General features: G+C 46.7%; 1 protein-coding gene across 1 annotated transcript; it reads right to left on the reverse strand.

Moving 5' to 3' along the window:
• Window positions 1-9,775: 9,775 nt before the first annotated feature.
• LOC139234780 (PH and SEC7 domain-containing protein 2-like) lies at window positions 9,776-75,133 on the reverse strand. Its single transcript, XM_070865471.1, has 16 exons — window positions 74,998-75,133; window positions 70,390-71,539; window positions 49,729-49,840; window positions 49,173-49,602; window positions 41,131-41,322; window positions 38,561-38,641; window positions 38,309-38,421; window positions 37,138-37,196; window positions 33,723-33,812; window positions 32,666-32,709; window positions 24,453-24,628; window positions 21,781-21,851; window positions 17,431-17,576; window positions 14,084-14,228; window positions 13,014-13,157; window positions 9,776-11,153 (listed from the first exon to the last, which is right to left on the reverse strand). The coding sequence occupies exons 2-16, from the start codon at window positions 71,434-71,436 to the stop codon at window positions 10,908-10,910; spliced, it is 3,096 nt and encodes a 1,031-aa protein (XP_070721572.1). The 5' UTR covers window positions 71,437-71,539; window positions 74,998-75,133; the 3' UTR covers window positions 9,776-10,907.
• Between the last annotated feature and the right edge of the window lie 69,046 nt (window positions 75,134-144,179).

Genomic DNA, 144,179 nt, shown 5'->3' on the forward strand with positions numbered 1-144,179 from the left:
GGGGAGGAGAGAGAGTCGCGGAGGTCCGGGGGGGGGGGGAGGTCGGGTTGGGTGGGAGGTGAGCCTTATTCACGCAGCCCCAGTGAGGCCATTCGGCCAGGACTAGGGGTTGCGTGCTTCGGGCCCCTCCCACAGCTTTGGGCGCCTGGAGCTACTGCACATGCGCGCCCACTGTAGCGCACCTGTGCAGAGGTTCCGGCACTGTTTTCAGCGCAGGGACCTGGCTCCGCCCCCTACAGCTCATGCTGCGCTGCGCCCAGCTCCAGAGGACCTGCAGGGAGCCGGAGAATAGGTAAGTTTTTTTTAGGCGCACTTTCTGGCACGAAAAACGGGCGTCCAAACGGCGCAGCCCGAAACTTGGGTCCAATATATGTGCTGGGGGAGGGGTGTTTGAATTCACGGCAACCTGACTCGGACAAGTGCCAGCAATGAGCCAATTGTGTAAATGGACAGGGGGTTGAAACGTGTCTTGTGTAGCTTTAATGGTTCCAGTTAGTCTTTCCTTTTGCAATTTTTGATTTCTCCCATTGTTCCAACTATCCTTCCTTTGTTCTTTACTCACCTCTCTTTCCTCAGTTTTTTGGGGAGGAAGAGGCAAATTTCTCTTTTTGTGGAAAAGGAGTGTGTCTGTTCTGTTCCGTAACTAATAACCCACTAATGAAATGGCACTTTCAACCATTTTAAATGTTAGCTACATGTTAGAAAGGGATGTTATTATAGAAAAAGTAAAGAGGCTGACAACTTCTTAAAATATCTCTGAGATGAACCGAGAAATTCCTGTCCGACATTTTCTGTTATAAGAGGAATGCGGGGCCCAAATGATCCCATTGGTCTGTCTGAAGCTGTGGGCGATGTGAGGGACCTGTTGTCAGACGGCCAGTTTGATTACTGCTCTGTTACAATCAAGAGTGATATTAACCTAGAAATTGCAGCTGCCGATATAAGGGGATGAATACAATTGTATTTGTATGACATTCCACTGACTGCTATTTTAACAAGTTGTTAACATTTTTGTGAAACAGGCTAATGCCGTCGCTAAAATAGGGGCCACAGGAATGTTATATAAACGTGTTAAATGTTCACCTAATATTGGTAACCATAATTTTTAGGCGACTGTAAATTATTGCTGGGATTGACCAATTGCTACCTGTGCCCGATTGTCAAATCTGGAAAGAGGAGTGGAGTTAAGGAAACTTAAAACCACCCTTAGCAGCACTTCAGCCATTTAACATAATGATTTAAATAAAAACACAGCTGATGTGTTATCCTCAGGGCTGTGGGATTCCACTTCTGTGTACTCCTCACACATAGAACAATGTTATTAACCTGTGGAATTCTCTACCGCAGAGAGTTGTTGATGCCAGTTCATTGGATATATTCAAGACGGAGTTAGATAAGGCCCTTACGGCTAAAGGGATCAAGGGATATGGAGAGAAAGCAGGAAAGGATACTGAGGTGAATGATGAGCCATGATCTTATTGAATGGTGGTGCAGGCTCGAAGGGCCGAATGGCCTACTCCTGCACCTATTTTCTATGTTTCTGTGTTGTACTCCTAAAATAAAATCGATTATATCTGATGTATCTACTGCAAACATCGTTTGAAGCAGGACTATTGCCAGACAGTGAATTGTAATCTTTAAATCAGTGGTACTCTTAGTGTCACCCTGCATCCACCTCTCTCCTACCCTGTGGCCCATCAGCCACCTCTTTGTGTGTTTAGGCTTTTATTTACATCCCATCAGCACAGAAAGAGAAATAACGAGAATTTCACTAAAATTTTAGTAACGCCGCTGTCTGAAACAGGAGATAGCATGGGCAGAAAGTCTGGCTTCTTTTGGTGCGGAGTGAGACAGGGGAATTAGGGATGGGCAATATATGTTGGCCTTGCCAGCAACGCCCACATCCCATGAACGAATTAAAAAATAATTACACGCCTATCACCTGGGCAACAGGATCTGAACATCAGCAGGAAGAGGGTTCAAATCTACCAGCCGTAGGATTTCAATCCTGCGTTCCGATTGGTCCTGCTCTTTCCATGCTTCTTGAGTGCATGCTTCAACCATGGCGACCTGACATTAAACAGCATCATCGAGAAAGGCGACATTGGCACAAGACTCTCACACCAACAAAAGCGGCAGCTTCGCTAGTTGGACAGAAGCCTGTACTCCATCCCCGGTACTGAAGGTAATCTCACTTTCACCATGCACTGCAGGGTGAGATGTGCACCCTACCAATACCCTCTAGGATGGCGTGTAGTACTCACACAGGTGCTGTCTGGCACTGGGTGACTGTGAAACTCCCAGTTCATTTTATTCTTGGTGTGCTGAGAAAAGGTTATCAGCCAGAACCTAACCTGAGCACAAAAAATACGCTAGTCTTTTTATGAAAATGCACAAAAACAAATGTACAAAATATTTCAATTTATTCGACAGCTATAATCTACAAAAGCATTGTAAGAAAACAATTATTATATAGACATCTTGTTACAGAACTCCAGTTCCCATATTATAATACTATACGGCACAAATTTTACAAACAAGTTAATTTTTACTGAAATGGCACATGCAATTGATTTTCATTTAACGGAAAAATAGACCTTTTTAGACTTATTCAATATTTCAGCTATATTCTTGTCTGTATATTGCATTCTCAGTATTATATGTTCATCATCACATAACCTGAGGTGCACATGTATGTAATGAAAGAAGAACATGTTGTAAATACACAGCTGGTATGTAGAGAATTGACGAGTTCACATTTCGCAGACTTTTTCTCAGAATTAGAAATCGGTTTCCAATTCTGATGACTGGTCTGCACCTGAAATGTTAGCCTGCCCTTTTCTCTGGTGTATTTCCAGCATTTTCTGTTCCTATTTCAGATTTCCAGTTTTCCTGTTTATATTTGTGTTTAAAGGCTGGTATCTTCCTATCAGACATAAAGGCAGAGGCTGCCCTCTAGTGGCTCCATTCTGCAAGAACCGGTTTTGAGATTCCTCAGTCTGTGGTGACAGTAAGCTTTAAAACTTTGCCCATTTTTTCATTTAATAAAAGTTCAAAAGTAAATGGTCTTGAGGAAGCTATATTTTCACCTTCCTTCCATCAGACAACTCATATGGGATGGGATGAAATTGTTAGAATGAATGGGCTTTCTCTGATCCTAAAAAATCTTATTAATAGCGATAAACCTGTGAAAATAAACAGGTCAAGGCCTGCGTTAAAATAGCAGACAAGAAATGTGCTAAGCGTCTGTCCACTACTATTACTAACAGTAATTTCTGGCTCTCATTTTTATATACTGAAACCTGGGTGGTATTAACCGTGGGGTGAAAGCAGTGTGGCTGAGCTTGCAGTATTTAAAATTCAAATTTGAATTAAAAAAGGGGAAATCAGAGGGACGGACTGTATCCCTCATAATCACAGGTGAGAGTGCTATATTAAAAGAAAGGCTTTGATTCTTTCTCTCCCTGATGGACTAGTTGATGAGGAGGAGTAGAATACAATGTATGTGCATTAAGTAGCTAGCCAGGTGGCGGTGACTGGTTTGAGAATGAATCACATACTCATGAGTTGATGAGTCTGTCCAGTCACTATTCTAAAGAGTGCAAGTAAAAATTGTCACCATTCTGACACACAACACGATTGTAACAACCATTTGGAGAACCCAAAGAGTGGACCAACCAATATCAAATGCTGAATCTTTGTTCGAACTCACTACTTCCCTGGGACTAGGAACATTTTACTATATTTCTAGAATATATGCAGTACTGGAAGAGACAATTATGGTTTATTGGGCCGTCCCACGTTTCTGCAGTTGTTCAGTTATTACTCTTGGCTGCTTTACTCTCACTTGTTTTACTCCTCCGTTATAAGGATTTCTGGACATGATGTTTCCAGGACTCAGCTAATGTAGCACCGAGCAGCCAGCAGGAGGAGTGTGAGGGTAACCGCTCACTATGGCTTCACCCTCCTTTGATGGGAATGACCTGCATGCCCATCTCTATACCTCGTCGCATACAGCTCCAGCTGGGATTGTGGCAGGGACTCACAAAACTCAATCCCACGGGAAAAAATCCGTCACTGTGAAAATTGCTGCTTTCTTTTTTCAGAAAAAAAATAATTATCCAATGTAATTGTGAATTGTGAAGCTGTATCCATCCAACTACCTAGGGGTCCAGCTTAACAAAAGTTATAAAGTGCCTGGCAGATTAGTACTCGGAATTGTTGATGGATTTTCAAAATACTGTACTGCTGGGTGAAATTTTCATACTGCGACCACATGAATTGTGAAAAACCTTTAGTGATACAATTAGAGATTGTGCCCTGTCTGACCAGTGTATTTTGAGCTGTAAAACACTGGTGTTGTGTGATGTTTGGACAAGAACGTGGGGAAATCAAGAATCCAACTAGCAATCAAGCTCAAATTATACAACTGTCTTGACATATGGAGCAGAAACATGGGCTCCCACAGTTTGTGACCAATTAAGACTGGATACCGATGACCACTGGAGTCTCCAATAAATACTTGGGCCCGATCTTGACTTGCAAGGGTTTTCCGAGTTTTGACTCCAGTGTGCTAATTTTTTTCCCAGCAGTTTCCCTGCTCGGAGGTCAGCCTGAGTGATAGGCTTGGTTCCCAGTCAGGCAGGGAATGCTCCAGAGGGGTCAACGGCCCAGGAGGAGGTAAGGAGCCTGCAGCTGGGATAGTGATAGCGTGGTGGGGGAGGGGGGGGGGGTGGTCTGAATCTTTGGAAGAGGTCTAGTCCTGGGGCGGGGGGGATGTTGTGGTCGGCGATTCTGGACGCGAGGAAGCAGGTTTGCTTGGTCAGTTTGGAGGAAGTACTCCTGCTCGTCCTGGCCCAGAAGCAGTGCTGGAAAGGCACTTGCCATTTCCATGTACCAGTCCTTGCCTCCCTTTAGCTGCCGGGTTTCCCGAGGTCTGGGAAACCTGGCCAGCCAGGATTAAACCTGGAAAAGAGATAAAATATGAGGCCCGCAGCCTTATTATAACATTTAAATGACAAACCCACTTCTTGCCCTGCCTCCTTTAAAACTGGGAGTTGGCGGTTTGGGTTCAGGTTTGTGATTTTTAAATTTTCGCAGACCACACGACCCAAACCCACCCACTTTTGGAGGTTAAAATTACCCTCTTGGAGTCTGTTGGTAAAACTACATCAGGAACGGGGCAATCTGAAGACGCACAATACAATCCGTTGTCTCTGAAACCATCAACCTTCAAATAACTGCATTTATTTGGGCACATCACATGGTCTGTTTGCAGGTGCAGCAGGTAATCAGGAAGGCGAATGGAATGTTGGTCTTCATTGCGAGAGGGATGGAGTACAAAAGCAGGGAGGTCCTGCTGCAACTGTATAGGGTATTGGTGAGGCCGCACCTGGAGTACTGCGTGCAGTTTTGGTCACCTTACTTAAGGAAGGATATACTGGCTTTGGAGGGGGTACAGAGACGATTCACTAGGCTGATTCCGGAGATGAGGGGGTTACCTTATGATGATAGATTGAGTAGACTGGGTCTTTACTCGTTGGAGTTCAGAAGGATGAAACATTTAAAATAATGAAAGGGATAGACAAGATAGAGGCGGAGAGGTTGTTTCCACTGGTCGGGGAGACTAGAACTAGGGGGCACAGCCTCAAAATATGGGGGAGCCAATTTAAAACCGAGTTGAGAAGGAATTTCTTCTCCCAGAGGGTTGTGAATCTGTGGAATTCTCTGCCCAAGGAAGCAGTTGAGGCTAGCTCATTGAATGTTTCCAAGTCACAGATAGATAGATTTTTAACCAATAAGGGAATTAAGGGTTACGGGGAGCGGGCAGGTAAGTGGAGCTGAGTCCACGGCCAGATCAGCCATGATCTTATTGAATGGCGGAGCAGGCTCGAGGGGCTAGATGGCCTACTCCTGTTCCAAATTCTTATGTTCTTATGTTCTTATGGTCCGATGAGAAATTTAACATAAAAAGAGCCCTACAGGCATCTCAATCAAGGTTTCCTTCAGATTGATCTAGACCCCGAAGCCGTCCACAAACCATTTTTTCTCGTGCAGTTGTGCAGGACCTAAATAAGTTCAATTTAGGCTCCCTGGCACTAGACCCAAGGCAAAGAAGGCTGAAAGTGTTGCAGACACACTGCAATGCTCCCATTGGTGGCGTACACAATCAGTAGCAGTACTTGAAGACTGTGGTGATGTACTGGTGGTTACAGGCTGTCACTGGGGAGCAACTTGAAGAGTCTCACACAAGAAGCATATCAGCTTAAATGTAATTTTTTCTTCTTCAGAATGATATTGCTACCAAGACACTAACTAAGTGACAACGCTAGTGCAGTCACGCTTCATGTGGCCTCTCTTCATTATTACCCTGTTTGGAAAAGTTGAAAGTTCCCCCTGAACGTGTGCAGCTTATGGTCCTCTATAATGATTATTTACTGACTAGTCCTCTATGCTATTCACCTCTGCCATCTCTGACTGAATTTCAAGCTTAAATTTAAAGCACTGGCAATTCAATCACCGGATGAAATAAAAGCAGGAAATACTGGAGACATACAACAGGTCCATGAACATCTGACAGAGAAAAGGCAGGTGAACGTTTCGGGTGATGCCCTTCATCAGTACTCCGCTGATGCACCCTGATAGGGAGTCTCCACCGCAAACACCCTGATAGGGAGTCTCCACCGCAAACACCCTGATAGGTAGCCTCCACCTCAAACATCCTGATAGGAGTCTCCACCGCAAACACCCTGATAGGTAGTCTCCACCTCAAACACCCTGATAGGGAGTCTCCACCGCAAACACCCTGATAGGGAGTCTCCACCGCAAACACCCTGATAGGGAGTCTCCACCTCAAACACCCTGATAGGGAGTCTCCACCGCAAACATCCTGATAGGGAGTCTCCACCGCAAACACCCTGATAGGAGTCTCCACCTCAAATACCCTGATAGGTAGTCTCCACCGCAAACACCCTGATAGAGAATCTCCACCGCAAACACCCTGATAGAGAATCTCCACCGCAAACACCCTGATAGGAGTTTCCACCTCAAATACCCTGATAGGGAGTCTCCACCGCAAACACCCTGATAGGGAGTCTCTACCTCAAACACCCTGATAGGGAGTCTCCACCGCAAACACCCTGATAGGGAGTCTCCACCTCAAACACCCTGATAGGGAGTCTCCACCGCAAACACCCTGATAGGGAGTCTCCACCTCAAACACCCTGATAGGGAGTCTCCACCGCAAACATCCTGATAGGGAGTCTCCACCGCAAACACCCTGATAGGAGTCTCCACCTCAAATACCCTGATAGGTAGTCTCCACCGCAAACACCCTGATAGGGAGTCTCTACCTCAAACACCCTGATAGAGAATCTCCACCTCAAACATCCTGATAGGTAGTCTCCACCTCAAATACCCTGATAGGTAGTCTCCACCTCAAATACCCTGATAGGTAGTCTCCACCTCAAACACCCTGATAGGGAGTCTCCACCGCAAACACCCTGATAGGGAGTCTCCACCTCAAACACCCTGATAGGAGTCTCCACCGCAAACACCCTGATAGGGAGTCTCCACCTCAAACACCCTGATAGGTAGTCTCCACCTCAAACACCCTGATAGGGAGTCTCCACCGCAAACACCCTGATAGGGAGTCTCCACCGCAAACACCCTGATAGGGAGTCTCCACCTCAAACACCCTGATAGGAGTCTCCACCGCAAACACCCTGATAGGGAGTCTCCACCTCAAACACCCTGATAGGTAGTCTCCACTGCAAACACCCTGATAGGAGTCTCCACCTCAAATACCCTGATAGGTAGTCTCCACCGCAAACACCCTGATAGGTAGTCTCCACCGCAAACACCCTGATAGAGAATCTCCACCGCAAACACCCTGATAGAGAATCTCCACCGCAAACACCCTGATAGGAGTCTCCACCTCAAATACCCTGATAGGTAGTCTCCACCGCAAACACCCTGATAGAGAATCTCCACCTCAAACATCCTGATAGGTAGTCTCCACCTCAAATACCCTGATAGGTAGTCTCCACCTCAAATACCCTGATAGGTAGTCTCCACCTCAAACACCCTGATAGGTAGTCTCCACCGCAAACACCCTGATAGAGAATCTCTACCTCAAACACCCTGATAGAAAGTCTCCACCTGAGACATGAACCTGTTTTATTTCTCTTTCAGGTGCTCAGGACCTGCTGCATATTTGCAATGTTCTCAGAATTATTCTTTATCTCTGCTAGAAATGTAAATACCCTTTGTAGGCTCTTCTAATATTGTGTCTGAAGTTGATTTATAATTCAATATATGATTATTCTGTGTGAAAATGTATCCATACCTGAGATTCAAACTCGTTGGATTTTCATCCACGTTGTTTAATCAAAAACAATGAAACTGAAAAACGTCTGAAAAAAGTGCAGACAGACGAAAGAACTGAAAAGTAAAAGCATATGTCGACCATCTGTCAGCAAATCTGGGTCTTAAAATAAGCAGCATGAAGCATTCCACTCAGTGCAATCGTAGCCTGTGCTCGGCAAACTTCTTTCATGGCAATAATTCAGGGGGAACCCTTCTGAGTGCAGTGACTGTCCAAGGAATACCTGGACCGACCGGTCTGTATCGGACTGCAGTCCCGGCCACAGAGCAGCCTTCACATATAGCTAGAAGGTGGGCAGGTGGGGTTGATCTGGAGAAAGGCACATGCTTTGTTAGCTCTAAAAGGCCTTTTCCTCTTTTCCTAAAGGACTTTTAACAATTCTGCAGTTAAACTAGTTTTTCACAAATACTTGCATTCTGGCTTTGAACAAAAAAACCTCCTGGGCACAGTTAAAGCAAGGCACCTCCTGGCATGATTCAAGCCCACACATTCACTCCATCTTTACCATTTGTTACAGCTTTTTACACTGTTGCTGAAGTTAGACATGAGGGGCCACCCTTCTGCAGCTGGCTAAATACTGCAGATCCTGGTGTGCAAAGTACAAGCCCTGCAGCTCCTGAGTGTGTCCTAAACACATTGCATCACTGCTGATACTAGACTTGTGTAAAAGGCTCTGTGCTCTACTGACAGAGCTCGAGAGTCATTGGAATCAGACCCTAGTAAACCAAGCTAGAGAGTCATTGGAATCAGACCCTAGCAGCCAAAGCTGTACCATTGTCCATCAGCTCAGCAGTGTTGATGCTAGCAACAGATCCCTGAGTCAGCTGCAGTGTTCTTGGAGAGGGTTAAAAGATTGATCCTAATATCATCACAGATCTTTAGTGACCCCTATCAATCCCCATTGTTGCAAGGAACTGCTAGCACTGTGTCCTTTAAAAAATAATGATTTACATAGCTTGTTGTCTGTGTGCACTTCACCTTCAAAAAGTCACACAAACAAGGCTTCCTTGATGGCTCAGTGAGCTTATCCACTGAGTAACAGAGTCATATGGACCACAGTGGTCTCTGGTTCCAGCCTGCAGCAAGGAGTCAATGCCTTCAGGAGGGGAGAAAAGAGAGAACAAAATATACACACACCATAGATTGGGGGTCATTTTGACTTTGTCGACAGTGTGAAACAGATGAATCAGCAACCTGTTTTACATCTTATTTCCATCGAAGTCAATGAGATGTAAAACAGGCTGCCGACACACTACCGCTCGTTTACAGTGTCTTGCAAAGTCAGAATTACCCGCTCTGCCTTGAGCTGTGCTATCTGTGCTGCCCAGCCTCTGGTAAAATACAAAGAGATGAACCATGCCATCACTGAAAACTGCATCTATATCCACAGCACGGGAAACACACAACCTCTGTGTGTTGCTGAGTAACCTCATGGTTCCTTTTCCATTTCGACTAATGGTGATCTTTAAATTGTTTAATCATGGTAGAGCAGCAATTGTATTTTTTATAAAAATAGAGCCAATTTAGATATATGTTTTAAAACTCTCAGCTCTCTGCTGTTTGACACTGCAATCTAGAGGCTTCCTTGCCTGCCAGCTTCTATGTGGTCTTTTTGGGCAGTTCTTTTCTTCCCATTTCTACCTTTCATGCCTGAAGGCTTTGACTCCTTACTGGAGTACAGTTCAACGGGTGCAGCAGTTACCTTTCTTTATGTATGAGCCTGGACCGTCTAACTTGGAGGGCATCATAGTCAAGTTCCATGCAAACTTCACCTAACGCCCCAAATAGGATTAGATAGAATTTACAGCACAGAAACAGGCCATTCAGCTCAACTGGTCCGTATCGTTGTTTATGCTGCACACTGAGCTTCCTCCCACCCTACTTCATCTCAACCTATCAACACATCAGAAATATCCCAGAGCTCTTCGTATAGAACAAACCTGTTTGTGTTGATGTTGTTTGAAGGAGGATTGTTGGCCCAGGACACTGCAAGGGAAGATGTCTCCTGGTTTAATGTCTCAACCGAAGGATGCTGACAAACGTACATTTTTCAGCAGAAGTCAGCAGCTAGCGATCAGGAACTGGAAATTTGTCTTGGGTCAATTTGGTGCCTGAACTCACTCCGCACAGATCAGGAATCAATGGCTTCAGTGCAACACCAAACAGTGCTTTGATCCAGTAGGCCATTGTGGAACAGTGCGTGAGGGAGCCTCAGTGGGTCCATTGCAATTCGACAGTGTGAAGGAGCTTCATTTGATGTCTTGCAGTGCGACTGAGCCAGTAAGCCACATACGTAAACAGCAGGAAGTACTTCATTATAAGTTATAAAACTAATTTAAAGTTCACATTGAAAGTACAAAAATAAACGACCTGCCCTCCCATGTTGTTCCCTAATATTTTGCTGAATATTTTACAACCTATTTGGTTGATTTCCTTCATACACTTGGTTACCAGGGCAGGTTTCCACAGTCCCACTCAGTTTTTTAAATCAAACTGACCTTCAAATATTTGTTTCTAATTTTCAGATTAATTTTCTGTTCCTGCTTGGAATAATCTTCCTGTAGGTTCTCCGCTCTGACACGTTTCTCTTCACCTTGACAACTGGCGTCTGTTCCAGGTTGAGCGATGGACTAGAGTGCGATTTCTTTAAAGTGCTGCTTTCTCCTTCCATGGTGTCAAACAGCTGAGCCTCCAGCTTGTCCAGATCATCAGTGGCTCCTTTCAGCTTCACCTTGAGAAGCTTCACATAAGTTTCAATTCGGCATTTCTGCAAATAGTAAAAGGATTTGAAAACTGGCAGCATAGTGTTTTAGTGAGAATCCAAGGTGAAAGGGTCAAGGCCCATAATGCAACAGATCACCCAGGTTGGTAAAAGGAGGAGAGGAGATAAAGCAGGAAGTTGTAGTCAACTGGCGCCAAGCATCAGTTTAAGAGCCTCAAGATTATGAGAAAATAGAAAGTCTAGACTTCTTCACTCTTACACCTTCCACTGCTCTAATACCAGACATCTCCTCACCCTCACCCCTTACACCTTCCACTGCTCTCATATCAGATATCTCTTCATCTCTTCTTCCACTGCTCCAATACCAGACATCTCCCCACATCGTCCACTGCTCCAATACCAGACATCTCCTCACCCCTTACACCTTCCACTTCTCTAACACCCGGCTTCCACCCACCCCTTACATTTTCATAAGAACAGAAGAAATAGGAACAGGAGTAGACCATACGGCCGCTCGAGCCTGCTCCGCCATTCAATAAGATCATGGCTGATCTGATCATGGACTCAGCTCCACTTCCCCGCCCGCTCCCCATAACCCCTTATCTGCTTATCGTTTAAGAAACTGTCTATTTCTGTCTTAAATTTATTCAATGTCCCAGCTTCCACAGCTGTCTGAGGCAGCGAATTCCACATTTTCCACCAGGTTTCTCTTCACTCTTACACTTTCCACTTCTCCAACCCTCCATTTATTTAACACCAGACTGTTCCTCAATGTTGCTTCCCTCTGCTTCACCATTGATGGCTGCTTGTTTAGATACTATGCTGCTGCCCTCTGGAACTCTTGGCCAATTCCCCTAACTGGGCCACTTCCCTACATTCAAAAACCACCTCAAAACCTTCCTCTTTCATTGTCCCTTCAGTTCCCTATCCTAGTCTCTCCATTCCTCTGGCCTTTACCCATTCTCACTGTAAGACACTTTTAAATGTTTTCCTCAACACAAGGAGGTCACTATAAATGCAAGATGTTATTATTTCTTTGAAGGAAATTAACAACTACACGTAACATTGTACCAGCATGGCTTTTCTGCATTCCAAATCATGCAGTCACCTCTAATAGTACCAACACAACTTAATCAAATAGATATTACAATGGTGTAACACTCCGAGGGGTCAGGAGTTGACTGAAGAGAGTGATGTTCAGAAAAGGACCTGCATAACCTTTCAGAATTACTGTTACTCATGCAATCCTGATTATGGTTTCCACTGTTACTAAATTAGTTCTAAATTTATTTATGCAATTACTTCCAAAAATGCTTTCTTTTTGCATTTTCTAACCAATTTGTAATAAACATCTTAAAAAATTATAAATACATTAATACAGACTGGTTGGTACAGTGGGTTACAATGCTCCTTCACCTCTGGGATCACCTGACACCCATCTCTCTACTGGCTGCTAAGGTACTACTTGAAATGATTTTGCATATTCCCAATCTGGACCCTTGGGATACTAGCATACAACTGCAACCTGTTTAAAATAAATGGGTTAACGCCTGCACCGCATTAATCGAGTGAGGAATTTCAAACAAAGGTATTAAGATTTTGTACACCGGTACCGCATGGTACAATTTAGGGTTCTAGTTTCTCGTAGGTGTGAGTAGCGCACAACTGCACATAACCCAACAAAAGTGGCACTAAATTTACCATCTTTCTCAAGAAGGCCACAAGAATGACAATGCTGCAGTAGAGAGAGCTTTTCTGAGGTCAGGTGATATAAAGGGGGCTTTATTCCTACATAACCTGTAAGTTATCTGTAGTGGAAACTATGCCCCAGCTCGAGCCCCGTCACCTTGACGAGCACAAAAATCCACCAAATAAAAACCTAAAACCCAAATTTTAAAGCCTTACCTCATATTCAAAGTATTCCTGCTTCAGTCTGTACTCCTCAAACTCCTTTGATTTCCCTTTCTTGTCTGGAAAATTCAGTTCATGATCCTCGAGGTCATCCAATATCAATTGCAACGTTGCGTCATGGGATTCAAGCTGTGCCTCCTGAAACAGGCAGCAAGGTTTATTATAGAGATGAATAGACAGCCTGAGATTGGTGCTTTGGGTTTATTCAAATCCACCTGAAGCACTCTCATTTAGAAGGAGGCCATGCAGCCCATTGTGCCTGTGCTGAAATCTAAAGCAATTCTAGAATAAAACTCCTCCTTCAGCTCAGAGAAAATCAAGCACAACCTTCAGCTTGTACTCCCCTGATCAAAGTAGGGACAGTTCCTTTGGCTTGTGCTCACCCCCATCGAGTTGGGTTCATCGCTGTACAACTCACTCATATAACTCAAAATTAGACTTCCGAGGGCTGAAACACCCTGTTTCAATGTTTTTTTTTACCACAGCTGCGGTTCAGGTCGCCTCTTGAGCGAAATTCCACTCTTTGTTATTTTTTTTATTCGGATCCAAGAGTCGCTCTTAATGGGGTGGTGACTACACGAGCGGGGCGGATACGCAGCGGTGACAGCACCTGAGGGACGGAAGTTGGGGGCGGTGCCGCGTGACTACTGTGATGACATCATCACAGCGTCGCGTCACCATGGCTCACCCCTTCACTTAAAAGGGAGTGCCATCGCGATTTTAAAACTACGGTCCACTGGGCCAACGAGGATCAAAGACATACCGATCCAAAGATTACTGAGTGGTAGAGCAAGAGAGAGACGGAATAAGTGGAGGGTAAAGATAGTAATGGAACTGTGACATTTTATAGAGTGGGAGACAGATACAGGAAGAGAGAGTCACATTTTTTGTGTCTTTGAACAATGTCACAGATGAACCAGTTATGCAGAATCTCTGGGGATTGCTACCATTTTGGATATGTCAAGCATTCATGTGAAGTTTCTGTCCTGGAGGGGGATACATAGACAGTAATAATTCTGCAATAATAAGTTATATCAAACCGTTCAGTGCATACAAGGCTGTACCTGTGACTGTTTAGAGGCTGCGGCTGGAAGTATGGGACGGCTGAACTTCCTCTTCGATCCAATGGCTGCTGGGAAGGGAGGTGAAGAAAACATGGCAGCCACTAGATTGATCCGGGTGATCCAGGAGTTCATCTGGTCAGCACTTCTAATAGAAATGACAGGAGAAAAGTGTTAGTGAAATACTTTGTACAGTTGACGTCTGATCGTTTTAAAAATTATTTTAGCCTTGTCGATTGGTTTGGGAGGAAGAGCATCTAAGGGTGGGATCTGCGGAGATTGGAGGACAATGCCAACCTTGTGGTATGACTATCTAATTTAGATACTCCATGATTACCACAATGCATGTGTCCATACGCAGTGATTGTGCCCAAGAGTCCAATACAACTTGTAAGGGGTAATTCCATGGCATGGGTCTTCCAGAGAAGTGAACTATTTATGAGAGCACCTGAGGAAATCAATGCCCATGATTTCCTCAAATTTTCACCCTCTGAGCATCAACCCATGCTGGGAGCACTGGATTGTAGCAGTAATTGTGTGATGACACTGCAGTACCTGAATGAATAAACTGCATTTAGTTACTCATAATGTTCCATTTGGTCCTTTTATAGATCAAGGAGAACATAGTCATCCTCCAGCTCAAACCCAACAGCACCAGTCACCAAAGCAATGTGATTAGCCCCACTGGAAGCATGCAGCACAGAAACACATACTTCAGGAGACGAGTGATGTTTTGGAAGAATCACAGGATGGAAGAATAGAGCACTGATGATTGGTGGGCCCACAGCTGGTATAGAATGGGGCCGAAAACGTTGACTGCCCTTCCTGAGTTGTATGGGTGTTCCAGCCCATAGAAGGCTTTCTATGGGAAAGAGCAGCAATGGAAGCACTGTATTAAGGATACACTTGCTTTCACAACCATGGAAGATGGTCTGGGTGGTGAGAAGATCCAACACCCAGATAGACTTTGCCATGTTCCATTTGAGTGAAGTAATGGAGCAGTTGTCTGCAGTACAGTTTGCCACACATATTCAAGGAGGAGACCATAAGGGTTCAGAGCAAGTATGTTCTCTTAAAGAAAAATGGTGGGACTAACAAATCTAGAGCCCCCTGAATATCAAGAGTCATACAGGGTAGGATAAAGAAAAAAAGGGAGGCTTATGACAGGTACCAAGGGCTCAGTACTGCAGAAACCCTAGCGGAGTAGAGAAAATGCAGGGGTGAAATTATAAAGCAAATTAGGAAAGCAAAGAGAGAGCAAGAACAAATATTGGCAAGTAAAATCAAGGAAAACCCAAAGATGTTTTATAAATACATTAAGAGCAAGAGGATAACTAAAGAAAGAGTAGAGCCTATTAGAGACTATAAAGATAATCTGTGTGTAGAGGCGGAAGATGTAGGTATGGTTCTTAATGAATACTTTGTGTCTGTTTTCACAAAAGAGAGGGACGATGCAGACACTGCTATCGAGGAGGAGGAATGTGAAATACTGGATGAAATAAACATAGTGAGAGAGAAAGTATTAAGGGGTTGAGCATCTTTGAAAGTGGATAAATCCCCAGGCCCAGATGAAATATAAGAGAAGCAAGAGAGAAACTAGCAGAGGCTCTGACCATCATTTTCCAATCCTCTCTGGCTACAGGTATGGTGCTGGAGGACTGCTATCAGTGCACCATTGTTTAAAAAGGGAGAAAGGGATAGACTGAGTAATTACAGGCCAGTCAGCCTAACCCTCGTTGGTGGGAAAATTATTGAAAAAATTCTGAGGGGACCAGATAAATCTTCATTTAGAAAGACACGGATTAATCAAGGACAGTCAGCGTGGATTTGTTAAGGGAAGGTTGTGTCTGACTAACTTGATTGGATTTTTTGAGGCGGTAACAAGGACGATCGATGAGGTTAGTGCACTGGTTGTAGTGTATATGGATTTTAGCAAGGCATTTGATAAGGTCCCACATGGCAGACTGGTCATGAAAGTAAAAGCCCATGGGATCCAAGGCAAAGTGGCAAGTTTGCTTCCTGCCTCCAAATTGGCTCAGAGGCAGGAAACAAAGGGTAATGGTTGATGGGTGTTTTTGTGACTGGAAGGCTGTTCCCAGTGGGGTTCCGCAGGGCTCAGTACTGGGTCCCTTGCTTTTTATGGTATATATGATTTAGACTTGAATGTAGGGAGTATGATTAAGATGTTTGCAGATGATACAAAAATTGGCCGTGTGGTTGATAACAAAGAAAAAAGCTGCAGACTGCAGGAAGATATCAATAGACTGGTCAGGTGGCCAGAACAGTGGCAAATGGAATTCAATCCTGAGAAGTGTGAGGTAATGTATTTGGGGAGGGCTAACAAGGCAAGTGAATACACAATAAATGGTAGGACACTGAAGTGTAGAGGAACAGAGGGACCTTGAAGTGCATGTCCACAGATCCCTGAAGGATAGATAGATAAGGTGGTTAAGAAGGCATACGGGATACTTGCCTTTATTAGCCTGGCATAGAATATAAGAGCAGGGAGGTTATGCTTGAACTGTATAAAATAATAGTTAGGCTACAGCTAGAGTACTGCGTGCAGTTCTGGTCACCAAATTACAGGAAAGATGTGATTGCACGAGAGAGGGTGCAGAGGAGATTTACGAGGATGTTGCCTGGACTGGAGAATTTTAGCTATGAGGTAAGATTGGATAGGCTGGGGTTGCTTTCTTTGGAACAGAGGAGGCTGAGGGGAGACCTGATTGAGATGTATAAAATTATGAGAGGCCTAATGGATAAGAAGGACCTATTCCCTTAGCAGAGGGGTCAACAACCAGAGGGCATAGATTTAAAGTAATTGGTAGGAAGTTTAGAGGGGATTTGAGGGAATTCTTTTCAGCAATAGGGTGATCGGGGTCTGGAACTCAATGCCTGAAAGGGTGGTAGAGGCAGAAATCCTAATTGCATTTAAAAAGTACATGGATATGCACTTGAAGTACCGTAACCTACAAGGCTATGGACCAAGAGCATCTACTTGGCAATGTAACCAAGATTGAGAATTTACTAGACTGGTAGAATTCTACTTTAAATTGTGTTACATTTTGATTACATTTGTGCTCCAATGTGTGACAGCCTGTGACTGGAATATTTATGAATCATCAGCTTATTTATTGAATTCAGAATTACGTGGACAGTGCAGTCAAAAAATTAGTTTGAATTCAAGTCACCTGCCATCTCTGTGTAAATAGCTTTATTGGAGTTCATTTCCACCACGATAGTGGTTCATTTGGGTGATGTGGGAGAGCAGTGCTACTGATGTGAAATATTGATGCTATCCAACCTCCACTGGTCTTTTCATTGCACAGCAGATTTTGCGTTCTACTTACTGAGCCTGGAATAGAAAGATTCGCCAGTCGGCAGTCTGCAAACGGAAAACGTGCGGCCGTTTGTTATATTCAGCGGCTTTAGTGGCCAGCGAGTGGTGAATACTGATCGCCTCCTCTGATGACTGCCTGTCAGGCTTGTATTCATCCTGGGGATAGCAATGAGAAAATGCATTTCATTATTTCTGGAGTATTCTTGTTTGGCAGCTTGCTTTAGCTGATGATATTACAGTACTTCTTGTGACAGGGAGCCCTGAAATTCTGTACCTTCTGGTTGGAAGACAAGTCAGGAGCACTCTTACCACAGGACCACATCTAGGTTGCGTCTTCAGGTTCTATCAACTCATACTTAAAACAGACATGCAGGTATTGTTGCATGGGGGAGATGCTGGGGGGTAACATGGATGAATGCGTGGGATTGGGTGCGGGCGGTTTAATCGGGAAAAATTTCAAGTGCCTCGGGAATCCGGCTCCAACCCACCGACTTCCGGGTTTTTCGGAGGTGGGACAAAGGACGGGCAGCCAACTTGCTCCCAGGAGGCGGGTTGGCATTTTAAATATGTTAATGAGGTTGACAGCCTCTGAATTAACATGCTTTGCAGGTTTTTCAGCTGCCAGGCCTCGGGAAACACGTCAGCTGAAGCGACGACAGCTTCGGGAAGCAGGTAAGTGCCTTTACAGCACTGCTTGTGGGCCAGGAGGAGTAGGGGTTCTGCCCCCCACACCCCAAGCTCACCCCTATCAAACCCCACCCCATACAAAGGCCTCTGAGGTCAGGGATCGGACCCCTCCCCCGGGGTTGAGGTTCGGACCTATCTGGTCCTAAGCCTCCTCCGGAGTGCTCCCCGCCCGAGTGGAAGCCAAACCTGTCAATCAGACTGACTTCCGAACAGAGAACCTGTCAGGGCCAAAAGACGCATGCTGTGGAGCTAAAACTCCACAATATGCAGGGAAACCCGGACTTCTGGGTTTCCTGTGCGGAACTTCACCTCGCCACCCTCATGTAACCCGCCCCTGTTAATTTCCAGGCTGCTGCCTTTCAGCTGAGCTTTTAAAATGAGACCCTAAATCTCCCTGACAGGATAATTGGGATTGATTCCATCGTCCCTCTGGAGCCGCGTCATTCCTTGGCTTACACTATCAGAGACTGTCAAATCTTTACTCTGCCTCCGGTGGTCCTACCTGATCATTGAGATTAAACAAGTTAACCCCACCCCATTTCTGAAGCACCACCTCCTCTTTGCAGTTGAATGTATTGGTGAGTAAAATATACTGAAGACCAAGGGAGAGAGACAGACTGTCAGCTCCACCCCATGGTCCAACACTACACGAGGAGCTTTGGTACAATCAAACTTGTTAAAAAAAACTTCAGAATTAAAGGGCCCAAGTTTCCACACGCGCCTAGAACGGCGCTGTCCCGACCTGGACGCCCGTTTTTCACGCCACAAAGTGCGCCTAAAAAAATCCTCGGTATTCTCCACCTACCTGCAGGTCCTCTGGCCCTCGGCGCAGCCAGCACGAGCTGTGGGGGGGCGGAGCCAGGTCCCTGCGCTGAAAACAGTGCCGGGACCTCTGCACATGCGCGCTACAGTGGGCACGCAAGTGCAGTAGCTCCAGGCGCCGAACTGTGTGGGAGGGGCCCGAAGCACGCAGCCCCTAGCCCTGGCTGAATGGCCTCACTGGGGCTGCGTGAATAAGGTTCCTCCCACGGCCAGCTCCTGCTTCCCCCCCCGACCAGACCCGACACCCGCTCCCCCCTGCCTCCGGACCAGACCCAACACCCGCTCCCTCCCCCCGACCCGACCCGCGCTCCTGTTCCCGCTCCCCGCCCCCCCCGACTGGACCCGACCCGCGCTCCTGTTCCCGGTTCCCGCCCCCCCGACTGCATCCGACCCGACTCGCGCTCCTGTTCCCGCTCCCCGCCCCCCCCGACTGGACCCGACCCGCACTCCTGTTCCGGCTCCCCGCCCCCCCGACTGGACCCGACCCGCGCTCCTGTTCCCGCTCCCCGCCCCCCCCGACTGGACCCGACCCGACCCAACCCGCGCTCCTGTTCCTGCTCCCCACCTGAACCGACCCCCGACCCGCGCTCCTGTTCCCCGCCCCCCCCCGACTGGACACAACCCGACCCCCCCCCCCCCCCCACTGGACCCGACCCGACCCAACTCCCGCTCCCGGACTGGATCCGACCTGACCTCCCCCCCCTCTCCCTCCCTTCTCCCTCCCCTCTCTCCGTCCCTCCCCTCTCTCCCTCCCTCCCCTCTCTCTCCCCCCTCCCTCTCTCTCTCCCCCCCTCCCTCTCTCTCTCCCCCCTCCCTCTCTCTCTCCCCCCCTCTCTCTCTCTCCCCCCCCTCTCTCTCTCTCCCCCACCTCTCTCTCTCCCTCCCTCCCTCTCTCTCCCCCCCCTCCCTCTCTCTCCCCCTCCCTCTCCCTCTCTCTCTCTCCCTCCTTCTCTCTCTCTCTCTCTCTCTCTCTCTCTCTCTATCCCTCTCTCCCTCCCTCTCCCTCTCTCTCTCTCTCTCCCTCCCCCCCCCAGACCCGAACCGAACCTCCCCGACCCGACCCGACCCAACCCAATGCCACCTACCTGTAAATCTGGTGCTGAGGACGGGCCCTGCCTGAAGTCTCGGGCCGGCCCGTTCAGCCTTCGGTCCCGAAAGGCCTGCCTGAAGCACTTTCACACAGGTAGGAAGATGGTTTATTTAATCTTTTCTTTGCTTATAAATGTTTATTCAGGTTGGATTTATTTGTATAATATTTGTATAAGTATAAATAAGGATTTATTATAGAATTTAATGACTTCCCTCCCCACCCCCCACCTCGTTCTGGACGCCTAATTTGTAACCTGCGCCTGATTTTTTAATGTGTAGAACAGGTTTTTGCAGTTCTACAAAAATCTTCACTTGCTCCATTCTACTTTAGTTTGGAGTACGTTTTCACTGTGGAAACTTTCAAATCAGGCGTCAGTGGCCGGACACGCCCCCTTTTGAAGAAAAAATTCTGTTCCAAAGTAGAACTGTTCTACCTGACTAGAACTGCAGAAAAAAAAATGTGGAGAATTGCGATTTCTAAGTTCTCCACCAGTTGCTCCTAAAAATCAGGCACAAATCATGTGGAAACTTGGGCCTAAAATGTCATCAGTTTTTCTTAACTGTTTTGTATAATGCAGGACGAAATCTCATTGTGTTTGTGAGTACTCCCGATGTATTCAGTTCCCCATTTGCTGTGGGCCATCTTTTCTCTGGTGCCCCATGAAGGACACTAGGTGGTGCTAACAGATTGCTACAACACTGAACACACTCCATTTCATCTCAGGCAGCAGATACTGGAAATTCCCAGCTTGGACCAGTATACATCATGAATACTTTCAGCATTTAGAGTGCTGAACTCCTGATCAGTGATTTAGGGATCAATTCTGACCCCAGGCGAACGAATTGCACTCACTGGCCTGAATTTCAAGTACTGCTGTACATTGGCCTCTGCTGTTGTATATTAACCTACGTTGAAGTTTTTTTTACGTAGAATTATGTAGAATTTACAGCACAGAAACAGGCCATTCAGCCCAACTAGTCCATGAAGGTGTTTATGCTCTACATGCATCTCCTCCCACCTCTCTTCATCTAACCCTATAAGCATAACTTTGAAAAAATTGAATAAACAGGAAGAAAATGCTTGCTTTCTCAGATCAAGGTACATTATGAAATGATTGATTATAAATTAATTATACTTGTGGATACATATAATGAAGGTCTGGCATAGTTTGTACATTTGAGCGACAGTATTCACGTGCCTGCTTTGCTCTTTTGTTCTCTTTCTTTCAATCTCTCACCGTTCTTTTCCTCACAACCTCCCACAAAGCCTGGAGCCAGAACTGGGGCAGTTAGCCGCAGAAGTGATCTAGCTCTCAATATGAAGCAACCAGGGAGGGCAACAGCCTGGGTATTATCAGTATACTTGGGATAATTCAGATGTGACCGTTCATGAACAAGTCAACAACTTGCATTTACATATTGCCTTTAATGTAGCTTTTGGACTCCAAAATAAAAATACCAAATTGCTTGTCCCTTGACTGGGATGGCAGTGACTGCCTCGCCAGACTCCACCTCCCTTTAAAGGTCATTTTTGTTCCTATTGCAGAAGTTGGGAACCTTAATGTTGTGGAAGGAAGGAACGGATGGAGAGGGTGAGGAGTTCCACAGTTGGAAGTTCCTGAGAAAGAATGAGTTGGAGTAGGAGAGTGTGTGATGGGTCTCCATTCCAACATAGCCAGAATGCAGCAAGGGGGAAGAGTATCAATAAACCAGAGAAAAGGCTGTGCTGGAGAGACATTGGAGGCCAAAGGTGAGTGATTACCTTCAACAGATAGATGATTGTCCCCTTTAATACGGCATAGAAGGTTTTCCAGCTTCTCTTTCCCCATGGTGCTGTGAAACATAAGAAATCAAGAATGAGGAATGGTCAATGCGCCCATCCTTTTAGGTCCTTTTTTTCATCACTCTCCTGCCTACGGGTTGCCAACCCTCGAGGATTGCCCTGGAGTCTCCAGGAATTAAAGATTTATTTCCTGGACAATGCTGTGAGCAACCCAGGAGATAAATCACAAGGGCATTAAGAAAAATTGTGTTTTTTTTCAATTTCTTTGAACACTTTTGTTTATTATATAATATATAAAAACAGAAAATGCTGAAAATCTCAGCAGGTCAGCAAGCATCTGTGGAGAGAAACAGAGTTAACGTTTCATCATCCCTTTTGTCTCTCAAATCTCTCCTGTCTTCCACCCTATCACAGACCTTCCCTTTTGTTCTTCTCTCCCCTCCCCTCTTCAGTGCTCCTGAAGAATCTGTTACATTTCGAACTTCTGACGAAAGGTCACCGACCTGAAACGTTAACTCTGTTTCTCTCCACAGATGCTGCCTGACCCGCTGAGATTTCCAGCATTTTCTGTTTTTATTTCAGATTCCAGCATCCGCAGTACTTTGCTATTGTTTATAAAAATATTGGTGCTGGAAAAAGCGACTGTTTGACTGGGCAGGGCGGGGTGGTTGGAGGCGGGAGGACATGTGGCGAAATCTCAAGGAATACAGCTAACCACAATTGGCAACTCTACTCCCGCCTGGAGCCTCTACTCCCCTGCAAGACTATACAGTTCATTACTTCCTGGTTAGCTAGTCTTCGCTCTGACTCTGGTGGTGTCCTGTCTTGGGCCATCACCTGGGGTTCCTCAGGAAAGGAAAAGTCCTCCTTCAATAGATTCAGCCCGTTGTGCGTTCTATGTTCCCACAAGTGGCTACTGAAGCTGAGTCAATCACAGCATTAAAGAGGAAAAGTAGATAAAACACTTGAAGAAAAACATTAAAGGATATGGGAACAGAGCAGGAAAGTGGGATTAGAGTAGATAGGTCTGATGGGAAGCTGGTACAGATGCAGTGGGCTGAATGGCCTCTCTTGTTGCTGAAATTTCTGTTTCTGGTCAGTGAAAGAGCTTGGATCAAAAGACTATCCTAAGATGAAACAACCTTACACTGACGCATTATGACTGCATTTAAAGGTTCCTCACCCTTTTTCTGGTACCTATAAAGAATTCTAAAGATCTATACATATATTAAAACTCCTTTTTATTGCCTTCTCCAGAGCAACCCCACACTACGCATCATTCCCTGACCTCTTTCTTACAAGGCTGAGTCACACTCAGCCTTTGTGCAGGGGGATCATTCTCTAAATGCCCGCCCCTTCAGGAGGCCCAGCTGACATCAAGCGCTCACCCTGCATGCAATCAGACATGCAAACCCACATCCTGCCGCTGCAAGGTGCAGCACATTGATACATTCTGGCTGCCGTGCCAACAGTTATGAGAGTTCTGAGGTAAATTAGTTTGGCCAGCTGCAGCATACAGCTTTCAAATTGTTGCTAATTGTAATTGGTGATTTGATAATATCTCTGAGGAAGGCCCAGGGGATAGATATTTATGTCGGAAATGGAGATGCATTGCCGGCACAACAGAGATTTGTGTCTCGATGTTTAGGTTGTCGGAGTAATGTGAGACAACCCAACAATATATCAGGTCTGTGCCATACTTAGCCTACAGTATGAGGGGTGGTGCTGTAATTTGGTGCCAATTATGAGAAGGTGTGTATTCTTTCCTCCCCACCCTTTGTCCCACTTTGGTCTCTGTGGGGTCTTAACTCCCCTAAGGCCTCCTCCCATACATACTGCATTCTCTATGAACCACTGTCACATATGCACACACGCACAGTCTTGTCTATGTAGACTCTTCCCCCACCCTTCCCCTTCCGCACCCCCTGTCTGGTCTCTCTTGCTTCCATTCCCCACCCTCTTCCCCACAGGTGTCAGCTGTGGCACAGTGACTCTCTGAGTCAGAAGGTTGGGGGCACAAGTCCCACTCCAGAGACTTGAGCACATAATCAAAGGCGACACTTTGGTGCAGTACTGTCAGAGGGTGCTGTCTTTCGGTTGAGACATTAAATCGAGGTTCTGTCTGCCTTCTAGAGTGGATCCCATGGCACTATTTGAAGAAGAGCGGGGGAGTTATCCCCAGTGTCCTGGCCAATATTTATCCCTAAATCAACATCACTGAAACAGATTATCTGGTCATTATCACATTACTGTTTGTGGGAGCTTGCTATGCGCACATTGACTCTCGTGCTTCCTACATCACAACAGTGACAACACTTCAAAAGGACTTAATTGGCTGTAAAGTACTTTTGGGAGTCCTGAAGTCGTAATAGGTACTATATAAATGCAAATCTGTCTCTCTTTTTTTCTTCCTCTCTCTGTTTCTTTCATCTCTATCTTTCATCAGATCAGCCATGATCTTATAAAATGGCGGAGCAGGCTCGAGGAGCCAAATGGCCGACTCCTGCTCCTATTTCTTATGTTCTTATGTTTTTCCTTTTTTTTCTTTCCTCTCTTTATCTCCTTTGCTCTCCATTTCCTGAAGGAGAGAATATAGTATTTTCCTGTCCTGGGATCCCAGTAACTGGAAATACCACAAGGGAATCACTAACTTTTTTTGCCATCAATGTCAGCGTGGACCTTGCGACTCAGAAATCCTTGCTTGTAGGTGGGAGCTTTGTGATCCTGTGGGACTTCCAGGAAGGGGCTGCCTTTGTTTTTGATGTGTGTCGTGTTGACAGAGTCTTCACCCATTGGCATGATCGATTTCTGCAACTCATCTTCATCTCTGGAACAACAAAACAAAAAAAAAGCAGCTGATCTCATCTGCTTCTGTGTGAATTGTCAGAGATCTTTATCATTGGGTAAAATGATTTGTTATCACTCAGATCCACCTAGAACCCACCATTTTAATTGTTTCAGGGAAACCTTATCCAAACTTACAGTATTTGAGTGCACACAGTAAGTGTAGTCGCTCACCAGACTTACTGCGCCATTTACTTCCGTGATTTAATGTTAGTCCACATTTAAAATATTCAGAGAATGTTGAGATGAGTTAGGTGCTATTATCAAGGACAGCTATATGGCTCAGAGACATGGACCATGTACAGTAGACACCTCAAGTCGCTGGAGAAATACCACCAACGAATTCTCCGCAAGATCCTACAAATCCCCTGGGAGGACAGATGCACCAATATTAGCGTTCTCGTCCAGCCCAACATCCCCAGCATTGAAGCACTGACTGCACTTGATCAGCTCCGCTGGGCAGGCCACATTGTTCGCATGCCAGACATGAGACTCCCAAAGCAAGCGCTCTACTCGGAACTCCTTCACAGCAAACGAGCCAAAGGTGAGCAGAGGACACGTTACAGGAACACCCTCAAAGCCTCCCTGAAAAAGTTTGTGTCCTCCTTAGTGAATACCGAACCAAAGTACTTGTTCAATTGGAGCAGAAATGGGATAAGGAGTGGGATCATGACTCAAGTTCTTAAGTTTCTTTAATGGTGATGAAAATGAATTAAGAATCTCAATAATTAACATCTCTACATCACCTGCTACAAGGTAAGTTAACTTTTATTTGAAGATAACTTAATTAAAACAAAATCAGATTTTGGTGTTCAGTTTACAATGTAGAAACTTCAAGACGCATCTTTCAAAAGCCAGACTAGTCCAGAACTAGACATGTGACGACAGGTATAGAATATTCACTAGTTATAATCAATCATCATAGGCAATCCCTCGGAATCGAGGAGGACTTGCTTCCACTCTTGAAATGAGTCCTTAAGTGGCTGAACAGTCCAATACGAGAACCACAGTCCCTGTCACAGGTGGGACAGACAGTCATTGAGGGAAAGGGTGGGTGGGACAGGTTCGCCGCACGCTTTTTCCGGTGCCTGCGCTTGATTTCTGCATGTTCTCAGCGATGAGACTCGAGGTGCTCAGCGCCCTCCCGGATGCACTTCCTCCACTTAGGACGGTCATTGGCTAGGGACTCCCAGGTGTCATTGGGGATGTTGCACTTTTTCAGGGAGGCTTTGAGGGTGTTCCTGTAACGTGTCCTCTGCTCACCTTTGGCTCATTTGCTGTGAAGGAGTTCCGAGTAGAGCGCTTGCTTTGGGAGTCTCATGTCTGGCATGCGAACGATGTGGCCTGCCCAGCAGAGCTGATCAAGTGCGGTCAGTGCTTCAATGCTGGGGATGTTGGGCTGGCCGAGAATGGTAATATTGTTGCGTCTGTCCTCCCAGGGGATTTGTAGGACCTTGCGGAGAAGTCGTTGGTGGTATTTCACTAAGGAGGACACAAACAACCTTCCGGATATAAAAGGGGTCAGAGGGTCTAGTAAGAAGGAAGAACTGAGGGAAATCCTTATTAGTCGGGAAATTGTGTTGGGGAAATTGATGGGATTGAAGGCCGATAAATCCCCAGGGCCTGATGGACTGCATCCCAGAGTACTTAAGGAGGTGGCCTTGGAAATAGCGGATGCATTGACAGTCATTTTCCAACATTCCATTGACTCTGGATCAGTTCCTATAGAGTGGAGGGTAGCCAATGTAACCCCACTTTTTAAAAAAGGAGGGAGAGAGAAAACAGGGAATTATAGACCGGTCAGCCTGACATCAGTAGTGGGTAAAATGATGGAATCAATTATTAAGGATGTCATTGCAGCGCATTTGGAAAGAGGTGACATGATAGGTCCAAGTCAGCATGGATTTGTGAAAGGGAAATCATGCTTGACAAATCTTCTGGAATTTTTTGAGGATGTTTCCAGTAAAGTAGAGAAGGGAGAACCAGTTGATGTGGTATATTTGGACTTTCAGAAGGTTTTTGACAAGGTCCCACACAAGAGATTAATATGCAAAGTTAAAACACAAGGGATTGGGGATAGTGTGCTGACGTGGATTGAGAACTGGTTGTCAGACAGGAAGCAAAGAGTAGGAGTAAATGGGTACTTTTCAGAATGGCAGGCAGTGACTTTGGGGTACCGCAAGGTTCTGTGCTGGGGCCCCAGCTGTTTACATTGTACATTGATGATTTAGACGAGGGGATTAAATGTAGTATCTCCAAATTTGCGGATGACACTAAGTTGGGTGGATGTGTGAGCTGCGAGGAGGATGCTATGAGGCTGCAGAGTGACTTGGATAGGTTAGGTGAGTGGGCAAATGCATGGCAGATGAAGTATAATGTGGATAAATGTGAGGTTATCCACTTTGGTGGTAAAAATAGAGAGAGAGACTATTATCTCAATGGTGACAGATTAGGAACAGGGGAGGTGCAACGAGACCTGGGTGTCATGGTACACAATCATTGAAGGTTGGCATGCAGGTGCAGCAGGCGGTTAAGAAAGCAAATGGCATGTTGGCCTTCATAGCGAGGGGATTTGAGTACAGGGGCAGTGAGGTGTTGCTACAGTTGTACAGGGCCTTGGTGAGGCCACACTTGGAGTATTGTGTACAGTTTTGGTCTCCTAACTTGAGGAAGGACATTCTTGCTATTGAGGGAGTGCAGCGAAGGTTCACCAGACAGATGCGCAGGATGGCGGGACTGACATATCAAGAAAGACTAGATCAACTGGGCTTGTATTCACTGGAGTTCAGAAGAATGAGAGAGGATCGCATAGAAACGTAAAAAATTCTGACGGGTTTAGACAGGTTAGATGCAGGAAGAATGTTCCCAATGTTGGGGAAGTCCAGAACCAGGGGACACAGTCTAAGGATAAGGGGTAAGCCATTTATGACCGAGATGAGGAGAAACTTCTTCACCCAGTGAGTGGTGAACCTGTGGAATTCTCGACCACAGAAAGTTGTTGAGGCCAATTCACTAAATATATTCAAAAAGGAGTTAGATGTAGTCCTTACTACGAGGGGGATCAAGGGGTATGGCGGGAAAGCAGGAATGGGGTACTGAAATTACATGTTCAGCCATGAACTCATTGAATGGCGGTGCAGGCTCGAAGGGCCGAATGGCCTACTCCTGCACCTATTTTCTATGTTTCTATGTTTCTATTCCTGTGCCAATCCTCTCTCCTGCTCCGATTCCATCCCTGACCCTGCTGTTTGTTCCTGAAGCACATCTCACCGTGCTTCTTGCCATCCATTGCCTTACAACTTTCTCACCCTTTGCCCTGTTCCTATTCCACCACCTCACTGAGCTCTGTATATACCTGATATCCATCAGTAAGCTCTGTATCGACCTGATGTCCCTCACTGGGCTCTGTATAGACCTGATGTCCCTCACTGGGCTCTGTATAGACCTGATGTCCCTCACTAGGCTCTGTATATAGCTGATGTCCCTCACTGGGCTCTGTATATACCTGATGTCCCACACTGAGCTCTGTATATAGCTGATATCCCTCACTGGGCTCTGAATATTCCAGATGTCCCACACTGGGCTCTGTATATACCTGATGTTCCACACTGGGCTCTGTATATACCTGATGTCCCACACTGGGTTCTGTATATACCTGATGTCCCACACTGGGGTCTGTATATACCTGATGTCCCACACTGGGCTCTGTATCTACCTGATGTCCCACATTGGGCTCTGTATAAACCTGATGTCCCACACTGGGCTCTGTATAAACCTGATGTCCCTCTTTGGGCTCTGTATATACCTGATGTCCCTCACTGGGCTCTGTGTATTCCTGATGTTCCACACTGGGCTCTGTATAGACCTAATGTCCCACACTGTGCTCTGTATATACCTGATGTCCCACACTAGGCTCTGTATATACCTGATGTCCCACACTGGGCTCTGTATATACCTGATGTCCCATATTGGGCTCTGTAAATACCTGATGTCCCACACTGGGCTCTGTATATACCTGATGTCCCTCATTGGGCTCTGTATATACCTGATGTCCCACACTGGGCTCTGTATATACCTGATGTCCCACACTGGGCTCTGTATATACCTGATGTCCCACACTGGGCTCTGTATACACCTGATGTCCGTCAATGTGCACCGTATATACCTGATGTTCCACACTGGGCTCTGTATATGCCTGATGTCCCTCACTGCGTTCCGTTTATACCTGATGTCCCTCACTGGGCTCTGAATATACCTGATGTCCCTCACTGGTCTCTGTATATACCTGATGTCCCACACTGGGCCCTGTATATACCTGATGTCCCTCACTGAGCTCTGTGTAGACCTGATGTCGCACACTGAACTCTGTATATACCTGATATCCCTCACTGGGCTCTGTATATACCTGATATCCCTCACTGGGCTCTGTATATACCTGATGTCCCACACTGAGCTCTGTATATACCTGATATCCCTCGCTGGGCTCTGTATATACCTGATATGCGTCACTGGTCTCTCTATATACCTTATATCCCTCACTAAGCTCTGTATATAGCTGATGTCCCTCAATGGGCTCTGTATATACCTGATATCCCTCACTGAGCTCTGTATATACCTGATATCCATCACTAAATTCTGTATATACCTGATGTCCCTCACTGGGCCTGTATATACCTGATATCTCTCACTGGGCTCTGTATATACCTGATGTCCCACACTGGGCTCTGTATATACCCGATGTCCCACACTGGGCTCTGTATATACCTGATGTCCCATATTGGGCTCTGTAAATACCTGATGTCCCACACTGGGCTCTGTATATACCTGATGTCCCTCATTGGGCTCTGTATATACCTGATGTCCCACACTGGGCTCTGTATATACCTGATGTCCCACACTGGGCTCTGTATACACCTGATGTCCGTCAATGCGCACCGTATATACCTGATGTTCCACACTGGGCTCTGTATATGCCTGATGTCCCTCACTGCGTTCCGTTTATACCTGATGTCCCTCACTGGGCTCTGAATATACCTGATGTCCCTCACTGGTCTCTGTATATACCTGATGTCCCACACTGGGCCCTGTATATACCTGATGTCCCTCACTGAGCTCTGTGTAGACCTGATGTCGCACACTGAACTCTGTATATACCTGATATCCTTCACTGGGCTCTGTATATACCTGATATCCCTCACTGGGCTCTGTATATACCTGATGTCCCACACTGAGCTCTGTATATACCTGATATCCCTCGCTGGGCTCTGTATATACCTGATATGCGTCACTGGTCTCTCTATATACCTTATATCCCTCACTAAGCTCTGTATATAGCTGATGTCCCTCAATGGGCTCTGTATATACCTGATATCCCTCACTGAGCTCTGTATATACCTGATATCCATCACTAAATTCTGTATATACCTGATGTCCCTCACTGGGCCTGTATATACCTGATATCTCTCACTGGGCTCTGTATATACCTGATGTCCCACACTGGGCTCTGTATATACCCGATGTCCCACACTGGCCTCTGTATATAGCTGATGTCCCCCACTGGGCTCTGCATATACCTGATGTCCCAAACTGGGCTCTGTATTGACCTGATGTCCCACACTGAGCTCTGTATATACCTGATATCCCTCACTGGGCTCTGTATATACCTGATATCCCTCACTGGGCTCCGTATATACCTGATGTTCCACACTGGGCTCTGTATATGCCTGATGTCCCTCCCTGGGCTCTGTATATACCTGATGATCAACATTGAGCTCTGTATTTGGCTGATGTCCCACACTGGGATCTGTATATACCTGATGTCCCTCACTGGACTCTGTATATACCTGATGTCCGACACTGGGCTCGGTATATACCTGATGTCCCTCACTGGGCTCTGTATATACCTGATGTCCCTCACTGGGCTCTGTCTAGACCTGATGTCCCTCACTGGGCCCTGTATAGACCTGATGTCCCTCACTGGGCTGTGTATATAGCTGATGTTACACACTGGGCTCTTTATGTACCTGATGATCAACACTGAGCTCTGTATTTGGCTGATGCCGCACACTGGGCTCTGTATATACCTGATGTCCCTCACTGGACTCTTTATAGACCTGATGTCCCTCACTGAGCTCTGTATAGACCTGATGTCCCTCACTGGGCTCTGTATATACCTGATGTCCCTCACTGGGCTCTGTATTTACCTGATGTCCCTCACTGGGCTCTGTATATACCTGATGTCCCTCACTGGGCTCTGTATATACCTGATGTCCCACACTGGGCCCTGTATATACCTGATATCCCTCATTGAGCTCTGTATAGACCTGATGTCCCACACTGAGCTCTGTATATACCTGATATCCCTCACTGAGCTCTGTATATATCTGATGTCCCTCACTGGGCCTGTATATACCTGATGTCCCTCACTGGGCTCTGTATATACCTGATGTCCCACACTGGGCTCTGTATGTACCTTATGACCCACATTGGACTCTGTAAATACCTGATGTTCCTCACTGGGCTCTGTATATACCTGATATCCCTCACTGGGCTCCGTATATACCTGATGTTCCACACTGGGCTCTGTATATGACTGATGTCCCTCATTGGGCTCTTTATATACCTGATGATCAACATTGAGCTCTGTATTTGGCTGCTGTCCCACACTGGGATCTGCATATACTGATGTCCCTCACTGGACTCTGTATATACCTGATGTCCCTCACTGGACTCTGTATATACCTGATGTCCCACACTAGGCTCTGTATATACCTGATGTCACTCACTGGGCTCTGTATATACCTGATGTCCCTCACTGAGCTCTGTATATAGCTGATATCCCTCACTGGTCTCTCTATATACCTGATATCCCTCACTAAGCTCTGTATATAGCTGATGTCCCTCACTGGGCTCTGTATATACCTGATATCCCTCACTGAGCTCTGCATATACCTGATATCCCTCACTGGTCTCTCTATATACGTGATATCCCTCACTAAGCTCTGTATATAGCTGATGTCCATCACTGGGCTCTGTATATACCTGCTATCCCTCACTGGGCTCTGTATATACCCGATATCCCTCACTGGGCTCTGTATATATCTGATATCCCTCACTGAGCTCTGTATATAGCTGATATCCCTCACTGGTCTCTCTATATACCTGATATCCCTCACTAAGCTCTGTATATAGCTGATGTCCCTCACTGGGCTCTGTATATACCTGATATCCCTCACTAAGCTCTGTATATAGCTGATATCCCTCACTGGTCTCTCTATATGCCTGATGTCCCACACTGGGCTCTGTGTATACCTGATGTCCCACTCTGGGCTCTATATACACCTGATGTCCCTCACTGGGCTCTGTATATACCCGCTGTCCCTCACTGGGCTCTGTATATACCTGATGTCCCTCATTGGGCTCTGTATATACCTGATGTCCCACACTGGGCTCTGTATATACCTGATGTCCCTCACTGGGCTCTGTATCTACCTGATGTCCCTCACTGGGCTCTGTATATTCCTCTTGTCCCTCACTGGGCTCTGTATATACCTGATGTCCCTCACTGGGCACCGTATATACCTGATGATCAACACTGGGCTCCGTATATACCCGATGTCCCTCACTGGCTCTGTATATAGCTGATGATCAACACTAAGCTCTGTGTATAGCTGATGTTCTCACTCAGCTCTGTGTTCTCACTCAGCTCTGTATATACCTGATGTCCCTCATTGAGTATATATAGCTGATGTCCCTCACAGGGCTCTGTGTATAGCTAATGTCCTCACTGGGCTTGTTATGTACCTGATGTCCCTCACTGAGTATATATAGCTGATGTTCCTCACTGGTCTCTGTATGTAGCTGATGTCCCTCACTGAGCTCTATATATAGAAGTCCTCACTGAGCTCTATATATACATGATGTTTCTCTATGGACTTTCTTCATGAATATAATTGTACAGGACAATTTTTATAATGAAAGCGGTAACCCCAGTTTCAGGGAGTATTTTTTAGCTACTTACACGGCCCATTCCAGCTTCTCGGTTTTTATTGATTGGTACAGAGCCTAGAAACCAGAAACAGAGAAAGTCTTTGAAAGGTGTTCAACAGGAACAGTTGATAACCCAGACAGTTCAGAACAAATCTATCATTGTAGAAATTGACACTGTTTTATGTATTAGTGCATTTAGTGTTTACACCGAAATAACAAAATGATACTTTACTACTGTGAATCTGAGGTATAATCCTGCATGTTGGTAATAGTAGGGTTACTCACTACTGGAGCAGGGTACTAACGAAGAGTGGCTATCAGAGGTATAGTATTTATATTCTGTGTGCTTTTGGGAAGAAATTTAAAAAAATTAGATTGAAAATCCATTGTTGTGAGGTACTTGTCTCAGTGCTGTAGAAATGTTCTCGCTTTTTAGAAAGTTTAAGTTACAGCACATTATTGCTTTACTTGCAGTGTTGCAGTGGAAGCAGCGAGTTTATTCAGAGTTTTTATTAGTTCTGCGTGTGCATTGAGAAGTCCATACACAGGGCACCTTTCTATTTATTTTACTGAAAGAGAAAATTCATAGAAGCCTCAAAATTACTGTTTGCAATAATATTACACAAATCCTTCAGCACATTTGTATGACACTGCTTTGTTCACAGTTTCAATGGTGGCATTACCTCGCGGTCTAGATTAAGCTAGAAGTTACTGTTACTGAAAGCCCCATACTCCATCCTTAATCTGTGCTGCATCAGCCGATCTCTGCAGCGGCACTAATGGGTGCTACAGTTCACCTTTGTGTCCCTGGGTGGGGAGGGGGAAATTCAGCCTAGGCTACTAATCACTATCAAGTTATCCCTGCTGGAAAGCATTCATGTTGGATGAGGAAGGGTCAGGCTTAGCCTGTGATGCCCATGGGGTTGAATACCCTGCAAAAACCTGCTGTCTTCAGTTCACATATGACGAAGGACCATTTGGTACCAGAAACTAACTGACATTTCTGATACCTTATCCCAGGAGGAGTCAAGATCATCCAGTGAGATGGGGAGAATATTGTTGGTGAAAGACATAATCTAAATTGTTACCTTCAGCAAGTCTTTAGGAAAATCCTTCCCATCATTCATGCCTTCCAAGTTCATAATGAAATCCTGACTCGACATACTTTTTCCGAGATTCTAAAACAGCAGGAAGAAAGCAATAGAAAACAATCAGGACGTATAGCAATGGAAAACAGTCAGGAAGTATAACAATAAAGAAAGACATCTTAGAGACATTTATTTCATTTCCCCTCTCCCGGGCCTGGGCTCAGGACTGGGAAACAGGGGTAAGAGTGAAGTCATGTGCTGATTTTTGGAGTCCTGATGCAATGGGAGCAGTCATTTCAAATAAAATTATCATGGAGCATACATGAATGGGTTATGGCTGCACACTTTATTGATGATCTACCCCTTAGTCTCTATGATTATCAAGCACAACACATGTGATTTAATTGAGTATGAAGCACTATGTCAGTCCCATTCTGTGCCGAGACAGCAGCAGAAAGGCTACAGTTGGCCTCACAGCCTGTGGGATAGAGAGGAGCTGATTACTAGTTGCTGATTACTAAGCAGTGATGTCTGTTGAAAAGTCAGGGGAGCTCAGATTGCGCTCTGAATAGCTCGACTCACTGTCAAGAAAACAAAATTGGAAATGATCAACAGGATGAATTTCACTCCCTGGAGGCTTGTGTGATACAGTCTTAAAGGAAACATACGCTATACAGGCAGTGTACGCATAGCTGTCACAAAGCTTAGGCTGATTATTATGTAGTCTTCCATCTTCAGTGTAGCTTCCCCTGCTCCCTAATATCAGCTCTTTGGCTTTGACGTGCACACAATCTAACCAGTTGTCACTATACATGTGCAAGAAGAAATACATCAGCTAGGGCTGCTGCTTTTTGGACAGTTCAAAAACCCAACGAGGAAAAGGCTCTTCTGAAAAAGGCTGTATACACATGCGAGAAAAAATCCAATGCGCATGCACAGAACGATTTACTCACACAATTGCAAACGCAAAACAGATTTGCTCGTGAATACGCATAGATTTTTTGCTCTAAGTTCAACAGTTGGAAACCTGCTGTCTGATTTATTTTCCAAAGAGCCAGTGTCCAATACAAAAGTTGATGGGTAGTCACTCCATCATTGGCCATACAATAGCAAATTTTCCGTAGTGTCTATTTGTATATGTTCCTCAACTGACACTCAGTATTTAGTACCATATGCCGTGAGTTGTTAGCTCTTATACTGTGTGTAAAGTGTATTATAATCTATTTTTATTAACAATAATTCCCTTTACATTAACATAAATGGATGTATTTCATTGCACCAAAAAGAAATTAACTGTGCATAAAATGATTTGCTTAAGACAGCTGATTGTTTAATCAAGTTGTGTCACTAAATACCATGGCCAGATTTTACATTCCAAGGGAGTGGGCGAGTACCAGCTCCCACCTTTTAAAATGTTTTGATGACATGATTTTGGGGGCCATTGCCCACGGACCAAACTGGAGTCATACCTAGCACAAAGGAATATGGTTGTGGTGGTTGGAGATTAATCATCTCAGCCCCAGGACATTGCTGCAGGAGTTCCTCCGGGCAGTGGCCTAGGCCCAACCATCTTCAGCTGCTTCATTGTCAGCTGTAGCTCAGTGGGTAGCACACTTGCCTCTAAGTCAGAAGGTTGTGGGTTCCAGTCCCACTCCAAGAACTTGAGCACATAACTTAGGCTGACTCAGATTCACTAGGCTGATTCCAGAGATGAGAGGGTTACCTTATGATGATAGATTGAGCAGACTGGGTCTTTACTCGTTGGAGTTCAGAAGGATGAGGGGTGATCTTATAGAAACATTTAAAATAATGAAAGGGATAGACAAGATCGAGGCAGAGAGGTTGTTTCCACTGGTCGGGGAGACTAGAACTAGGGGGCACAGCCTCAAAATATGGGGGAGCCAATTTAAAACCGAGTTGAGAAGGAATTTCTTCTCTCAGAGGGTTGTGAATCTGTGGAATTCTCTGCCCAAGGAAGCAGTTGAGGCTAGCTCATTGAATGTATTCAAATCACAGATAGATAGATTTTTAACCAATAAGGGAATTAAGAGTTACGGGGAGCGGGCGGGTAAGTGGCGCTGAGTCCACGGCCAGATCAGCCATGATCTTGTTGAATGGCGGAGCAGGCTCGAGGGGCTAGATGGCCTACTCCTGTTCCTAATTCTTATGACACCCCAGTGCAGTGCTGAGGGAGTGCTGCACTGTCAGAGCTGCCGTCTTTCAGATGAGACATTAAACCGATCATAAGGTCAGACGTGGCGATGTCGCTGATGACTGCACAGTGTTCAGTGCCATTCCCAACTCCTCAGATAATGAAGCAGTCCATGCCCGCAATGCAGCAAGACTTTGGCTGATAAGTGGCAAGTAACATTCGCGAAACACAAGTGCCAGGCAATGACTATCTCCAACAAGTGAGAGTCTAACCTCCGCCCCTTGACATTCAACGGCATTACCATCACCGAATCCCCCATCATTGATATCCTGGGGGCTCACCATTGACTGGAAAATTAACTGGACCAGAGACATAAATACTGTGGCAACAAAAGCAGGTCAGAGGCTGGGTATCCTGCGGCGAGTGTCTCACCTCCTGACTCCCCAAAGCCTTTCCACCATCTACAAGGCACAAGTCAGGAGTGTGATGGAATACTCTCCACTTACCTGGATGAGTGCAGCTCTAACAACACTCAAGAAGCTCGACACCATTCAGGACAAAGCATCCCACTGATTGGCACCCCATCCACCACCTGAAACATTCACTCCCTCCACCACCGGCGCACCATGGCTGCAGTGTGTACCATCTACAAGATGCACTGCAGCAACTCACCAAGGCTTTTTCGGCAGCACCTCCCAAACCAGCGACCTCTATCACCTAGAAGAACAAGGGCAGCAGGCGCCTGGCAACTCCACCACCTCCAAGTTCCCCTCCAAGTCACAAACCATCTTGAATTGAAACTATATCGCTGTTCTTTCATCGTCGCTGGGTCAAAATCCTGGAACTCCCTCCCTAACAGCACTGTGGGAGTACCTTCACCACACGGACTGCAGCGGTTCAAGAAGGCGGCTCACCATCTTCTCAAGGGCAATTAAGGTTGGCCAATAAATATGGCTTTGCCAGTAACACCCACATCTCATGAACAGTTATTTTTTAAATCACACCCTCAGAACCTCAGTATAGTTATAACCATAAGGTACCTTGGGAAAAGAGGAACTATTTCAGCACTGGCCGCAAGGACCTCAGGAGTTGGCTGGGTGAGACTGTCCACATGTGCGGACTGTTACTCAGACCCATTCTGTGGTAGCTGGTATTTTGTGCTTGCTGTCAAAAGAATAGTCAGCTACACTACCACCATCTTAACATATTCCTTGTGTAATTCACCCTCATGTACATCTGTAAATCGGTCTCTAGAAAACATACCTGGCCATGAAGATCTGTGTTTAAAAGCATGAGTGCGCAGGTCATGGTGTGAACGGCATCTATAAAGGATGAGGGACAGAGGAAACAAGGTCAGATGGGCACATATTTTGTTTTTTAATATCATTATTCTTTTTAGTTCCAGGTTTAAATCTTTTCCAGTTGGAAGCCCAATCAACCAATTGGCCAGCTGGTCAATCAATTGTTTAATTTGCTGGCTGTCTTTTCAATTCTGAAATGTATATAGAGTGAAATAATGCTTTTACTGACAGGGAGTTGGAGGGGACAATGTGTTTGAACACTGACCTTTTCCTGCTAGGACCAGTTGGGGGTGGAACTTGGTTTGCACCATGAGGGCCAGTGAGAATGAGGTGTTGAGAACACTCCCTATGCTGGAACAAGTAAGCCCGATCCCTGATCGATATTGGGTTTCAGGCCTCATGTTAATAAGACTGGCAGCGGCCCGTGGCATTGCTTGGAGGCAGGAGAAGCACTCCTGCGCCTTCTTGCTCCACATTAAGAAAAGTTTTAAAATAGTTTAAAGCCAAAAAATTACCTCGCCATTGGCGGCCCCCAAATTATCCCTTTAAGGTCCACTGTCCAGGCCGCTGCAGAACTGCAAAAACTAGTCGGAACTCACGCAGCGCAAGCTCCACCTAACTGTTGACCAGATAAAGAAAGGGGTCCTAAAACTGGCAATAGGCCCCTTGTTAGCATATTCAAGGAGCCTAGGGCCTGATTTAGTTTGCTGCCAGAAAGGCCTCTACAGCCAAACTAATAGAGTGTTGGATGTATTTTCGACGCTGTTCATTCATGGGAGGTCGGTCCCTTAAATTGGACCTATGTGCCCCTGTCACAACAAGCTGCAAATTCTGCACCTGGTGTGTCTTTGGTTTTGTACAATTCAAGTAGCTAAGATTTAAAGAAGGGGGTTGCTCTTTTTGCCAAGTACAAAATAGCAGACTATAGACACTTGTCTGCTGTTCTTAAATTAGCTGAGCAGGAATTCCTTCTGATGGCTGGCAGCATATTGAAAATATTAATGGAAGGGTCATTTGTCGGACAAGATATGTCATTTCTATTTGTGGTTGGGCAGAAAATGCCATAAGGAAAACAACTCGTATCAACTTGCACTGAAGGAACTCTGCTTTAAAGTGAGGATCACCGCCCATACCTTTGCTGTGAATGATATCTGGATTACACTCTTGGAAACGGTTGGAGAAGTGATTCAGCACTCGTTCCCGTTCCTGAGTCTCTCCAGTCAGTACAAATGCCGTTAAGAATTTTCTGTGGTCACAAAAGTCAGGGTCAGAAAGATGCACATGAATCCCACTATCAATAATTTATTATCTACTTAAAATTCTTCTTTCTACAAAATGCTGTTTCAACAATAATGAACTCGGGGGGGATCCCAGACCTGCCTTACCTTAGAGAATGGTCAAGGGTCATCTCCCTGAAGTCAAATAATTGCAGGTACTCCTCGGCCACCATCTGACTGAATTCATTACTAAAACATGAAAAAGGAGAGAAAATAAAATTGAAAAGACGAGCTCAGTTTATTCCAGGTAACAAGGGTTAGCTTGGTAACCATTGTAATATTCATTAATAATAATTTGGTCAAAGGACATTTGTGCACAGCAGCCTCAGAAATAACCGTTTGCAATATTAGCATGGAATGATGAACGCATTTGTGTAACATTCCTCTGTCCGATATCCTGAAGGAGATATTAATCCATTTATTTTAGCAGGTTAACAACTCCATGAAACCAGCGGACAGAGGAATGAAATACGGACATGTTAAGAATTTGTACCCTGTCATCACAAATTGGCTCTTAAGTGTTTCAATGACTTGCCTTTTAACCGGTGTTGGGAATCATTGTATGTTCTACACAATTTTAAATAAATTCCTTCATACAAAGGACCCCTGTCATCTACAGGGGACATTGAGGTTATTGATGCAATATTATTTGCCTGAGGCTGATATTTATTTAGTAAATAGAAACAATAGTTGGACCTTATTAACAGTGGCTAAAGTGATGTGATTAGGACAGATATAATTGACTCCCTGTGACCTGTTCATGCACCAGTACTCAAACGCCTGGTAACGTTACGACAAAACATGCATGGAACTTGGAATAAAGGCAACTTGTTGACTGTAAGGTTGATTATGCATAATCAGAGGGCTCAGTAAATTCTATCACTGCACTCACAATATTTGAGAAATGAGATGCACATATGCACAAAGAGAAAAGGATCGGAACAAAAATGGCGGATTTACATTTTGGTGAAATAATTTCAGTTCCAATTCACTAGATACAAGTGACTCAAGTATTTGAAAGATCTCAGCCAGAGGTTCCTAAAAGTACACTGCACATTGTTCGAGTTACTGATCAGCTTTCTTATCAGTATCAGTGTGCAGTGCACTTTTAAAGAACTGCTGGCTGATGACATCTTAGAGCCACCAAGAACTTGTCAAAAATGCTACTTATGACTACCCTAAATCAGAGTATAATTACTTTCAGTCTGAATATCTAACAGTCATAGACTAACTTTTTATCCAACCTTTAAATTGTCTCACTTGTGACCTGATTCTTTACCAGACAGGAAATAAATCTGGAGATTCAGTCCAAAAAGAGTTTCAGGGTGGTGAACCTTTGGAATTTCTCTACCCAGAGGGCTGTGGAGGCCCAGTCTTTGACTACATTCAAGACAGAAATTGATAGATTTTTGGATATTAAGGGAATCAAGGGATATGGGGACAGTGCAGGAAAGTGAAGTTGAGGTAGAAGATCAGCGATTATCTCATTAAATGGCGGAGCAGACTCAAGGGGCCGAATGGACTACTCCTGCTCCTAATCCTTAAGTTGTAATATTAAAACCAATTCAGAATGAATAAATCTTCAACAGAATTAATGTTACTTCTTATCCTGAGCCAGGATCATTTTTTCTCGTCTTCCAATTTTTTCCCCTCACCATCTTTCCTGAAGGTGTACATGTACATGTGATTTCTTACAGTGCACTCCCTGGGAGTGTGGTCCCTCATTGGGAGTGAGGGATCCTGGAGTCATCTTCTGGTTCCTTGCAGCTCCAATACTCAAGAAGCTTGACACCATTCAGGACAAAGCAGCCCGTTTGATTGGCTATGCACCACCTTAAACATTCACTCCCTTCACCACTGGTGCACCGTGGCTGCCGTGAGTACCAATAACAAGATGCAGTGCTGCAACTCGCCAAGGCTTCTTCAACAGCACCTCCCAAACCAGCGACCTCTACCACCTAAAAGGATAAGGGCAGCACTCCATCACCTCCAAGTTCCGCTGCAGGTAACACATCAGCATGAGTTGGAAATGTATCGGCCGTTCCTTCATCGTCGCTGGGTCAAAATCCTGGCGATCACTCCCTAACAGCACTGTGGGAGTACCTTCACCACACGGACTGCAGCGGTTCAAGAAGATGGCTCACCTCCACCTTCTCAAGGGAAATTAGGGTTGGGCAATAAATGCTGGTCTTCCAGCGATTGCTGCATCCCATGAATGAATTTTTTAAAAATTACTTTGAAACCAATTGTAGCATTCCTAGTGACATTCTGGCTGAGATCAGCTCAGTCAGCGCTAGTGAGGGATGAGAACTGGAAGCTCTCTGGCCTGAATGGCTCAGTTATTAACTGCATAATCTCAAGTAAATTCTACACTTTAGCACTCCTGGCACAGATCTTTGCACGATAGGAGCGCAGATCAGGACTTGGGATGGCAAGGTCGATGTGACCACTGATGACAGGAATCTTTAATAGACAAAATGGACATGGAATGTTGAATGGATGATCAATCTCCTACAGAGCTGAACCCACCTCTGACCATGTGCTCAGAATTTATTTGGTCTTTTGATAGATTGAATCCAAACACTCAGAGATAAACAGCCTGTTTCTTAGTTTATCTCTCTTATCTGTTACTTTTTTCTATTTCTGTAAGAAACAAAATACAGACAGAATAGACATACTTCTTCTCCAGGTAGGGTGCAACATCCGTCCTCTTAAAGCCATCCAAATTGTAAAGCTTGTAAGCCAGCCTATTGGCAACTTCTCGATCTGGTTTGTTCCCATTGGCCAGCAGGACTTTAAAGTCTGTTGTTTCCTCAGCGATGCCTGTTTCTGGCTGAGTTCCAGGTTGTGCTTCAGGCTGAATGGCATCACTATATTAAGACAAAGAAAACAGCAGCTTTGTTAAGAACATAGTGCCATGTAATTCTGAGGCTGTTCTCCCCATCTCCCGCCATAAAGCCAGCAAGAGACTGGGGGAACCCACATGGAATTTCAGGGTCGTAAGAGGTATAGGAACAGGAAATGGCCATCAGGCCCAGGAAATATCAACACCAACTGCCCTCCTTTTCTCCATATCCCTTTATCCCTTTCCCCACCAGTAGCACATCTAATTATCTATTGGATCTATTTATGCTATCTGCTTCACTTGCGCTCTCATTTGTCTATTTTTTCACCTTTCTTTGAAGTTCAGTGCCTTTGTTTAGCCTTTTGGAGCTTGGGCATATGGATCACAAATTCCCATCCTCCACCATCCTCCTCACTGACCAGTAATGCAATAACTGAGCAGAGGTAGCCTTACATTGGCCCAAGTGGAGATATTTAATTGGCATGTAACACATGGCAGATGAAGAGGCTGTGACTTCCTAATTATGATTGAGCCTTTAACATGATGCTTTCTTCTCTGGTTTCAGATCCCTGCATCACACTGACTCACCCTCCATTAGACACTAAGGCTGGTGCCCCTGCTGAAAACAAAACTCCATTTGGCAAAGAGAGCTAAATAAGTCCATAGTCTGCAATGCGAATCCATGACCACAATGCAGTCAAGTGAGTGCCTTAACTACTACACTTGTAGGCTTTGAGGGTCTCTGCTGTTTTGTATTCTACTTGTCAAACATTTGATTTATGAAAATTCGTCAAAATATTTAACTTAGACACAGAATGCCAATCACTTACTATCATTATAATTCAGTCTTAAACAGTGGACCCTTAAACAGACAATTACTCTGAGCACTGATGTAAATCCTACACTAAGTACAGTCATTCCCTCTACTGCATTGTCATATGTAAATGCTGCTGCTTGGATTGCAGGGCCGTTCGTTAGACGCAATGGTGCTAAGCTGATTTTAATTTTATGCGAGGAAATGTGTTTTAGTGTGCTGCAATTTTACTTCAGCAGCTTTTAATTGTACAATTTATATTCTAGAACTCTTTCAAGAGGAAGTGGTTCTGTTTTAGCAGAGGCTGTCGGTGCTATGTAATACACTGATTATCTACAGCACCAAGTGAACAACTGCATTCGTGCACGCTTGCACGTGTAGACCTGTTTGAGTGTCATGGCTTCATTTCTGGCTGGCAATTGATTGCAGAAGGTGCTTTCGGGCAAATGACTAGGAAACCTCATTGCTGGTCTGCACTCATGAGTTGACCACCCAAGCCACTGGCAACAAGAAACATGGGAGTAAGGTCAAAAGAGAGGGACGATAGACTTTGTAGTTAAAGAGAAGGAATGTGAAAAATTAGATGGGACAAACATAGAGAGAGGAAATATTAAAAGGCTTAACATCTTTGAAAGTAGATAAATCACCAGGCCTGGATGAAATGTATCCCAGGCTGTTAAGAGAGGCAAGGGAGGAAATAGTGGAGGTTCTGACCATCATTTTCCAGTCCTCCCTGGCTACCGGCTTGGTGCTAGAGGGCTGGAGGACTACTTATATTGTTTAAAAAGGGAGAAAGGGATAGACTGAGTAATTACAGGCCATTCAGCCTAACCTCAGTGGTGGCAAAATTATTGGAGAAGATTCTGAGACACAGTATTCATTGTCATTTAGAAAGGCATGGATTAATCAAGGACCGTCAGCAAGGCTTTGTTAAGGGAAGGTCATGGTTGACTAGTTTGATTACATTTTTTAATCAGGAGGGTGAATGAGGGTAGTGCGTTTGATGTAGTCTTCAGGGATTTTAGCAAGGCGCTTGACAAGGTCCCACATGGCAAACTGATCAGAAAAGTAAAAGCCCATGGGATCCAAGGGAAAGTGTCAACTTGGATCCAAAATTGGCTCAGTCGCAGGCAGCAAAGTGGAATGGTCGATGAGAGTTTTTGTGACCAGAAGGCTGTTTCCAGTGGGGTTCCACAGGGCTCAGTACTAGCTTTTTGTGGTATATATCATTTAGACTTCAGTGCAGGTGGCAGGATTAAGAAGTTTGCAGTTGATACAAAAATTGGCTGTGTAGTTGATAGTGAAGCAGAAAACTATCGACTACAGGAAGATGTAAGAACATAAAAACATAAGAAATAGGACAAGGAGTGGCCATTTGGCCCCTTGAGCCTACTCCGCCATTTAATAAGATCATGGCTCATCTGATCTTGGGTTCAGCACCACTTCCCTGCCCGCTCCCCATAACCTTTCACCTGCTTATCATTCAAAATTCTGTCTATCTCCACCTTAAATATATTCAATGACCCAGCCTCCACAGCTCTCTGGGGCAGAGAATTCCAGAGATTTATGACCCTCTGAGAGAAGAAAGTATTCCTCATCTCAGTCCTAAATGGGCTACCCCTTATTCTTAAACTATGCCTCCTAGTTCTAGATTCCCCCATGAGTAGAAACTTCATCTACCTTGTCGAGCCCCCTCATATATCTTGTCAGGTGGACAGAAAATTGACAAATGGAATTCAATCCGGAGAAGTGTGAGGTAATGCATTTGGGGTGGGCTAACAAGGCAAGGGAATACACATTAAATGGGAGGACACTGAAAAATGTAGAAGAACAAAGGGACCTTGATGTGCATGTCGACAGATCACTGAAAGAAGCAGGACAGGTAGATAAGGTGGTTAAGAAGGCACATGGAATGTTTGCCTTTATTAGCCAAGGCATAGAATACAAGAGTAGGGAGATTATGCTTGAACTGTATAAAACATCAGTTAGGCCACAGCTAGAGTACTGCATACAGTTCTGGTCACCATATTACAGGAAAGATGTGATTGCACTAGAGAGGGTGCAGAAGAGATTTACAAAGATGTTGCACAGACTGGAGAATTTTAGCTATGAGGAAAGATTGAATAGGCTGGGTTGGTTCTCTTTGGTTCAGAGGAAGCGGAGGGTAGATTTAATTCAAGTGTATAAAATTATGAAGGGCCTAGATAGAGTGGAGAGGAAGGACCTATTTTCCTTCATCATCATCATAGGCTGCTTCCACTCTTGGAATGAGTTCTTAGGTAGCTGAACAGTCCAATATGGGAACCACAGTCCCTGTCACAGGTGGGGCAGACAGTCGTTGAGGGAAAGGGTGGGTGGGACTGGTTTGCCGCACGCTCTTTACGCTGCCTGCGCTTGGTTTCTGCATGCTCTCGGCGATGAGACTCGAGGCGCTCAGCGCCCTCGCAGATGCACTTCCTCCACTTAGGGCGGTCTTTGGCCAGGGACTCCCAGGTGTCAGTGGGGATGTTGCACTTTATCAGGGAGGCTTTGAGGGTGTCCTTGTAACATTTCCTCTGTCCACCTTTGGCTCATTTGCCATGAAGGAGTTCCGAATAGAGCGCTTGCTTTGGGAGTCTCATGTCTGGCATGCGGACAATGTGGCCTGCCTAGCGGAGCTGATCAAGTGTGGTCAGTGCTTCAATGCTGAGGATGTTGGCCTGGTCGAGGACGCTAATGTTGGTACGTCTGTCCTCTCAGGGGATTTGTAGGATCTTGCAGAGGCATCGTTGGTGGTATTTTTCCAGCGACTTGAGGTGTCTACTGTCTCTGAGCCATATAGGAGGGCAGATATTACTACAGCCCTGTAGACCATTTCTCTTGGCAGAGAGGTCAATAACCAGAGGGCATAGATTTAAAGTGATTGGTAGAAGGATTAGAGGGGAGATGAGGAGAACTTTTTTCACCCTGAGTGTGGTGGGGGTCTGGAACTCACTGTCTGAAAGGGTGGTAAAGCCTTATTGCATTTTAAAAGTATTTGTATATGCACGTGAAGTGCCGGAACCTGCAAGGCTACGGACCTAGAGCTGGAAAGTAAGATTAGGATGGCACAGACACAATGGGCTAAATGGCCTCCTTCTGTGCCATAGATTTCTATGATTCTATTATTCTAAAATTGGCACGATACTCTAGATATAGTGCTTGTGAACATGTACCTTGTAAAAATGTTAAGGACACATGGTCGTGGCCGATGCTATATTGAGGTTCTTGTGGCCAATCACAAAGGTGATGACCACAAAGTGGGGTACAGAAGGGATGCAAATGCAAAACACTGCGGATGCGGGAAATCTGAAATATAAACAGAACATGCTGGAAATACTCAGCAGGTCAGGCAGCATCTGTGGAGAGAGAAACAGTTAATGTTTCAGGTTGATGATCTACAGAAGGAATGGCTGGGCATGCTGGTGCTAATGTGGCAACAGATGGGGGTGGCAAAAGCCATAATGTTGCTACAAGTTTAGGAAATCCAGACTCTTTGAAAGCCAAGGCCAGGTTTTTACACTGTATGCATTATCACCCATTGGCAGAGATGGGATCTCTCCTTGCTGAGGGACCCTGGCTGAACAGGGAATGTGTGGCTGGCATGTTGTACCCTGACCTAAGACAGCATGTCATTTTCATCAAATTCAATCTAAAAGTAAATCACAAGAAGCACTTTAGACAAATAAAACAAAACAAAATGTGCTATAAAAAGGAAAGACAGGTTAATTTCCTGGCCCCAGGCACTTTGTCAGAACTCAGTTAGTTTCCCATAGGTAGACCTGGCTTCTGATAAAAGGTTTACACCTGAACCTTGAGCTTGTCTTCCCTCTTTTCATGTGCTCAGGATGTCCCAGAGCGCTATACCACCAATCAAGTACTTTTGGAGTGTAGTCACTGTTGTAATGTAGGAAACACGACAAACAATTTGCATACAGCAAGCTCCCACAAACAGCAATGTGATAATGACCAGATCATCTGTTTTAGTGATGTTGGTTGAGGGATAAATATTGGCCCAAGACACCGGAGAGAACTCCCCTGCTCTTCTTTGAAATAGGGTGGGAATTTCCACTCATCTTCCCTTCAGTTTCTGCTGTTATATCACGCTGAAGAAAGTCTCAGACTTTCTTTAGTTGTTCCCAATGGTAAATAAAAATCAGAACAATTCCATTAACAACCCAGTAAAATAGCAAGCCGAGGCCCAGATAATACTGGGATCCAAGGCAGAAATCAATTGATTCAAGTGTCCCCCACTTGAGCTAAAGCGGATGGAGATAACTGGGGTAAATACAAAATGAGTCCTGATATTAACCAACAGATAGATTCTCACTATAACAGATATTTTAGACAAGTTTTTCAAAAAAGTCAGGATGAGAGTGCATTGGAGAAATAATAAATGACAAGAGTTGAAGGAAACAGAGTAATGAACGCTCAAACTCTTTACTACTTGTCTACCTGCCTACTGTTGCTAAACCGTTCCCTTTCCAAATCTGCAGCCTACTTAGCTATATGTGAGCTGACTTATTGGTAGGGCACATTGTAAAATTAATCGACTTTCTTTTCTCCTCCTACTTCATCCCCTCTGCCTCTGGTTAAGATAGATTTATTGGGCCCTCTGGTACTTCATCAAATGCCCATTCTTCAATTATGAGCCGAGAGTGAGAATAGACAGGTTGTTCAACTTGGGGATATTGCAACCAAGCCATTGCCTTCACCCTATGTCCATCCGCGCACACTGACTGACATACTCACTCACTGACACTCACACTGACTGACACACGCACATTCTGACTGACATACTCACTCACTGACACTCACACTGACTGACACACGCACATTCTGACTCACATACGCACTCACTGACACTCACACATGCACTCACTGACACACGCACATACTGACTGACATACTCACTCACTGACACTCACACTGACTGATACACGCACATACTGACTGACACACTCATACACTGACACACACACTGACTGACACACGTACATACTGACTGACATACTCACTCACTGACACTCACACATGCACTCACTGACACACTCACACACTGACACTCACACACTGACTGACACACGCACATACTGACTGACATACTCACTCACTGACACACTCACTCACTGACACACTCACACACTGACTGACACTCACTCACTGACACTCACACACTGACACACGCACTCACTGACACACTCATACACTGACCGACACTCACAAACTGACATACTTACTGACAATCACACACTGACACTCACACACTGACTGACATTCACACAGTGACACTCACACACTGACACTGACTGACACTCACACACTCACACTCACACCATCATCATAGCTGGTCCCTCGAACGAGGATGACTTGCTTCCACATGAGTTCACAATTGTTTCAATGATGGACCCAATATTCCAGTCCTGAACTCCAGTTGAAAGGGTGGAAGATGCCTGTGTGTGTATTTTTTTAACGTGTGGTGACCGTTGCACATCAGCCACCACACGGGCTTGACAGAGCTAGGTCTTTATCTAGTGGCAACAATTACCCAAGACGACTGGAGATCTGCTCTGCTACACGGACCTAGTGAGCACACATATCGCAGTGTGAGCTGACCCATGCTGCCCCTGGGCCCTCGCCTCTTCTAGGCCCCGTACTCTCATTTGCCACACCTCCGCCACGATCTCTCTCCACACCAAACATTCGCCGAACCTCCGCCATAATCACCCACCGAATCTCAGCTACGATCCCTCAACGCTCCTCCGCCTCGATCACTCGCTGCACCTCTGCCGCAACCTTCCCGCTCCTCTGCTTTACCAGGGCCCCGCCGATACTCCTGCCCACACTCCAAACAGTGACCTGGGTCCTGATGACGTCACCCAGTCACCCACCTCGAAGCTGTCGCATACCTGGAGCAGCTCGCGCTGGAGGTTGTAGTGACATGCCGTTCCAGCTCATTTGTAGCCGACCTGTGGAGCTGTTCTCTCACAGGTCAGGGGTGCAAGATGTTCCAGTCACACACTCATACACTGACTGACACACACACATACTGACACACTCACACTGACACATTCATACACCGACACACATACACTGACACTCACGGACACACTCATACACTGACAGTCACACCCTGATACTCACACTCACACACTGACACACTCACACTCACACTGACACACTGACTGACACACTGACTGACACACACACTGACTGACTCACACACTGACACACACACGGACACACTCATACACTGACACACTCACACTGACACATTCATACACTGACACAGATACACTGACACACTCACCGACACACTCATACACTGACACTGACACACTCATACACTGACACTGACACACTCACACTGACTCACTCACACACTCACTCACACTGACACACTCACACATTGACACTCACACACTGACACACATACATGGACATACTCACACACTGACACACTCACACTGACACACACATGCACCTATGCAGCAATTGTAGCACCTGTAACACCATCTCACCCAAGATCACCTAACTGTAGAGTCTGGGACCGTTCTGTTCTCTAGCTCAACTACTCACTAGCTTAACCAGCTCAGCCGTGGGAGGAGGCCATTAAACTCAATTAGATTTTAAAAGAGGAATGATCAGGATGAGTAGCTGCAGAAGGGTACAAGGTATTGTTATCTTGCCAAAGATTTAGCATCCTATTAAAGGTTGAGAGCAGAGATATTTGAATTATAAACAATAAATTTGAAAAACAGGAATTCTACAAATATAGCCATGACAGAGCAAGTTTGCAGTAGGGTTTATAATTGCAATAGACTCCTGTCATCTAACCTGCTCCTCCAATATCTATTGACTGTTATATAAACTCTATTAACATAATAACAAGGCTATTGCATACATGGTAAATGGATAACAATTTCCTTTCACGCTGCGAAGTAATTATCCAACATTGCTGAGTACCTTCGTGGGCAGAATGGCAGATGAGGTTTAAATCAATACCTGTAAAAAAAAGTCGGAGATATTTTAAGTTTCCTTACTTTTCAGCTAGGACTTCTGTGATTTCCTCATTTTCCTCTTTTTCCTGTTCTTGAGATGATTCATTAAATTCCAGCCCTTCAAGGTTTTTATCATCATTACCACTGCTGCAGTTGGCTAGGCCTTTGCTTCCTGTTACAGTGCACTCTGCTGCACCTTGCTCCTGCACCGAGTGCAGAGCCATGTGACTGTCCAACGTCCCTCTATTCACCACAATAGCGGGCTGGTTTGTTTCCTGGCAACCACAGAGTAACGCTTCTGTGTATTCTGGATTGCACACCTGGCTGCTTTCCTGAGAATCAATAGAGGCACCTTGGTCTTGGCAGGCACCACCAACGCGATCCCTCAGAATTTCTCTCACCAAAGGATCCTGACTGCCAGAGAACAGAAGTGCTTGAGACGCTGGCGTGTTGCATGTGTTCTGAATGGTCCCTTTTGTATGTGGAGAGCACAGAGAAATGATAAGAGGCAGTAGCAACAACAACAACTTGTATTTATATAGTCGGGGAGAACAGGGAATGTGAAAAATGGTCAGACCCGTGAGAGGCAGACACTCACCTGCTGCTAATGCAGTCTCTGAACTGCAAATACTGGATGGGGATTCTTCGCTTCTCAATATTTTCAGCTCGTTGGAAGGTGGTTGATTTCCAAAGGACAAACAGACAGTGTCCTGTGGCAAGAAAAATGGATCATCAGTTCCATGTGAACAGCTTTTATCTGTGACTTTACAGGAGCTCTAGAATCCTCTGCTGTGACACTTTGCTCAAGTTTCTGCAGCAACACCTTAGGGTGTGCTTTCCTCATGGAAACTACTATTTATGTAAAGGGTGAACGTGCATAAAAATTCAGAGATGGCTCCCCCCCGATGGTTCATCGAGCTTAGCCAGACTCTGCAGTTAGGTGATTAACTGAGCCATAAAGACCAGGAAGCTCCCAGCTCTGACCCACAGCCTGGGCTGGGTTATCTGGGGCTGGCCAGGATACCAGAGCTGTTTTGAGCATCCCTTGGCTGGGGAGGAGAAAAAGCAGCCAGGGTTCCCACTTCTGATCGCTGTCTCTTGACTCCTGCTGAATTGTGCATGCCTCTGGATTTCGGGTGAGGAAAGGATTGAGTTTTAGCAGTGATACCCTCCATGGGGGAATGGTTACTCCCTGTCGAGACTGACAATTGAAGAATGAGCACTTGGGACAGTTATTGGAGTCAACAACTTCAGGAGGGGATGTGGAAAGTTCCTAATCAGGAGCAGTTTTATGCTGCTTTGTGGCTATCCAAAGTCATTTCACATTGAATCTGTAAAGCTATCCAAGAGAGGAGACCTTCAGCCCATGTCTTGACTGAATTTGGACTCAGAATTGAAAGGCCAGAATCTAATCTACTATGCAATCCAGTCCTCAGACCGATATTGGGATAAAATCACACTGTGCAATATTAGTGTATATGCACATTACTCATTCAGATACAATGCCTTTGTTCACTATTTTAACCCAGGTTAGGAACACATTTAAGAAACACATTTAACACATTGGCATTGCACAGTGTCATTTTACCACAAGTGTTGACAAGGTTTTTGGAGTTTCCTAATCCAACATCATTCTTGCAGATAATTTTAATGAACCCTTTAGTTTTATAATCCATACTTACTTAAAACGCACATTAAGAATTGGTTTTAGGAATGGACATTTTGGGGCGGACTTTAACCTGGAACGAGTTTCTTGCCGGCGAGTTGATTTCCTGCCTGACGGAGGCAGCGAGAGACCACCGTGGTTTAAACCACTGGGCCTGATTTCAATCCCACATGAAGAAAGTGCAGAGAGCGGTGCTTGGTTTCCAGGTAAATGGTGGGGAGGGGTGTCTCATGGGAGGGAAATGAGGGAGGTTACAACTTTCCTTGTGGGGCTCGGAGGAGCCCTGACCCTCCTGGCCCCATAAAGGAAAGTGTTAAACTTACCAGAGGGGCCTCTTCTATCGTCAGATCTGCTGCTGCTGCCGAGTGGGAGAGCCACGGTGGCTTCTCCGCTCCAGGCCTGGTTAAAATTGCATTGGGGTCCCATTGACGATTTGTGTAAGCACAAGCCTCCCGCCTGCTTTAGGTCGGCATCACATCCACCTGGAAAACCCAGCAGGTTAATATCAGAAATGTTCTGGATCTGAGCAGATAAATAACCGGCTCACTTTTAACTTTTCACCTGACCAGTTTCCATCAATCCCATTAGTTGAGTTCAAGTGTTCATATCGAGTCTGTATAAAAACTGGGAAGCACAGTGGGAGGAATATTTGTTTGGTATCTAATGATGTCATCCATACCATCAAGGAGTAGGCAGAGAGCAAAGATCAGCAGTCCAAACTGACTAGTTAGAAGGTGGGGAGATTCCCTAGGGTTTAATTATTTCCGTGCTCTCCCCTGCTTCCCCCCACCCTGCTACTCCTGCACCATGCCACTTTTGAACTGGCCATTTAAAAAGAGTTTGCTTTATTTTCAGAAACGTAGGTGACAACCAAGCCACAATGCTAGACACCACCATGGCTGTAAAAAGTAGAAGAACTGAGGTAAATGAGGAAGTAGTGATTTGGTTCGTTAATCCTCACTTTATACTGATTCCTGATTGCGTGCAATTGTTTTCTGTGTGGAACCACAGACTGGGTGTGTTATAAGCTGTAAAAATGCAGCCTATTTGGAAACTGGCAGTATAATTCATGGGCTGAACTCCAAAGGATGGTGATTTCTGATGATTTCAGTTATTTGTTGAGCTCAGTGCAGCTGCCAGTATGAGCAGATTTTCTTGTAAGGGGGCCTGTTTGACACAGTGAGTTAGACAATGACTTTTCACCTCCGGAACCTGCGTTCATAATCTTGGACCTACAGTGCCAAGTGGCACCAAAGTGGCATTCTCAATAGTAGAAGCTATAACATCGCTGCAGGAAGTCATAGAATCTTCAACACAGAAGGAGGCCATTCAGCGCATTGTGCCTCTCTTTGGTAGAGCTACCCAATTAGTCCCACTCCCCTGCTCTTTCCCCATAACCCTGTCATTTTCTTTTCCTTTTATTCAACTCTCTTTTGAAAATTCTGATTGAATCTGCTTCCACCACCCTTTCAGGCAGTGCATTCCATTTCACAACAACACGTTGAGTAAACAAATGTTTCCTCATGATACCTCTGTTTTTTTTCTTAACCTAAAATCTACGCCCTCTAGTTATTAACCTTCCTGCCAATGGAAAAGCTTCACAATTTTGAACAATTGTATTAAATGTGGTGCAGTAGGGGTTTGCTTTTGGAGCTGGAGATGAGCAATATTGTAGGGCTAACTCTTCGTCTGTATCTTCCTCTGCTGTACCTGACTAGGGAGTGTTTGATGCTGACACTAGGCTCCCAAAGCATATATATATTGGAGCTGCTGCACATCCAGGCAATTTAAGGAGCTGAAAACTATTTCCACAAAATGGGACTATTGTCACCAGTACCTCTTTGCATCAAATGTCTTTCCAATTTCAATAAAAATAACGACCAAAGGAATCATCCCCCCTCAGTGTATTCCCAGCCTAGATTGTATCATTGAATAATGAAATAAAAATGCTCCCTGTTCATCTAAACTGTGGAACTCCACACATCCCTCACTCTATGCTTCTGCCTGCAATCGACAAACTTCTAATACCCAAGCTCATTATTATCAAGTCACGATTTTCTTATTTCTGCCCTTGGTGATAGCTGCACGGTGCTCTTGGCCTTTCACCTTGTAATAATGTTTTTTGTAAACCATATTTTCCAAAGCATATAACATTATGACGGGACTGGACAGGTTAGATGCAGGAACAGTGTTCCCGATGTTGGGGAAGTCCAGAACCAGGGGTCACAGTCTAAGGATAAGGGGTAAGCCATCTAGGACCGAGATGAGGAGAAACTTTTTCACCCAGAGAGTGGTGAACCTATGGAATTCTCTACCACAGAAAGTTGTTGAGTCCAGTTCGTTGGATATATTCAAGAGGGAATTAGATGTGGCCCTTACGGCTAAAGGGATCAAAGAGTATGGAGAGAAAGCAGGAATGGGGTACTGAAGTTGCATGATCAGCCATGATCATATTGAATGACGATGCAGGCTCAAAGGGCCAAATGGCCTACTCCTGCGCCTATTTTCTATGTTTCTATAAGAGCTGTTGAAGGTATTCAGGTTCCTGTCACGTGAGAAGGGAAGAAAAATGATTGACAGGCGTCACTTCCTCCTGTCGCACACGTCGTTGCAAAGCTGGAAGTTGTCTGCCCTCTGCCTATCAGCCAGGCATTGAGGTGTGTCTAGAGAGACTTAAAAGGGGCAAAGCAATTAAAGAGTTGGTTGGTAAACCTATGTTGAAACTGGTCCCAATGAAAAAGAAATAGGAAAAAAAATCCCATTTGTCTGGTGGGTGTTTTCAGTAGTGTTAGCGTGTTTGATATGAGGTAGCATTTCAGAAATGCGTTGCTGCCCGTCCTTGTATTACTCATTTACCATAAAGGTCACCCTTACTCTCAGTACCTAACCACCTACCAGATCCTGCTCTGACGATGCCTCTGCCGCTATTAAAGTGTGCTCATCTCTGGCTGCCTCTTAGGGGTTGACACAAAGAATCATGCTTTGCATTACTGTCGAGCCTGATTAAGGCAGTAAGTGGAGGAGCCACACAGACCGCAAGTCTCGGCTTCATCTGTGCTGAATTATCTGATAGGCACAAAACAGTGGAACTGCTATCTTTGACCTCAGTGCCATTGTACCGGAGGTGGGGGATGGCAAGTAGATCAAAGTAACTTTTCTCTTCTATTGTGACCCCCCCTCCCATGCTGTACATAACTCCTGTTGGCATAGTCTGTATAGATAACGCTGCACAAGGAATCAGAGAACCCAAACTGACACCCTTCCAATATATGTTATGTGTATGTTTGTTTCCTATTCCAATTGAGGATCGGTGTCAGCATCAAGCACTCCCAGGGCAGGTACAGCACGGGTTAGATACAGAGTAAAGCTCCCTCTACACTGTCCCATCAAACACTCCCAGGGCAGGTACAGCACGGGTTAGATACAGAATACCTAGAGAGTGGTTAGAATATGGAACTTGCATGGAGTGGTTTAAGCGAATAGCACAGATGTATTTAAGAGGCTGTTGGATAAGTACATGAGGGAGAAGGGAATTTGCTGATTGTTAGATGAAATAGGGTGGGAGGAGGCTCATGTGGAGCATAAACAACGGCATGGACCAGTTGGGCCGAATGGCCTATTTCTGTGCTGTAGATTCTATGTAATTCTATGCAAGAATACAGCTCCCTCTGTACTGCTCCAACAATATGCCTCAGTCTGCAACCTCAGCAGAATGTCCTCAAAGGCACCAAGGTGACATTTTTCCTCCCATTCTCACACCAGCCATCCAGGGAGCTCCCTGACTGAGACTGGAAATGTAGTACCAGTTATAGTTGAATGATTGTTGTATGTTAGGTGGTGTGTGTTGATTCCACAATTGGACCTGGATGGAAACGGGCCAAATGTGTCTATTTTTCCAGTAGGATGCATACTTATATACTTTTAAAGATTATTTCGCAACATGTGAAAACAGCTGGTTTGTCCTGCTATCAGTCACGACCCTACTGGCTTGTTCCAGTGATGCGCACAGTCCTTTCTTGCTCGTAGCGCTTAACAGGCCATATTCTGTTCAAACAAATAGTGATGCATGCTGTATTTTATTGGCATGATGTTTAAGCCAGAATGAGCAGCCATGCTTAGCTTTTTATCAAATATGACATTTTATCGCTTTCCACAAAATAGTAATTTAATGAGAGCTTTTGATTGATTTGGACTGCTGAAAGATGGAGGTCGAATATCGAAACACCATTAAAGCTGAAAATCCGCACCAACCAGTTTGCTAATCCTCATTTGTGGAGCCTCACAGCTACAAAAAAAATTAACAGAAACCTTGTGTAAAGCTCCTCTAAATTGTTGATAATAGTGCTCAATACACACTGTGTGATCGATTCACTTGTGCCTCTCACTGTGCTAGCATTTGGCCACATGCTTTGTAAACCTTTCACCAAGCTTGCACTTGCACGTACGCTGTGTGTATTCTCACTGACCAGCCACAGTACTCTGCATAAAGAATGGTTTGTTTTTATTAACTGGCCTCTTTACATAAACTCATGGATCCACACTGTACTCGATAGTAACAACGTTAAAAATACATCTGCACTATTCAGAAAAAGAAAGGGAGCATTCATAATTAGCCTGGTTTAAAGTTTCACTAAGGCATGGACTACAAGTACAACTTGCATTGATATAGCATCTTTAACATAGCCCCAAGGAGCTTAACAGGAGCGTTATCAGACAAAATGGACACAGAGCCAGAGAAGGAGACAGGTGACTAAAAGCATGGTCAAAGTGAGAGGTTTAAAGGAGCATCTTAAAGGAAGAGGGGAAGGTGGAGAGTGATAGGGAGGGACTTCCAAAGCGTAGAGCCTAGGCAGCTGAAGACATAGCCAATGGTGGGGTGAAGAAAATCAGAAATACGCAAGGGCTAGGATTGGAGGAATGCAGATTTCTCAGAGGGTTGTAGGGCTGGAGGAGGTTATAGAGTTGGTGAGGGATTTGAACATGAGGATGGGAATGTTAAAATCAAAGCCTTGGTGGATCGGGAGCCATTGTAGGTTAGCGAGCACAGGGGGGTGATGGGAGTACGGGACTCAGTGCAAGTTAGGATATGGCAGCAGAGGTTTGGATGTTTATGGAAGATGCAAAGTGGGAGGCCGGCCAGTGTTGGAATAGTTCAGTCTGGAGATAACAAAAGCTTGGATGAGGGTTTCAGCAGCAGATGAGCTGAGGCAGGGATGGAGACTGGTGATGTTACAGAGGTAGAAATAGGTGGTCTTTGTGATGGGGAAGATATGAGGTCAGAAACTCAACTCGGGTTCAAATAGGTTGCAGAGGATGCAAACAGTCAGGTTTAGCCTGATAACAGTGGATAGGGAGAGGGATGGAGTCGGTGACAAGGGAATGGAGTTTGTAGTGGGGGGGTCGAAGAAAATGGCTTCAGTCTTACCAATGTTTAAATGGAGGAAATGTCAGCTCATTCAGACTAGAAAGCAGACAAGAAGTCTGACGCCACAGAGGCAGTGGAAGGGTCGCGAGGGGTGGTGGTGAGGTAGAGCTGGGTGTTGTCAGCGTATATGTGGAACCTGACATTATGTTTTCGGATGATGTTCCCGAGGGGCAGCATGTAAATGAGAAATAGGAGGGGGCCAAGGATAGCTCTCCACTCACAATCCCCCTCCCCTCCGCACCCCCCCTACTTCCTTCTGTGTCTATCCCTGGAAAAATCTCTCTCCCAATTCTTCTACGACTGAACTTACAAAATCTAAACTATCCAGCCTTTGGCCCTCCATTCACCAAGCCATTTCTGCTCCGCCATGCCCTCACGACCACCTTTGATGCCGTAGTCCCTATTAAACCATTACTCTCTCTCACCCTGGCCATTACCCCGGTACAGCCCTCATCTTTGCTCTCTGAGAAACATAGAAACATAGAAAATAGGTGCAGGACTAGGCCATTCGGCCCTTCGAGTCTGCACCACCATTCAATAAGCTCATGGCTGATCATTCCCTCAGTATCCCTTTCCTGCTTTCTCTCCATACCCTTTGATCCCCTGAGCTGTAAGGGCCATATCTAATTCCCTCTTGAATATATCCAATGAACTGGCAAAAACAACTCTCTGCGGCAGGGAATTCCACAGGTTAACAACTTTGAGTGAAGAAGTTTCTCCTCATCTCAGTCCTAAATGGCCTACCTCTTATCCTAAGACTGTGTCCCCTGGTTCTGGACTTTCCCAACATTGGGAACATTCTTCCCGCATCTAACCTGTCCAGTCCCGTCAGAATCTTATATGTTTCTATGAGATCCCCTCTCATCCTTCTAAACTCCAGTGTATAAAGGCCCAGTTGATCCAGTCTCTCCTCATATGTCAGTCCAGCCATTCCTGGAATCAGTCTGGTGAACCTTCGCTGCACTCCCTCAATAGCAAGAACGTCCTTCCTCAGATTAGGAGACCAAAACTGAACACAATATTCCAGGTGAGGTCTCACCAAGGCCCTGTACAACTGCAGTAAGATCTCCCTACTCCGATACTCAGATCCCCTAGCTATGAAGGCCAACATACCATTTGCCTTCTTCACCGCCTGCTGAACCTGCATGCCAACTTTCAATGACTGATGAACCATGACACCCAGATCTCGTTGCACCTCCCCTTTTCCTAATCTGGCGCCATTCAGATAATATTCTGCCTTCGTGTTTTTGCCCCCAAAGTGGATAACTTAACATTTATCCACATTATACTGCATAAGAACATAAGAATTAGGACATTCTAAAAAGGGAGGGAGAACAGCCAGTTGTCGTGGTGCACGTTGGTACCAATGACATAGGTAAAAAAAGGAATGAGTTCCTACGAAATGAATTTAAGGAGCTAGGAGCTAAATTAAAAAGTAGGACCTCAAAAGTAGTAATCTCGGGATTGCTACCAGTGCCACGTGCTAGTCAGAGTAGGAATCGCAGGATAGCTCAGATGAATACGTGGCTTGAGCAATGGTGCAGCAGGGAGGGATTCAAATTCCTGGGGCATTGGAACCGGTTCTGGGGGAGGTGGGACCAGTACAATCCGGACGGTCTGCACCTGGGCAGAATCGGAACCAATGTCCTCGGGGGAGTGTTTGCTAGTGCTGTTGGGGAGGAGTTAAACTAATATGGCAGGGGGATGGGAACCAATGCAGGGAGATAGAGGGAAACAAAAAGGAGGCAAAAACAAAAGACAGAAAGGAGATGAGGAAAAGTGGAGGGCAGAGAAACCCAAGGCAAAGAACAAAAAGGGCCATTGTACAGCAAAATTCTAAAAGGACAGAGGGTGTTAAAAAAACAAGCCTAAAGGCTTTGTGTCTTAATGCAAGGAGTATCCGCAATAAGGTGGATGAATTAACTGTGCAAATAGATGTTAACAAATATGATGTGATTGGGATTACGGAGACGTGGCTCCAGGATGATCAGGGCTGGGAACTCAACATCCAGGGGTATTCAACATTCAGGAAGGATAGAATAAAAGGAAAAGGAGGTGGGGTAGCATTGCTGGTTAAGGAGGAGATTAAGGCAATAGTTAGGAAGGACATTAGCTTGGATGATGTGGAATCTATATGGGTAGAGCTGCAGAACACCAAAGGGCAAAAAACGTTAGTGGGAGTTGTGTACAGACCTCCAAACAGTAGTAGTGATGTTGGGGAGGGCATCAAACATGAAATTAGGGGTGCGTGCAATAAAGGTGCAGCAGTTATAATGGGTGACTTTAATATGCACATAGATTGGGCTAACCAAACTGGAAGCAATACGGTGGAGGAGGATTTTCTGGAGTGCATAAGGGATGGTTTTTTAGACCAATATGTCGAGGAACCAACTAGGGGGGAGGCCATCTTAGACTGGGTGTTATGTAATGAGAGAGGATTAATTAGCAATCTCGTTGTGCGAGGCCCCTTGGGGAAGAGTGACCATAATATGGTGGAATTCTGCATTGGGATGGAGAATGAAACAGTTAATTCAGAGACCATGGTCCAGAACTTAAAGAAGGCTAACTTTGAATTGGCTGGGATGGATTGGCGAATGATACTTAAGGGGTTGACTGTGGATGGGCAATGGCAGACATTTAGAGACCGCATGGATGAACTACAACAATTGTACATTCCTGTCTGGCATAAAAATAAAAAAGGGAAGGTGGCTCAACCGTGGCTATCAAGGGAAATCAGGGATAGTATTAAAGCCAAGGAAGTGGCATACAAATTGGCCAGAAATAGCAGCGAACCTGGGGACTGGGAGAAATTTAGAACTCAGCAGAGGAGGACAAAGGGTTTGATTAGGGCAGGGAAAATGGAGTATGAGAAGAAGCTTGCAGGGAACATTAAGACGGATTGCAAAAGTTTCTACAGATATGTAAAGAGAAAAAGGTTGGTAAAGACAAACGTAGGTCCGCTGCAATCAGAATCAGGGGAAGTCATAACGGGGAACAAAGAAATGGCGGACCAATTGAACAAGTACTTTGGTTCAGTATTCATTGATGAGGACACAAACAACCTTCCAGTTATAAAAGGGGTCGGGGGGTCTAGTAAGGAGGAGGAACTGAGGGAAATCCTTATTAGCCGGGAAATTGTGTTGGGGAAATTGATGGGATTGAAGGCCGATAAATCCCCAGGGCCTGATGGACTGCATCCCAGAGTACTTAAGGAGGTGGCCTTGGAAATAGTGGATGCGTTGACAGTCATTTTCCAACATTCCATTGACTCTGGATCAGTTCCTATGGAGTGGAGGGTAGCCAATGTAACCCCACTTTTTAAAAAAGGAGGGAGAGAGAAAACAGGGAATTATAGACCGGTCAGCCTGACATCGGTAGTGGGTAAAATGATGGAATCAATTATTAAGGATGTCATAGCAGTGCATTTGGAAAGAGGTGACATGATAGGTCCAAGTCAGCATGGATTTGTGAAAGGGAAATCATGCTTGACAAATCTTCTGGAATTTTTTGAGGATGTTTCCAGTAGAGTGGATAAGGGAGAACCAGTTGATGTGGTATATTTGGACTTTCAGAAGGCGTTCGACAAGGTCCCACACAAGAGATTGATGTGCAAAGTTAGAGGGGGTAGTGTACTGACATGGATTGAGAACTGGTTGTCAGACAGGAAGCAAAGAGTAGGAGTAAATGGGTACTTTTCAGAATGGCAGGCAGTGACTAGTGGGGTACCGCAAGGTTCTGTGCTGGGGCCCCAGCTGTTTACACTGTACATTAATGATTTAGATGAGGGGATTAAATGTAGTATCTCCAAATTTGCGGATGACACTAAGTTGGGTGGCAGTGTGAGCTGCGAGGAGGATGCTGTGAGGCTGCAGAGCGACTTGGATAGGTTAGGTGAGTGGGCAAATGCATGGCAGATGAAGTATAATGTGGATAAATGTGAGGTTATCCACTTTGGTGGTAAAAACAGAGAGACAGACTATTATCTGAATGGTGACAGATTAGGAAAAGGGGAGGTGCAAAGAGACCTGGGTGTCATGGTACATCAGTCATTGAAGGTTGGCATGCAGGTGCAGCAGGCGGTTAAGAAAGCAAATGGCATGTTGGCCTTCATAGCAAGGGGATTTGAGTACAGGGGCAGGGATGTGTTGCTACAGATGTACAGGGCATTGGTGAGGCCACACCTGGAGTATTGTGTACAGTTTTGGTCTCCTAACCTGAGGAAGGACATTCTTGCTATTGAGGGAGTGCAGCGAAGGTTCACCAGACTGATTCCCGGGATGGCGGGACTGACCTATCAAGAAAGACTGGATCAACTGGGCTTGTATTCACTGGAGTTCAGAAGAATGAGAGGGGACCTCATAGGAACATTTAAAATTCTGACGGGGTTAGACAGGTTAGATGCAGGAAGAATGTTCCCAATGTTGGGGAAGTCCAGAACCAGAGGTCACAGTCTAAGGATAAGGGGTAAGCCATTTAGGACCGAGATGCGGAGGAACTTCTTCACCCAGAGAGTGGTGAACCTGTGGAATTCTCTACCACAGAAAGTTGTTGAGGCCAATTCACTAAATATATTCAAAAAGGAGTTAGATGAGGTCCTTACTACTAGGGGGATCAAGGAGTATGGCGAGAAAGCAGGAATGGGGTACTGAAGTTGAATGTTCAGCCATGAACTCATTGAATGGCGGTGCAGGCTAGAAGGGCCGAATGGCCTACTCCTGCACCTATTTTCTATGTTTCTATGTTTCTATCTAGCCCCTCGAACCTGTTCCGCCATTCAGATCATGACTGATCTGGCCGTGGTCTCAGCTCCACTTACCCGTCCGCTCCCCATAACCCTTAATTCCCTTATTGGTTAAAAATCTATCTATCTGTGATTTGAATACATTCAATGAGCTAGCCTCAACTGCTTCCCTGGGCAGAGAATTCCACAGATTCACAACCCTCTGGGAGAAGAAATTCCTTCTCAACTGGTTTTAAATTGGTTCCCCCATATTTTGAGGCTGTGCCCCCTAGTTCTAGTCTCCCCGACCAGTGGAAACAACCTCTCTACCTCTATCTTGTCTATCCCTTTCATTATTTTAAATGTTTCTATAAGATCACCCCTCAACCTTCTGAACTCCAACGAGTAAAGACCCAGTCTACTCAATCTATCATCATAAGGTAACCCTCTCATCTCCATGGAATCAGCCTAGTGAATCGTCTCTGTACCCCCTCCAAAGCTAGTATATCCTTCCTTAAGTAAGGTGACCAAAACTGCATACAGTACTCCAGGTGCGGCCTCACCAATACCCTGTACAGTTGCAGCAGGACCTCCCTGCTTTTGTACTCCATCCCTCTCGCAATGAAGGCCAACATTCCATTCGCCTTCCTGATTACCTGCTGCACCTGCAAACTAACTTTTTGGGATTCATGCACAAGGACCCCCAGGTCCCTCTGCACCGCAGCATGTTGTAATTTCTCCCCATTCAAATAATATTCCCTTTTACTGTTTTTTTTCCAAGGTGGATGACCTCACATTTTCCGACATTGTATTCTATCTGCCAAACCTTAGCCCATTCGCTTAACCTATCTAAATCTCTTTGCAGCCTCTAAGTGTCCTCTACACAACCCACTTTCCCACTAATCTTTGTGTCATCTGCAAATTTTGTTACACTACACTCTGTTCCCTCTTCCAGGTCATCTATGTATATTGTAAACAGTTGTGGTCCCAGCACCGATCCCTGTGGCACACCACTAACCACCGATTTCCAACCCGAAAAGGACCCATTTATCCCGACTCTCTGCTTTCTGTTAGCCAGCCAATTCTCTATCCATGCTAATACATTTCCTCTGACTCCGCGTACCTTTATCTTCTGCAGTAGCCTTTTGTGTGCCACCTTATCGAATGCCTTTTGGAAATCTAAATACACCACATCCATCGGTGCACCTCTATCCACCATGCTCGTTATATCCTCAAAGAATTCCAGTAAATCTGCCATGCTTTTGCCCACTCACCTAACCTGTCCAAGTCACCCTGCAGCCTCTTAGCATCCTCCTCACAGCTCACACCGCCACCCAGTTTAGTGTCATCCGCAAACTTGGAGATATTACACTCAATTCCTTCATCTAAATCATTAATATATATTGTAAAGAGCTGGGGTCCCAGCACTGAGCCCTGCGGCACTCCACTAGTCACTGCCTGCCATTCTGAAAAGGACCCGTTTATCCCGACTCTCTGCTTCCTGTCTGCCAAGCAGTTCTCTGTCCACGTCAGTACATTACTCCCAATACCATGTGCTTTGATTTTGCACACCAATCTCTTGTGTGGGGCCTTGTCAAAAGCCTTTTGAAAGTCAACTACACCACATCCACTGGTTCTCCCTTGTCCACTCTGCTAGTTACATCCTCAAAAAATTCCAGAAGATTCGTCAAGCATGATTTCCCCTTCATAAATCCATGCTGACTTGGTCCGATCCTGTCACTGCTTTCCAAATGCGCTGTTATTTCATCCTTAATGATTGATTCCAACATTTTCCCCACTACTGATGTCAGGCTAACCGGTCTATAATTACCCGTTTTCTCTCTCCCTCCTTTTTTAAAAAGTGGTGTTACATTAGCTACCCTCCAGTCCATAGGTACTGGTCCAGAGTCGATAGACTGTTGGAAAATGATCACCAATGCATCCACTATTTCTAGGGCCACTTCCTTAAGTACTCTGAGATGCAGACTATCAGGCCCTAGGGATTTATCAGCCTTCAATCCCATCAATTTCCCTAACACAATTAACCGCCTAATAAGGATATCCTTCAGTACCTCCTTCTCACTAGACCTACTGTCCCCTAGTACAATCGGAAGGTTAGTTGTGTCTTCCTTTGTGAAGACAGAACCGAAGTATTTGTTCAACCGGTCTGCCATTTCTTTATTCCCCATTATAAATTCATCTGACTCCGACTGCAAGGGACCTATGTTTGTCTTGACTAATCTTTTTCTCTTCACATATTTATAGAAGCTTTTGCAGTCAGTTTTTATGTTCCCTGCAAGCTTCCTCTCGTACTCTATTTTCTCCCTCTTAATTAAACCCTTAGTCTTCCTCTGTTGAATTCTAAATTTCTCCCAGTCCTCAGGTTTGTTGCTTTTTTTTAGCCAATTTATATGCCTCTTCCTTGGTTTTAACACTGTCCTTAATTTCCCTTGTTAGCCACGGTTGAGCCACCTTCCCCGTTTTATTTTTACTCCAGACAGGGATGTACAGTTGCTGAAGTTCATCCATGTGATCTTTAAATGTTTGCCATTGCTTATCCACCGTCAACCCTTTAAGTATCCATTCCCATTCTATTCTAGCCGATTCACGCCTCATACCGTCGAAGTTACCTTTCCTTAAGTTCAGGACCCTAGTTTCCGAATTAACTGTGTCACTTGCCATCTTAATAAAGAATTCTACCATATTATGGTCAGTCTTCTCCAAGGGGCCTCGCACAACAAGATTGCTAATTAGTCCCTTCTCATTACACATCACCCAGTCTAGGATGGCCAGCTCTCTAGTTGGTTCCTTGACATATTGGTCTAGAAAACCATCCCTAATACACTCCAGGAAATCCTCCTCCACCGCATTGCTACCAGTTTGGTTCACCCAATCAATATGTAGATTAAAGTCGCCCATGATAACTGCTGTACCTTTATTGCACACATCATTTATTTCTTGTTTGATGCTGAGAGCAGAGAGTCGGGATAAACGGGTCCTTTTCAGAATGGCAGGCAGTGACTAGTGGAGTGCCGCAGGGCTCAGTGCTGGGACCCCAGCTCTTTACAATATACATTAACGATTTAGATGAAGGAATTGAGTGTAATATTTCCAAGTTTGCGGATGACACTAAACTGGTTGGCGGTGTGAGCTGTGAGGAGGATGCTAAGAGGCTGCAGGGTGACTTGGATAGGTTAGGTGAGTGGACAAATGCATGGCAGATGCAGTATAATGTGGATAAATGTGAGGTTATCCATTTTGGAGGCAAAAACACGAAGGAAGAATATTATCTGGATGGCGGCAGATTAGGAAAAGGGGAGGTGCAATGAGACCTGGGTATCATGGTTCATCAGTTGCTGAAAGTGGGCATGCAGGTACAGCAGGCGGTGAAGAAGGCAAATGGTATGTTGGCCTTCATAGCTAGGGGATTTGAGTATAGGAGCAGGGAGGTCTTACTGCAGTTGTACAGGGCCTTAGTGAGGCCTCACCTGGAATATTGTGTACAGTTTTGGTCTCCTAATCTGAGGAAGGACGTTCTTGCTATTGAGGGAGTGCAGCGAAGGTTCACCAGACTGATTCCAGGGATGGCTGGACTGTCATATGAGGAGAGACTGGATCAACTGGGCCTTTATTCACTGGAGTTTAGAAGGATGAGAGGGGATCTCATAGAAACATATAAGATTCTGATGAGACTGGACCGGTTAGATGTGGGAAGAATGGTCCCGATGTTGGGGAAGTCCAGAACCAAGGGACATAGTCTTAGGATAAGGGATAGGCCATTTAGGACCGAGATGAGGAGAAACTTCTTCACTCAGAGAGTTGTTAACCTGTGGAATTCCCTGCCGCAGAGAGTTGTTGATGCCAGTTCATTGGATATATTCAAGAGGGAGTTAGATATGGCCCTTACGGCTAAGGGAATCAAGGGGTATGGAGAGAGAGCAGGAAAGGGGTACTGAGGTGAATGATCAGCCATGATCTTATTGAATGGCAGTGCAGGCTCGAAGGGCCATATGGCCTACTCCTGCACCTATTTTCTATGTTTCCATGTTTGTCCCACCCATACAACCACCTCTCCAATATACTTATATACTTTGTATACTACTTAAATATTGACATGGTCTCTCTGGTGCAATTCCACACCCTCACAATCCTTTGTAAAAGGTTTCTCCCGCTCTCCGTCCTAAATCTCTATCTTTTATCTACATTTCCTCATTCTAGATCCCTCAACTTCTGGAAACACTGTATTTTTTTATCTAACCTGTTCTATCCCTTCATAATTTGAAACACTTCGGGTTGAATTTTCCGGTCCTGGCCGCCTCTGTTTTCGGCAATAGCGGCGGTGAGCTCTTCTGGGAAGGTGGCCAGCTTCCAGCGCCCCGCCGGGGTTTTCGGGACCGGTTTCAGCGGGGGGGGGGAGCATTACCACCCTGGTTGTGACACCGGATCGATTCTTGCCTCCCGCCCGATCCATAGCGCTGCGTACAGTGCCCCCTGCCGGGAGCGCCTGTGAGAGTGGGTGGTCAGAGCTGCAGAGGCTGCAATTGAGGTAAGTAACGTTGACCTTAGGTAAGTGTGATTGTTTTTTTTTTGTGATTTATGTTGTGGTGGCGTGAGGTATTTTGGGGGAATGTTTTTGGTGGATTTTTTCAGGGTTTTCTTTCTCCCCAGGCCTCTCTCGGAGCCTCCGAGGCTGGCTCTTTAGCTCGGGATTTTCGCATGCTCAGCCAACTTAGCACCCTAAGAGAGGTGTGCAACGCCTCCCTTAGTGCTCCGCCCCACACTCAGGGCCTAGCTGCCTAATTTTGCTGACTGAGATGCAAACTTTTTCCAGGTGGTTTCAGGACTGCCCCACCACCATTATCGCCCCAAATCTTAAAAACAACGTTCTTTTTTAAATACCTTATAATCTCTGTTCGAATGAAGACAACCCCAATTTTTCAAGTCTTTCTTTGTATTAATGTTTCAACATACCAAGCAGCACTGAATCTGCACCGTGTATTCTTGGTATCACCTCCACATCCTTCCTATAATGTGGGGACCAAAACTGTGCACAGTACTCCAGCTGTGGTTTTATGCTGATGTAGTTTCACCATTACATCTCGATTTTTCAATCACACTTATTTCCTGTAGCTCTTGCTCCATTATACATTTGACTGACTCAAAGTAACACAGCAGCAAATAAGAACTGAAGAGGCAAGGAAGTAAAGAATCGAAAAGCGGTTAGAATATTGCAAAATAGAAACTGCTAAGGACTTCATAGAATCATACAGCACTGAAGGAGGCCATTTGGCTCATCGAGTCTGCGCCAGCTCTTTCACAGAGCAATCCAGTTAGTCCCACTCCCCCTCTCTTTCCCCATAGCCCTGCAAATTTTCTCCTTTTAGTATTTATCCAATTCCCTTAGGAAATCAACGCCATACACTATGCATTTACATAGCGCCTTTCATGACCTCAGGACGTCCCAAATGCTTTACAGCCACTGACTTATTTTTGACATGTAGTTACTGTTGTAATGTGGGAAACGCAGCAGCCAATTTGTGCACAGCAAGCTCCCTCAAACAGCAATGTGTTTATGACCATTTTTTTTGTGATGTTGGCTGAGGGATAAATATTGGTCACTGGGGATAACTCCCTTGATCTTCTTCGAAATAGTGTCATGGGAACTTTTATGTCCACCTGAGCGAGCAGATGGGGCCTCGGTTTAACGTCTCATCTGAAAGATGGCACCTCCAACAGTGTGATGCTCCCTCAGCACTGCACTATAGTGTCAGCCTAGATTTTGTGCTCAAGTTTCTGGAGCAGGGCTTGAACCCACAACCTTCGTACTCAGAGGCAAGAGTGCTGCCCACTGAGCCATGGCTAACACTAAAGCTGATTGATTATTCAGGAGTGCCCACCAGTATTTATTTTTTGAAAGGTGAGCCAATTGAATCACTTAAAATGCTTTGTAAAAAGATTTTCTTCCCTATTTTTTGTTATACAGGTGAACCTCATTTATCCAGAACTCCCTTATCCAGAACCACCCCTCGTCCAGAACCATTCCCGGCTGCTGGGTAGCGCGTGCTCAGAACTCCGACATGAACAAATTGAAGTCCTTCCTCGCTGCCGACTCCCACAATCGTTGGCCTGACCCCGTGATCGACCGCCGCCCCCGCCCCCCTCATGATCTCTCTGCCGCACTCCCAGCCCCAAGCCAACCAGCCCAGATATCCCCTTGCTCAGTACCTGTACCATCCAATTTAACGTGACCAACCCTTGTCTGTAAAAATCCGTTATCCAGAACAGGCCAGGTCCCGAGGGTTCTAGATAAGGGAGGTTCAGCCTGTACTCAAATAGGCAAATGATGAAACACGCACTGACTAAAGCTGATGCTAAACAGGGTCAGTTGCCAAAAGAGCATTTGGTGGTATGCAAATCTGCAAACTTTCCTACAAAGGCTGACAGTTAGGCCTGCAGCACTGTCCAAAGGTAAGTGCGTTCCGGATTTAATCGAGGTGCTTCTATTTACAATTTATAATTATTCACTTACAAATGCATTTACTGAACATTAAAGCACGTGTAAAAGTGACAGATTGTTCAAATTAGCTGTCTTCACAGCTAGCAAACAGCATGTGTCCGAGAGAAACAGTTAGTTATGAAAAACGATTGCATTTATTAGCAAAACTGAGTAGGTGGCATTACACGAATTAACAACATTTCTGGTCAGCTTCCAGCAGTATCTGCTTAGGTATTTGAAGAAAACTTGGAAAACATATTTCTAAAATATTATTCGGGTAGATTTATATTGGGACCGAATTGCCCCTTTTTTAAGGCCCATTACCCCTAAGAGGCGGGGGCAAGCGGATGATGCGACCCATGCGGAATTGCCCCCGGGCTAGGGACGGCAGAAACAGGTTTCCGCCGTGCCCCATGTTTCCGCCCCGCCTAGTGCTCTGACCCCTTGTCGGCCACATGCCAATCCCTTTCTGCCCCACGAGAGAAATTGGCCCACGGGAGCGCGTCCTCCGCGGGTCGGTGCCCCCGACAGCTTCCTACGGCAGGAAACTGGCAGTGGCTGGGCGGTGCGGCCGCCATTTTGTTTTACTTGTCGGCCGAAAAGTCAGCTCAATAGGCAGCCTGGCACCCCCTCTTGGGTACCGCGCCACTGGCTCAGCCGAAACCCTCCCTGGTGGCCCAGTGGGCTCGACGTAAGCCTCACAATGTCCCTCCCTTTAAGGGACGTAGCAACGTCTCAACGCAGACATGCTCAGCTGAGCGCTGATGACACCACCCACCTTCTGCCCCACTCCTGACCCTCTTCCGTCCCTCTGCCGCCCCGAACACCGCCCCGTTCATTTTGGTAAACAAAGTTCCCAATTTCCGTCTATTCCCCGCCCCATCTACTGGTGCTAATTCACGACTTCATTCAAATTATCCGCCCCAAACGGGGCAGAGAGCAATTTCGGCTCCTCACATTTACAACAAAAGCGAGGCTTTTGGTATGTGTGAGATAGACAGAAGTCCACTTCAGCTATGCTAGCCTGATGTGCTCAATGTACATCTTTGAGAGTCAGCGAGAGACACACAAACCCTGTTCAAGAACCAGTCCCAAAATACCCAGTTCATTGTTTAAAGAAGCTTTTTAGGAAGTTACAAACCAGTGGTGCCAGAACACAGGATTGTTGTCATATTGTCAAATGCCAGCATCCTCACCATGGTGTCACCCCGCAGCACCCTCACCATGGTGTCACCCACCACCCTCACCGTGGTGTCACCCACCACCCTCACCGTGGTGTCACCCCCAGCACCCTTACCGTGGTGTCACCCCGTCCCCAGCACCCTCACCGTGGTGTCACCCTAACCCCAGCACCCTCACCGTGGTGTCACCCCGCTCCCAACCCTCACCATGGTGTCACCCTACCCCCAGCACCCTCACCGTGGTGTCACCCCCAGCACCCTCACCGTGGTGTCACCCCGTCCCCAGCACCCTCACCGTGGTGTCACCCCCAGCACCCTCACTGTGGTGTCACCCTGTCCCCAGCACCCTCACCGTGGTGTCACCCCGTCCCCAGCACCCTCACCGTGGTGTCACCCCCAGCACCCTCACTGTGGTGTCACCCTGTCCCCAGCACCCTCACCGTGGTGTCACCCTACCCCCAGCACCCTCACCGTGGTGTCACCCCGCTCCCAACCCTCACCATGGTGTCACCCTACCCCCAGCACCCTCACCGTGGTGTCACCCCCAGCACCCTCACCGTGGTGTCACCCCGTCCCCAGCACCCTCACCGTGGTGTCACCCCCAGCACCCTCACTGTGGTGTCACCCTGTCCCCAGCACCCTCACCGTGGTGTCACCCCGTCCCCAGCACCCTCACCGTGGTGTCACCCCACAGCACCCTCACCGTGGTGTCACCCACCACCCTCACCGTGGTGTCACCCCACAGCACCCTCACCGTGGTGTCACCCACCACCCTCACCGTGGTGTCACCCCACAGCACCCTCACCATGGTATCACCCACCACCCTCACCGTGGTGTCACCCCACAGCACCCTCACCGTGGTGTCACCCACCACCCTCACCGTGGTGTCACCCCCAGCACAATCCCCCAAGCCCTATTGGAGCTTTAGTACGTGCCCATTGCAGGTAAACCTCTACCTCCTGCGCACCAACACTGCCAAATGCCAAGCACGTATCTCTACCTTGTTCACCTTACATACTCTCTTTATTTATGTGTATCCTCAGCTTTAAGGGCAAGGATAATAGTTCAATACATAGGTAATTAAATAAAAATAGACTAAAGCCCTCATATACAGTTACCAGAGGATAATGGTCAGAGTCACAGAATTTGATCCTCAATGCACCATTAAGAATTCCAAAACACCACTTGCTAGAAATGGAATTTGATTCATTGAGTCACTGTAAATCTCTGGCTCTGGTACGTTACATAACCCTGATTGTTACAGAACAAGTATTCTCTGACTCACTGTCAACAACGCCAGAGGGGACCTGCTAGTATTTATCATCATCATAGGCAGTCCTCGAAATCGAGGAAGACTTGCTTCCACTCTAAAAGTGAGTTCTTAGGTGACTGAACAGTCCAATATGGGATTACAGCTTCTGTCATAGGTTGGACAGACAGTCATTGACGGAAAGTCTAGTATTTATATCAATGTTTTGAGAATGTGTGTCACACTCCTGACATCACACAGTGTCAGAAGTATGATAAAACAGAAAGACAGTCCCTTCATGCTTTCTTTTTCACACTTGGAGCCTGACATTTATAAGTACCTGGAAATCTGCAAACATCACCTGTACTCGAGAGTCCGGAGTACCTGTGACCAACATCACCGGAGATATGATCGCATTAGGTAAAAGATAGAACCGAAACTTCACACCAAAAGGGATGAATGAAGCTCAATGTTCACAAACCTCTATTTCTACAGCTTCACGTTGCAAAAAGATCCCATTACCTCTGTCTCTGTTGATTCGTTATTCCATACCACCAGCTCCTTGTGCACTGAAGCAATGTATGAAGGCAATATGGATGCTGAATCATGTGTGCTTAGCCCGTAGCAGGTTTCTGGAACAGCTTCTCCAACCCCATGATTTTCCACATCATTGCTTGATGGATCACAGTCCATGGGCATTGCCACAGGATCCAGATTATTCTTATCTCCTAACTCCGTGTGCTCAGTTTGGGGAATTTCTGTGATAGAAATTGGAACAAATGCTTGGTTCTGATGCCACACGTCATGTTGTAAAAAAGCAACATCTGATGGGTCCATAACAACTTCATCAGGTGTTGTCGCTGTATCAGAAACCGGGGCTAAATCTCCAGATTTTTCCTTCAAAACCTCTTCATCGGTTTCTTCACTGAAAGAGGGTGTTAAGGGTTCTGAAGTACTTGGGCTCTCCGTAATCATCCAGTCTGAATTATCAAATAGCTTGTCAGTACTTTCCCCATCACAGTTTTCTGTTTCCTTGGTCCTTTTAGTCAGTAATACAGCTTGTACCCATGGAGTGCATCCATCACTGTCCAATGAACTTGTGCTTCCTGATTGACTAGAAGCATCTAATTTGTCTTCAGTGTCCTCAAAAAGATGTCTGTTTGTGAGTTCATGAGTACATGTTTCAATTGGCCCGAAGTCTAAACTCTCACTGTGGCAGAATGTGCTTTTGTTTTCTAAACTAAAAGTCAAGATTGGACTCTCTGCAGCAATATTATGATCATTCTGTTCTTCATTGGGATCCTCCATGTACCTGAAGTCACTTGGCTCTGCCTGGTTAATACCTGGATTGGCTGAGATCTGAAAAGGGTTTGTTTCGAAGAGGATATTGCTGCCCTGTGCCTCTGGCTCAGAAAATCCTAATAACCCAGAGACGTCAATACTGAAAGGGCTCTCATCTTGTGCACTGCTGCCATTGTCTTCTTCGGTGTTGCCATCTCCTTCTGCACCATCAGGATCTTTTGAGGAGACCGTCTGATCCATATTATTCAGGAAATCAAAATGATCCATCTTCAAATATCAAAGGGAACACTACCAAGTCATAAAAGGTCAGTTATGGGAGATTTCAGTGGAATTCTTGAAGGAGTTACGGTCATCTTTTTGCCATGGTGATCTGTTAAATAATAATTAGAGTGACTGTGAAATTTTCATCTGTGCAAACATATCGGCAAATTCACAATTTTTTTGTGCTCTTACACAGCTTCCAGAATTAAGATTTTCGGAAGAAGAATGATAAAAGGCAACTGTCAGATCTGCAAAGGATCTACGAATGAATCCTAAGTGAGTGTAATTCGAGCATAAATCGTCCCATTCAGTGCAGATCAAGATTCAAGCCACTTTGTTCTTCCTGACTTACTGGTAGTAATATGACTCCCTACTTAAGACAGTAAACTCTTTACATCTCTATTTAATCTGAAGAAAATGCCTCCAGGAGGACATTGACCTACTTTATTTCCCTTTGCCTTTTGCTCAACAAATAGAACGTCGTCTGTGACTGGCATTCTAGTGTTAGAGGCCCACAGCGGAGCTCAGTCAGAGCTTCACGTCAGCCAGAACACATTGGCCTTGTCTCAAACGTACTTTAACCAACAGATGTAGGTCGATGAAATAAAAATCTTTTAATCTAAAGTGAATGAATGACAGCTACAGTTTAACAGAATAAGTTCCAGGATGTGACAGCAGGCTAGGTCGAAACTGTGCTGAGAGGCGTCACAAATAAGCTGCAGATCAATGTCCTTTATAGAATCATAGAAAAATGATGACACAGGAAGCCATTCAGCCCATTGTGTCCATGTCGAAAGGTGTACTTTACAGTACCTAGAGCTAAGATTAATTTTTAAAACACCTTACATTTATGTAGCCCCTTTCATGATCTATGAATGTCCCAAAGCACTTTACAGCCAATTAAGTACTTTTGAAGTGTAGTCACCATTGCAGTGTCGGAGTCTGGTGTATTTGGAATGCAGAGACAGCTTTTTATATTCATTTACTTAATGGTGATATTTTTTGCTGAGGAGAAATTAATGGTATTTTGAATGCTTGGCTAAGAAATTCCAGCAGAGACCACAGACAGGAGAATGCGGAATCTAATTATTAAATTTAAACTCTTAAATTGTTCAGCTATTATCTGACCTAGTTAATCTGGTTGACTGTCTATTGAGAAACTGTGACATTTTAGCAATTATAAGGGAGGTTCCTAGTGCTAGGCCATGTAAAGTTCCAGAATAACTAGAACTACAAACAAATTACAGAAGGAAAACTGTGTCCTTATTGCAGTGTGGAATACTGCAAATAGGGATACCACATCATCACATTCCTATAACAATTATTTAAAAGAATATTGTAATCGAACTGATAGAATTATAGAAGTTACAGCAGAAAAGGAAGCCATGGGTCATTGCACCTAGAATCATAGAAAAATTCTGACACATAAGGAGGCCATTCGGCCCATCGTGTCGATGCTGGTGGAAAAAGAGCTATCCAGCCTAATACCACCTTCCAGCACTAGGTATGTAACTCTGTAGGTTACGGCACTTAAATATGGTGAGGGTTTCTGCCTCTACCATCCTTTCAGGCAGTGAGTTCCAGACCTCCACCACCCTCTGGGTGACATTATTTTTTCCTCATCTTCCCTCTAATCCTTCTACCAACTTCTTTAAAGTTGACCTCTGATTATTGACCTCTCTGCTAAGGGAAATAGGTCCTTCTTATCCACTCTGTCTAGGCCCCTCATCATTTTATACACCTCACTGTGCCAATTCTTCACATGGAGCTTTCTACTCTCAGACCATTTCTCTGGCCTTTCTCCTTGTCCTTGTAAATTCTTTCTTTTCAAATATGAATCCACTTTTTGTTTGTATGGTGTTCTAGTTTCTGCCTCAATAGCCTCTTGTGATGAAACATTCCATGTTCCTTTGTCTGGTACACATTCTGCTAACATTCCCTTTGTTCCCCCAGTGACAGCTCGCATTCCCTGCCCTCTTCTGATTAATTCATCAACTCAACAACCTGTGGAAACAGGCTTTCGCTATTTATCCTCTCAAATCTTTCATCATTTTATAAACCTCTATTAAATTCTCCCCATAATCTTCTCTGTTTCAGTGTATAAAGTCCCAAGTTTTTATGCTTTTTATCTCGTGTTTATATTCACAACTGTATTTATATTCCAAATACTGCATTTTATTGGGATAAAATTTAATAGTTTAATCTTAACTGATTTTACTGGACTTTAATATCACGGTAAATTCAAGAAAGAGTGTTATTAATTGAAATGTGTAAAATTGTAATTCTAGATATACTTTGTGACATCGCAGTGAAAATGATGTGGAGGAGGCCTTTGTGTTGTCCTTGTAATGTCACTGGCTTTAAAAATAAAAAGGCTTCATAATGCTGCTCACTTCATGTGACTGATTACTTGTTTTAGCAGCAGGGGCCAATAAAAGCTTATATTGCCCAGGTACTGGGGAAGAAAATACTCGCATAAAGCGAGCTCAGTATAATCAATAAAATCATTTCCCCAAATACTAAAAATAAATCTGTTTCTGATATCGCACCCCGACCACATAATTGAAACAAGACATGTTATAAAAAATATCATTGTATAAGTTGTAGGTTTGGGGCAATTTAGGGGATTGTAGAGAGACTTCGCTTCACCCTGCGTGCGCACTCTGCCTGGGCGTTAACAATACCACTTCCTGCTCAAGCTGACCTCCATTTCTGTCCACTGTTTCTATGTTGTCATTGACACCAGGACAAGTTGGGATTGGGAGAGGGGATTATGGTCCTGATACTTTTAGTTTATTTCAGTTTAACAGCAAATTGTACGATTGATCTTTGTAACAGCAAGGGTTATATTTTATCTGTCAGAAGAATGGCTGAAGTGTAAAGTTATTTTAGAAGGGTCCTTTGTAACCCACATGTACTATCAAAACATCAATCTATTTCTGATCTAAGTAACATATGTTGCTTTCAGTTTGACAGCAAGTTGTCTTTACACTTGGGAATTCTAATGAACACAGAAAACTTTTGTGTGTAAGAAGCCTCCAGTGAAGCCAGTTAGTCAAGGCAGTTGGGCGGAAATGAGATGGTTCAGTAAAACTCGCCATGATTGACTTGTCTCTGTTTGAGGCGTATTTCAGCCAGAAGGACTTTCCTTCCTGTTTTATTTGGGACTGTGTTACCCAGGGAGTTAATGCAGCCTGCAGGATGCAGGATACCTACTGATATGGCACCTGTACATAAACATCACCTGTCTCAAAGAGCAAACCCAGAACCGAGAAGGACTGGCAATAATTGGTGCATGTGGTGAGAGGCAGGGGAACTCCTGTGTGACTTTATAGGTCAATTTTAACTGAACACAAACTAACAGTTTATTTTTTATGACAAACATCATCTGTGTTCAATCCAGGGGATCTGGATGAGATTTATTTCATTTTACATTATAAAGACTGCACAGTGTTTAAACTGGCACCAAAACATTTAGACAACTAGCCACAGGACAGAGAAACAGGCCTTGTTTTTGGTTAAACCCACTGATTAGGTTAGTGCTTGAAATAAAGTTTGTGAACTTACCCGTCAGGCTTCCCACGTGTTACAGCATCTCTTAGCGATGCCAGCTCCCTGAGAAGTTGGCCTATCTTGCTGTCCGCAGGGGGCCTAACCAGTGCAGAGTTTTCTATTCTGTCCTATTTCTAACAAGCAGCTCTAATTTTTCAAAGTCTCTGTTCAAGTTGACACATGCTCACTTCCTTCCGCAAGTTCAACGTTTGACAGAAAATGAGTGAGGTGGGAGGATCCACAGCAGCTGGTGGCGATACTTTCTTTGTGCCACTGAACAAGTATCAGCAAAGAGCAGATACAAAGGGAGATTTGCACAGCAGCTGTGCAGTGTTATGTACTCTGTGTTAATCTGTGCTCTAGAGCATGTACAGTCTTTGAAATAATTCTGCTGCTCCCCTATTTTAAAAGTGGTTCTTTCCACCAGTGACAATCCAAGAGGCTTCCGTTGTCTTGATACGATCAAATGCTCTTGCATGCAAGACATAGGACAATAATGCTTTTCTGACCACCCGACACCTGCGAGAGCCACAGTACTTCATGAGTAGATGAGTAGACGTTTATTTAAATGATTCAGCATCCCTATTACTGGTCAGAGCTGAAATGTTAAATAAGTTTTTAACTCTTTGAAAGCTATTGTCAAATATAGTGCAGAATAATTCAAAATAAGTTTATGCTTTTAAAACATTTCAATCTAAGAAATAGTTACTTCGCTGTGCAGACTGGGCACAATTCTGAACCAATATGTGTTACATATCACAACACTTTTACTGAGATATTTTTTTAATAGATTACTAGAAATCTGAAATAAAAAAACAGAAAATGCAAGGAATACACAGCAGGTGCCTCAGCATCTGAAAAGAGAAAAGACAGTTAATATTTCGGGGATAGATTCTTTGTTAGAACTCGGTTTCTGCCCAAAACATTAACCTGTCCTCTCTTTTCAAAGGGCAATAAGTCTACTGGCGGCCGTGCCTTCAGCTGTCTAGGCTTGAAGCTCTGGAATTCCTTCCCTAACCTCTCCATGTCTCACTCCCTAAAACCTGCCTCTTTGACCAAGCGGATGGTCACCTGTTCTAATGGGGCCGAAATTCAGGGACCAGATAAGGGCCGTTACCGCCGTTTCGCAGCGGCCATGCGATGAAATTGAGTGGCTGCCTCGTTGCAGTCCATTGACCGCCACGACCCATATTCAGCGCGGGAGTTTAACCCAGACTTCTGCTGCGGTTCGGGGCTTGCACCTGTAATGACATCATTAAAGTGCGCACCGCTGCCACTCCGCCATACCACCTATTTTCAGTATCAAAAACTCTGCGTTTTTTTCTGACAGTGCCCCTGCCAGCTTTTTGGGTCGATGCACTTCGCCAGGCTGCTCGAGAGCGCCAGAGGAGGAGGAGAATGGAGGTTTGGTGTGATCGGGTTTTTTTTCGTGGAAGCTTTCTCGGATTTCTCTGTAGGGATTTGCTAAACCTGCAGCGGACTTTTGATAACTTTTTTAGAGTTTAGAACAATGTTTCACTTTCACTGATTAGTCGTGGCCTGTGGGCCTGATTCTCTGCTCCACAGAGGCCTGCTTGTGAGGGTCGAGCCTGCAGACAGCATGGGCTCAGTGTTGGCAGGGCAACGCCTTGTGCACATTGCGAGACAAGGCGGCACGCAGGACAAGGCAGGACGCAGGACGTGTACAGAGGCAGCGGGAAGGGCCCAGCAGCCATAGCTGGCCAACATGGAGAAGGGCCTGCTGAAGGCCGCAGACCTCCACGTAGAGAGGGTAGCCAGGAGGGAGCTGGGGTGAGGAGAAGGGTCAGGTATGCTGAACCCCCACACCATATATCAGGCCAGCAGCCTTGCCAGCAGCAGCCTACAGAGGCTGAGGAACATCAGCCTGGTGAAGTGACAGGTTTGGAGCCAGGAATGCTGCGATCCTGAGGGAACGCATCATCCGTATCCTGGCCCGAGGAGCCTGAGTCACTCACCGGGGGAGGCACGTTACCACCACCACCAATCTGAGAGAGCTCAGGTCGGGGCTGTGGGGCCACACCGGAAGGTCGCCTGTGGCCCATGGTGGACCCAGCTGCGAAGGCAACACTGAGGTGTCGGCTGGCATCGAGCTGAGACTGCATGAGAGCAGCCAGAGTCTCAAAGCCAGCAGACATGGAAGCAGTTTGGCGCTCCATGGCCTGTTGACCAGAGTGCATCAGAGCATTCTGCGCTTCCAGGGCTGCGGCCATCCTCTCCAAACCAGCACCGATCCGCTTGTTCCCTCGTGCCTGTGCTGCAATGGCAGCTGCCACATCACCTACAGGTTGTGGCATTACAGCTGGATCCGCACGGACAATCTGGGAGTCCACCATCGCCTGCACACTGGGAATGTTGGGCTCCATGGAGTGTACAGAGCTGTCGACTATGCGGGAAGCTGACTCCTCCACGCTCCTCACCACTTCCAATAGTCTCTCTGACACCCTTGTCAGTGCCCCCAACATCTGGCAATGCATGGCCTCCACCCTTTTCTCATAAGCCGCAACATCGATGGATTCGTCTTGAGTCCTCCTCAGCAGAACTTCGTTGCGGACTCGCACCCGCCCCCACCCCCGCCACCCCCAAAGAGATGGCACCTGAGGTTGCGTAGCCCCGTCACCATGCTGCAGCCCGCTAGGCCCCGGTGCAATCCCCAATACAGACCTCTGTACTACCTGCACTAGATTGGACCAGCCAGTATCTGAGCTGGAAGCAGTGACGCGGTGCTGCCTGCAGTGTCCTCCTCTTCCTCGTCCTCATCACTCATGTCCCCAAAAGATGGAGTACACTCCAGGGTGTCAGCAAGGCTGGAGTCCTCAATGTCCTGGATGCTGTCATTAGAAATTTCGGTACTGCTGTCCTCAAGGGTGTCATTGAGGCCTGGCACTGGTCTGACAGGTGGTGCTTCTCTGTCTCCTGTGCTGCCACTCATTTCTGGGGTTGTCTCCAGGCCTTGCGCTGGTCTCACAGGTGGTGTCTCTCTGTCTCCTGTGCTGTCACAGGGGGTGTCTCATCGGCAAGCATAAATGGCACAAGGGATGCCGTGAGGGGGAGGTGGGGGACTGACGCATGGAGGTTGAAACTAGCACACTTTCAGAGGGAAAGGCACAGTAGGCGTTGGAGCATTGAGGGAGAGATAGCATTAAAGAAGGGCCTTCGCTTACCTGCATCGGCATACTGGTGATCACAGGGAAGGCACCATGTCTGCCGACAAGCGCCTCGACCCTCCTCCAAGGGTGTGAGGATTTGGAGCTCAGTGTCACCACCACCAGCCCTCCTTTGCTTCAATCTGTTGTGTGCAATTTTGTCCTGCAAAACATTGAATGGTTGGTGAGTACCACTGTGATGTTGCATCAGGAATGAGAGCACAAGTGTGTCCCTGACGTGCAGCTGTAACTATGAGATGAGAGGGAGCCGCCATTGCGCAAACCCACACACATTATATATGTATATAGGCCTCAACAATGAAATGCTGCTTCAGTAACTATAGAGTGAAGGGGGGAAATAAGAGAAGGATGAAGGAGAGGCTCGCAGATGCAAGGTCAGCAGTTGGTGGAACAGGTACTGACTTTCATCAGACGGATGATGTCGTTCAGCCGTTTTCTGCACTGGGTGGCGGCGAGGTTATGAATGGGGGTCCCAGAGACCTCCACAGCAATCTCCCTCCATGCATTTGTAAATACCTCACGAATGGGTCTCCCCGCGTCTGGGTACAGGACTCGTCTCCTTCCCTCCACACCCTGCATCAGGGTCTCCAGCTCGGAGTAGTAAAATCGCATTGCCCTACTTGGTCCGGCAGCACCCGCCATCCTTGAACACAACTTCCCTCCTTGGCCTAGCTGCAGCTGGCTTGTTAGCTTCAAATGACCAGAAGGGTGAATTTCCCCGTGGTAATGCCGCTCCAATCAACCCACCCACACCACTGCAAACTCCCGATTCCCGCTGGTCATTACAGCCGGACGCCATTTAAAAAAAAAATGCTGAAAATCGATCGACTGCCCACCGCAAACATAGCGGTGGCAATCGCGCAAAAAAGACGGTAGGTGCGCCAGGTTTGTGGCGGGCCTGAATTTCAGCCCCAATATTTCCTTCTTTGGTTCAGTGGCATAAGAACATAGGGGCAGGGGTTGGCCACTTGGCCCCTCGAACCTGCTCCGCTATTCAATAATGTTATGTATATTAATTAGGTTTTACCTGCCACCGAAGGGCGTGACTGTTAGAGTCCTGGCAGACACGTGCAAGCCGTGTATATAATGTTGGCAGCCATGTTGAATCCTCACTTTGAGATTAAATAAACTGGAGTAAGGTTATGCCTGAACTAACTCACCATACTTAGCCTCATGGAGTTATTTGATACTTAACAATTGGCGACGAATTAAAAATTCGAACTTTCACGCAACCATGTCTGTTGGAATTTTGGAGAGATTCGTGGAAGGGGAAGACTGGGAGGATTTCACTGATTGCCTCGAGTGATGGCCAATGGATTGTAAGGAACCGATAATGCAATTAAGCGCAAGGTGGTTCTCCTCACCGTTTGTGGGTCAAAAATTTATGGCCTTATCAAGAATCTACTCTCACCGACTCGACCAATGGATAAGACTTACGATGAATTGTGTACGCTGGTTCGGTACCACTTTAAACCGAAGGAAAGCATCATCATGGCGAGGTATCGTTTCTATACGCACAATCGCTCCGAGGACCAGGACGTGGCGGAATTTGTCGCCGACCTGAGGCGTCTCGCTGGGTCGTGCAATTTCGGAGCTGCGTTGGAGGAAAGGCTGCGGGACTTTTTCGTGCTTGGCATTGGCCACGAGGTCATCCTTCGAAAGCTGCTGGCTGCTGAATCTCTAGACCTGAGCAGGGCCATCACGATCGCCCAGGCATGCATGTCTATGGACGAAAACTTGAAACAGATATCTTCCCAGCAACTCACCGGCAAGTACTGTGCATAAAATAATATCGCCAGCAGGCAGAGCTGCACATGGCAGGGCCTACTTGTACGACCTGTAACTGCTCAAAATCCGCTATCAGGGGTGAATCAAATCTCGCCTTGTTGGCGTTGCAGGGGCTATCATCGGACCCATCAATGCCGATTCAAGCAATATGTGTGCAAAGGCTGTGCAACAATGGGGCACCTTCAGCGAATGTGTCTGAAACCGAGCAAGTGTGCTACGACACACCACGTGGCTAAGGATGATTGATCCAGCGTGGATCAAGCGGCACAGGCAACTCAACCTGAGGTACAGGATGAAGAAGTTTATGGGATACATTCTTTTACCAAAAATCCTCTGATAATGCTGGAAGTTAAATTAAATGTGGTTCCAGTATCCATGGTGCGAGTCAGTCAATAATGAGCCAGAGGGCTTTCTAAAAGCTGTGGGCCACGAAGGCAAAAAGACCCAACTGAGCCCAATCAATGCGAAGCTGCGTACCTACACCAAAGAGCTCATACCAGTTATTGGCAGCGCGGCAGTAAAGGTATCGTACGATGGAGCTGTGCATGATTTATCGTTGTGGATCGTTCCAGGCAATGTCCCAATGCTCTTCGGCAGGAGTAGGCTTGAGAAAATTAAATTGAACTGGAATGATATTAAAGCCTTATCATCAGTGGATGAGGTTTTGTCTGCTCAAATGCTGAGCAAGTTTCCTCATTGTTCGAACCAGGCATCGACAACTTCACGGGAGCCAAGGTGCAGATCCACCTAGGCCCGGATGCAAGATCCATCCATCACAAGGCTCGGGTGGTTCCATACATGATGAGGGAAAAGGTCGAGATCGAACTGGACAGACTTCAATGGGAAGGAATCATATCACCAGTCGAGTTCAGCGAATGGGCCAGCCCAATTGTCGCGGTGTTGAAAAGTAATGGCATGGTCAGGATCTGCGGCGACTACAAGGTAATGATCAACCGAGTCTCGATACAGGATCAGTACCCGTTACCCAAGGCTGTCGACCTGTTTGCAACACTAGCGAGGGGGAAGTTGTTCACCAAATTGGGCCTGATCTCTGCTTACATGACACAGGAGCTGGTCGAATCTTCGAAAAAAGTGAGTTGAATCAACACGCACAAAGGACCACAGATGCCTTTTCAGAATTCGCTCGGTGGCAGCCATATTTCAGAGAAACATGGAGAGTTTGCTGGAGTCCACCCCGAGAACCGTCGTGTTCCAAGATGACATCCTGATCATCGGTCTCGACGCCACCGAACACCTGCACAACTTGGAAGAGGTTCTACGTCGTCTGGACAGAGTGGGACTCAGGCTAAAACGCTCCAAGTGCGTTTTCATGGCACCAGAAATCGAATTCCTGGGGAGAAATATTGCAGCAGAAGGCAATATAATACGGACTCGAAGACAGAGGCCATCAAAAATGCACCCAGATGCCAGAGTGTGACGGAGCTGCGTTCGTTCCTGGGTCTTCTCAACTATTTCGGTAATTTTCCACCTAGCTTGAGCACATTGCTAGAGCCCTTGCACATGTATCCGAGAAAGGGTAACGACTGGGTTTGGGGCAAATCTCAAGACAGAGCCTTTTAGAAGGCCAGGAACCTGCTATGTTCCAATAAATTACTGGTACACTATGACCCATGTAAGCGGTTAGTGCTGGCCTGCGACACCTCATCATAAGGGGTCGGTTGTGTGCTCCAGCAAGCCAATGTATCAGGCAAACTCCAACCAGTTGCACACGCGTCCAGAAGTCTAAGGCTGAAAGAGCCTATAGTATGGTAGAGAAAGGGGCTTTAACATGCGTATATAGGGTTAGGAAAATGCACCAATACCTGTTTGGGCTTCAGTTTGAGCTTGAAACAGACCACAAGCAGCTCATTTTATTGTTTTCTGAGAGCAAAGGTATAAACACCAATGCCTCGTCCCACATCCAAAGATGGGCACTGACATTATCCGCTTATGATTATGTCATCCGCCACAGACCAGGCACTGAAAATTGTGCTGATGCGCTTAGCCGGCTACCATTGCCCACAACCGGGGTGGAAATGCCACAGCCCGCAGACTTGCTGCTGGTCATGGATGCCTTAGAGAAGGAGGGATCACCCGTCACGGCTTGCCAAATTAGGACCTGGACCAGCCAGGATCCTGTACTGTCAAGTGTAAAAAGCTGTGTTCTAAATGGAAATTGGTCTGCCATTCCCAGGGAAATGCAGGATGAAATTAAGCTTATAGCCGCCGCAAAGATGAATTGTCTATTCAGTCTGATTGTCTGATATGGGGTAATCGTGTTGTTATGCCAAAAAAGGGCAGGGAAACTTTTGTGCGAGATTTACACAGTACCCACCCAGGCATTGTCATGATGAAGGCCATTGCCAGGTCTCATGTTTGGTGGCCCGGCATTGATGCGGAATTGGAGTCATACGTGCATCAGTGCAACACTTACATGCAACTGAATAACGCACCTGTGGAGGCTCCGCTGAGTCTGTGGTCATAGCCATCCAAACCGTGGTCAAGGATCCACATAGACTTTGCCGGCCCCTTTCTCAGCAAAATGTTTTTAGTGGTAGTGGACGCTTACTCCAAATGGATTGAATGCATAATCATGTCATCCAGCACTTCCACAGCCACTATTGAAAGCCTCCGGGCCATGTTCGCCACCCATGGCCTGCCCGACATCCTTGTCAGCGACAACAGACCATGTTTCACCAGTTCGGAGTTTCACGAGTTTATGACCCGTAATGGCATCAAGCATGTCAGGTCTGCCCCTTTCAAACCCGCGTCTTAACAGTCAAGCAGAGCGGGCTTTCCAAACCATTAAGCAGAGCCTAAAACGCGTGACTCACGGCTCCCCATAGACCTGCTTGTCCCACATTCTGCTCAGTTACCGGTCGGGACCCCACTTGCTCACCGGGGACCCTCCTGCCGAGCTATTAATGAAGAGAGGCCTCAAAACCTTGTATACCTGGATCTCAATGATCATGTTGAAAGCATAAGGCAACAGCAGCAATGGTACCACGATTGCACGGCCGTATCACGTGACATTGCTGTTCATGACCCTGCGTTTGTCCTGAATTATGATCATGGTCCAAACTGGGTTGTTGGCATGGTTTTGGCCAAGGAGGGGAACAGGGTGTTTGTACTCAAACTGTTAAATGGCCAAACGTGCAAGAGGCACATCGACCAAACCAAACTGCGATTCACAGACAACACAGAATCATTTGATGACATCATCATTGACCAACCAACACACATCCAACCATCAGTTAACCCTTGTGTCATTCACTAAGACAAACCTACCATCCCCAACGGTCCTGTCAGACCGACTGCTCCGCAATACAGCAATGGTCCTAACTCACCCAAGCTTGGGCTCGAACTGAGAAGATCAACCAGGGAGCGGAAGGCCCCAGACCATCTCAACTTGTAAATACAACCTGTTCCAAGGACTTTGCGGGGAATGATGTTATGTACGTTAATTGGGTTTTATTTGCCACCGGAGGGCGCCACTCTCGGAGTTCTAATGGTCACTGGCAGACACGCGCAAGCCATGTATATAATGTTGGCAGCCATGTTGAATCCCCACTTTGAGATTAAATAAACTGGAGTAAGGTCATGCCTGAACTAGCTCACCGTACTTAGCCTTGTGGAGTTATTTGATACTTAACAAATAAGATCATGGCTGATCTGATCTTGGCCTCAACTCCACTTCCCTGCCCGCTCTCCATAACCCTTGACTCCTTTATCATTCAAAAATCTGTCTCTATCTCCACCTTAAATATATTCAATGACCATGCCTCCACAGCTCTCTGGGGTAGAGAATTCCAAAGATTCACGACCCTCTGAAAGAAGAAATTCCTTATTTCCTTTTTAAATGGGCGACCCCTTATTCTGAAACTATGCTCCCTAGTTCTAGATTCCCCCACGAGGTGAAACATCCTCTCTGCATCTACCCTGTCAAGCCCTTTCAGAATCTTACACATTTCAATAAGATCACCTCTCATTCTTCTAAACATAAGAAGATAAGAAATAGGAGCAGGAATAGCCCATACGGCCCCTCGAGCCTGCTCCGCTTTTTAATACAATCATGACTGAGCCGATCATGGACTCAGTTGCACTTCCCTGCCCGCTTCCCATAACCCCTTATTCCCTTATCGGTTGAGAAACTGTCTATTTCTGTCTTAAATTTATTCAATGACCCAGCTTCCACAGCTCTCCGTTTTACACCATGCCCAATATTACCCTTCACTGACTTTATCATTGGTTCAATGGCGGAGCGTTTAAATCGGGGAGGTGCAAGAGGCCTGAATTGGAGGAGCGCAGACATCTCGGTGGCTGTGGGACTGGAGGAGGTTACAGAGATAGGGAGGGATTTAAAAAGGAGGATGAGAATTTTAAAATCGAGGTATTGCCGGACCGGGAGCCAATATAGGTCAGGGAGCACAGGGGTGATGGGAGAGACCGATGATGCAGATTCAATAAAAGTACAGACCTGACTTTCTTATGGACTGTTGCAGATATCTAAACACAACTGTAGCACTTTCAAACACCAGAAAGACCCTAAAGCATGGAAGTTTTATCCACTCAAAACGAGATTGTACGAGCAGCTTTAAATGTATATGATAGCTAAGTGATGCCAGCAACCACAAGGTAGCAGCATTGAAACAGTACAACAGCCAGTCTAATCCTCTTAACCGAATTCTGACCACAATCCCACAACAAGGATTCTCATTTTATGAAGTGAATTTGCTCTGTTTTCCAAATTTCAGTCATTGGAATCCTAAGTGTGTTTTACAGTGTTTATCCTGCAGCCACCAGTCAGCAGCTGCAGTTCAGCTTTGAGCCAGGTAGAGCCCGGCTTATGTTGCTTGGCTGGTGCCTGGCAGGAGCTCAATTTGTCCTCTTCAGGAGAGAACTCTGGCTGGATACTTGCAGGCATAGAACTCTCTCCGCACGGTTAAAAATGTTAGGGGGAGAAATTTACCTGTGCTCCAATTGGGGGCAGTAACCTGTTCGGGGCGGTACTTCCTGCGCCCGACGCAGAAATCCCGCCCCGGCTGCGGAATTGCCTTCCCGCCCCTCAGAGGAAGTGGAGCACAATCTCACTGGCTCCACGCCCTCTTGGGGCGATTCCAGCAGCGCTAATGGGACGCAATCGGCATAGCTACACAGATGCTCCACATAGCGCTGAGGCATTTCAACACCCCCTCCCCTTCGCTTAAAGGGGAGGGCTGCTACGCACTCTGCAAAGCCACTGATGGCCTCCACTAGGCCACCAGGGCAGCGTGGGACCGAGGCTGCAGCCCGGCATCCAAAACAGAGTGCCGGGTTGCACGATGGCGGCCCGGACCATGCAAGGTGGCAAGAATTCAGGCCAACCAATGAGTCGGCAAAACCACCAAGATGGCGGTGCAGGTGCTCCCCACTTTTATTTTAACTTCGAGCGGATGTTGTCTCGGTTCGCGACCCGCGAGGCGGGCACTGACACCCGCTCGGGGCAATATCCGCTGCGGGGTGGAAAGGGGTCGGTGCGTGGTACTAAGGGGTCGTGGCACGCGGCAATTTTGAGCCCTTGATGTTTCTAGAACGTAGACGGGAGACTTTGTGCTCTTTAAACATTTAAAAATGCCCAGGTCCAATGGACCCCCTGAGCACTTTGTAAACCTGGTTTGACACTGCAATGCTTTTACTCTCCATGGGGCAGCAAACTGAGCAGGTGTGAAACTGTTCCAACCAGAGAGTCTCACCCCGCTTTGCAGCACAGTTCGGTCAAGCGCTGGCTCCGGATTCACACTGCAAGGTTAGTATTGGTACGAAGCAGATAGCACAAAACAGCAACGTTAAATTTGCAGTGTAAGTGCACCCAGGGATTGAAGGACTCGCTACCTGTGTGAACACAGGTTGCTGTAGTACGTTAGGCTGAAGCTGGGTTTGCATATGTGCAATGAGACTCTGAGAGTATAACAAATGTAAAACAATATAGTTCAGAACAGTAAAGAGTGGCCCAGAACTCTTTGGGTCAGTGACCGACGTGATTGGCAGAGGCATCTTGGCACTTCAGCCATGATGTGCAAACTCCATTCGCAGATATCTGGGGCCACCATGTTCCTTATTAAAAATAGAAAATGCTGGAAATACACAGTAGGCTTGACATGGTGTCATTCAGGGTTGTTTTTCTCTTAATGCAGTGTTGTTCAAATAAGTCACTGACTAGCCACACACATGGCTACGCCATACCTTTTAGCCGCATGCACTAATTGTAGTGTATGCAGCACTCAAATCACTGACTCCACGCAGTCTGGAGTTGTAGTAACTGCTGTGACCTTAGTCCTTTATGTGTAACTCGAGAGTGCCTCTCAGGTGTGGTGGGCAGCCTTTTATACTCTGTCTTGCAGGTACCTTCAAGTATCTCACCACAGCGTCCTCTGTGGCATACCATTGTATTTATACATTTGATGTACCTGGACAATACATAACATTAATTTTAATAGAAAATACCTTATATACACATGTATATTTACTTAACAAACATTACCCACCATTCACTAATCAAGGAAGTAAAGCGCTCCCAATGATCAAAAAACACTCTCGCACTTTACTGTTCGTCTCACCATTTTACTGACAAATGCACGAACAGGTTAAAATTCACATGCACACACTGGGAATACGAGTATTGCAATCGCACGTCCCAGGACGGTGTCTATTACTCATTTGTTATTTACTAATCAGAAATGCAAGTAGCCACATCTGGATTCCCAATTAACCACATGTGGCTAGTGACAAATGTATTGGACAACACTGTCGTAGTGCTTCCTTTGCCATGGATTCCATCCCCATATGATAAAGCTTTCAGAGCACTAAATGGACCTCATACAATGATGTCTGTTTACACCCTGTTGCGGGCCTCTGCCTGTGCCTGTATTGTAGTTAGATGCATTCCAGTCATATTTTGTGATGGATCATGTCAATTGGTTTGTGACAGGAAGTGTTTCAAGAGGGTATGCAGCCTGAATCATGACTGGGGAAGTTGATGTAATGAGCAGTGTATCTGACTCTGTGCGTACTATTCACTGCTGCGTCCAGCAATCTCTTTAAGAAGATGCTTGTTCACCTGTTGAAGCAATCTTTGATCCAAGATGGACCCACCGATGTGAAGAATTGAATTTGCCAACCCACTCGCTATGTACATAATTGAATGTAAGATGTTATAAGAACATAAGAAATAGGAGCAGGAGTAGGCCATACGGCCCCTCGAGCCTGCTCCGCCATTTAATAAGATCATGGCTGATCCGATCATGGACTCAGCTCCACTTCCCCGCCCGCTCCCCATAACCCCTTATCGTTTAAGAAACTATATTTCTGCCTTAAATTTATTCAATGTCCCAGCTTCCACAGCTTTCTGAGGCAGCGAATTCCACAGATTAACAACCCTCTGAGAGAAGAAATTTCTCCTCATCTCTGTTTTAAATGGGCGGCCCCTTATTCTAAGATCATGCCCTCTTGTTCTAGTCTCCCCCATCAGTGGAAACATCCTCTCTGCATCCACCTTGTCAAGCCCCCTCATAATCTTATACATTTCGATAAGATCACCTCTCATTCTTCTGAACCCCAATGAGTAGAGGCCCAACCTGCTCAACATTTCCTCATACGTCAACCCCCTTATCCCCGGAATCAACCTAGTGAACCTTCTCTGAACTGCCTCCAAAGCAAGTATATCCTTTCCTAAATATGGAAACCAAAACTGCACGCGGTATTGCAGGTGTGGCCTCACCAATACCTTATATAGCTGTAGCAAGACTTCCCTGCTTTTATACTCCATCCCCTTTGCAATAAAGGCCAAAATACTATTGGCCTTCGTGATCACTTGTTGTACCTGCATACTATCCTTTTGTGTTTCATGCAGAAGTACCCCCAGGTCCCGCTGTACTGCGGCATTTTGCAATCTTTCTCCATTTAAATAATAACTTGCTCTTTGATTTTTTTTCTGCCAAAGTGCATGACCTCACACTTTCCAACATTATACTCCATTTGCAAAATTTTTGCCCGCTCACTTAGCCTATCTGTGTCCTTTTGAAGATTTTTTGTGTCCTCCTCACACATTGCTTTTCCTCCCATCATTGTATCGTCAACAAACTTAGCTACGTTACACTCAGTCCCTTCTTCCAAGTCGTTTATATAGGGCCCAACATTGTCCAAGCCATTTTTTCGGCATACTGACCTGAAGCGTGCTGACTTTGTGCACTGGAAAGGGCGCCAGAAAAAAGGGGCCCCCATTCTGGTCATTCTTTGGAGACCCCAGAGCCATGGCGTGGCGTGCAGACTGAAGGGGGGGGAGGCGGAGCAACAGGCAGAAAGCACTGACGGCACCTGCACGCATGCTCAGTGAAGGCTGCGCGCATGCTCCTGCCCTCCCAGCGCATCCTGCGGGCTGTGAGCAGGACCCAATGCTCGCAGCCCCAATCCCCGTCCGAAGGGACGCCCGATCTTGCCGCACCTGATCCCCAGCCGAGTGGCCTCCCGCACCAGCCGGCTGGCCCGCTGAGTTCCCGGGCAGGTAGGACTTCGGTTCTATTTTTTATTTAGTGGCTGCGCTTGAGACTTTTGATTGGACGAGGAGGGGGGGGGGGGTGCGGGGGGAGGAGAGTTTTGTGGGGGGAGAGGAGGAGAGTTTTCGGGGGGGAGAGAGAAAAAGAGTGTATGGGGGGGTAGGAGGAGAGTTTTGGGGGGAAAAAGAGTGTTTTGGGGGGGAGGAGGAGAGTTTTGGGGGGAGAGGAGGAGAGTTTTGGGCGGGGGGGAGAGGAGGAGAGTTCTGGGGGGGGGGGGGGGAGAGAAAAGTGTTTTGTATACCAGCAGGCTCGCTCTCTCTCTCTCTGACATCGAATGCTGGATGAGCAGACACACACTGCCTCCAACTAAATATTGGGACGACCGAAGCCTATGGGCTGGATTTTCGGTTCTGCTGATTTTGGGGCGGTTATGGCCGTGGGCGGTAAAGTTTACGCACGGGAACAGTTTGCACCTCAGTCAGCAAAATTCATCAGCTGAACCCTGAGTGTGGGGCGGAGCGCTAAGGGAGGCGTTACACATCTCTCTTCTCTCTTCAACAGCTAAACAGCCGGCCTCGGGGGGGCGGGGGGCGGAGGGGGGGTGGTGGGAGAACATAAGAACATAAGAATTAGGAACAGGAGTAGGGCATCTAGCCCCTCGAGCCTGCTCCACCATTCAACAAGATCATGGCTGATCTGGCCGTGGACTCAGCTCCACTTACCCGCCCGCTCCCCGTAACCCTTAATTCTCTTATTGGTTAAAAATCTATCTATCTGTGACTTGAATACATTCAATGAGCTAGCCTCAACTGCTTCCTTGGGCAGAGAATTCCACAGACTCACAACCCTCTGGGAGAAGAAATTCCTTCTCAACTCGGTTTTAAATTGGCTCCCCCATATTTTGAGGCTGTGCCCCCTTGTTCTAGTCTCCCCGACAAGTGGAAACAACCTCTCTGCCTCTATCTTGTCTATCCCTTTCATTATTTTAAATGTTTCTATAAGATCACCCCTCATCCTTCTGAACTCCAATGATTAAAGACCCAGTCTGCTCAATCTATCATCATAAGGTAACCCCCTCATCTCCGGAATCAGCCTCGTGAGAGGGGCCCGGGGGAAGAGGGGAGAGGCCTGGGCGGGGAGGGGAGAGGCCTGTGGGGGAATGGGAGGAGGGGAGAGGCCTGCGGGGGGGGGGGGGGGGGGAGTCTACCATGTGGTGTCCCCACTCTGGAGTTATATTAAATGGACTAAGGTCACTACAGTTCAAGTACAATACTTGCCTCGTGGAATCATTATCAGAGCATCTAAAGACATAAACAGTAAGTGTGATTGTTTTGTTTATTTTTATTTTTGCAATTTATCCTAATGTGAGATGGTCAAGGTATTGGGAATGTTTTTTGTGTGTTTTTTGACAATTTATTTTCTTCAAGCAAGCCTCTCTTAGTGCGCTCCGAGGCCGGCTCTTCAGCTCGGGATTTTCAGTTGGTCAGCTGACCTAGAGCCCTAAAAGAGGTGTGCAATGCCTCCCTTGCACTCCGCCCCACACTCGGAGCCCATCAGATGAATTTTGTTGCTGGAGACGCAAACCATTTCCCGGCGCAAACTTTACCGCCGTGCCGCCATTACCGCCCCGAAATGACCAGAACCGAAAATCTAGCCCGCTGTCTAAATGCAAGTTGTTGTTGTTGTCCAGTCACTACACAACATCAACAAAGAAAGTGAATTGCAGTTGTATTTTGCCAAATGAGTAAAGTATAAAGCCATTAGTCGGAAGCCATTCAGTGCTCTGATCAAGCGGCACCATGACTAAAATTCTTAGCTCTGGAACTGAGATAAAGAACAGCCATGTACTTGATCCCTAGGCGGAATTTTAACCCCCCCAGACAGGTGGGGGGGCTTTCAATTCTTAAACATGGGAAACCCGCCCCCAACCCGCCACGAACCTGCCGACTGGGTTTAACTGGGACGCATTGAGGGTCGAGTGAGTAACCTGCTCCAGAGAGACGGGTTCGAAATTATAATATTTAAATTAGGCTGCGTGCCTCAGATTTTGGGAGCCATGTGGATTTAACGGCTGTGGGCCGCGTTTCCCGGGGCTCGGGAAACCCGGCAGCTGAAGGGAGGCGAGAAGGGCCGGAACCAGCAGGTAAGTGTCTTTCCAACACTGCTCATGGACAAGGAGGGCAGGAGTGCCTCCCCCAGCCCCCCAAAGCTTACATGCCACGATCAGCCGACTCCTCCCACGATCCGAACTTCAGCCCTCCCCCGCGATTGGATACCGATCCCCGATCTATTTCACCACCCCAGCAATCTCTCGCTCCCTTCTCTCCGGTCCTCCCTGGCTGAGGCCTTCTACCACAAGCCTTCCCACCGGCTCAATCTGCCAGGCGGGAAACAGGGAAAAAAATTCAAATGGGGTCCTGCCATTAAATTCGGTCTTCGCCATATTTCCGGGTCTCCTGGCTACTAAAATGTCATCCTGTCCCTCCCCATAAATACCGGGCCCTCGTGTCAGAGGACTGGGGCAGGAGCAAAGGTAAGAAAAACTTGGATATTTCATCCTTGAAAGGGGGTTCCATTATACAAGTATACAAGACACAACATAGAAAAGGGGCTACATAAATGCAAGTTGTAAGTTTTCACTTTAGTGGGAAACTCTTGTGTTTGAACAATGCCTGTGTGTGTGTGTAATGTGAGTGGGTGTATCTGGAATGTGGAAATCACTGAGGTCGTGTGGCTGCTGTCATGAATAGGGTGCCTCCCTGGGTTGTCAGATGTGTCTCACATCCTGTCAATCTCCCAACTGAAAGACCACAAAAACTGAGAAATTCCTTTGGATCTAAAATAACTACATGTATCAGGCAGAAGGAAGTTTAGAAATCCTTAAACAGCGCTGATTGCGAGGCAAGTCCAGGATATCGAAATAACGTTAATTCCTCATTGAGTTTTGTTTTTTCAGAGATTAAAATAAATCTCTTGCATTATTTGGGTGATTTGTAATCTCTGACATAAATCTGATTCAATCAGAGCTGCAGTGTGCATATCACCAACTCCAGGAGTGCCAGGTAGCTGTTAGCAATGGCATTTATCCAATGTAATCTATTAGGGGTGACCTAATAGAGATCTTTAAAATTATGAAAGGATGTGATAAGATGTAGACTTGGAAAAGATGTTTCCACTTGTGGAACTAGGGGCCGTGAATATAAGATAGTCACCAATAAATCCAATAGGGAATTCAGGAGAAACATCTTTACCCAAATAGTGGTAAGAATGTGGAACTCAGGAATAGCATAAGGGGAAGCTCAATAAGCACGAGGGAGAAAGGAATAGGAGGATCTGTTGATCGGGTGAGATGGAGAGGAGTGGGAAAAGGCTCATGTGGAGCCATGGACCAGTTGGACGGAATGGACTGTTTATGTGTTGTAGACTCGATGTAATGCGATGTAATATGTGAAAGTGTCTGGAAACCTAGGGTGCGAAATTTCCCGATTGCTCGCCTCCCATTAGTGCCTCCAGTTTTCGCCCTGGATGGGGGGCATTACCGGCTCCCGCAAAATTGCGTAGGAGTTAGCGGAGGCGAGAGCACAGTAGCGCCACGCCCACCGGTAGCACCCTGGGCCGCCCCGCAACCGAAAATGACATCATCGCCATGCACGGCCACGCCTTTGCACCCCGCGGTGGAAATTGGCCCGCATCCCACTAGCGGTGTCAACGCCAGCCACGTGGATCGCAAACCGGCCCGACCTTGGCTCGAGGGGCCATTCTGTTGTTTTGGCCGAGTTTGGATGGTCCATGGCTTGGTTTGGGCCGCCATCGTGCAGCCCGGCATTCCGACTCGGTGGCAGGCTACAGCCACGTCACCAGTGGAGGCCATCAGAGGCCCTGTAGCGTGCGCAGCGGCCCTCCCCTTTAACGGAAGGGGAAGAGGATTGAAATGCGTCAGCACTACGAGGAGAAGCTGTGTAGTGCTGCCGATCACCCACGAGTAACGTCCTGGATTCGCGCGACATTGCGCTCCACTCCCTGTGAGGGGCGGTAACCCCAATTTCGCGGCTGGGATGGGATTTCCGCACCGGGCACAGGAAGTCCTTCCCTGACTGGGTTACCGCCCCCAAACAGGTGCTGGGGAATTTCTCCTCCCCGAGTTCCTACGGAGTACAGATCTGTAGCACAAAGTTGTCATTTATTGGACAGACATTGTTTTGCCTTAACTAATTAGTTTGACTATGGTATATGCAGTTTTTGTGCTCTCTTCTAGTTTTAAATATTTTATTCCTGGACTTTTAAGATCAGCTCAATGTTATTTTGTTAAACTGAATTGGAGGGTTTGAAGGCCTTGCTGATTTTGCTTTTGCAAAAAGAGTGACAGTAGCTGAAGATGGTGATGGTACAATTAGCTAGTTGTATTTTGCACTAAACTCACATTATCTGCCTGTGCTGAAGGATATCCTCTTTTGCTCAGCAGCTTCTTTTAATCAATCCCAATAGAACGAATAAAATAAATCAAACAGCAGAGGTTTACACTCTCCGCTGGTCTCATTTATCTGGGAAGGTCCCTCTCTTTCCAAAATTGTCCGTGCTCCATTTTGATCTTTTTGGTCCTTGCAGTAGTTATAAAGTGATAACTGACTATAAAGTGATTCTTTGAATTGAATCTTCAAAAAATGGACTGAGTTGCCCTGGCGTTTAGTATACTGGCTCATGTCTGCACTCCTCTCATTCTGCCCTCGTGAGCTCAACCATTGATGGCCGTGCCTTCTGTTGCCTAGGCCCCAAGCTCTGGGACTCCCTGCCTAAACCTCTCCACCTCTCTACCTCTCTTTCCTCCTTCAAGACGCTCATTAAAACATATCTCTTTGACCAACCTGCACTAATTTCTATTTGTGTGTCTCGGTGTCAAAGTTTTTATCTCATAACACTCCTGTGAAGCGCCTTGGGACATTTCACTACGTTAAAGCGCTATATAAATACAAGTTGTTGTTGTTGGACCTTTGTCATTGTATGAGATACAGGACTGACTCACAGGAGGCTCAACACATGTATTGCCCTTCCAGCTGTTTGACTGGACTAGCAAGATGGACAATACTACATCAACTTAAAAAAAAACTAGCAAATTCAGCAGTTGAAAGAGTTGGATTTTTCTTTTAATCAGTAAGGCCCATGGCTCTCACTGAGATTCTTTACACTGCACTCGATTCAAAAGACAGGAAGTGACAGAATGCTGTAGATCAGCCACCCATCCTCCACATGCTCATTAAGTGGTTTTCAGTGAACTGTATGATACAAAGGAACAGCCAAATCAGAAAGCGGTGTCAACCTGTTTTTGTTTCTTCACCCAGGTAACTGGAAGTCTTGGTGGCAGCATTCTCTCTGTGTGCTATATTTAGTGCACTAGATTTGTTAATTTTTTCTCGGCTCTACTTTATTAGTCATTTCCCCCTTCATTTTAAATGTATTAATGACTAAGTTAAAATGATAAGAAGTTAACATTCCATTAAACAAACGTAGCTATTTATGGGTTCGGCACCCAAGTAGACTGGCCAGATATTCCAGGGTAAGTTTAATCTTTCTCTTGTGTTACACAGCTGTACACTTCTTAAATGATTGAACGAATGACTCCCTAATTCCAGATTGGCTCCATAATTCTGATTGATTAAAGTTCCCCCAGCAACAAAGACTCCGATAATAACTCCAAGGCATGTTGGGAGCGGGGGAGTCGGCAACCCCGTGGGAAATCCGCAAGTAAGTTCAGCGTATCTGTCTGTGGCACTTTAATGCAGGCACCTCATTATCATTTTACCTCCGGGTTTGACGTTGAATGCGCGGCAGTGGGAGTGGTGCGCATGACGCGGTCTCAACTGCAGTATTTAAAGGGCCAGTCTAAAGATGGAACTTGGAGAAGTTGGGAGCTGGAAACAAGAGGAAGAATGCTGACAATGGATTCAGGACAATCCAAGGCTGTGCCCCACTTGAATGTTGCCTCCCTTGATGCACAGCGGGAGGCTATGAGGAGCCGCAGAGAGATACTCTTCCCCAGTAACGGGGGGGAAGAAACCTGCTGCTGCCATAAAGAAGGAGGTGGCCCAAGAGGTCAGCAGGGGGAGCATTGCACCATGCTCCTGGCTTCAGTGCAGGAAGTACTTTAATGACCTAACCAGGTCAGGAAAAGCGAGTATAGTTTCACATTCACCTACATCCTGCTGTGCGCATCACGCCTTGTCAAACCTATTCCATCACTCCTCACACCCACTTACCTTGCAAATGCACCCATCATTCCCTTTCTATGCACGTCCTCACATCCCCATCTATCCATCCACCACTGCCACTCACCTTCATCCTTATGCAATGTCAATCTCCGTGATGGTCACCAAATGCACTGCATCCATTGGGTGAACACCATTACACTCATTCATAGGTCTGTTCTTTCCCTCATTGCAGGGGAAGTTGGCATAAAACACAAGGGAGAGAGAGAGAATGGAGCTGGCCCTCCACAGATTACATATTTGACAACTGGCGAGGAAGAAGCGCTGGAGATCAGTGTCGTTGTGGCATGCCTGGCCATCGGAGATGCAGACTTCCCAGTTAACTCGTGACAATGAAATGTAATGCACACACACACACATCATACAACATTCAGTCATGTTGACTTGATTTCAGCAGCAAGTGAAATATGGTCATCTTTGTAATGATAAGTTGTAACATTCTTGGCTTGCCAGTACTAATTCATGTCTGTTTTCCTCGCCAAGACCTTCACACGGGTCTATGGGGCTCCCGGAGATGATTGGTTCTGAGGGTGCACCATCACAGGGCTTCTGTTTACCATGCACCAGCTCAGATACTCGTACTTCGGTGTGACCAGTGAGATAGATCATTGGGTTCTCACCTGGTGGCTGACACTTCCCAAGTGAGCAAGAGCAGACAGTGGTGGCAGTGACAGCTGTGGGGAGTCCGCACCAGAGGGAACAAGCCTCTCCAAGTTCTGGACACAGATGCTGTACCCAGGGGCTATCGATGGAAAGGACAATCATTGAGGAGCAGCAGAAAATGTGTGACGTACTGACAGGCCTTCCAAACACATGTCCACGATTGCAGAGAGAATGGAGCAGTCTGCCTCAATCATGAGTGGATTGATGTCACAGGGCATTAGAAAAAATATATATTTTTCGGATTTTTTCTAAGTGTTGTAATTAGAGTTTAAAATAAACTTTTCTTAGCGGACATGGTTTTTAACATAAAAATGTGTTTTTACAATTTTATTTATATATGTTTTTTATATGTTTTAAAACTCTTACTCTGGTAAAAGTAGGCTATGCGCTTGCTTTTACCAGGCACAGGAGTTTTAACGACATTCACTGGACAAGAGATGGGCAAATAGCACAATCTCAACCGGGCTAATATGCTGGCTGCGGGGATGCGTTGGATCTGTCAAGCTAACCTTGACAGATTGGAAAAGCCGGTTTTCGGTGCATGCGCATTGCGCGCTGAAAACCGGCTTTTGCGGGGCCTCGTCTGCATATGGACCCAGCGAGGCCAGAATTTTAGGCCCAATGCCTCCTCTCCCGATGGCCAAGTCTGCCCTGCGGGGCCGTCATGGGCTCTAAACCCCACAGGACATCGGTCGTGAGCATCTCAGCAGTCAGTGCAGGGATGTGAGCAACCTGCTTATACCTCAGGGTGTTATCAGCCAAGTTTGAAAGAGGTTTCCCTTCTCTCCTAGCAGCCACCCCTTAAGTCTGCTTACAGGTCCAAAGACGTCAGGGAGCTGGACTGGCACAGGAGGAAAGCCTCCTGGAATCTAATGCAGAAATCTTCTTTTGTGATTGCACACCAGCTGCACATTGATGGAGTGGAAGCCCTTGCATTTCATGAATACCCCTGGTGGATCTGGGGGCCTGCAGATTGCCACATGTGTGCCTTCGCCGACTCCTTGCACCTATGGGATGCCAGCCCGAGCTGCAAACCCGCTGCAGGCGAAGTTGACATAATTGCTGGCCCGGGTAAGCAACCCAACCTGCCTTTTGCATTTGTGGGCCGCTGACTGGGGGATCCTGGATATGTCTCTGACACAGCCCTAGAAAGATCCGGAGACAAAAAGTTGAGGGTGGTGGTCACTTTGATAGCCACTGGTAATGCATGTCCAGCAGGGAGCAGGTCTTGTTCTGTTAAGCTGCCGTTTTCTGCCACCACCTGACACGACAACCTGAGCCTCCCTGAAACACTGCTGTTCCGACATGTCGAGGAAGCTCAGCCTCTGCCAATACACCCTGTGTTGTGAGTAGTGTCCCTGAGAGCTGTTCCTCTCTCCTCTCCCCTCCCTGCCCCCCCCTCCCTGCTCCCTACTCTGCTCCGCTTCCTGCTCCGCTCTCTCTGCCCCCCTCCCTGCCACCTCTTCGCCCCCCCTCCCCCCACCCCCCTCTCTGCTCCCCCCCCTTTGCTCCCCTCCCTGCCCCCTCCCTGCTCCCCTCTCCGCTCCCCTCCCTGTCCCCCCTTTCTACTCCCCTCTCTGCCCCCTCTCCGCTCCCCTCTCTCTGCCCTGCTCCCCCCCGTCCCTGCCTCCCTCTCTGGCCCCACCTTGCCCCCCTCTGCTCCCAGCATCCCTCTCTGCCACCCTCTCTGGCTCCTCTCCACTCCCCTCTCCCTGCTCCCCTCACTGCACCCCTCCCTGCCCCCCTCTCCTCTCCCCCTCCACCCTGGCTCCTCTCTGGCCCCTCATTGGCCCCCTCTCCGCTCTCCCCTCTCTGCCCCTCTCTCTGCCTTCCTCCCCGCTCCCCCCTCCTTGGCCCCTCTCTGGCCCCTCCCTACCCCCTCTCTTTCCCCCCTCTCCGCTCCCCGCCCCCTCCCTGGCCCCTCTCCACTCCCCTCTACGCTCCCCTCCATGCTCCCCTCTCTGGCCCCTCCCTGATCCCCTCTCCGCTCCCCTCTCTCTGCCCCCTTCCCCGCTGTCCAGCTGCAGGACTCTTGGCAGCAAGCTGTTCCTGCTGGTGCTGGTCACATGCTGCTTGTTAAGGTCCAATCCAAGGTGCCATTCATCCTGATCTGATTCCCATCCTGACCACCACAAAGCGCACAAGTTAAAGGCAGAAGTTGACCCATTGGAGTCATCTTCCAGACTCGCTTACATTTTCGGCCACTTTAATCCACCACTCCCCCACCCACACCTAAACCCACGCACTGATCCACGTTAACATTTCTCCCTTTGAGTTCAAATCCCACTGCAGCAAGCTGTGGAATCGGCCGGATTATTGTGAATACCCAACTGGTACAATAATGTCCTGCCATCCTTACCTGGTCTGGCCTATAGGTGGCTCCAGTTCCACACACTGTGCTTTCCTCTTAATGCCCACAGGCCACCAGGGATGGGCAAAGAAAGAAAGGACTTCCATTTATACAGCGCCATTCACAAACTCAGAATACCCCAAAGCGCTTTACAGCCAATGAAGTACTTTTTGAATTGTAGTCACTGTTGTATTGTAGGAAACATAGCAACCAATTTGCGCACAGCAAGCTCCCACACACAGTAATGAGATAATGACCAGATCACATGTTTTGGTGCTGTTGGTTGAGGGATAAATGTTGGCCGGGACACCATGGAATAGTGCCGTGGGATCATTTATGCCTACCTAAGAGACCAGACGGGGCCTCAGTTTAACGTCTCATCCGAGAGACAGACCTCTGACAGTGCAGCACTCACTCAGCACTACACCTGGCATCAAATCATTCAGGCGAGGCACTGCATGGTTAAATGCAGAATAATGGCCTAAATTTCTGTCTTTGGGATTTACACTTGCCTGTATCTGGCACAGCTCAAACAGCACAGCATGTAAAGCGCAGTGTCGGGTAGGATTTACAAGAATTGGCCGCCAATCACTGAAATTAGACCAAAATTACCTACACTGGGGTAAGTCTTCAAGCCAGTAGCCATGAGTGATATACAGGAAAACAGGGGAGGGTTAGTGGGGGATCTTTTCAGACTTCAGTTAAAAGCAGGCACTATATATGTCAACAAATGGTCTGCCTCTTTTTCTCTACAGCATAGTGCCATGATACTTTGCAAACTGTGCTTTCTTACCTACACTTGAAATTTTATCTGTAACAGACCGTCAATTTGCTGAAGTCTCTTTCCTTCACACCTGATTTGGGTTTTTCTTCAAACTAAGAGCCAGCCATGTAGCATACTATTCCTTTGCCGGAAGTCAGTTGTGGCTCGGTTGTTTGGTGTGTGTATACGCTGTGTAACTATCTGCAGAGATATAACCACATGGTAATCAGATTGGGCTGAGCCCATAGAATTAAGTCATTTGTCTTTAAATACTCAATGGCACTGTCCCTTGCTCAATTAACGCCCACCCAGTTTGTTCATTTGTGTGAAAATGAACATGCAGCAGGACCCGCATGTGTTCCACCCTGCGGACGTTCTACAAGAGGGTGTAGAACATTCATGGACTCTCCACTAATTCGTGCTCAGGAGAAAGTAAATTGGTTCAATATGATCCATCTCTCCTCTTGGGCCCCAAACGTTCTTGTGATATTTCTTGTCTCTCTATTTTATCTATGTTACGATGATCTTGTCCTATGATCCTCCTATTCTGCTGCCTCCCTGCTCCTGCACTGTGTTGAATTCACGACTAATTCCATCTTTCCCACGATCTCAAAACTGTAAAACTTCCTCAGTATTCACTGCTTCCAACAATCCACAGGCTTTTCAAGCCCAGCCTTAGTGTAAGCTAGTCACTACAATCATAGAATGGTTTCAGCGCTGAAGGAGCCCGTCGCTGCAAGAACATTTCAGCTAGCCCCACTCCCCCATAGCCCTGTAATTTTTTTTCCTGCAGATACGTATCCAATTCCCTTTCTGGCACTTTATTCCAGATATTAACCACTCGCTGCGTAAAAAAAATATCCTCATGTCGCCTTTGCTTTTTCTGCCACTCACCTTAAATCTGTCCTTTAGTTCTCGAATCCTTCCGTCAATGGGAACAGTTTCTCTCTATCTACTCTGTCTAGACCTCTTATTATTTTGAACGCCTCTATCAAATCTCCTCTCAACCTTCTCTGCTCTAAGGAGAACAACCCCAGCTTCTCCAATCTATCCACGTAACAGAAGTACCTAATTCCTGGAACCATTGTTGTAAATCTTTTCTACACCCTCTCTAAGGCCTTCACATCCTTCCTAAAGTGCGGTGCCCAGAATTGGACACAATACTCCAGTTGAGACCTAACCAGTGTTTTATAATGGTTCATCATAACTTCCTTGCTTTTGTATCCTATGCCTCTATTTATGAAGCCACGCTCCTGTATGCTTTTTTATTGCTTTCTCAATCTGCCCTACCAACTTCAACGATTTGTGCACATATACCCCTAGGTCTCTCTGCTCATGCATGCATTTAGGATTGTACCCTTTAGTTTATATTGCTTCTGCTCATTCTTCCGACCAAAATGTATCACTTCACACTTTTCTGCATTAAATTTCATCTGGCTCGTGTCTGCCCATTTCAGTAGTCTGTCTATTTCTTCTTAAACTATTCACTATACTTCCAAGTTTTGTGTCATCCGCAAATTTTGAAATTGTGCCCTGTACATCCAAGTCCAAATCATTGATATATAACAAGAAAAGCAGTGGTCCTAGAACCGATCCCTGGGGAACACCTCTGTATACCTTCCTCCATTCCGAAAAACAACTGTTCACCGCTACTCTCTGTTTCCTGTCACTTAGCCAGTTTCGAATCCAGGCTGCCAATGTTTATTGCATGGGCTTCAACTTTGCTGGCAAACGCTTTTGGAAATCTATTTACATCACATCACCTGCATTGCCCTCATCAACCCTCTCTGTTACTTCCTCACAAAACTCAATCAAGTTAGTTAAACATAATTTGCCTTTAACAAATCTGTGCTGGCTTTCCTTAATTAATCCACACTTGTCCAAGTGTGCTTGATTTTCTTTCCCTCCTTGGTATTTGTATTGTATGTACATAAGGTCTGCCCCCCACGAGGGGGCACTACCGTCGGAGGTCCTAGGGTCATAGGCACACTCGTGCTGGGCCTGGTATATAACCTGAATTTGACCTTTGTATCTTCACTTCTGGAAGCCATTAAAGACTGACCAGGTTACACCTAGTCACTGGCTCACAGTATGGAGTTCATTGTATCATTTCATATGCTACAACTGGCGACGAGGCAAATATGAACCCACCCAAAAGTATGGCGAGCACAGCACGATCGAGTAGTGTTGGAATTCTCGAGAGATTCAATGAGGGAGCGGATTGGGGAGATTTCACGGATCGTCTTGACCAGTATTTCGTGGCAAACGACCTAAACAAAAACAAGGATGCAGAGAAGCGCGGGACAGTTCTTCTCACCGTCTGTGGCCCCACGATCTATGCACTCATCAAGAATCTGCTCTCACCCACTCTTCCTACAGAAATAGATTACAAAGAACTGTGTGCTCTAGTTCGGGAACAACTTAAACCCACGGAAGGAATCCTCATATCCAGTTATTGCTTCTATACGCACATTCGTCCAGAAGGCCAGGACATAGCGGCATTTGTTGCCGACCTGAGACGTTTTGCAGGGCCTTGCAAATTTAGGCCTGCACTGGAAGACATGCTGCGTGACTTTTTCGTGATCGGGGTCAATCATGAGGCGATCTTAAGTAAGCTACTAGCTGCGGAGACGCTGGACCTCAGCAAGGTCATTACCATCGCCCAGGCTTGTATGTCCACGCAGAAAAGCACGAAGCAGATATCGCGACAAAACAGGAACTCCACGGCAAGTACTGTACACAAAATTGTATCGACGGCCAGCTGAGCTGCACATGGCAGGGCTTACTCAACTGCGTATGCAAGACCGGGAGCCGCTCAAAGTTTGCCATCGAGGGCCTACTCGACTGCATATACAAGAACGGGAACTGCTCAAAGCCCACAATCGGGCGCAAATCCGACCTCAACATGTTGGCGTTGCGGGGGAAATCACTGACCCCATCAGTGTCGCTTCAGGCAGTATGTATGCAGAGGGTGTGCGAAGACGGGGCATCTTCAGCGGACGTGTCCGCAGCGGAGCAAGCGAGCTGCGACACACCACTTGGATGATGATCAGTTCAGCGTGGATCTGGCGATGCAGCCCGAGGCATTTGAGAGCTCCGAGGAGGAAGTGTATAGCGTACGTTCGTTCCTAACAAAGAGCCAACCGATAATGATGGAAGTAAAATTAAACGGCGTGTCGGTATCCATGGAAATAGACATGGGTGCGAGTCAATCGATAATGAGCCAGAGGACTTTCAAAAAGCTGTGGGAGACCAAGGCAGAGAGACCCAAGCCGAGTCTAATAAATGCGAAGTTGCGTTATACACCAAAGAGCTCATACTAGTGATCGGTAGTGCAGCAGTAAGAGTGTCGTATGAGGGAGCGGTTCATGATCTACCATTTTGGATTATCCCGGGCAATGGCCCATCGTTACACGGCAGGAGTTAGCTCGAGAAAATAAAATGGAAATGGTACGATATCAAAGCTTTGTTGTCAGCAGATGATGATTTGTGTGCTCAAGTGCTGAGCAAATTTCCCTCACTGTTTGAACCGCGAATTGGTTCAAGGGAGCCAAGGTGCAGATTCACCTCGGCCCAGACGCAAAGCCCATCCATCACAAAGCCAGGGCGGTCCCGCACATGATGAGAGAAAAGATCGAGCTCGAATTGGACAGGCTACAACGCGAGGCGGTCATCTCACCGGTCAAATTTAATGAATGGACCAGCCCCATTGTTCTGGTGTTAAAGAGCAATGGCACGGTCAGGATTTGTGGAGACTACAAGGTCACGATCAACTGAGTTTCGAAACAAGATCAGTACCCGCTACCGAAAGCTGTTTGCAACGCTAGCCGGGGGAAAATCGTTCACCAAATTGGATCTACGTCGGCCTACATGACACAGGAACTGGTTGAATCATCAAAGAAACTTACATGCATCAGCATGCACAAAAGATTGTTTATTTATAACAGGTGCCCTTTTGGCATTCATTCGGCGGCAGCCATATTTCAGAGAAACATGGAGAGCCTATTGAAATCCGTCCCCAGGACCATGGTATTCCAAAACGACATTGCCGAGCACCTGCACAATCTGGAAGAGGTTCTGCGTCGTCTGGACAAAATGAGACTCAAGCTGAAACCTTCGAAGTGCGTTTTCATGGCACCAGAGGTCAAATTCCTTGGACGAAAGATTGCTGCAGACGGAATCAGGCCTACAGATGTGAAAACAGAGGCCATCAAAAATGCGCCCAGGCCCCAAAATGTGACGGGGTTGTGTTTATTCCTGGGTCTTCTCAACTACTTCGGTAACTTCTTACCCAAATTGAGCACAGTGTTGGAGCCTTTGCACAAGCTGCTCAGGAAAGGAGATGACTGGGTGTGGAGTGAACTTCAAGACAGAGCCTTTGAGAAGGCTAGAAATCTGTTGTGTTCCCACAAGCTACTGGTACTGTATGACCCATGCAAGCATCTAGTTTTGACCTGTGATGCCTCGTCCCAAGGGGTCGGCTGCGTACTCCAGCAAGCCAATGAGTCAGGCAAACTACAACCAGTTGCATAGACGTCTCGAAGACTGTCCAAGGCGGAAAGAGCCTACGGCATGGTAGAAAAAGAAGCTTTAGCATGTGTTTATGGGGTAAAAAAAATGCACCAGTACCTGTTTGGGCTTCGCTTTGAGCTGGAAACTGATCACAAGCCGCTTATATCATTGTTCTCAGAACATAAAGGTATCAATACCAGCGTGTCGTTCCGCATCCAGAGGTGGGCGCTGACATTATCTGCTGATGATTGTCATTTGCCATAGATCAGACACCGACAACTGCGCTGACACATTGAGCTGGTTACCGTTGCCCACACCGGAGGTGCAAATGCCAATGCCTGCAGAGCTACTAATGGTCATGGATGCCTTTGAGCGTGAAGGGTCGCCTATCACTGCTCAACAAGTTAAGACCTGGGCCAGCCAGGATCTGACCCTATCGGCTGTAAAATGTTGTGTTTTTAATGGGGATTGGTTGACCATCCCCAAGGGAATGGGTGATAAAACCAAACTGTACAGCCATCGCGACATATCGGTAAATGATCCAGTGTATGTACTTAACCATGGGCAAGGGCCCAAGTGGCTCCTGGGCAATGTTATGGATAAGGAGGGTAACCGGGTGTATATGGTTAAGCTCAAGAATGGGCAGATGTGCAGGAAACACATTGATCAAATCAAGCTAAGACACACTGACGAACCGGAACAGTTGGAAGAAGACACCGCGAGCTTAGACAACCAACCAATTCACGTCCAGCCATCAGAAGAACCCACTGTGGCCAACGCCCAGCCCCAAGTCGTGAGAGACTCGGAAAGCACTGGGATTGTACTGAGACGGTCAACCAGGGAGCGAAGGGCTCCGGACCGTCTGAACTTGTAATATGGACTTGTGCCAAGAACTGGGTGGGGGGAATGATGTAATGTATGTACATAGGGGGCACTACCGTCGGAGGTCCTAGGGTCATAGGCACACTCGTGCTGGGCCCGGTATATAACCTGAACTTCAGTTTTGTATCTTCACTTCTGGAAGCCATTAAAGACTGACCAGGTTACACCTAGTCATTGGCTCACAGTACGGCGTTCATTGTACCATTTCATACACTACAGTGGTGATATCTTACACATTGGACCTTTACCTGTTAACTTTAATTTGAAAAAACATCCAAATGAAATCTGCACACAGCCAGTTGGCTTACACCACAAATGGAAATCACACACTGCTAACAATTTGTAAAACTATTTTTTTTGTAAACAGCTCAGTTTCATTTCCCTTAAAACAGATTCAGTACAGACCACATCCCACACTGCCTCATCTCCCGCAGATCAGCCATGATCGAAGTGAATGGCGGAGCAGACTCGAGGGGCTGAATGGCCTCCCCCTATTCCTATGTAACCAGGTCTAGCCCTATTCTATGGGGGTTCCAACAGTCGCCCACAGAGTAAATTCCTGAGGAATTGTGTGGCACCCGTCTCTAAAATGAGAAACAGAAGGAATACTGGCAATCTGAAAAAGAAACAATAATGCCTGAAATACACAGCAGGTCTATCACAATCGGTGATGAGAAAAGCCAAGTTAATGCTTCGCGAGGCAACCATGTTCTGCTGAACAACAGACGTATTAACCTATCCTTTCTCAGAACAGGTTCCGGAAGAGCTGCTGGATATTTCTCGCATTTTCTGTTTTTATTACACACACAGGTAATATCTAGGCTTGCCTGGAGCCATGTTGAATCTGGCTCTTTTACGTCTGTATCGAAACAGCAGCCACGGGGGCTCATCCTCCTTGGGTTTTAAATGCCTGTTTGATGGGTCAGCTGTCCCTGCCCTGGGAGTGTTTGATGGGACAGTGTAGAGGGAGTTTACTCTGTATCTAACCTGTTCCTTACCTATCGTGGGAGTGCCTGATGTTAAAGGTGTTTCATTTTCTAGCACTCGGAGCGAATGTGTCAGGGAGAGCTGCACTTGCTCCTGTTGTGCTTGCCATTGGCGACACCCCTGGAGTTTGTTGGTCAGGTTGCCATTTTGGCCGCATCTTTGGCAGCCGACTGCCCATGTGACGGGAACTCAAATGGCCAGAATGGCAAAGACCCCACGCAGATTCACCAGAATGATACCGAGGCTGAGAGGGTTACATTCTGAGGACAGGTTTCATACCTCTGGCTTGTATTCCCTTGAGTATAGAGGAAGTGATCTGATCGAGGTGTTTATTATTAAAGGGGTTGATAGGGTAGATAACTATGTCCTCTGGTGGGCGAGTCCTGAACAAGGAAGCACAACCTCAACATTAGAACTAATTGGAGGGAAATCATGAAGTACTTTTTCAAAGAATAGTAGAAATCTGGGCCTCTCTTCCCCCAAAAGGCTGTGGATGTTAATTGAAGCTTTCAAGGCTCAGATCGGGAGATTGTTGTTAGGTATGGGAATCAAGGGATATGGAGGAAAGAGAAATGGAGATGAGGTGCAGATCAGCCATGATCGAAGTGAATGGCGGAGCAGACTCGAGGGGCTGAATGGCCTCCCCCTAATCCTATGTAAGCAGGTCTAGCCCTATTCTATGGGGGTTCCAACAGTCGCCCACAGAGTAAATTCCTGAGGAATTGTGTGGCACCCATCTCTAAAATGAGAAACAGAAGGAATACTGGAAATCTGAAAAAGAAACAATAATGCCTGAAATACACAGCAGGTCTATCACAATCGGTGATGAGAAAAGCCAAGTTAATGCTTCGCGAGGCAACCATGTTCTGCTGAACAACGGACGTATTAACCTATCCTTTCTCAGAACAGGTTCCGGAAGAGCTGCTGGATATTTCTCGCATTTTCTATTTTTATTACACACACAGGTAATATCTAGGCTTGCCCCACCCCGGAAACACTTCAGGGCGATTATAACTCTGCTCCTAGGTAAGGCCCTGAGTTCAAATGGGTTTGCCATTCTCCTCAAGCACCCAATTCCTGCCCGAGTTAAAATTGGGACCAACGGCGGTGAAAGAGTTCATGGTCTAACTGCTGCCATTGTTTCACCTACCTGAGCCCTATCTCCCATAAAACAGTGACACATGCTGCTTTCTTAATGGAAAGTTTTAATTCCTTTGCCACTAGTCTCCGCACAGTGTAACACGAGAGGTTTACCACAACGTGAAATGATGAAAAGCCTGCAATTTATGAAAATAAGTAAAATGGTTATATCAGAAATCATGGGATGCACTGTGCTTGATTAACAAATCATTAATGTAAATGGTCGGTAAATCATGCAGTTCGTGCACAAATGTCCAATATTTGATCCCCTGTTGGTGAGTCTCGAGCTCGGAACACATTGCCAGAAAATTATCTCCCACAACTTTGTGGCTTTACATTTTTAAATCAATTCTCCCCTTTCCTTCCTTCTTGACGGCATCGACTCTTGCTGAGGTACAGTACCTGCCCTCAGATATCTTGCCCAGTGGTCTCATGTGTGATCCCAGACAGTAAGCAGGCGAGTCGGATCCTGTCCTCCTCAAACATCAACACACCCACCCTTCCCAGCAAGGGTTGCTGGACAGTGAATGGGAGTGGGAACCCTCCCTAACCCAGAGGCCGTGAGGCCAATCATAACATCCCTGCTGCTACCACTTGTGGGATCAACGAACCCAGCACAAACTGGGGCTCAATCCTCAGACCACTCTGGTCTGTACAGCTCAGCTTCATGTTGCCTTTACCAACTGAGCCATCGGGCAAAGCTAAAGTTGAAATTAATGGCACAAAACATGTGGGGGGGTCGATGTTAATCCCACCCCGCTGCGCAGGAACGGTTTGCGGGAGGGGTTAAAATCAGTCAGGCCTCACTTCCTTCATGATGTATAGGTGCACCGCCCGCTCCGGGCTCCCCTCATGCACTGATCCCGCCCGAGTTAAAATCAACCCTGAGATTTCACTGGCAAGCAGTTTGGTGTTAATTCCCCCCAAAAAGAGACTAACATTCTAACAACCGTAATTGGAAATTATTCTGATGGTGAGGAGGGAGGCTTCATTTAAATTTTCTAATTTGTCTCTAGCCTGAAGTGGCAGGAATGAGGTCAGGGCTGGAAGGGAGGAGTGAGCGGGAACTTGGGCGATTTCAATAGATAAAAATAAAATCAAACATTTTATTTCCCAGCAACTATCAGTCATTAAAAAGGCTGGGCTAAGATAACTCAATAATACCAGGGAGACTGTGACTGTGACAAAGGCAAACTCTCCCTCCTCATCCTTCTTGATCTGTCTGCAGCCTTTAACACGGTTGACCATTCCATCGTTCCCCAATGCCTCTTCACCGTTGTCGAGCTGGGTGGGACTGCACTCGTTTGGTTCCGTTCTAATCTATCTAATCGTAGCCAGAGAATCACCTGCCATGGCTTCTCTTCCCTCCCCCACATCGTCACCTCTGGTGTCCCCCAAGGATCTATCCTTGGCCCGCTCCTATTTCTCATCTACATGCTGCCTCTTGGCGACATCATCCGAAAACACAGCGTCAGTTTCCACAAGTACACTGATGACACCCAGCTCTACCTCACCAACACTTCTCTCGACCCCTCCACAGTCTCCAAAATGTTAGACTGCTTGTCCAAGATCCAGTTCCGGATGAGGAGAACTTTCTTGAATTGACTATTAGGAAGACTGAAGCCATTGTTTTCGGTCCCCGGCATAAACTCCGTTCCTTAGCCACTGACTCTATGCCTCTCCCCAACTTCTGTCTGAGGCTGAACCAGACTGTTCACAACCTTAGTGTCATCTTTGACCCTGAAATGAGCTCTCGACCACGTATCTGCAGCATTACTAAGACCGCCTATTTCCACTTCCGTAACATCACTCATCTCTGCCCCTACCTCAGCTCCTCCACTGCTGAAGCCCTCATCCATGCCTTTGTTACCTCTAGACTTGACTATTCCAACCCACTACTGGCTGGCCTCCCACATTCTCCCCTACGGTAAAATAGAGGTGATCCAAACCTCATTCTAACTCGCACCAAGTCCCACTCGCTGATCTACATTGGCTTCCAGTTAAGCAATGCCTGGATTTGAAAATGTTCATCCTTATTTTCAAATCCTTCTATAGCCTATCTACTCTCTAACTCTGTAATCTCCTCTAATTCTGACCTCTTGAGCATCCCTGATTATAATCGCTCAACTATTGGTGGCCCTGTCTTCTATTGCCTAGACCTTAAGCTCTGAAACTCCCTGACTAAACCTCTCCGCCTCTCTTTCCTCCTTCAAGATGCTCCTTAAAACCTACCTCTTTGTCCAAGCTTTTGGTTACCTGAGCTAATTTATACATATGTGGCCTTGTGTCAAATTGTTAAAAATCTCATAATTCTCCTGTGAAGCACCTTGGGACGTTTCACTATGTTAAAGGCGCTATATAAATAGCTAGGAGATTGGCCGGTGGGTGCGGATAGCTCAGTAGAGGCTGCGGATATCTCAGGAGTGGCTGTCGAATGTGTCGGCCTACAGTACCAGGCTGCAGAGAGGAGGGAGGGTGCGGTGAGTGGAGGGGTCGGAAGGCCGGAGGGCTTGCCGCCAAGAGTTAGACTCGGGTCAGCATGGGTCCACTGGCGGAAGAGTGTTAGACCATAGATCCACTCTCGGGAGCCCTTCACTCCACCGTCTGTGCTCGGGCCTTGTCAGCTTTTTCATTTATATCCCTCTTGCAGTTCCTGGGATCTGAGCTTGGAGCCGCTTGGTTCAGTGCTGAGACCCCTGTGGATGTGTACTAATCGGCTTTACGCGGGCCGGGAGTGGGGAGGCCATTCGGCCCGGAATTGCAACGGGCCAAGACGTTCGGCCTCCCAGCGGTGTTGAGACCTCTCCCCAGCGGTGTCCAGGCGTTCGGGCCCCGTTTGGAGATGACTGGGCCTCTACTTCCCTGCAGTGCTCCAGGTGTGGTCCATCCAGGTCTTTGTACATCGTGGGAGTACATTCAGCCAGCCCTTCGGCCAGCCAGCCCCGCACAACAACATACTACTATTCCCTTCAGCCAGCCAGCCCAGCCCAACGACACACTCCGGGTCTTTTCGGCCAAGCGGCCGGGCCCAACGACGCACTCCAGGTCCTTTCGGCCAACCGGCCCAGCCCAATGATGCATTCTGGGTCCCTTCGGCCAGCCGGCCTGACCCAGCCTCGCACTCTGGGTCACCTAAATCAGCCAGCCCGGCCCACCGACGGGTTGTATATGCCCTAGGTCGCTAGCAGTGAACACTAACTTTTAAACAACTTGATTTACAGTTTAGAGTTTTTTTAATCAACTTTTAACTAACTCTTAATCTATTTATTAAACCTTCAATTAACCTGTGTAACTTAAAAAAAAAATAATCTGGAAATACTTCTAAATTCAAACATTTAAAACAACTTGGAAACCTTTGGGGAAATTTTTAACCTTGGGAGCTTTACTCTGTATCTACCCCATGCTGTACCTGCCTTGGGAGTGTTTGATGACAGTGTCGAGGGAGCTTTACTCTGTATTTAGCCCCGTGCTGTACTTGCCCTGAGAACGTTTGATGGAACCTTATGAGCAAAAAATTCTCAAAAGCACGAGATGGTTCTAAACTGCCCAAATTGAAGGGGTACGGTTACTATCAATTGGCTGGTATTGGGGCTGTTTTGGTTGTATCATTCTTTTACGAATGTGAAACCCCAGATCATTGCTTGTTTGAGAGATTTTCAAACTGGGGTTCGCAGAACTTAGGGGGTTTTCGAGGGGATCTCCTGGGTCCACAAGGTGATCAAAACTCAGCCTGGATCTGGACATACTGCACCCATTTAACGACTGTGGCCTAGAAATTTGGTGCATTTGCACGTCGCATTAGCGCTGCTGGAGGATGCTGGAAGGCATTAAGTTGCTGACTGGGCACATGCTGATAATGACTCCTACCATGTTGGGCCAGAGGTTTGCGGCAGCGCTACAGCGTTGCTCCCCAATCTTCTGCGCCCGGAGACCGTGACATCATCGCCGTCATCATCAAAAACAAAGGTACGTTTATTATTATTACCTCTGCCACCTCACCTTTAATTCGTGCCCCGGCCCCAAAATTGACTTTCACTCCCTGCAGGAAACACCATCAGCTGCAGGAGGCGTGGATCGGGCGGCGAGCCGTGATCAGGGAGATAATTAAAAGCGAGGTGGCCGAGGTAAGTAAAGTAAAACTTGCCTTTGTGTTCGCCATGTTCTTCACGGGGTCCTGTCCGCGATCGCTCAGCCCCGCACTCTGCTTGAATGCCGGGCTGAGCGCAAAGCTCCCCTGCTCCCTTGGTGGTCCAGGTAGGTGATTTTTTTTTAGTTGCAGAGCCTGCAGCGATAGCCCTTCCTCTTTAAGGGAGGAAAGGGCCCTTTGTACGTGGGAGCGCTTAATGGCCCAGTGTGCAGCGCTGCTCAAGTGTGTGCCCAGTTAGCGCTCCACTTCCTTCCTGGAGCGCTGAAGCCAATTTTTTGAGAGGGGGCAAACTTTAGCACTTGGCGCTAAGTTTCCCACCTCCCAAAAGTTACCGCCCCCAAACGGGGCAATAATCAATTTCTCCCCTGTGTCTCGAATATTCTGTATTTGTTTACTTTCTGGCGCATTATTTCTATTGCTACATAGTACTATAAATGTTTTTTTATAATGAAAACACTGTATCATTGGGTAGCTGGCATTAACTTTAGTCGGAGAACAGGTAGACGCCAGTGGACAGCTGTTCTGTGTTTTCTGGGATGCATTCTGTGTTTGCTGTTCTGTTTTCTGTGTTTGTTCTTCTACGTTATGTGTCTGTTTGATGTGCTGTATTTGCTGTTCTCCAGTAGTTTTGGCCAAGTAGTTTCAACTGAGATGTCAGTCATGCATGATGTCATCCCTCGAGATATGAAATTCCTTGACTTGCTTAGACAGAGATTCACAGTTAGAAATTCAGCAGGCAGGACATTGCCTCATGTATGTTGTGATAGGCAATAGGATATTAGAGATAAGTATGAATGCCATTGCCAGCTCTGTTGTAAGTTAATGAGAGAGATTGTGCTGTTGTTATTCTTCCATTAAGATGGAATGTTAGAATCACAGAAGCTATGCTGAAGAATTATAATGGGTGTGATGAAAATGCTTGTAATTGTGACGTTGCTTATTAGTTAACATAAGAATTCACTTTTTGGGAGTGGTACCTAAGGCATTCCAGCCTTGTTCAACAGGAATGTCCTGGGTACGGAACTGGAGAACTCTGTACCGGGTTCAATGAGTCAAGCGTTTTTATTATTTAACATTTGTGAGCAATAATTCTTGCTTGTGCTTTCCGAACATTACCTGTAGGTATTATGATATTGTGATGATTACGATGTGACATGTAAACACAGAGCTTAAGGCGCTTTGCGTCACATTGTCCCTAACAGCACTGTGGGAGTACCTTCACCACACGGACTGCAGTGGTTCAAGAAGGCAGCTCACCACCACCTTCTCGAGGGCAATTAGGGATCAGCAATAAATGCTGGCCTTGCCAGCAATACCCACATTCCAGGTACGAATAAAAAAATCCCCTGATTGCGCACACTCACTCGCGACAGCATTCTGCCCTGCTGTTTCGAAGACACTGATCCTTGCGGATGCATGATTCTGCATCACTGGCGGCTTTGGCACTTGGTCTAAGTGACAAGTGTTCTTGTGTAGGTCCAGACACTGTGTAAGTTTCAACTGGCTGTTTGACTGTGAGGGACGAACACAGTGGGGCTCATTCCTCTTTTCACCCAGTTCTCCTGTGCACGCACTAACAGCAGGAATCACTGAATCGCAAACAGCGGCGGGAACTCAAGCTGCTTTTCCTCTCACTAACCCGGGGACTCTGAAGCCAATTCTAGCACCTCTGCTGCTAGCTTGACTAGAAACCATTGGGAAGTAAGCAGTTAGAAGTGTAAAGAGTACAGGTTCTTGTCACCTATACTCCATGTTGAATTTTCTATTACCCCCTCTATAGGTCTTCAGAGCTGGAGGTATGGCCTCGGTAAAAGTGGTGGCAGAGATTTTTGGGGTAATAATGGCGTGTGATAGTGTAAAATGGCCGATAGTGAATCGACAGCCCGTTATTTATCTCTCCCCATTTTTATTTCCATTGATTTCAACTGAGGCTGCTCCTTTGGCCCAGTGGAATTTCCTGGAGCTGATCCCACTCCACCGCCGTAACTTAACCAGAAGCCCAGATACGGCAACAGAGTGGGAGCAACTCTGAGGAAATTCTCAGCCATTGATTCGTTCAACCAGCTCCACTCGAGCGATTTGAGTAGCGCTCCTGATTGGAGGGTGGCAGTCGGTTCTGAAGAGGTCAACCCTCTCTTTTAGTACCTCTTAAAGACCTCCAGGCCTGCTCCCATTCTCCCCTCAATCCCTCCCGCCCTTACTCCCATTATGAACTGCTCGCAAAAAGACTTTAAACTTAGGATGCCACAACTCTGCTTTAACTGTGAGCAGCAGCCCGTTAAGTGCCGGACTTCACATCCTGTGCATTAGCCAGTCTGCACAAGGAGCCTATGCTACTTACCTAACTGTGAACTATGAACTGACCTAACAAAGTCACATGAACCAGCTATCTATGTTATGTGTGCACTTTGCACACAATGCGTTCGTCTCCCACCAGCATTGTGTCGGGACCATAGAATCAGTCTTCTGTCGCGAATGCCTCTCGCACACCAAAACATAGGTCAAATAAGTCACTAAAGAGAAGGATGTTTGGGCAGAGAGCCAGAGGCAGCTGGATATCATCATCATCATCATCATAGGCAGTCCCTCGCAATCGAGGAAGACTTGCTTCCACTCTAAAAGTGAGTTCTTAGGTGACTGAACAGTTCAATACGGGAATTATAGTCTGTCACAGGTGGGTCAGACAATGGCTGAAGTAAAGGGTGGGTGGGGAGTCTGGTTTGCCGCACGCTCCTTCCACTGCCTTCGCTTGTTTTCTGCATGCTCTCGGCGACGAGACTCAAGGTGTTCAGCACCCTCCCGGATGCTCTTCCTCCATTTTGAGTGGTCTTGGGCCAGGGATCCCCAGGTGTCGGTGAGGATGTTGCACTTTATCAAGGAGGTTTTGAGGGTGTCCTTGAAACGTTTCCTCTGCCCACCTGGGGCTTGCTTGCTGTGTAGGAGTTCTGAGCAGAGCACTTCCTTAGGGAGTCTTACGTTGGGCATGCGGAGCTGGTCGAGCATGGTGAGTGCTTCGATGCTGGGGATGTTGGCTTGAGCAAGGACACTGATGTCGGTGCGTCTATCCTCCCAGTGGATTTGCAGGATCTTGCGGAGGCAGTGTTGGTGCTACTTCTCCAGCGCTTTGAGATGTCTGCTGTATATGGTCCATGTCTCTGAGCCATATAGGGGGGCGGGTATCTCTAATGCCCTGTAGACCATAAGCTTGGTGCCAGATTTGAGGTCCTGATCTTCAAACACTCTGTTCCTCAGGCGACCGAAGGCTGCGCTGGCACACAGGAGGCGGTATTGGACCTCATCATAGATGTCTGCCCTTGCTGATAGTTGGCTCCCGATGTATGGAAAATGGTCCACATTGTCCAAAGCCGCGCTGTGGATTTTGATGACCGGGGGACAGTGCTGTGAGACGGGGTCAGGTTGTTGGAGGACCTTTGCCTTACGGATGTTTAGTGTAAGGCCCATACTTTTGTACGCCTCGGTGAAGGTGTTGACGATGGCTTGGAGTTCGGCCGCTGAGTGTGCACAAATGTAAAATGAGCTGCAAGTGACGTATTTCCAGAGGATGTGGGGAGGACAGGATATTGGAGCAACACTAAAGAATGAAAAGGGGAACACCCGACCATTGTACAAGGCTGTTATTGATACTCTACTCAGACCACAGACAATTCACAACTACTGTAATCAAATTGTAAAATAGTTATTTGCCAGTTTTCTCATCTTCTTCTCCTGAAGGTGTAGAATGCTGTTGGGTACAATTCTACAGGTGCCAGGGGCCCCTTTTATAATAATAAGAATTAGTAAATCTGGCCATCTGTGGGCTGCCAAAAAAATATTAGACACACACAAAACGAGTTCACTAATGTCCTTCGGAGATGGAACTGGTCTGGTCTGCGAGTAACTCTGGTCCCACACCAACATGGTTAACTTGATTCTCTCAGGGCAGCCAGGGATGAGCAATAATTACTGCCTTGCCAATGTCGTCCACATCCCAAGAACAAATAAAAGAATATAAGGCCAGACAGCAAATGTCAGCAGAGTATTTCACCCTGGCGATTTCAACAACAACTTGTATTTATATACCGCCTTCAACATAGTCAAGGCGCCACACAGGAGTTTTATTACGCAAAACAATAAATTTGACACCGAGCCACGTAAGAAGCAATAATGGCAAGACTTGGTCAAAGAGGTAGGTATTAAGATGCGTCTTAAAGGAGGAAAGAGAGGTAGAGAGATGCAGTGTGTCAGCCTTGTGAATACCACCAACGTTCCTTCAGGCAAAGCGTTCATTTATGAGCTCCTGACATAAGAGTCTTGCAGCTATCATGCCACGGGCCTTTTATGCGGTCTACAGGGGAGCGGGGGCATGGCTTCTGCGTCAGCCTCGTTGTCTGGCCCAATGTCAGCGTCCGCCTCCTCGTCCTCCTCTTCCTCTCTCTGCTGAGGTGGACTGTCAGACCCTTCTGGCAATTTTGGTCCCCTCCTGATAGCCAAGTTATGCAGCATGGAGCACACCACCACGAATTGAGCTACCTGCTCAGGGTGGTATTGGAGCTCGCCTCCTGAGTGGTCCAGGCATCTAAAGCACTACTTAAGCACTCCAATGGTTTTCTCCACGATATTGCGAGTGGCTCTGTGGCTCTCATAGTATCGCCTCTCGGCTTCGGTGTGGGTGTCCCGCAGGGGATCATCAGCCAGGTGGCGAGGCCATATCCTTTGTCACCAAGCATCCAGCATTGTGGCTGATTGTTAAACAAGTCAGATACAGTGCTCTCACGGAGGATGTGAGCATCATGGATGCTGCCCGGAAATTTAGCATTCACTGCCATTATAATTTGCTGGTGATCGACAACGAGTTGCACATTCAGGGAGAGGAATCCCTTGCAGTTTCTGAAAACCTCTGCATCCTGAAAAGGTGCCCGCATCGCGATGTGCGTACAGTCTATTGCTCCCTGCACCTTGGGGAAGTTAGCAATTCGGTAGAATCCGAGAGCCCTCTCAATCTGACCCTCCCTGGTCTTAGGTGTCATGTATGTACATTCTGTTTGTAGCCACCAGATGGTGCTGCTCAGGTGTAAAAGGCCAGCCATTTTGAGAGTCAGGCACTTTGGGCCTAAATAAAGCAGAGCCAAGGTTGTACCTTGCTTAGTTAAACAATACTCAGTTTGAACCTTTATTGCATACATAATATTTGGCAACGAGAATACAAGAACCTTTGTTTGCAAAATGAGCACGATTGGATTTTTAGAGCGATTTGTGGAGGGCGAAGATTGGGCAGACTTTGTAAGCCGTTTGAACTAGTACTTCGTGGCCAACAAAATGAAGTGGGTCGACGATGTAGATCGGCGTCGGGCCGTGTTCCTCACTGTGTGTGGTTCAAAGATCTACGGTCTGATACAGAATCTACTCATGCCTAGTGATCCAAAAGAGAAAACGTACGAGGAGTTGTGTACATTGGTACGGGAGCACCTCAAGCCAGATGACGGCATCATCATCTCGAGATACAGGTTTTATACACACGTTCAATCATAAGGCCAGAGCGCGGCGGAATTCATTGCCGATATGAGACGTCGAGTGGGACCGTGCAAGTTCGGGACGGTGTTGGCAGAAATGCTGCGGGACTGCTTTGTTATCGGTATCAATCACGAGGTGATCCTGCGCAAACTTCTGGCAGTGGAGGAGTTGGATTTAAAAAGGGCCATCCAGATCGCTCAATCATGTTTGACAACGGACAGGAGTCTAAAGCAAATAGCGGTGAAGAACCAAACCTCGGCAAGTACTGTAAATGCAATTGGTTCGGCAGAGCGGCACATGGCAGAGCCAATCCAGCTGCCTGTGGCTGTCCAAAGTCCGCCAGCAGGAATGTATCTGACTTCTCCGTGTTGGCGTTGTGGGGGAAATCATCATGTGCCGATTTAAGCAATATAGTTGCAAAGGCTGTCTGAGAGTTGGGCATCTCCAGTGCACGTGTCCACAGATGAGCAAGCGAGCTGCGACACACCACATGGAGGATGAGAGTCAGACTAGCGCGGATCCGGATACGCAATCTGAGATGTCAGAGGAGGAAGTGTATGGACTGTACTCCTTCATAACCAAGAGTAAACCAAATTTGATTAATGTTAAGTTTAATGGGATGCCGGTATCGATGGAACTGGACACGGGGGCGAGTCAATCGATCATGAACGAGGGGGCATTTAATAAGCTGTGGGATATTAAAACTGTGAGGCCTAGGCTGAGCCCTGTTAATGCCACGCTGCGCACATACACCAAAGAACTGATAAAGATGACTCGCAGTGCACAAATTAATGGTGCAGTTCACGAGTTACCGCTGTGAATTGTTCCAGGCAATGGCCCAACCCTGCTCGGCAGGAGCTGGTTGGAGAAAATCAGATGCGACTGGAACAACATAAAGGCGTTGTCATCGGAGGAAGATACATGTACCCAAGTATTGAGCAAGTTCCCCTCGCTGTTTGAACCAGGTATCGGCAACTTCATGGGAGCCAAGGTGCAGATCCACGTGGACTCAGATGCAAGACCCGTCCATCATAAAGCTCGGGCAGTGCCGTATATGATGAGGGAGAAAGTCAAAATTGAACTGGACAGACTCTAGCATGAAGGGATCATATCACCGGTCGAATTTAATGAATGGGCCAGCCCCATTGTTCCTGTGCTGAAAAGTGATGGCAGAGTCAGAATCTGTGGAGACTACAAGACTACGATCAACAGGGTTTCGAAACAAGATCAGTACCCGTTACCAAAGGCTGATGACTTGTTTGCGACGCTAGCCGGAAGGAAGTCGTTCACAAAACTGGACTTGACGTCGGTTTATATGACACAGGAGTTGGTCGAGACGTCAAAGAGACTTGCGTGCATTAACACACACAAAGGACTGTTTATTTACCACAGGTGCCCTTTCGGAATTTGCTCGGCTGCAGCAATATTCCAGAGGAATATGGAAAGTCTACTGAAATCTGTTCCCAGAACCGTTGTGTTCTAAGATGACATCCTGATCACCGGTCGTGACTCCAAGGAACATCTGAACAACCTGGAAGAGGTTCAACTGCGTTTGGATAGAGTGGGACTCAGACTGAAACACTCGAAGTGCGTCTTTATGGCATCGGAGGTTGAATTCCTCGGGAGGAAAATCGCCGCTGATGGCATCAGACCTACTGACGTGAAAACCAAGGCCATCAAGAATGCACCCAAGCCGCAGAATGTGATGGATCTGCTTTTGTTCCTGGGTCTACTCAACTACTTTGGAAACTTCCTACCTAAATTGAGCACCTTGCTTGAATCACTGCGCATGCTATTGAGAAAAGGCGACAACTGGGTGTGGGGCGCATCGCAAGACAGAGCTTTCGAGAAAGACACCAATCTGCTTTGCTCGAACAAGCTGCTGGTACATTATGACCCATGTAGACGTTTAGTTTTGGCCTGTGACGTATCGTCTTATGGAATTGGTTGTGTAGTCCAACAAGCCAATGAGTCGGGGAAACTTCAGCCTGTCGAGTATACATCCAAAAGTTTGTCTAAAGCAGAAAGAGCCTACAACATGGTAGAAAAAGAAGCTTTAGCATGTGTGTATGGTGTTAAAAAGATGCATCAATACCTGTTTGATCTGAGGTTCGAATTAGAGGTTGATCATAAGCTGCTCATTTCATTGTTTTCCGAGAGCAAAGGTATCAATACTAATGCTTCATCCCGCATCCAAAGGTGGGCGCTGACATTATCTGTCTATGGTTATGTCATTCGCCACAGACCTGGCACAGAGAATTGTGCCGATGCTTTGAGCCGGTTGCCGTTGCCCACACCGGAGGTGGAAACTCCACAACCGGCGGATCTAATGTTAATCATGGATGCTTTTGAGAGTGAAGGAACCCCTGTCATGGCTCAACAAGTTAAAACCTGGACCAGCCAGGACCCGATTTTATCGGTGGTAAAGGGTTGCATCCTCAAAGGGGAATGGTCTGCTTTACCTAAGCAAATGTGCGAGGAGGCCAAACTGTACATTCGTCGCAAGGACGAATTGTCTATTCAAGCAGATTGCATATTGTGGGGCAATCGCGTTGTAATGCCCAAGAAATGGAGAGAGAAGTTTGTGCGTGAGTTACACAGCACACATCCTGGTATAGTGATGATGAAGGCCCATGTATGGTGGCCAGGAATTGATTCTGAGCTGGAAGCATGCGTGCATCAGTGTAACACTTGCATGCAGCTCAGCAAAGCTCCAGTGGAATCGCTGCTGAGTCTGTGGTCGTGGCCATCCAAACCTTGGTCCAGGATCCATGAAGATTTTGCAGGTCCCTTCCTGGGCAAGATGTTTTTAGTGGTGGTGGATGCTTATTTGAAGTGGATAGAATGCATAATCATGTCATCCAGTACGTCCGTGGCAACCATAGAGAATCTCAATATCATGTTCGTGACACATGGTCTGCCGGACATAGTGGTGAGCGACAATGGCTCGTGCTTCACCAGTCAGGAGTTGCAGGAGTTTGCGAAACTTAATGGCATAAAACATGTAAGGTCAGCACCGTTCAAGCCTGCATCCAATGGGCAAGCTGAACGTGCAGTACAAATTATCAAGCAAAGCATGAGGAGAGTAACCCAAGGGTCACTGCAGACCCGCTTGTCCTGCATACTGCTGAGTTACAGGACAAGACCCCACACACTCACAGGGGTCTCGCCTACTGAACTCATGATGGAAAGAGTTCTTAAGATCAAGTTATCTCTGGTACACCCGGATTTAAATAATCATGTTGAATACAGAAGACAAAGTCAAAAAGGGTACCACGATCGCGCAACTGTGTCACGTGAGATTTCTGTTAATGATCCTGTATAAGTGTTGAACTATGGTCAGGGTCCCAAATGGATCACTGGTATGGTCATGGCCAAGGAGGGCAACAGAGTATTCATTATTAAGCTCAAGAATGGGCAAACGTGCAGGAAACACATGGATCAGACAAAGTTGAGGCACACAGACAAGCCAGAACACTCGGACGAAGAAACCATCGACGACCAACCAACCTACCAGCAGTCTTCAGAGGACTCGAGGGTCATCAGTGAACCCGGAATTTCCATCACGGACCTGTTCAATAAAAATGGACTTGCAATTCCTGACATGGCCACTGCCACCCCCTACAAGTCAGTCATCCAGCTCTCAGCCACAACAGACCCCACACACTCACCCAAGGCTGGAATCGAACAGAGACGGTCAACCCGGGAGCGCAAAGCACCGGACCGTCTCAACCTGTGAAAGACTGTGATAAGATCTCAGAGGGGGCTATTGTCATATATGTACATTCTGTTTGTAGCCACCAGATGGCGTGATTGTTGGAGGCCACTGAGCAGCACGCACATGGTGCTACTCAGGTATGAAAGCCCAGCCATTTTGAGAGTCAAGCACTTTGGGCCTAATTAAAGCAGAGCCAAGGTTGTACTTTCCTTAGTTAAACAGTACTCAGTTTGAACCTTAAAGTCCATCCTGTGTGCGTACAGGGCTTCAGTTACCTGTTTAATGCAGCAATGTGTGGCATGCTGAGTCATACCGCAACTGTCGCCAGCTGAGGCATGAAAAGACCCGATGCGTAGAACGACAGTGCCGCGGTGACTTTGACCTCGACGGACAGTGCAGTACTGATGGTGCTAGCAGGCTGCACATCTCCCCTTATGAGCTGGCATAGCTCAGGGGATAACCTCTTTGTGGAAGCGCTGTCTCCTAAGGCAGGTGGTGTCAGGCAAGTTGAGGTAGGACCGCTTCTCCCTGTACTTGCAGGGGATGTAACGTCTGGTCCTCCTCATCTGTCTGGCATGACTTACATTGGGCACATCATGCTGTGGAGCATACCTTCTGCCATCTCGAGTCTGCAGCATGTAATTGGTCATCATGAGAGAGGGTGAGAAAGTACAGGCCCCATTCCAATAGCTATCTGGTTTCCACCGATTGGTCACAAAGAATGAATGTCCCGACGAAGACACCTTTTAAATTCCAATCGTCCACAGTATGATAAAGATGTTTGTTCAGATGTTCACATCATCTCCAAAGACCTCCAGAGTACATCCGAACTCCCCCGAGGTTGAAGCAGAGCAGCTTTTTAAATGATTCGACATATGATTTAGAACATGGCTTCCATATCACTGTGAGCAGATTCGGTTAGTTCCACTTTTTCCCGGCGTTTTTTTGGGGCGAGCGATATTGTGGTCGAGATGTGTGCAAGGTGGTTAAAGTGACGCTGGGCGATCTCCTGGGCATTAATTTTGGCAAATGTGATCTTTACGACAAAATAAAGTGGGCGGTCGGTATTATTGAATCTCGGCGTTAATTACGTGTGGAAAGTAACGCTGGGCGATATTATGAGCGTTGGTTTTGCCCATTCTGATGATTCCACCCAAATAAAGTGAGCGGGCGGTATTACTTTTTCCCGGCGTTACGCACATGGAGAAAGTAACGCTCGCCAATAAGTGTCCGAAAAATGTGCGTCAGTTTCCATTTTGTGGCTAAATGGGCGATATCTGGGCGTTATACGCCAGTTCAGCGGTAAAATGGATGTTAAGTAGGCGTTATGCATGCTGAGTGTAAAATCTAGCCCTTTGAACATAAAATGTAACTTTCCTTCCCCTTCAACTGATTGCAGTGAATACAGATTCAATTACATTTTCAAAAAGCAAAATCAATTTCAGAATTAATAGGGAGCAGAGGAAAACATGTCTGACACCACGGCAAGAGATGACAATTTATTATTCCTGGGAATTACGTAACTCTGTGACAATGACAGGAGATTACTGATCCAGTGAGTGACGTAACCTCATGACTTTGATGGCAAATTGTTGGTATCGTATTGCATAAATGATCCACGCACAGGCATCTTCCACCCCTTCAATTGTTCAGAACTGGAACATCGGGTCCTTCATTGAAACATCTCTGAACTCATATGGAAGCAACAAGTCATCCTCATTCGAGGGCCCGCCTATGATGATGATGATGATAAATGTGATTCAATATCAAGTTGAGACAGATCCTGCGCTGTTGAAACTGAAGGCAGAAACTGAATGATAACCTGAAACGTTTTAATATCGTAAATATTATCCACAGCTTACATTTTAAAACAAAGGCCTAGAATTTCAGTCAGTAGCGCCCATTTTTCAGGAGCTGAACAGCCTCCTGAGCTTCCAATGCGTCGGTCAGGAAGCGCAGAATCATTACGCGCCGGTTGTGCACCACTCGCCATATTGGTATGGACAAGTCGTTCACCGTCAAGGGCGCACATCGGAATGATTTAAAGAGCTGATATGTTTTGTGTCTCACCTGCTGACTCCCCAAAGCCTTTCCACCAGGCACAAATCAGGAGTGTGATGGAATACTCTCCACTTGCCTTGGGTGAGTGCAGCTCCAACAACACTCAAGAAGCTCGACACCATCCAGGACAAAGCAGCCCGCTTGATTAGCACCCCATCCACCACCTTAAGCATTCACTCCCTCCACCACCGGTGTACCGTGGCTGCAGTGTGTACCATCTACAAGATGCACTGCAGCATCTTGGCAAGGCTTCTTCTGCAGCACCTCCCAACCCCCGACCTCTGGGAGCACCATCACCTGCAAGGTCCCCTCCAAGTCACACACCATCCGGATCTGGATATATATCGCCGTTCCTTCATAGTCGCTCAGTCACAATCCTGGAACTCCCTCCCTAGCATCACTGTCGGAACGCCTTCACCACACGGACTGCAGCAGTTCAAAGATGCTGCTCACCACCACCTTCTCGAGGGCAATTAGGGATGGGCAATAAATGCTGGCATTGCCAGCGACGCCCACATCCCAGGAACAAATTTAAATAATGTAATTTAGGGTCCTGAGCTTCTTGCAGGATCTGCTTGTGATTTTGGTCTGCCCCTAGCGCATGACTGGACACGTACTGAACACATGGCGCTAACCAGCAAGACGGACCCCTCAACAGCGCTATTGAAAGGGATCGTGCAGCGCTGGCTGGTGGCATACCTAGTATGAAGGAAGATGATTGTGGTTGTTGGAGGCCAATCATCCCAGCCCCAGGACATTGCTGCAGGAGTTCCTCAGGGCAGTGTCCTAGGCCCACCATCTTCAGCTGCTTCATCAATGACCTTTCCTCCTTCATAAGGTCAGAAGTGGGGATGTTCGCTGATGATTGCACAGTGTTCAGTGCCATTCGCAACTCCTCAGATAATGAAGTAGTCCATGCCCGCATGCAGCAAGACCTAAACGACATCTAGGCTTGAGCTGATAAGTGGCAAATAACATTCACGCCACACAATGCCAGGAAATGACCATCTCTACCAAGAGAGAGTCTAACCACCTCAGAGCACAGACAATTCAGAACTACTGTAATCAAATTATAAAATAGTTACTGTTTGCCAGTTTTCTCAACTTCTTGTCCTGAAGGTGTAGAATGCTGTTGGGTACAATTCTACGGGTGCCAGTGGCCCCTTTTATAATAATAAGAATTAGTAAATCTGGCCATCTGTGGGCTGCCAAAAAAAACTAGAAATACCCAACGAGCTCATTAATGTCCTTCGGAGACGGAACGGGACACCCTATCTGGTCTGGCTTGCGAGTAACTCTAGTCCCACACCAACATGGTTGACTCGATGCTTGTATTTATGTAGCATCTTTAACATAGTAAAAAGTCCCAAGGCGCTTCACAGGAGTATTGTTAAGTATGGAAGAACTCCACAAGACTGAGTACTGTGAGCTAAAACTGATGTAACCTTTGTCTCTTTAATACAACTTGAGTGCCTAAGCAGCATGGCAGACAGACAACATTTTATACTCCCCTGCACGAGGTGTGCAGGTGACCCTTGGGCCTCCAACAGTTGCGCCCTCTGGTGGCAAGTCTTACACAGTTACAATGTTTACATACATAACATCACTCCCCCCGCCGCCCCCCCCCATGCCCCCCAAAGTCTTTGATACAAATTATTTACAAGTTGAGATGATCCGGGGCCCTACGCTCCCTGGTTGATTGTCTGAGTTCAAACTCTGGCATGGGTGAGTTGGTCGGACCATTGCTGCACTGCGGCGCGGCTGGTCTGACAGGACTGTTGGGAATGGTGGGTTCATCCTCTTGATTGACAGCGAGGTCGATTGCTGGTTGGGTGTGTGTTGGTGGATCGATGATGGTGATGTCCTCTTCAGGTTTGTTCCTAGTTGTCGGTAAACCGCAGTTTGGTCTGATCCAAATGCTTTCTGCATTTTTGTCCATTACATAGTTTGACAATAAACACTCTATTCCCCTCCTTGGCCAAGACAGTGCCAGCAACCCATTTAGGACCATGACCATAATTAAGGACAAACACAGGGTCGTTAACATCAATGTCATGCGATACAGCCGCGCAATCGTGGTACATGTTTTGCCAGGTTTCCACATGATCATTTAGATCCGGGTGGACTCGGGAGAGCCTGATTTTGAATGCTCTCTTCATTAACAATTCTGCAGGGGGAACCCCAGTGAATGAGTAGAGTCACGTCAGGTAACTGAGCAGAACCCGAGATAAGTGGGTCTGCAAGAAGCCTTCCGTCAAGCGTTTCAAACTCTGTTTGATAGTTTGAACTGCCCATTCCACTTGACCATTGGATGTGGGCTTAAACGGGGCAGACCTGACATGCTTGATGCTATTGCGGGTCATAAACTCGTTGAATTCCGAGCTGGTGAAACATAGTGCATTGTCACTGGCAAGGACGTCAAGCAAGCCATGGGTGGCGAACATAGCCTGGAGGCTTTCAATGGTAGCAATGGATGTGCTGGATGACATGATTACGCACTCAATCCATTTAGAGTAAGCGTCCACTACAACTAAAAACATCTTTCCGAGAAAGGGGCCAGCAAAATCTACGTGGATCCTGGATCATGGTTTGGAGGGCCATGACCACAGACTCAATGGAGCTTTCCTTGGTGCATTGCTCAATTGTGAGCACGTGTTGCACTGGTGTACGCATGACTCTAAGTCCGAGTCAATGCCGGGCCACCAAATATCCGACCTGGCTGTAGCCTTCATCATGACTGCCTGGGTGGGTATAGTGTAGGTTGCGTATAAACGTTACCCTCCCTTTTTTTGGCAAAACCACACGATTACCCCATAAGAGACAATCCGACTGGATGGACATTTCATCTTTGCGTCGGTGAAACGGTTTAATTTCATCTTGCATTTCCCCGGGAACGGCCGACCAGCTCCCATTGAGGACGCAATTTTTTACAAGTGATAGCACAGGATCCTGACTGGCCCAGGTCCTGATCTGGCGAGCAGTGACGGGTGACCCCTCGCACTCAAAAGCATCCATGACCAGAAGCAAGCCTGCCGGCTGCGCCATTTCCACCCCAGTAGTGGGCAATGGTAGCCGACTGAGGGCATCAGCACAATTCTCCGTGCCTGGTCTGTGGCGGATAACATAGTCATAGGCGGACAATGTTAGTGTCCATCTTTGGATGTGGGGCGAAGCATTAGTGTTTATACCTTTGCTTTCTGAAAACAGTGAAATGAGCGGTTTGTGGTCTGTTTCAAGCTCAAACCGAAGTTCAAATAGGTGCATTTTCTTAACCCCATATACACATGCTAACGCCTCTTTCTTGACCATACTGTAGACTCTTTCAGCCTTAGACAGACTTCTAGACGCGTATGCAGCTGGTTGAAGTTTGCCCGATACATTGGTTTGCTGTAACACACAGCCAACCCCGTACGAAGATACATCACAAGCTAGCACTAATCGTTTACACGGGTCATACAGTACAAGTAACTTCTTAGAACAAAGTAGGTTTCTGGCCTTCTCAAAGGCTGTCTCTTGACATTTACCCCAAACCCAGTCGTCGCCCTTACGTAGCAACATGTGCAACGGTTCCAGCAAAGTGCTTTCCAGGTAGAAAGTTACCAAAATAGTTGAGGAGTCCCAGGAACGAACATAGCTCCATCACATTCTGTGGTCTGGGTGCATTCTTGCTGGCTTCTGTCTTTGAGTCCGTGGGTCTGATGCCGTCTGCCATAATCTTTCTCCCCAAAAATTCGACCTCTGGCACCAGAAAAATACACTTGGAGCATTTCAGCCTGAGTCCCACTCTGTCTAGTCGACTTCCAGGTTGTGCAGGTGTTCGATGGTGTCACAACTGGTGATCAGGATGTCGTCTTGAAACACAACGGTGCGCAGAACCGATTTCAGCAGACTCGCCATGTTCCTCTGGAGGATGGCAGCAGCCGAGCAAATCCCAAAAGGGCACCTGTAGGAAACAAAGGGTAATGATTGATGGATGTTATCAACGATTTAGATTTGAATATAGGGAGTATGATTAAAAAGTTTGCAGACGACACTAAAATTAGCTATGTGGTTGATAATGAAGAGGAAAGTCATGGGCTGCAGGAGGATATCAATCAACTGGTCAGGTGGGCAGAGCAGTGGCAAATGGAATTTAATTCAGAGAAGTGTGAAGTAATGCACTTTGGGAGGGCTAATAAGGAAAGGGTGTACACATTAAGTGGTAGGCCACTTAATAATGTAGATGAACAAACAGACCTTGGAGTGCTTGTCCACAGATCCCTGAAAGTTGCACGCCAGGTGGATAAGGTGGTTAAGAAGGCATACGGAATGCTTGCCTTTATTGGCTGAGGCATAGAATATAAGAGCAGGGAGGTTATGCTTAAATTGTATAATACTTTGGTTAGGCCACAGCTGGAGTACTGTATTATAGGAAGGATGTGATTGCACTCGAGAGGATGCAGAGGAGATTTACTTGGATGCTGCCTGGAATGGAGAATCTTAGTTATGAGGACAGATTGGATAGGCTAGATTTATTCTCATTGGAACAGGGGAAGTTGAGAGGAGACCTCAATGAGGTGTACAAAATATTGAGGGGCTTGGACATAGTGGATAGTAAGGGCCTATTTCCATTGGTGGAGGGGTCTATTACGAGGGGGCATAGTTTTAAGGTGGTTGGTGGAAGGTTTAAGAGGGGATTTGAGGGGGGCCTTCTTTACGCAGAGGGATTTGGGGATCTGGAACTCGCTGCCTGGAAGAGTGGTGGATGCAGAAACCCTCATAACTTTTAAGAGATGGTTGTATGGGCACTGAAAGTGCCGTAACCTGCAGGGTTACAGACAAAGAGCTGGTAATTGGGATTAGACCGGATAACCTTTTGTTGGCCGGCGTAGATATAATGGTAAGTACTGCAGGCAATTGAATACAACCAGGGTGATCTCCTGGAGTAGTTTCGATCGCCTGGATGGGTCGAAGAGGAATTTTCCCCAATTTTTTTTCTCCTAAATTGGCCTGAGTTTTTATCTGGTTTTTGCCTCTCCCAGGAGGTCACATGGCTCCGATTGGGGTGGAGTGTAGAATGTTTCAGTATAAGGGATGTCGCATTTGTGTGAGGTGGACTGGTTGGGCTGGGTGCTCTTTGCCTTTCCGCCATTGTTCATTGTTCGTAAGTTTATATGTAACCTTCAGGCTGCTGACCGAGGGCCGTGTGGCTCTTTGTCGGCCGGCGTGGATGCAATGGGCCGAAATGGCCTCCTTCTGCGCTGTAAATTTCTATCTTTCGATGTAAATTTCTATGTTTCTATGTTAATAATGTTAGGATCCAGGACCCAAACACACTCAGACTGGGACTCTAAACCACGGACTTCATCCCAGCCTCATCTCTAACGTATAGGACTTGGGTATAGGACTGATGGGGGTAGATTTTGGGACATCCCACCTGGCGGATACAGGGCGATAGCACCCTGAGAATATTGGGGAGAGATGTGGTGCCCTGTTCCTGCTGTCCCTGTGGCCCGGGCGATTGTCCACCAGCCTTGCCGCTGGGAACTCGCTTCCTGGTGAGTCAGGATGGAGGCCCATTTCAAATGCAAATGATGCAAACAGGACCCCGATTGCTATTTTCGCAGCGTACTGGGTGGGGGACTGGAGCCTGCGTCGTGCACGCTCCACCCAGCTGGCGGTCCAGTCGAAGAGGATCCCACAGTAAGGCTATGCTTTTTCTGTGGGGTCAGGAGGAGTGCTCCTCTGGACCCCGCCCCCCCCCCCCCCAAAATACTGCAGACTGCGTCCGACCCATGTTCGCCCCTCAGCCTCGCCTCTCCCCCTCGCAGGACTTATCTGCAGTTGTGGTCCAGAACCAGTGATCTACCTCAGGATGTGCATTTGGCACCCGCAGCTCGCCAGTCAGATTCCAATGATGCCCGTGCCTGTTCACCGCTGGAACAGATGGACGGCCAGTGTGCCAACGTCGGCCGCCTAAAAGACAACAGGGTAGAAATTCACCTCCGCCCGAAACGAGGTGCACCTGTCGTTTTTGCCGATCATTAACGCTGCGATGGTTGCAGCGGCCATTGGATCGAAAATCAGCGTTTTTGCTAAAAGAAATGGAGCAGGGCGGTATTGATTGTCAGGAATGGGCAGTGTGCAACAGTCTGGATGCGGAGCGGTGTTTGGACTGCCAAATACACCTACTGCTGATTTGCTGCTTATGAGCCAGCTGCTCCCTGGCCTTCTTAAAGGGCCGGGTTTGCAGCTAGGCCCTGAGCAGGGAAGCCGTTTGAGTTAAGGCCATGGCTAATGCACCAGTAGCAAGGAGGGCCACCAGATTTTCTGATGCTGAACTGGAGACCCTCATGGAGGCTGTGGAGGGAAGGAGGCGCGTCCTGTATCCTGATACAGGTAGACCGACTCGCGATGTGTTCATGAGCGCCTGGAGAGAAATTTCTGAGGAGGTCTCGGGGACCTCCATTCATGTCCCGACCGGGACCATATATATGCCTGTGTGCGTTCTTGCAATGGAGGCTCACTTTCATGTCACAGTTACAGCTGCATGTCATGGACACACACTTGTGCACTCATTGCTGAGGCCTCGTGACACTGCTGCTCAGCAAGCCTTCTTTATTTTGCAGGCGAAGGTTGCTCACAACCGAGTGGAGCAACAGAGGACTGCTGGTGGCGATGCAGATATACAGCAGCTCACTCCACTGGAAGGAAGGGTCCAAACACCAGTGGGCCCACATGTTGCCTTCCCTGCGGCCGCTGGTCATGCCGATCCCGCTGTGGGCAGCATGGATAAGTGAAGGTCTTCCTTTAATGCCATCTCTCCGTGCAAGCACCTTCCGTGCGTTTGTTTATGATAGTGTGCAAGTTGCAGCCTGCATGTGTCAATGCCCTACCTCCCCCTTACGGCGGCTCTTGTGCCATTTGTGCATGCAGATGAGAGCCCGAGTGTGAGCCAAGGCCAGAGACATAGCACTGATGCAAGTGGGACAACAAGCCAGGACGACAGCTTAGAGGGCACTGGGAGCCGAGGCCAAGGAAAGGCTCATAATGATATTGGGCAGCCAAGCCAGGAAGACAGCCATGAGGACAGTGGCAGCGGTGGCCATGAGGAGGCTGATGATGATATTGGGAGCCAAAGCCTGGACTAGAGCCAAGAATGCACTGGCAGCCATGGCCATTCCGACAACCTAGAGGCCATTGGGAGCGGTAGCCTGGACAACACCCTGGAGGCCAGTGTATATGTTGGTGCCATGTCCAATGAGGCAGAGGAAGAGGAGAAACTGCTGGCAGCACTGTGTCACTGCTTCCTACAGGCACATGAGTCAGCTCAGATACCGGGAGTATGCGGTCGGATCAGTTAGAGATAGCAGAACGGTCAAAGGGAATCTCGGATGACATCTCTCTGGGGGAGGGGGGGGAGGCGAGTGCGCACGCGAGTTCTGCTGAAGAGGACTGAGACGAGCCCATCGATGTTGGACCTTACGAACAAAGGGTGGAGGCCATGCATTCCCAGATGTAGGGCGCAGTGGCAATGGTGCCGAAGAGGTTGTCGCAATTGGTCAGGATCGTGGAGGAGTCCGCCTCCCGCATTGTCGCCAGCTCTGTGCACACCATGGAGCCCATCATGTGTGCAGGTGATGGTGGGCTCCAAGAGAGTCTGTGCGGATCCAACTGTGATGCTGCGACTCATGGGGGATGTGGCAGCTGCCATTACAGCACAGGCGCAAGTGAACGAGCATATGAGTGCTGCTTTGGAGAAGATGGCCGCTGCCCTGGCAGCTCAGAATGCTCTTATGCACTCTGGGCAACAGGCCACAAAGCGTCTTACTGCTGTTCTCTCTGGTAGCTTCTAGACTGTCTGCTAGCATGCAGTCTCAGCTGGATGCCACGTGAGACATATGTGTTGACATCGTGGTTGGGTCCACCACAGTCCACGAGGGACCTTCCGGTGTCGCGCCACACCACCGACCTGTGCTCCCTCAGATTGGTGCCGATAGTGATGTGTTACCCCTGGGTAGTGGTACCGGCTCCTCGGACCAGGATGATGATGTTGTACCCGAGGCAAGGCCGACTAACGCACCAAGGAGGGTGCTGACCAGTCTGCAGCCAGTCCTTCCAGGGCTAGAGCTGGTCGAGGGCATCCTAGAAAAGGACATCTGTAGCTTGTACATCTGAAAGACAGCAGCCTTTCCAGACCCATGAGACAGCCACAGGGAGACACTGCAGCGTAGTAGTAGATTAGGCTTGGGTAAGAGTGGTTATAAGGAGATGCACAAGTTTGAGAAATGATTATTTGTATGTTTTTTGCTCTTTTCTTTATTTTATTTTTTGTTTCCATATCTGTGCAGGTCTCTCCTTTCACCGTGGGCAATGCTGTGTAAAAGGGCTCATTGAGATGGTCATGGAAATGCAAAGATGAAGGGTGAACTGGTTATTAACTCATCGGAAACGAACAGCGATGAGATGGGTCTGCACTTGCCTTGCAGGGTTGGGATGGCAACGACGCCTTCTGGGTGGCCGACGACGTTGGTTCTCCTCCTCCCGCGCCTCCTCCTCAGGTGCTACTGCTGGCTCATCCTCCAATGGCTAGTCTCTCATGATTGCCAGGTTGTGAGGCATGCAGCAGTCAGCCATGAATAGGGAGACCCACTCAGGCGAGTACCGCAACACTCTACCAGATCAGTCCAGGCAACGGAACCTCTGCTTGAGGATCCTGGTGTCGTGCTCAGTTAGGCACCTGGTGGCTGAATGAGAGTTGTTGTAGGCATGCTGCGCAGCAGTCCTGGGGTTTAGCGAAGGGGAGACAGCAACCAAGTGCATAGTGGGTAGCCTTTGTCACCAAGGAGCCACCTGCAACTTTGGTTCGGCCCAGCAAACATGCCGGTCCGGATGAAGGCATCGTGGCTGCTGCCAGAATACCTTGCATTAACTGCCATGATCTTGCGGTGGTGGTCACACACCAGCTGCATGTTGAGGGAGTGGCATCCCTTTCGGTTGATGAACAGCTCCGCATGGGTTTGTGGCAGCCTCAGTGCGAGGTGTGTGCAGTCGATGGCGCCCTGAAATGAAATAGAATGTTGCCCTTTTTGGAAAGGGGGATGGAGTATAAAACCAGGGAAGTCCTGCTACAACTGTATAAAATATTCGTGAGACCACACCTAGAGTACTGCTTCCAGTTTTGGTCTCCTTATTTAGGGAGGGATACAATTGCATTGGAGGCAGTTCAAAGAAGGTTCACCAGGTTGATTCCTGAGATGAAGGGGTTGACTTATGAAGAAAGGTTGAGTAGGTTGGGCCTATACTCATTGGAGTTTAGAAGAATGAGAGGTTATCTTATTGAAACATATAAGATACTGAGGGGGCTCGACAAGGTAGATGCAGAGAGGATGTTTCCACTCGTGGGAGAATCTAGAACTAGTTTGCATAATTTAAGAATAAGGGGTCGCTCATTTAGAACTAAGATGAGGAGGGATTTCTTCTCTGAGGGTCATAAATGTGTGGAATTCTCGGCCCCAGAGAGCTGTGGAGGCTGCGTCACTGAATATATTTAAGGTGGAGATAGACAGATTTTTGAACGATAAGGGAGCAAAAGGGTTATGGGGAGCGGGCAGGGAAGTGGAGCTGAGCCCAAGATCACATCAGTCATGATCTTATTAAATGGCGGAACAGGCTCGAGGGACCAAATGGCCTACTCCTGCTCCTATTTCTTATGTTCTTATATCATCCCTCCTCATGGCTGTAATTGTTTATTTACTCAATACTGCGACCCCCCCCCCCCTACTTTTTTGCACCCCCTCTCTATCCCATCTGAAAAACCCGGGATGTTGAGCTGCTATACCTGCCCTTCTTTCAGCCATGTCTCAGTAATAGCTATAATATACTCCCAAGTGTCTATCTGTGCTCTCAGCTCATCTGCCTTATTCCCTATACTCCTTGCATTGAAGTATATACCATTTAACACTATCAAATTTCCTTGTTGTTGATTTTCTAGCCCTTGTTTCCTCTGTCATCAAAGTTCACTTGCTACTTTTCTGCTTTCCAATTCCAGCTTTGCTTCTTTCCCTACTGAATCTATTTAACGTCTCTTATGAAAGATGGCACATCCGACAATGCAGCACTCCCTCAGCACTGCACTGGAGTATCAGTCTAGATTGATGTGCTCAAGTCCCTGGAGTGGGACTTGAATCTACAACCTTCTGACTCAAAGGCGAGTGTGATGCCAACAGAGCCACAGCTGACACTTGTTGATTGTTTCGTTAAAGCCGTCGCTCTCCAGCACGCGCTGCACTTTGAAGTGGTATGCTCCTTTGAAGGCCCGATCTGCTGATGGTCCTTGATTGGACGTCACCAAGATCCAGGTCGCTGATTGCAGTGTGGGTAGGTACAGCAAGAGCGGCGGGTGATCGTGGAACGATGTGATCGGGGCCCAGGAGAGGCATGAGTTCGGGGCCCAAAAGAAGCGAGGGTCCAGGGGCAACCCACACTTCTATATGTGTGCGCACTAGGTCTGTGCAGCAGAGCTGGTCTCCAGTCGTCATGGTTAATCCTTGCCACTGGACCAAGACCTTGTTCTGACAAGCCTGTGTGGTAGCTGGTGTGCAATGGCTATCATATGTTAAAAAAATCCACGCACAGGCATCTTCCACCGTTCAGGATGTAGTTTGGGACCTGGAATATTAGGTCCTTCATTGAAACACCTGTGATCTCATCCCTTTTTGGCGTGGAAGCAAGTCATCTTCGATACGAGGTGCCGCCTATGATGATGATGCATCCTGGGGAAACCTGCAATCCGCACAAATTGGGTCAGCCGCTCCATCTGCTTCACCCCGCTCATCGGGAAAGAAATGTATCCGCCCCTTCTCTTATAGAAAGCATCTGTCACTTGACGGCTGGAGCGATGGGCGGAGAACTGAGAAATGTTTGCAATGTCTGCAGTGGCAGATTGGAAAGAGCCAGTGGCACAAGAAATTTAGTGCTATGGTCACTTTGGTTGCGACACTCAGAGCTGCCCTCAGGATTGTCTCGGGCTGCAGATCTGGCCCCAGGAGATTGCACAGCTCCCTGATAATGTCCTTCCTGAATCTAAGCCTGCGGAGACATTGGTCAACCGTAAGGTTCATGAAGGAAAACTACTGCCTGTAGACCCTTGCACGATAGGGCCTTCTTCCCCCACTCTATGGTCGGCTCCTCCTTTGGCAGCTGGCTCATTGCTTTCTCCCTCATGTTCTTCATGTTCCTCGGCCTCTGCAGCTGGCAAGCATCCGCCTCCTGTGCATCCTGCCTTCTTTCTATCTCGCCCACTATCTGGTGTGGGGGGATCAGCGTACCTGATCCTCCTCCTCACGGCAGGTCCTTCCTGGGCAACCCCTCTGCATTGAGGTTTGTCACTAGGCCCTTCTCTATGTTGGGCTTCAATGGCTGCTGCATTCCTTACCCCCTGCCCCTGGAGCCCTTGCAGATGGCGCCACCTTCTTCTGCATGCCTCCCTGCCGCGCACAATGTTCAGGAGGTGTTCCGCTGCCAGCATTAAGCCATTGGCTCTGCAAGCTCAACCTCCACAATGAGGTCACTGTGAAGTACAGATTGAGGCCCCCCCTGCCCACTAGCATGCAATGCCACTATGAAAAGGGCGAGTGACAGGAATTAGCACACTGCAGGGAATGGGTAAAGCAGCATATTGGGGTGGATACGAGAATGGGTGTGATAAAAACTTGTATATGGAGGAAATGAGTACACTGCAGGGAATGGAGAACAGGAATGGGGGAATTAGGGCATGAGCGGGAACAGAGCAATGGAAATGTGGGAACACTGCACAGAATGCAGAACTGGAATGGGGGGAACTAACACAGAGCAGGGACAAGGAACTATTACGGTGCAGCATTCAAAGGTGCAAGAATCATTGAAACAAGTGTGGTCCTTGTAGATAAGTCACCAGGACCGGATGGGATGCAACCTAGGACACTGAGGGAAGTAAAGGTGGAAATTGCGGAGATACTGGCCATAATCTTTCAATCCTCCTTGGATACAGGGCTGGTGCCAGAGGACTAGAGAATTGCAAATGTTACACCCGTGTTCAAAAAAGGGTGTAAAGATAAACCCAGTAACTACAGGCCAGTCAGTTTAACCTCGCTGGCGAGGAAGCTTTTAGAATCGATAATCAGGGACAAAATTAACAGTCACTTGGACAAGTGTGGATTAATTAGGAAAGTCAGCACGGATTTGTTAAAGGCAAATCATGTTTAACTGACTTGATTGAGTTTTTGATGAGGTTACAGAGAGGGTTGATGAGGGTAATGCGATGTGGTGCAAATGGATTTCGAAAAGGCGGTTGTTAAAGTGTCACATAATAGGCTTGCCAGAAAAGTTGAAGCCCATGGAATATAAGGGACAGTGGCAGCATGGATACAAAATTGGCTAAGTGACAGGAAACAGAGTCGTGGTGAAGGGTTCTTATTCTGATTGGAGGAAGGTATAAAGTGGTGTTCCCCAGGGGTCGGTACTGGGACCACTGCTTTTCATGATATTTAGTAATGACTTAGACTTGGGTGTACAGGGCATAATTTCAAAATTTGCAGATGACACAAAACTTGGAAGTATAGTGAACAGTGAGGAGGATAGTGATCGTGGACCACCCTGACCTACGAGAGGACATCACCGCAGGTCAGGAGAATAAAAGAGCTGGAGCCACTACAACTTCCAGCATGAGCTGCTCCAAGTGTGCAATGACTTTGAGGTGGGTGATTGGTTAATGTCATCAAAACCCAGATTGGAGTGTGGGCAGGAATATCGGCGGGGCCCAAGTACAGCAGAGGAGCAGGAAGGTCGGGGCGGATGAGCAGCGAGAGATTGTGGCGGAGGTGCGGCAAATGTTTTAGGTGGAGAAGTGGCGAGAGATCAAGGTAGAAATGTGGCAAATGATCGGGGTGGAGGAGTGGTGAGCGATTGTGGCTGAGATTCGGTGAGTGATTGTGGCGGAGGTGCGGCGAATGTTTGGTGCGGAGGTGCGATGAGAGATTGTGTTGGAGGTGCGGCAAATGTTTATGGCGGAGGAGCGGCGAGAGATCGTGGCAGAGGTGCAGCAAATGAGGGTGCAGGGCCCAGAAGAGCAGAGGGCCTAGGGGCAGCACGGACCAGCCCACACTGCAATATGTGTGCGCACTAGGTCTGTGCAGCAGAGCTGGTCTCCAGTCGTCCTGGTTAACCCTTGCCACTGGATAAAGGCCTAGCTCTGTCAAGCCCATGTGGTGGCTGATGTGCAACAGTCACCACACGTTAAAAAAATCCACACACAGGCATCTTCCACCCCTGGAGTTCATGACTGGAATATCAGGTCCTTCATTGAAACATCTGCGAGCTCATCCCTTTTGATGTGAAAGCAAGTTATCCTCGTTCGAGAGACCGGCTATGATGACGATGATGATGGATAGTGATAGACTTCAAGAAGACATAGACAGGCTGGTGGAATGGGCGGACATGTGGCAGATTAAATTTAATGCAGAAAAGTACGAAATGATACATTTTGGTAGGAAGAATGAGAAGAGGCAATACAAACTATAGGGTACAATAGGAACAGAGAGATTTGGGGGTATATGTGCACAAATCGTTGAAGGTGGCAGGACAGGTTGTGAAAGCAGTTAAAAAAGCATACGGGATCCCGGGCTTTGTAAATAGAGGCATAAAGCACAAAAGCAAGGAAGATATGATGAATGTTTATAAAGGTTCAGTCTCAACTGGAGTAATGTGTCCAATTCTGGGCACTGCACTTTAGGAAGTCTTAGAGAGGGTACAGAAAAGATTTAGAAGAATGTTTCCAGCGATGAGGTACTTCCGTTACGTGGAGAAGCTGGGGTGGTTCTCCTAAGAGCAGAGAAGGTTGAGAGGAGATTTGATTGAGGTGTTCAAAATCATGAGGGGTCTGGACAGAGTGCATAGAGAGAAACTTCCCATTGGCAGAAAAACCAAAGGCGACATGAGGAAAAACCTTTTTACGCAGCGAGTGGTTAGGACTGGAATGTGCTGCCTGAAAGGGTGGTGGAGACAGATTCAATCGTGGCTTTCAAAAGGGAGATGGATTTGCAGGGCTACGGGGAAAGGGCGGGGGAGTGGGACTGGCTGAAGTGCTCTTGCAGAGAGCCGGCACGGGCTCGATGGGCCGAATGGTCTCTTGTGCTGTACCCATTCTATGATATTTAACTGGTTGGCACGCCTACTTCCTGCGAATTAGTTCCTGGAATTGAAACTTATAATTAGATTTCTGGTTATGAGCATTCATGTTATTTTTATTGGAATACTGCTTTTGAGAATTGTAGGCACAGTTGCCAGAAATACTTTGCTGCTTTAGTGTGAGTTGTGCTCCACAGTGACGCGCTCCTTAATAGGCAAAAATGTGCTTTGCGTGCATTACATGTTTCGCTGACAGTACCTCCCTCTAGAATGGAACACTGGCACCACTAAGCTGATGTTACTCTAAGTACTTTGAATATAAAATGTAACTTTCCTTCCCCGTCAACTGATTGCAGTGAATACAGATTCAATTACATTTTCGAAAAGTGAAATCAATTTCAGAATTAACAGGGAGCAGAGGAAAACTTGTCTGACACCAAGGCAAGATACTATGATGGCAACTTAATATTCCTAGGAATTACGTAACTGTGACAATGACAGGAGATTACTGATCCAGTGAGTGACGTAACCTCATGACTTTAATGGCAGATTGTTGACATCTGTATTGCATAAACGTGATTCAATGTCAAGTTGGGACAGGTCCTGCGCTGTTGAAACAAAGCAGAAACTGAATAATACCTTGAAATGTTTTAATATCGTAAATATTATCCAGAGGTTACATTTTATAACAGAGGCCTGGAATTTCAGTCATGTAGCACCCATTTTTCAGGCGCTAAACAGCCTCCTGAGCTTCCAATGCGGCTGTCAGAAAGCGCAGAATCATTACGAGCCGGATGTGCGCCACTCGCCATATTGGTATGGGCAAGTTGGTTACTGTCAAGGGCGCACATCGGACTGATTTAAAGAGCTGATACGTTTTGTGTCTCACCTGCTGACTCCCCAAAGCCTTTCCACCATCTACAAGGCACAAGTCAGGAGTGTGATGGAATAGTCTCCACTTGCCTTGGATGAGTGCAGCTCCAACAACACTCAAGAAGCTCGACACCATCCAGGACCAAGCAGTCCTCTTGATTGGCACCCCATCCATCACCTTAAGCATTCACTCCCTCCACCATCGGCGCACCGTGGCTGCAGTGTGCACCATCTACAAGATACACTGCAGCAACTCGCCAAGGCTTCTTCAGCAGCACCTCCCAAACCCAGACCTCTACCACCTAGAAGGACAAGGACAGCAGGCGCCTGGGAGCACCATCACCTGCAAGGTCCCCTCCGAGTCTCACACCATCCGGACCTGGATATACATCGCTGTTCCTTCATAGTCGCTTGGTCAAAATCTGGAATTCGCTCCCTAACAGCACTGTGGGAGCACCTTCACCACAGCGGTTTAAGAAGGCGGCTCACCAGCACCTTCTTGAGGACAATTAGAGATGGGCAATAAATGCTGGCAATACCAGCGACGCCCACATCCCAGGAACGAATTTAAGTAATGTAATTTAGGGTCCTGAGCTGCTTGCAGGATCCTTTTACGATTTTGGTCTGCCCCTAGAGCATGACTGGACACGTACTGAACACATGGAGCAACACATGGCGCTAGCCAGCAGGACGGACCCCTCAACAGCGCTATTGAAAGGGATCGTGCAGCGCTGGCTGGAGGCATACCTAGTACGAAGGAAGATGATTGTGCTTGTTGGAGGCCAGTCATCCCAGCCCCAGGACATCGCTGCAGGAGTTCCTCAGGGCAGTGTCCTAGGCCCAACCATCTTCAGCTGCTTCATCAATAACCATCCCTCCACCATAACGTCAGAAGTGGGGATGTTCGCTGATGACTGCACAATGTTCAGTTCCATTCACAACTCCTCAGATAATGAAGCAATCCATGCCCGCATGCAGCAAGAGCTGGACAACATCCAGGCTTGGGCTGATAAGTGGCAAGTAACATTTGCGCCACACAATGCCAGGAAATGACCATCTTCAACAAGAGAGAGTTTAACCACTTCCTCTTGACATTCAACGGCATTACAATCACCGAATCCCCCACCATCAATATCCTGGAGGTCACCATTGACCAGAAACTTAACTGGACCAGCCTCATAAGTACTGTGGCAATGAGCAGGTCAGATGCTGGGTTTTCTGTGGCGAGTGTCTCACCTCCTGACTCCCCCTTGTGCCTTTCCACCATCTACAAGGCACAAGTCAGGAGTGTGATGGAATACTCTCCACTTGCTTGGATGAGTGCAGCTCCAACAACAGTCAAGAAACTCTACACCATCCAAGTCAAAGCAGCCCGCTTGATCAGCACTCCAACCTCCACCTTTAACATTCACTCCCTCCATCACCGGCGCACCGTGGCTGCAGTGCATACCATCTATAAGATGCACTGCAGCAACTCGCCAAGGCTTCTTTGATGCCAAACCCATCACCTGACAGTCAAGGGCAGCAGGCGCATGGGAACATCACCATCTCCAAGTTCCCCTCCAAATCACACATTATCCTGTCTTGGAAATATATTGTCGTTCCTTCATCGTCGCTGGGTCAAAAGCCTGGAACTCCCTCCCTACCAGCACTGTGGGAGTACCTTCACCACACGGACTGCAGCGGTTCAAAAAGGCGGCTCACGAGCCCCTTCTCAAGGGTAATTAGGAATGGGCAATAAATAGATTCTTTATTCAAACATGCAGTTTCTAAGAGGGAGAGTGATCGGAAACAGGAATCTTGGTTGATGTTATTCTCCCCTAATCGAGGGCCTCAGTGGAAAATGGTAGTTCCTGTATTACAACCCTGGCTAAGATCAACTAGCTCTGCAAAAACAAGGCATCAAATCTGAACTGTAACTCTTTGTTGTGTCTTTTCCTCATTTTCAGGTTTTTAGTTTTGGTATTGCAGGTTGATGGTATTTTTCTTCTAGTTGTGTTTTTATTGTGGGACACTCAGTATAAAATACACATTGCTACATCAAGCAAATGTGCTTTTCATCCAAGACTGTGTTGTAACAACATGGATGGTTCACCAGAATGTATCTGGTCGACAATCTGAACTTAGACTTTAAGACGCCTTGTTTCTATTTACAGTCTATCAAAAAATTTTATAAAACTCACAAGTGGCTTTAAAAAAAAGTCTCCTGACTTAAAACCTAGTTAGGGGAAGAAATATTGAGGATGTGTGAAACAACCCTCGCTTCCTTTGGCGCTTAGCAATGGACAATACACGCAATTCACTGCCTTTTGATCTGCTTTTCCAACTCGGCTTTTTTTCGGATTTAAAGTTAACTATTCAACACCCACAAGCAAGACACAATTCATCCGTTAACCCACTCCTTCTAGTTTATAGGTGAAGGAGAGCTTTGGAACAAAGTCTGTTTGAAGACCTGTCTCCTATTTTCTAGACCCTCTCATGTCTCAGTCCCTGACCACTCAACTCCACCTCCTTAGTACAGTTCTCACTGACAATGTCAAGAACTGTTTCACCTCTCTGAAAACTGCTGTAATTACTCTGCTTCTTATAAAGCCGACCCTCAAACCCCTCCATCCTCGCCGACTGCCTCATCGACATCTCATTTCCTCTCCTAAGTTCCAGACTGTGTTGTGACGACCCAACCAGGCCTACCTGGGTCATCACCCCCTGTTCAAATCCATTCAATCTGATTTCTATCCTGCCCACAATGACATTCTCTGTGACTGCATTGTCCCTCCACATTTTACTCAATCTCTCAGCAATTGACTACACCATCCTCCTGCATCGCCTCTCCCATGTGATCCACTTCCGTGGCACTGTCTTCATGGTCCCAGCCTGGCCTGTCCCAGTGCAGCCGTCATATCTCTTGCAGTAGTTTCTTTTCCTGTGCCTGTTCTGTGTCTGCATGGTCATCTCAAGTGAGCCCCAAAGTTCCATTCCTTGCTTGTCCTTATTCTTCATAACTTTCAATTAGCTCTCATATGTATGCTGACAATACTTGGCTTTATCTCTCCACTATCACCCTTGAATTGCACAACCATTGAGGTGCTGTCAGATCACCTGGATGAGCCAGAATTTTCTGCATCTCAATACTTACGAGACTGAAATCATGTCTTTGCTCCCTGCCAGATACACAGCATTTCTCCTCCTTGCATGCTTTCTGAAGTCCAACCAACAGTAAGCTCCAACCCCACATCCAGTCCATCACTAAGAACACCTACTAACAACTCTGGATTATTGCTCATGTCTACCGCTATCTCACCCCCATGACTGCTGAAACTCTCATCCACATCTTTGTTATCACCGGATACAATATTTCCAATGCTCACTGGCCTCCTGAGCCCCAGCTTACACAAGATCCCCCTCATCCGGAACGCTGCTCCAATCCTTAGCAGACACATTTTGTTTGGCATTCAAGCAGGGTTGGTCTTTACGTTCACCTGGGGCTTTCATCTAAGGTGACTTCCCAGTTTTGTTTGATCAAGAATTGTCTCATCACTTTCTTCACCACCACTCAAGTTGGAACAGGAGCACTATTTCCCCTGTGTAGTTGCCTTCAGTTATTATCTCCCCTGTGAAGAGCAATTTAAGCATTTTTAACAGTTACTCATTTCTTATGGGACGAGAATCCAAGGCAAACCAAGTAGCCAAGTAAATGTCCCAGTGCACTGCTACCATCTGACCGGGTTGAAGGGACATTCCACTGTTACACGGCACCTAGCATCTCCCAATCAGATGCCATTCCATAGCAAAGCTGCCACAAGAATCAATTCTCATGCATTTACTAAAAATTTTAGTTTAAATGTAACTGCAGCATGCCTTTGGCCGATTGACCCTGATGATGTGTTTTAGGATCCCATGCTATTTTGGTATGATGCCATGGTGTGGGATGAAAAAAAAAAGATTATCTTTCTTTTAGGGACATCGTCATTCTTCAAATGATATGCAACCACAACATCCATCAATCCCACCCATCGGTGCAACAGACCCTGCAAGGATATCCTTTGGGAGAGGGGTTAGTTGTAAATGATTAATTTTCAGCTTAATTCCAAGTCAAAACAAATCGATGCTGATTGAGAGTGTCAGACTATTAGCAAGGTCATGATAACAATTTGGGCTTTTCTTTACCACCTTTCTTGACTCGACTACAGCTTCCCGAGACAAAACAAGTCTCTTGTTAATTCAGACCTGCATCTCTATTCTATGTAGTATGCAGGTTAGTTTAGCTCAGGTGTACAGAATAGTCTACACTACTAATCGGGTACTGCCCTTGTCAATATTGAGAAATCATGATAAAGGGCAGCACAAATCCCGAGAACAAAGAAATAAAAAGGGCATAACCAGGGCTGGAAAGAGTGGGAGATGGGACCAATAGTGATCAGAGGAGATGAGGAGTTCCATAGTTTTGAAGTCCCTGGGAAGACAATCAGTGAGAGTAGAAGATGAGTATTTGCACCATTGTGCAATAAACACCCGCCCACCCTTTTCTTCAACCACTGTCTGTCCCACCTGTGACAGAGACTGTAATTTTTGTATTGGACTGTACAGTTACCTGAGAACTCACTTTTAGAGTGGAAGCAAGTCTTCCTCGATTTTGAGAGACTGCCTATGATAATGAATAAAATCGTAAACACATCCCTTATAAATCAGTTTACAGTTTCACTACACAGAGCAAATTCTCCTCCTTGATTTCAATGAGCGGGAGAGAAAAAGCATTTATGATTTGGCAACTCAGGATGGATGAGAGGGGAGACTTCAGAGGAGCACGGACCACAGCAGTATTGATAAAATAGAGGAACAAGAAACCAGAGGAAATTTACGAGCAAACGAGGAAGAGGTTTGTGTGGAGTAACGAAGGGTTATGTGCATGTTGGTTTGAGCGTCAGTTATGCTTTGTATTGGAACAGTGTGTCCAAAAATTCCCACAAATCACAACCACTTCCCCATTACAAATTTAGTTCTAGTTTCAGTTCTCAAAATGTATTATAGAATCATAGGCGTTTACAGCATGGAAGGAGGCCATTTCGGCCCATCGTGTCCATGCCACCCAACAAGATGCCATCCAGCCTCATCCCACTTTCCAGCTGTAGGTCCGTGGTCCTGCAGGTTACGGCACTTCAAATGCACATCCAAGTACTTTTTAAATGTGGTGAGGGTTCCTGCCTCTACCACCCTTTCAGGCAGTGAGTTCCAGACCCCCACAACACTCTGTGTGAAGAAATTTCCCCTCAAATTCCCTCTAAGCCTTCTACCAATTACTTTAAATGTATGCCCACTGGTTGTTGACCCCTCTGCTAAGGGAAATCGGCACTTTCTATCCACTATATCAAGGCCCCTCATAATTTTATACACCCCAATGAAGTCTCTGCTCAGTCTCCTCTGTTCCAATAAAAACAAATCCAGCCTATCTAATCTGTCCTCTTAGCTTAGATTCCCCACACCCGGCAACATCTTTGTCAATCTCCTCTGTACCCTCTCCAGTGCAATCACGTCCTTCCTGTAATGCAGTGACCAGAACTGTACGCAGTTCTCTAGCTGTGGCATAACCAGTGCTTTATACAGTTCAAGCATAACCCCCCCCCCCACCCCCGCTTTTGTATTGTATGCCTCGGCTCTCGGCTAATAAAGGCAACCGTTCCGTATGCCTTCTTAATTACATCTACCTGCTACTTTCAGTGATCTGTCGACATGCACTCCAAGGTCCCTTTGTTCCTCTACACTTCTCAGTATCCTACCTTTTAATGTGTATTCCCTTTCCTTGTTAGCCCTCCCCAAATGCATTACCTCACACTTGTCTGGATTAAATTACATTTGCCACTGTTCTGCCCACCTGACCAGTTGATTGATATCTTTCTGCATTCCGCAGCTTTCTTCTTCATAATGAACCACACAGCCGATTTTAGTATCATCTGCAAACTTCTTAATCATGCCCCCTATATTCAAGTCTAGATCATTGATGTATATCACAAAAAGCAAGGGACCTAGTCCTGAGCCCTGCGGAACCCCACGGGAAACATCCTTCCAGTCGCAAAAACACCCATCAACCATTACCCTTTGCTTTCTGCCTCTGAGCCAATTTTGGATCTAACTTGCCACTTTGCCCCAGATCCCATGGGCTTTTACTTTTGTGACCAGTCTACCATGTGGGACGTTATCAAAAGCTTTGCTAAAATCCATATACACTACATCATACGCTTTGCCTTCATCGACCCTCCTGGTTACCTCCTCAAAAAATTCAATCAAGTTAGTCAGACATGACCTTCCCTTAACAAATCCGTGCTGAATGTCCTTGATTAATCCATGTCTTTCGAAGTGAAGACATGGATAACTCCTGTCCTTCAGGAGTTTTTCCAATAATACTGAGGTTAGACTGACTGGCCTGTAATTACTTGCTCGATCCCATTCTCCCTTCTTAAACAAAGGTACCACATTAGCTGTCCTCTGGCACCACACCTGAAGCCAGAAAGGATTGGAAAATGATGGTCAAAGCCTCTGCTATTTCCTTTTTTGCTTCGCTTAACAGCCTGGGATACCTTTCATCTGGGCCTTGGGACTTATCCACTTTCAAAGCTGTTAAATCCCTTAATACCTCCTCTCTCACTATGTTTATTTCATCTAATATTTCACACGCCTCCTCCCCGATAGTAGTGTCTGCTTTGCCCCTCTCTTTTGTGAAAACAGACGCAAAGTATTCATGGAGAACCATACCCACATCTTCCGTGTCCACACAGATTACCCTCATGGTCTCTAATAGGCCCTACCCTTTCTTTAGTTATCCTCTTGCTCTCAATATATTTATAAAACATCTTTCAGTTTTCCTTGATTTTACTTGCCAAGAATTTTTCATGCTCTTTTTTGCTTTCATAATATCCTTTTTAATTTCACCCCTGGATTTTCTATACTCCTCTAGACATTCTGCAGTATTTAGCCCTCAATATCTGTCATAAGCCTCCCTTTTTTTCTTTATCCTACCCTGTATGTCCCTCGACATCCAGGGGGTTCTAGATTTGTTAGTCCCACCCTTTTTCTTTAAGGGCACATATTTGTCCTGAACCTTACTGAACTCCTCATTGAATATAGTAATCAAGGATGTTTTCCTGTGCTAGATGGTATATACTTCAATGCGAATAAGGCAGATGAGCTGAGAGAACAGGTAGACACTTGGGAGTATGACATTATAGCCATTACAAAGACATGGCTGAAAGAGGGGCAGGTTTGGCAGCTCAATATTTCTGGGTACAGGTTTTTTTGGACAGGACAGAGGGGGGGGAGGTAAAAAGTGGGGGGGGGGGTCACAGTATTGATTAAAGAAACTATTACAGTTGTGAGGAGGGATGATCTGTTAGAAGTATCATCAAATGAGGTCATATGGGTCAAACTGAAAAATAAAAAAGGGGCGATCACACTGCTGGGCGTGTATTATAGACCCCCAAACAGTGGGAGGGAGATAGAAGAGCAAATAAGTAGGCAAGTTTCTGTGAAGTCCAAAACCATAGGGTAGTAATAGTAGGGGATTTTAACTATCCTAATATTGATTGGGACAAATATAGTGGGAAAGGTATAGAGGGTGCGGAATTCCTAAAATGTATTGAAGAGAATGTTTTTAGTCAGTATGTAACAAGCCCAACATGGGAGGGGGCAG

Source organism: Pristiophorus japonicus, chromosome 22 (assembly GCF_044704955.1).
Source record: "Pristiophorus japonicus isolate sPriJap1 chromosome 22, sPriJap1.hap1, whole genome shotgun sequence".
NCBI lineage: Eukaryota > Metazoa > Chordata > Chondrichthyes > Pristiophoridae > Pristiophorus > Pristiophorus japonicus.

Excerpts from the sequence above, each read along its gene's own strand:
- LOC139234780 (XM_070865471.1), bottom strand. The coding sequence starts at position 71,436 with ATGGATCATTTTGATTTCCTGAATAATATGGATCAGACGGTCTCCTCA. Across the intron at positions 49,603-49,728 it reads AGAGACTGCATTAGCAGCAG|GGACCATTCAGAACACATGC; the intron begins GTGAGTGTCTGC and ends CACATACAAAAG. Across the intron at positions 33,813-37,137 it reads ACACAGATCTTCATGGCCAG|AATCTCGGAAAAAGTATGTC; the intron begins GTATGTTTTCTA and ends CTGCTGTTTTAG.